The sequence below is a fragment of the Nuphar pumila genome, chromosome 11 (genome assembly GCF_984573655.1).
Source record: "Nuphar pumila chromosome 11, dmNupPumi1.hap1.1, whole genome shotgun sequence".
In the NCBI taxonomy this organism is placed as follows: Eukaryota; Viridiplantae; Streptophyta; class Magnoliopsida; order Nymphaeales; family Nymphaeaceae; genus Nuphar; species Nuphar pumila.
Genome location: NC_143259.1, coordinates 3,986,682 through 4,130,860, shown reverse-complemented (window position 1 = coordinate 4,130,860; position 144,179 = coordinate 3,986,682). Strand labels below are relative to the sequence as shown.

The 144,179-nt window shown below is 38.5% G+C and overlaps 4 protein-coding genes, 1 long non-coding RNA gene and 1 pseudogene across 11 annotated transcripts in view; 3 read left to right on the top strand and 3 right to left on the bottom strand.

The window, feature by feature from the left end:
- Positions 1–3,262, top strand: part of LOC149821684 (syntaxin-52-like) — a 30,255-nt gene extending 26,993 nt beyond the window's left edge. For both annotated transcript variants that reach the window (XM_089981094.1, XM_089981093.1), the window contains 5 exons: positions 1,589–1,690; positions 2,034–2,137; positions 2,235–2,335; positions 2,422–2,466; positions 2,930–3,262. In XM_089981094.1, coding sequence (XP_089837220.1) covers positions 1,589–1,690; positions 2,034–2,137; positions 2,235–2,335; positions 2,422–2,466; positions 2,930–3,061 — 484 coding nt within the window. In that variant the 3' untranslated portion in view covers positions 3,062–3,262. The remainder of the gene's footprint in view (positions 1–1,588; positions 1,691–2,033; positions 2,138–2,234; positions 2,336–2,421; positions 2,467–2,929) is intronic.
- Positions 3,263–6,732: 3,470 nt separating this feature from the next.
- On the bottom strand, positions 6,733–12,530 carry LOC149821683 (putative pectinesterase 68). The gene is made up of 5 exons (XM_089981400.1): positions 12,268–12,530; positions 11,934–12,123; positions 10,549–10,755; positions 8,107–8,345; positions 6,733–6,889 (listed from the first exon to the last, which is right to left on the bottom strand). Exons 1-5 carry the CDS (start codon positions 12,528–12,530, stop codon positions 6,733–6,735), a joined length of 1,056 nt encoding a protein of 351 aa, XP_089837526.1.
- A 9,012-nt stretch (positions 12,531–21,542) lies between these two features.
- Positions 21,543–53,283, top strand: LOC149821682 (CMP-sialic acid transporter 1-like; annotated as a pseudogene). The gene is made up of 8 exons (XR_016426053.1): positions 21,543–21,791; positions 24,639–24,722; positions 31,989–32,203; positions 32,340–32,415; positions 51,311–51,480; positions 51,671–51,857; positions 52,758–52,835; positions 52,984–53,283. The product of XR_016426053.1 is annotated as a CMP-sialic acid transporter 1-like (transcript).
- Positions 53,284–55,975: 2,692 nt separating this feature from the next.
- Positions 55,976–87,669, top strand: NS1 (Class II aminoacyl-tRNA and biotin synthetases superfamily protein). Of its 4 annotated transcripts, none has more exons than XM_089981089.1 (15): positions 55,976–56,495; positions 59,771–59,839; positions 59,911–60,021; positions 60,440–60,544; positions 62,536–62,673; positions 76,108–76,188; positions 78,632–78,709; positions 78,804–78,872; positions 78,997–79,071; positions 79,170–79,253; positions 79,739–79,825; positions 81,490–81,585; positions 81,682–81,756; positions 83,962–84,088; positions 87,451–87,669. In XM_089981089.1, exons 1-15 carry the CDS (start codon positions 56,049–56,051, stop codon positions 87,564–87,566), a joined length of 1,758 nt encoding a protein of 585 aa, XP_089837215.1. In that variant the 5' UTR covers positions 55,976–56,048; the 3' UTR covers positions 87,567–87,669. The 4 variants fall into 4 exon arrangements, with proteins under 4 accessions (XP_089837215.1, XP_089837216.1, XP_089837218.1 ...); XM_089981090.1 differs by having other exon boundaries at positions 55,995–56,495; positions 60,440–60,481; XM_089981092.1 differs by lacking the exons at positions 59,771–59,839; positions 59,911–60,021 and having other exon boundaries at positions 55,995–56,495; positions 60,440–60,481.
- A 568-nt stretch (positions 87,670–88,237) lies between these two features.
- Positions 88,238–118,730, bottom strand: LOC149821680 (protein transport protein SEC16A homolog). 2 transcript variants are annotated; one of them, XM_089980646.1, is made up of 13 exons: positions 116,671–118,730; positions 116,198–116,509; positions 92,263–92,391; positions 92,058–92,180; positions 91,778–91,948; positions 91,261–91,386; positions 91,043–91,177; positions 90,527–90,654; positions 90,341–90,452; positions 89,960–90,274; positions 89,703–89,834; positions 89,304–89,602; positions 88,238–89,158 (listed from the first exon to the last, which is right to left on the bottom strand). In XM_089980646.1, the coding sequence occupies exons 1-13, from the start codon at positions 118,597–118,599 to the stop codon at positions 88,567–88,569; spliced, it is 4,503 nt and encodes a 1,500-aa protein (XP_089836772.1). In that variant the 5' UTR covers positions 118,600–118,730; the 3' UTR covers positions 88,238–88,566. The 2 variants fall into 2 exon arrangements, with proteins under 2 accessions (XP_089836772.1, XP_089836773.1); XM_089980647.1 differs by having other exon boundaries at positions 91,778–91,945.
- A 5,590-nt stretch (positions 118,731–124,320) lies between these two features.
- LOC149821679 (uncharacterized) lies at positions 124,321–125,472 on the bottom strand. The gene is made up of 2 exons (XR_016426161.1): positions 125,345–125,472; positions 124,321–124,492 (listed from the first exon to the last, which is right to left on the bottom strand). It is a non-coding gene; the product is annotated as an uncharacterized LOC149821679 (long non-coding RNA).
- Between the last annotated feature and the right edge of the window lie 18,707 nt (positions 125,473–144,179).

The following is a 144,179-nucleotide window of genomic DNA, read 5'->3' as shown; positions in this document are numbered from 1 at the left end:
GTAGATGGCATGATAATCACTGAAAGTGACAAGCAGGGAGTTATTGATATTAAAAATGTTTTGAAAGAAAATTTTGACATGTCTGACTTGGGTTTTTTGAGATATTTCCTAAGCATTGAAGTTGCTTTACTCTCTCAAAGAATACATTTTGTGTCAAATGAAGTTTGTTGTTGATATTTGTGTTGAGTCTGGCATATCGGATGATAAGAAAGTAGAAACCCCTGAAGCGATCAATACTAAGTTAAGACTTGAAGATGGGGCTTTCCTTAAAGATCCTACACTTTATTGTTAATTAATCAGGTCACTCATTTACTTGTCAATCACCAGGCCTAGATCATGCAATTCATGTTGTTAGTCAGTTGCACATGAGTGTTGTGTTAAGAATTATCAGATATATTAAAAACACCATAACAAAGGGAGTTTTTTTTTTCATCTTCTTCCCTAGAGTTGCTTGCTTATATTGATGCTACTGGGGAGAAAATCCCAATGATAAAATCTTAACTATAGGTTTTTGTGTTTTTTTAAAAGATTTTCTAATATCGTGGAGGTGTAAGAAGCAACAAAATGTATCATTATCTTCAACCGAAACGGACTATCTACAACCACAATGGAGCTTGTGTAGCTAAAAAGTCTTCTCAAAGATATGGGTGTCATCATCTCAAAATCCTTGAAGATGTGTTGTGATAATAGGAGTGCAATCTACATTACAAGTAACCACACCTTCCATGAGCGAACAAAGCACAGAGATGGATTGTCATTATGCACATGATGAGTACCTGAGAAGAACTATTATGTTGTCATATGTCATATCCGAGTGTCAACTCGCCGATTTATTCACCAAAGCTCTTCCTGCACTTTGATTTTTTTTATCCTTAGCAAACTTTTGGTCACTTAACCGTATGTTTGAGGGGGGTGTTAAAATATATATGTGTGTGTGTGAGCGTGTATATATATATATATTCAGTTTTGTAATAGTTAATGCCCATTAGGGGCATTTCTATCTTTTTACATGTGTAATAAATAACTGTTTTATAAGACAGTTATTTATCTTTATTTTATTTTTATACTTGTTTTGTAATAAATAAGGCCATTGAGGGCTCTATGGTCATAAAACCATAGAGATGTTTGGGGCTCCCAACGTCTCTACGTGGGAGCCCCCAATGGCCCCTCACTCTCTCTTTTTTTTTTGCTGTATAAATAGGGGTGTTTCCCCCTTATTCTTTTATGCTTTTTACTAAGGCATTTGCTCAATAAATTGAATACATTTTTTATCCTCTTGTGTTGCTCTTTGTTGGCTATTGTATTGTCCCTTTAGTGGACTTGTGCTTGTACACATTGTGATTGTGATCTTGTAAGCCCTTAGTGGCATTGGTTACATATTTTTCCGCTATTTCATTACACCAAGATGTCTTGAAGTATATCCACTAATTGATCCACTTCTAATGCAATCCAACATTCATCACTCCACTGGATTTTCTTTGTAGTTAAAATTTTTTGAAGTTGTTGGTTTAGGCTGAGGAGGAACAACTGATCCGTTTCTCTGATGAAGGCATTATAACTTTTTGTCACAACTGTTTGTTGGTTGCAGAACGGAGAAGGAACTTCATCGGCGCCAAGACATGCTCACAAATCTCAGATCAAAATCCAAACAAATGGCATCTACATTAAACATGTCCAGCTTTGCCAACAGGTTAGCATCACTGATGGATACTTTTCTGTTTGCGTACTTTAAATGCTTTATGTGTTCCTCTTGTACATGGGCATGTGTCTCCCTTCGTGTATATGTAATCCTCATAATATTATTCTTTATCAAAAAAAATTCTTATGATTTACAGTCGTAGTTCTATTCTATTCTGATACTTTGAGTCAACTAGGTTAATCTAAGCCAGTGAAAATGGTCTCATGGTAAGCTTATACTTAGCATTTTTGAAAGGTGATGATTTCTTTATATCTTTGCCTGGAGTACTGCTTATGGCAGTAATTTGTTAATGTGTTATTTGCACAAGTTGATGATGGATTGTTTACAACCTCAGGGACAACTTGTTGGGGCCGGAAAGTAAATCTACCTCTGAGATCAATAGAACTGCTGGCTTGGATAACTATGGTCTTGTTGGTCTGCAGCGGCAGATTATGAGAGGCATGTTATGTTTGCCCTGCTTTTGTTTTTCTGTCGCGGGGCTAATGGTTTTCTACTAGTCTGCACTTGATTAACTCTTGATTTACATCTATTGTAGATCAAGATGAGGGTCTGGAGAAGCTGGAAGAGACAGTGCTAAGCACGAAACATATCGCATTGGCTGTCAATGAGGAGCTGGATTTGCACACACGGCTCATTGTATATTTCTTCAATTTTCTGAGTTCTGTATCTTCTAATTTGGATGATCTACTAGATTCGTAAAATCATATTCACTTCTCTTGCAGGATAACTTGGATCAGGATGTTGAATCAACCGACTCCCGTCTTCAGGTCATACTTTATTTAGTTTTATACTCTTTTTTTTCTCAAGTGTCCATATATCATAGTTACAGAATGGTATTTGAACTCTTACATGATCAACTTGTATTTTTTATTTTATGTCTTGGGTTTGGCCAAATTCTGTTGGTAGTTGAGACCAGTTCTGTCGAGCCAAATCATATGGTGCCAACGGAGTTCTAGCAGCTAGGTTGCTAAGAGATGCAGTCCCATTTGTCCAGCTTGTATGCTTTGACCTTGTCTTTCTAATGGAGTTAAAGGTGGTAGAATTCAGTTACAAGTTGATTCCGTGTCTGTCAAGTTGATATACATTCGATGTGTGAGTTGTGCGTAACCAACTGGGTACAGCACCTCCAGTAGTGGAAGCCACGTATCTTTGTTTGTGTGTGTGTGTGTGTGTAGCCCCTTGTTGAGTCTATGTTTTGTTTTGGTTTGTTATGTTTTTTTTTTCATGCAGCGTGTACACAAAAGATTGATGATCCTCAACAAGCGCACAAAAGGAGGATGCTCGTGTATGTGCCTCTTGTTATCTGTGGTTGTCATTGTCATTCTTGCAGTTGTTGTATGGCTCCTAATAAAGTATCTCTGATGGCAAGATGAAACTGGTTAGCTGATTCTTTGATAGATTGTTTTTAGTTTGTATTTCCGTGCATTTTTTTATATTTGGTGCTACAACATTCGCGCTTGCAACATCCATCAATGATGTGCCCTCCTTGTCTGTGATCGCTACGGGGTTACATATCCTGCTGTGAATCTGAAGAAATGAGGCGGTGTTGATGACTCTTCACAATTGTTATATGCTTTCTAATGGCACTACAAGGTCAAGGCTGAAACAAGGTTAAATAAAATTCCTGTTTTCCTCATGCATTAGTAACAGTAAAGTAATGTATAAAAGATAATATGAGTGAAAGGTATGTCTATTAGAAAAAGTGGCTTTGATCAAAGTATCTTGAGGATCTCTGTCTGAAAAAAAAAAAGATATTGGGAGGCTTTTGGAGTTCTGAGATGTACTTTGGAGGGTTTTTCATTTGCAAATCTCTCATTTGAAATGGCCTATTTGTAGCTAACCTTAGATCCCTACTTCTTTCCAAGGCCTAACTCCCTCAAAAGCCACGAAGTGCCTTCTCCCAAACAGCCTCGCAAAAGCTGGAAGGTAACCATGGTTATGTGTCCCTTTACCAACTTGGCACCATTGTTTCAAGAGCGGTCACTTCATGCAAAATACCCAAGGTTAGAACTGTATCCAGTCAACCCCTTCCCTTCACCCTGAAATGTGTGACCAAAATAGTTATGGCCCATGATCGTTAGGGGTGCATAAATCCAGTTTCCTGCCCTAGGTTCGCCAGGTTCAAGTCTCATCCTAGAGCCATTATCCCAGCTTGCTTTGCTAGAAAAAAATGAAAAAGAAAAGGAAAAAGAAACATGTAAATGGGCTGAACCTAGCGGACCCTTGATTAATTGCATGACTGAGAAAAGCCTTGATTGGGTCCCGCCCCAAACTTGGCTTTAACTTAGTGTGTGATAAGCCTCTTGGATCCAGTGGTGATTCCGGCTTCAGCTTTTTTGCAGGTTCAGAATCAGTTCACCTCCACTTCCATCTAAGATGAGCATATACGAATACTTTTTGGTTATGGCTGAGTTCCTTGTTCAATTGAACCAACAAATTTCCATCCAATGTCTATATTTCCGTAATTATTTCTTCGGTGCGTGTGATTTGTTTGGAGATTGTCATATATTATATCTCCCATAAGTAATCATAGTTAATTGTAGGTTATGTCTTCATATTTTTATGGAGAGTTCAGGAAGCTATGTGGATTATACATACAGAGGATAAGCTATTTCATTCTCTTTTATATGGAGTTGAAGTTTCTAGTTTTTAGGATCGAGAGATTGGCATCGACTCGGGCAATCTGCATAATCTCCACTTCCTCAACTTGGCTGAGTCACCAATGTTTTTTCTCATCACAGAGCTGGGGGAATTAGGGCCCCCTCCTTTTTACAAACAGTCTTTAGCCAACCCAGACAGGCCAGAAGCCTCTTTATACTACCGGGCAGTTATTCAACCACTCATAGACCAGTGGAATTCGAACTTGCAATGTCTCATCATATGGTGACTTGCACAAACTGCTCCTACCAGATGGTCAGAGCCCCCGTTGGTCCACCAATATCTACATGGAGTCTTATGACTTCGATGACTTGATTCGGCTACTTCTACCTGGTCTGTTAAGACTCAACCAAGTTCTTTTACCTCATATTTTTTACAAAGAGAGGTGAATCTTTTTATATAAGGATCAGAAGAAAATGAGTCTGGATCTTGGGAGATCCAAAATGTTTGATTGATTGGTCCAACATTATAAAAAAAAAGGATTTGTCCAAGTCACTTCATTTCTTCTTGGTTCCAGATACTTGTCAAGGAAAATCCCATTGGACCAAATTGACAGGTGAGCACGGTTTCTATCTATTATCTAAAAATAATCAAGTTATCACCCTTGACATGGATGAAACTCTTTTGGCTTGGTAATATGTAAGTTCTTGGGTACTCAGTTGTGACTCTATTGGCTCAGCAAGTCTTACTGATTCGGACTCTCTATGTCAAGTAGGGGTGTCAACATTCGGGCTCCGCTTGTCTGGTAGGAGCAGCTAGTGCACGTTACCTTCTGTTGGGGACGTTGCAGGTTCAAAACCCAATGGTATAGTTGTGTAACTGGTAGGGGTCTGCCTAACCCTATCTTGCCTTTCAAAAATAAAAAGTAAGGGTGTCAACAGGTCTTTTGGTTCAGACTCAGGTGGAACCAGACCCATACCTGTTTTGAGATACTGGTACCAGCTCCGGACCTGAGTCCATTTGGACCCACCATAAGAGGAACCATACCCGGATCCTATAATTTTTACAAGAACCAGATCTGGACCATACCTGGTAAAATAATATTTTTTATCTTTTTTACATAGAAAAAATGCAGATCTTAGTTGGAACTCGGGTGGGGCTTGAGTCGGGTATGAAATTTCACAAACCATACCTGGCTCCATACATTAATCGGACCCTTTAAGTCTGCCTCGGATTTTAATCAGACCTTATTTATCACCAAATCCCGACCCTATAGGGTTTGATTCGGGTGGGGTCTGGGTCAAACCCGACCCATTGACACCCCTAATGTCAAGAGTCCACAAGTATGGAACTCATTATCTACATGATAGAGCAGGACATAACTGAGCTTATGACAGTTCCATGTCTCAATGAGTCCCGGAGATTAGAGTAGTTCCATGTGTTTATCCTCATAATGACACTTCAAGGTATCAAGGTGGAAACAAATCATGGCCGTTCATATCACAGTTTTAGACTGTTCTGTTAATCTAGAGCATAGGATCACTTGGTAACAGCGTGACCTAGCTCCATCAACTGGGGAATTGGCACTAAAGGGCCTTAGGCACATGGGCACCTTTCACACACACACACACACACAAACAGAGAGAGAGAGAGAGAGAGAGAGAGAGAGAGAGAGAGAGAGAGAGAGAAGTGGAAATGTTTGGGGATTTATTTTATCTCAGGGCTAAACAAATCTACCCACATAAATCATGAAGCAGAGAGCATAGGATCACTTGGTAGCAGCGTGACCTAGCTCCATCAACTGGGGAATTGGCACTAAAGGGCCTTAGGCACATGGGCACCTTTCACACACACACACACAAACAGAGAGAGAGAGAGAGAGAGAGAGAGAGAGAGAGAGAGAGAAGCGGAAATGTTTGGGGATTTATTTTATCTCAGGGCTAAACAAATCTACCCACATAAATCATGAAGCAACCAGCAAGAATGAATGAACAAAGCGAACTTACATGGTTTGGACAATAAAAATAGCTAAAGTACAGGAATACCCCGTGTTCTGAATGTCAGACCAACAAAGCCTCCTTGAATCCTTGGGTGATGATAATGCTCTTGGCTTTTAACAAACCAATGTACGCTAGTTAAAGACCTTTCCCTGTGACTGACTTAGATCCAAGGGGAACATTAAGCCTAACATTCCATACCATGGGATATTTTGATTTACTTAGGGAAATGATAACATCAGGACCTTTTGTTGCTTTATCCCATGAAAATTACATGAAACAACCATTGTGGCAGTGACCAAGCAGGTGAGAATAAATGAGATAGGATAACCATAATGTTAATCTCAAAAAGGCTACCACCAACCGTGTCTTGGATCATTTTTTTATTAGTTAAGATCTGCTGAGGTCCTAGTGTTATAATTTCCCTTCTTGATAATCTCAGGCATCCGATGGGGCAATCCAGTGCCGGCCATTGACAAAGCTCTTGGCGAGGAAAGGATGTGCAGTATCATAATCGAGTTCGCGGGCCCATGAGACTCCGCGGACTGCCGCAGCGCCTGGACCAAAGCATCTGTATACACCAAAGAACACAGTCCTGCAAAAACATAGTTAAGGAGACCAGTCAATATCATCTCTTTTAGTATCAAAGACATGGATATTGCTTGCCTTTGAAAAACCAACTTACATGTTGAAAAAACATGATTCACTATATGTTTTCTACTAAAGTTAGATCTAAAAAAATTAAAATGTCAAAAAAAGTGTTTGCAACTACATTACACAAGCCATTATAGCATACTTATGTCCATCGTAAAATGTGTTGACTCAAAAAAGTTAGAGACTTGCCCACAAGGGCTCCGCTCATCCAGTAAGGGCTACTCGTGAATGTCACTCAAGTTGATAGGATGTCACAAGTTCAAAACCCATGAGTGGCGTCCCTTAGGCAAAGTCGAAACTGGGTGTACTCCCCTGTAGGCAGTGAGGACCTCAAGGGTTAAACCAATAAGAGGCCAGCAAATGAAGGGTTGGTGATTGTGGGAGTTTCTCTTGGATTATAAAAAAAAAGGTTAGAAATTTTCATTTTGTCATTTAGCTCATTCTTTTGCAAGGTAATGTAATGTGTGATGGCCCTGTGGGCCTGCCCCTTTCTGGGGTCTGAGCAGCAGAAAATAATGCATTTCACAATCAAGACACCTATCACATCAGATTACCAATTTGGCTAAACACAAGGACTATCTTGTCCTAACGTTGTTGGCATAAGGTGTTGCCCCCATTCACACTCCCATTCAACTGAGGACAAGTACTCCCATACCTTTGAAAAAGTATGCTTGGGAGTGGGACAAATCTGCAAGACACTGAAAAACAATGGGTCCCTTGGAAAGAAATGCTAGGACAAAGTATTGTTTCTGTTCCTAAATATTAGCATATATTATGCTGAAAAGTAGGATAAACTGAGAAATTACATCACGTGGAAAGTGGAAGCACATAATCCCAATTTATCTCACTGTTTTGGATAACGGGGTATGGCCCAAACACCACACCTCCCCTAGAGAAGATAAACAAACATGATTGGACCAGCTTTTGGTGCACATGACAGACAACTATCCAAACAAAAATTTTATGGGACATGCAAGTCTAAGTAGGCAAGGCTTATGGTTCCCTTAGCCTTTAAAATGACAAAAGTACCCTTGAATTTTTCTGGACAAGCTTGACCTGTTCTAAGCTTTATATTACAATCCTACCACTCCTTGTTGAAGACTCTAAAATGACAAAAATGCCCTCAGTAAAATATAAAGGGTTGCATGCTTGACTTACTTATCCTTGCTGCTTTGGTGATCCCAATCATCCCAGCCCTCTGCTGCAACCACATCGTCAAAATAGGTATACGCAAACACTATCCTTGAATACTGCCCCATGGCGCGCCCAACGTACACCGGACCCGAACCTGTGACCCGGCAATGCACGAAAGAGAACCCGGTCTTCTCGTTCGGAGCACGCCGGTCTTGTGCGGCTATCGATCCGAACTTGGTTGCAATGGAGTGCAGCTCACAGTCCTAAAATGAACACAGAAAACACGCAATAATTGGCTTGCATGCATGCGCTAGCTATGCAAACAATATCATGAAATTATTATTTTATATAGATATTTTAAAGGCTGATATACTCCAAAAACTCATTACTTTCGAAATATTACCCATTTTGACAATATCATGTTTTATCACGATATTAAAGAGATGGAAACATTTTTATTGCATTATTATATATTTTTTAGTTTTTTATGTCATTATTTTTTCAAGAAAAACTAAAATTTTGCTGACATTGATGAGACGAGTACCGTAGCATGCACCCATGCATGCAATCAAGTAAACGCACTTAAAAGGCAATTAATGAAAAGATAGGGTTAATCCTGTCATTAAAAAATGTCAGAAGCCGCTGTCGTCTATTCCGTGGTTCAGGCCCATTATGACGTGCCTCTCACGTGAGTTGGGAAGCCCGATTCACGAGAAATTGCAAAACACCATTTTACAAAATGACAAAAACCTAACATTGAGATCAGGTGATCAAGTTCAGTAGCATGCACCTGATCCTCCCTCACGACCTTATTGTGAAACCATTGATAGAGATCACGTGAAGAATCACCACCACCACCACCACCACCATTGATGAAAGATACTATGTAACTAAACTAACCAGTCTTTTTCTAAAAAGGACGCGAACTTTTTTTGTATTTTCAAATCTTTTGGGGGACTGTACGGATGTATTCAGCCTTCGTGGGGGGGTAAAGGAGTGCTCTCCGATATGACCAAGAATACCCCTAACTTTTTCGAAAAAATGGCATCAAAATTTTCACCCCCAAGTTTTTTTTTATTCTTAATTAATAAATCAACCAAAGATCTCATTTTTCAAACAAAAGCCAGCACAGCACTTTAGAGATGACAGTGGATCAGGAGAAAACAAGGCCCCGACCCACCTCACCCGGTTTGGAATGGGGATGGAGGTTAAAATCAAAACTCGTGCTAGAATGGACTTACGCTTTCTCCCGCCCCCATCCCCTTTCTGATCCCCACCTTGCCCCACCCCGCCCCGCTCCACCCATCCTCATCCTCCATCTTTCTTTAAGGATGGCAGTGGACCAAGGAGAAACGGGCCTGTCTCGCTTCACACCATTTGAATTGGGGATGGAGGCGAGGATGGAGGTTAAAATCAAAACCCGTGCGAGGATGAAGGCAGGGATGGAGGGCAAGATTTCAAGACAGGACCAGGGTGGAGACATTGCTTCCCGCCCCGGTCCACTGCAATCCCTACGGCACTTTTAGTTAGGTGAATGACCTCATCCTACCAGTTATGCAACTATGCTATTGGGATTCGAACTTGCAATGTCCCGACACATGATGACGGAAACTAACGGATCCTGCTTGACAAGCAAAGCCTTGGGTCCTGCCCCACCTCACTCCATTTAGATCGGGGATGGAGAACATGAAACTAGGATAAAGGCAAAGATGAAGGTTAAAATCAAAACTGGTGCGGGGATGGACTTATGCTTTCCCCCGCCCCATCCCCCCTTCCGATCTCCACCTTGCCTTGCCCTACCCCATCCCCGATCCTTCTTTAGGGATGACAGTAGATCGAGGAGAAACCGGGCCCCGGCCCATTTGGACCGAGGATAAAAGACATAAAACGGGAATGGAGGCAAGAATGAAGGTTAAAATCAAAACCCATGCAAGGTTGGAGGGCAAGATTTTGAGACAGGGAGGAGGTGGAGACCTTGTCCCTTGCCCCCGCCCTATACAGCTATACTATTGGGATTCTAACTTGCAACGTCCCAATACATGGTGACGTGCACTAACTGCTCCTACCAAACAAGCTGAGCCCCGTTGGTTCTTTTAAACATATATGAAGTTGAATGAGAATTTACTTGAACAGAAAAAGGAAAAGCTGTTATTTTCTTTAAGTTGACAAAAGTTTGAATGTCTTTGAAAATTTGTGCCAATTATGGTGGGTATATTAATTAAGAATAAACAAATAAAACAAAAAACATCCTATCCACTCAATAGTGTCTGCAGTTTCTACCATGCAGCAAGGGACACACCCCCGTAAGTATCGAACTCGAGACATCAGGCAAGGGACACACCCTACAAGCTTCGAACTCTTAGCCTAGCTTGCGAACCCTCTTGACTGTTCACTTATTAGACATGTATTATCATGAATAACCGAAATACCACTTACGTCATCGGGTCGGGCTAGTATGATCAATACCTTGTACATGGATCTTCCATTCCCAAATATGAAGTCGATCGAGCCCTCGATGTAGCACTCCTTGAAGTAGTGCCGCCCGGCATCATCGCAGAGCGTATCCTGGGCGCCGAAGAACCCGCAGCCGGATAAGTACGCCTTGTCACCAGAGATCCTAAATGCGGCAGCCTGCCACCCCTCCATACCCGGCATGGGTGCTGGTGCAGTGTTCTACAAACCGATGGTAAAACAGTAAAACCGTGTAAGCTCGACAGAATTAATTAAATCACCCTTTAATCTCTTCAATTATTAAAAAAATCACTCCAATCACTCACAACTTGCAAAGATTAAGGGGAAAAAGGAATGAACCATGCTCCAGCCTATCAAAATGACCAAACTGCCTTTAACCTAACTTTTGAGACTTTTTTTTTGAAAGGCAAGCTGGGTTTAGGCAGAACCCTACCAGTTATACAACGATACTATTGGGATTCGAACTTGCAACGTCTCAACACAAGGTGACGTGGAGCAGCTGCTCCTAATAGACAACCGGAGCTCCGGTTGGTTTAATCAAAACTTGAGACTTGGTTAAATGAGAAAACATATTTTTTTTTATCAACGTTTCTTAAAGCACCGGTTATATATATAGTTTTTTTTTACTCGAAAAAAACAGCTTCAGGAACAGAGACCTAGCCGTACTGGCTCAGCCTGCTGTATTTAGGGTCGCTTTTCTGTCAGCATAAAACTCCCAAGGCATACCCCTCGACCACAGAAAGTCCCTTATGCAGAGGTGACGCCCATGAGATTTGAACCTAGACTGCTCATCAAACGGCCTAGGCTCCATCCCACCAGGCCAGGTCTACCGGTTATATAGTTCTACATAAGTCCTTTTCCAAACATAAAGCTCATATAGGATGTGGACCAGTAGTCCATCTTGAGAGAGCGGGAGGATTTCTAGGACAAAAATCAAGGGCCAGCAAGCATGAGATGCAAAACTGCATGTATTTTTTATGATGAAGGAAAAGCTCAATGAGAACCGGGTAACTTAATGGGTTGGCCTTCCTGGTGAGGTAAAACTCCCGTTTGAGGACACGACCACCCAGACTTACGTGCCCCAGGAACATCCAAATCCAGGACTCACGGACTGGCGAAGTTGCAACGACCAAGATAGGATGGGATATAAATATCCAGATATATTAACTTCGAGACTTAGAATTCCAACTCTTTCCCGTACAGAGCCACTACTACAAGGATCCACGTGAGATCTAGCTTTGCCAATTAGTTCGTTCAATTGAGCTATCTTGTCTCCATCACCCAGATAGATACCACCGTATACTGAGTTGATAGAGAGAGAGAGTGTGTGTTTTTTTTTTATTGTTTTATCACATGGGCCTCGAGTTGAGAGAGAGAACCTTGAAGCTGATGTTCCTGGCAGAGAAGTGGTCGGCGAGCACTATGACGGAGGCAGAGTTGTAGGTATGAATGCGTCGGCCGGAGGGTCCGCGGTCGCCGGCCCGGTCATGCCACTCAATCACCGTCACATCCTTCCCTTCCCCCTGGAACGTTATGTACGGCTTCGTCGCCGGCACCACCACCTTCTCGCTGCCACACCCTCAGCCAATACATGCAGCATTTGCAATCAGGGACAAATAGGTCGTTTTGGAAAATCTCAAGGAAAAAAAGCGTCCTTTTCATGACCTACCAAACCTTGCTACCAAAGAGAAAAGGGAAGAAGAGAAAACCTACACGTAGTAACAAGCTGATATTTGAACGAGAACATCCTGGTTGTTGTTCTCCTTCACGGAGTCCACTGCAGACTGGACGGTCAGGAAATCTCCATAGCCATTGCAATCGACGGTGATGAAGCGGTGATCCACCGGCCTACGCCATCCTTCCTTCTCCTTTAGGGTTGTGAGGAGGCTTGAATTGAACCCTCCAACCCCAACGGCTATCTCTATCTGTAATAACAACATGGTCACCATTAGAAGGCTCGCCAGAGTTACAGCCATGCTTCCAGAGAGAGAGAGAGAGAGAGAGAGAGAGAGAGATCGGGGAGTGATTGTTATTGTTTAATGGTGGAGTGTGGGGAATGGGAGGAGAACCAATGACATTCTTTGAAGGATTTAAGAAGAACACGAGGTCTCCCTTAATATACATACTACACACGCAGAGTGAGAGAGGCGGGGACGGAATCCAAGGAATTCCATTTGTTTTTTTGGGGGGTAAAATATTTATTTTTTATTGAGGGCATGGGAGGGGGTCTCTGTCTAACGGTCAGTTAGTAAGAATTAAAAAAAACAGGATGGTCCCCTTATTGCCCTGACCGGATTCACAATTGACAGACGCATCCTTCTCACCACCTGATTTAATTATAAAAGAGAGCACCATTTTCTTGCAAATTATGGGGCCCACTGTGGAGCAGTCAAACCATGCATGGGGCTCGACCCACTTGCAGTTAGGCTCAAGATGACTCCATGGGTTGGCTAAGGTTTGTGCTTATTATGTTGGCTCATTGATTTAGTAAAGACCAGGACCAAGTTGATCAGTTGGCTTAACACTGAGTCTAGGTTCAATTTTTTTTTTTAATTACAGGGGATGAGAGACCTTCAACACTAGAAAGGCTTGCCGAGCTACGATCGCCACACTCAACGGTGGAAAACCCTAAGGCCGCACCCTCGCCCAACAGGGAGCCTGCTACTTTGGACCCATAGCAAGGGACACATACTCCATGCATGCATCGAACTCTTGATGTCCTTTCAGCTTGAAAGTCTTAAGCCGACCCACCTAACCAGGTGTGCAGAGTCCTTGTAGGTGTGTCCAAATTCAAGTTCACTATAACTGCAAAGATTTTACATTGGGTTGAGTTGGGTTATTTGAGACAACACTCGGGCTCATAAGACCTTGCTTAAGTCAAATAAAGTATTGACCGGTTTCTCAAAGGCTCACTGTGTCTATGGCTTTAGGGAGGTCGGGTTGACCTACACCCAGGTTGGTCAATATCCTCAAATTTTATTCTGCCTCCTTTTTTTTTTAAGGTTGATATCCCTAATGGGGTACTATTTGCAATGAAAAAATGTAATATTTTTAATTTTTTAAGACTTTTTTTTACATTTTACTTTTCAGATATGATCACATAATAAATTTGGTAGAAAACTGTCAATTAGATCATGTTTTTCTCTTGTTTTTTAAGAGAGTTGAAAAATCAACCACTTATAAATTAGGTGTCTCAGGGGGTTGGGTTTGGTTCGGACCCAGGTGAAACCAGACTTGGCCCCGATTTTCAGGTATGGTAGCGGGTTCGGAACTGAGTCTAATCGAACTCACTATAAGAGAAACCATATATACCCTGACCCAGTAAGAACTACATGAACCAGACCCAGGCCATACCTGGTAAAATATTATTTTTTTATCATTTTTACATTGAAAAATTGTGGGTCTTAATCGAAACTCGGGTCGGGCCCGGGTCTGGTATAAAATTTCACAAACCATACCCAGATCCATGTATTAATCAGACCTTTGAGTCCCAACTCAGGTCTTAATTGGGTCTTCTTATTTATCACCAACCTGAACCTTATATGGTTTGATACGGGTTGGGCCTGGGTAAACCCAACCCGTTGACACCCCCTATTTATAATGTATCAAATTTTCAAACCTCAAAAAAACATATTGTTATGTCAAAAAATTATGATTTAGAATAGGTTTTTATTATTTTGATCATGATCAACACATCCATGTGGTCAGATTTGGTCAAAACAACCTCTTTCTATGAATTCCACCTAAAGGGTTCCTTTTACCCATGAGGGTGGCAAATGATATCCCATATACAATAGGGCAATGAGGATGATAAAATGGTAAGAAACATGTTGTAGGTGGCCTAGTCCCCGAAATAGAGTGGTCCTCAAGTTTCTGACATTGTAATTCCAGAAACCCTTGGGATCTAATCCTTGTGCAGGGTGAATGAAATCTTCATCTAGAGCCCGCTCTAAGCTGACTGCTGAATCAATAGTCTCTTTTTTTCCTTTTTCTTTCTTTGTTTTTTATTAGCAAGATGGAGTAAAGTATAAAATTGCTTTTTGTCTAAATTTTAATCGCTATTAGTATTATTTGACTGATTCAGTTTGGAGTTATACATTATTAGTATAAGACAAGATTCCAAACTAAATCAATCAAATGGTAGCAATTGCAATACTGTACCTACCTAAAAGAACCTTACAATTTTAAGATAAATAATACAACTAAACAGCAAAAGACCCCTCCCCTCCACCTATAAGAGCTTAAACAAATTTGGCAAACCAGAGTCCCGTCAAAGGATTTGGCTAACCCAAGCATGTCACAACCTGGCATTCCACCAATATAATGACAAACAACAGGTATTGGAATCTACTAATCTAGCTGTCACATTCAACAGTAGATGATGATAATCATTATTATTATTATCATCAGCATTATCACAAACCGCACATTAGCTGGCCTCTGGTTGGTAAAATCCTTGAGGTCCCCCTGCTCAGTACACACAGCTTGGACCTTGCTGCAAGGGTCACCACCTATGGGTTTTGAAATTGTGACGCCCCATCAACTAGGTGACATTCACAGGCGGCAGCAACTTGATCATTATTATTGTTTTTGCTGTTACATTATGCCCTAAAATTAATGTAAGTCCAACAAGAGGACATTTCAGGAATTTGAAGAACAGAAGAGGTCTCTTTGTACAGCTACTAAGGCAACTTTTGTCAAGAGGAATTTACCTTGATGGTTGACATATGAAGAGAATTGGAGAATGGGGATAGGCTTGGTGGTGCTCATCTCACACTTGGGATTCCAACGGTCATATATATGAGGAGCAGCAACTAGCTAGCTAGCTAGCAACCAAGCAGCTTTGGTGTTAGATGTGAGAGCATGGCGTTTAGTGTATTGTATTTGAGAGGTTGGAATTTTGAAATACCGTTTTCCGACCGTTGCAAGGCCCAAAAGTTATAGGCAGCTGGTTCCCTTCTTTTATAGTGTGTGTGAAGCCCTATAGATGGGAAAAGCCAAGGCACTAGAGAGTAAACCAAATTCCAAAAGTTTTTTTCACCATTTTAGGTCAGGCCCTCAGTGGTGGTGGCTTTTGGGCAGTTTGACATTTTGAGCGTTGGAAGGTTTATGGGCCAAGAGATGCTATTGGATGGACCACAAACCTAAAATACAAAGATATAAACAAGGAAAAGAACAAAACTATAGAATGGAAAGACGGGGACAATCTGTTTTGTAAGTTTTCACTTTTCAACGGCTAAGTAAATGTGATTCGCTGCAAACATGGCGTAATTTAATGGGAGTTGATAGAAATCATTGTGTGAATTGCTAAAAGTTGAAAGTTTGGGGATTGTATGGTTAAGAAAAATAGTCTATAGGTATGTCATTTCATTCAAGCACTAATAATTGAATTAGGTTCTCTTCTTGTTTTTTTTTAAAGGCAAGCTGGGGTTAGGCAGACCCCTATCAGTTATACAACTATACCAATTGGTTTTGAACCTGCAACGTTTCACACAAGGGGACCTGCACTAGCTACTCCTACCAGACAAGTGGAGCCCGTTAGTAATTGAATTAGGTTCTCTGCTATTGAAAAAGTTCAACATATTATGTTGGCACTGTTGAATATGATGTGATAGCTACTAACCTAGTTAGGGTGCAAGTGTGGGCCAGCCCGCACGACGGGCCTACTGTTGCATGCTTATTCCGTTTTATGCATATAGGCTCTTGGGAATGAAAACCTATTAAACCAACCCACTAAGACACATTTTATGAGATTTTCAGTGTTTTTTGAAATTCTGATCTTACAGATACAAGCATGATTGATTTACTAGAAATTAACACTTGGATCATGCATTTTGGATAGAAAAAAATGGTATTTGGAGCCTCGGAAATTTATGAAAATTGTAGGCCGATGATTTTTTAAACCTTATAAAAACCTATCCATGCTCCAAGAACTGATTTCTATAAAAACAAGTGCATAGACCAAATCTGTAAGGTCATATTTTTGAAAAAAGCAACAGAAATCCTATAAAATGTTTCTTAGTGGGTAGGTTTAATAGGTTTTCATTCCCCATAGACGCTTTATCATATGCAAGTTTACTTTCTAGTCACCTCAGTTTGTAAATATTTAAGATAATGCTTACCTCTTCAAGAAATTTCTGATGGCCACATGAATTAACTTGAAATTCTGCAGAGTTCAGCTCCATGCCATATGGTAGAGAAGGTTCAGAGTTCATCAACAGTAAACACCATTTCTTTAGTGTGGTTGCTTGCAGTATACTTCATTGTGAATAAGTCCTTTGAAAAGAACATTGTGAAATTACATTTTTGCCAAAGACTTGTCTGGATCAACTCACTACATATATATTGGCAACTTTTTGTTCTCTTGCAGTGTGTTTGGATGCATGGCGTTCAAAAGAGTCATGCTCACAAGCGAGTGGAACCGAATCGGTGTCCTTGCTTATGTTTGCGGATAATGCCCTATTTTTTATCCCTGCTCATATTGATTGGTTAAGGAGCTTTAAAGCTACTCTAGCTCAGTTAGTTTGAAAGGTATGCAGGTACTAAGATTAACACCTTCAAATCCATTATGATTTAGCATGTTAGCCATAAGACTCTCCCTGTTTGTCATCCGTAAAATAGAGCATCTTCCATGTAATTTTTTGTGGGACAGGTGGTAGGGCTTCAACGTAGACTGCATCTTATTAAGTGGGGAAAGATTTTCAGGCTGAAGAACAAGGGCGGTGTCGACGAGTGAGAGATGTTAGTGAAGCCAATTTGCCCTGTTCGGCTCTTTGGACACGTTTGGGAGCAAGAAAAACTCTCTTAGGAAAAGAAAATTTTGCTTATTAGAAGTTTTGATATGATAATTTTTTTAAAATGAAAAAATTTCACTTGTTTGGATAGCAAGAGAAAAATAAAATAGAAAATCTTTAAAAAATGAAAGAGAAGAGGGGTGGGGGTAGAGTTTTTTTGACACAGTTTTCAAGAAGGTGGGTGATGATGGGTGGTGGTGGTGGTGAGATGGATGGTGGTAATGGTGGTGGTGAAAAATCATCATGGGGTGGTGAAGCTTCTTCAGCACCATTTTCAAGATGTGGGTAATGGTGAGTGGTGATAGATGGTGGGGAGGGTGGTTACGAGTGATGGTGGGTGGTAGCGGTGAGATGAATGATGATGATGGATAGTAGAAAATCATTGTGGGGAAGGTGGTTTTTAGAGAGGTGGGTGATGGTGGTGAGATGAATGGTTGTGGTGATAGTGAGATAGATGGTGGTGGGGAGTGGACCTCACCATTTTCTCCTAGTAGGAATCGTTCATTCATGTGGAGAAATGTTTCCTATCAAAAAATATACTTTTTAGAAAAACTCTTTCAAAAACAAAATTATCTTGTTGGAAAGGATCAGAAAAACCATGCATATTTTTTATTTTGTATTACTTTTTCTACATCTTTCTCACTTCCAAACGCACCCTTAGAGTTGTCAATGACTATTCTATGTTAGTGTCTTGCTTGAGACAAAAATATCTTTATAAAAAGAGCTTTTGGAGTTGTCATGGTGGTACGAGGGTTCATGGATTTGGAAGGGCAATCTTTGGGGATGAAAAAGTATTGAACAAAATGTTAGTTGGAAGATTGAAAAATAATTCAATTTTGAATTTAAATTTAAAATTCATATTCAAATATGATTCCAAATATGAGATTTGAATTCAAATTTGAACAAAAACTTAAATATTCAAATTCAACTTTAATGTCACCTAAAGTTAAACGTTTAAATTGAATTAGAATTTTAAATTTAAATTTAAAGCTACAATTGAATTAGAAATTTTAATTCAAAATCAAATTAAAAACTCAAACATGAAGTTGAATTAAACATATAAATTCAAACTTGATTTCAAAGTAATATTTAAAGTTAAAATCAATGATTGGTTTTTAATTAGAATTTGAATTCAAAGTTATATTTCAGTTTTAAATTTCAATTCAAAATCAAATCCAAACTTTATCAAATTTCAATTCAGTCTCAAAGTTAAATTAACTTTGAATTTAAACTCAAAATTCATATTCAAATACGATGTCAAATACAAGATTTGAATTCAAGGTTGAACTGAAACTCAAATATTTAAAGCCAAATTTGATGTTACTTAGAGTTAAACTTTTAAATCTAATTAAAATTTCAAATTCAAGATCAAAGCTATAATTGAATTAAAAATACTGATTCAAAACCAAATTAAAAACTCAAACATAAAGTTGAATTAAACATGCAAATTCAAACTTCATTTCAAAGTAATATTTACAGTTAAAATTAATGTTTTGTTTTTAATTAACATTTGAATTCAAAGTTGGATTTCAGTTTTGAATTTCAGTTCAGAATCAAATCCAAACTTCAATTCAATCTTAAAGTTAATTCAACTTTGAATTTAAACTCAAAATTCATATTTAAATATGATTCCAAAAACAAGATTTGAATTCAAGTTTGAACTCAAACATAAATATTCAAAATCAACTTCAATGTTATGTAAAGTTAATTTTTAAATCAAATTTTGAATTTCAAATTCAATTTCAAAGCTATAATTGAATTACAAATTATAATTCGAAACCAAACTAAAAACTCAAACATGAAGTTGAATTAAACATGTAAATTTAAACTTGATTTCAAAGTGATATTTAAAGTTAAAATCAATGATTGATTTTTAATTAGCATTTGAATTCAAAGTTGAATTTCATTTATGAATTTGAGTTCATAATCAAATCCAAACTTTCTCCAACTTTAATTCATTCTCGAAATTAATTCAACTTTAAATTTAAACTCATAATTCATATTCAAATATAATTCTAAAGTCAATATTCAAATTCAAGTTTGAACTCAAACTTAAATAATCAAATTTAGCTTTGATGTTACATAAACTTAAACTTTTAAATCAAATTAGAATTTCAAATTCAAGTTCAAAGCTACAATTGAATTAGAAATTTTGATTCAAAACCAAATTAACAACTCAAACATGAAGTTAAATTGAACATGCAAATTCAAACTTGATTTCAAAGTATTATTTAAAGTTAAAATCAATGATTGGTTTTTAATTTGAATTTGAATTCAATGTTGGATTTTGGTTTTGAATTTAAGATTAAAATCAAATCCAAACTCCAATTCAATCTTGAAGTTAATTCAACTTTGAATTTAAACTCAAAAATTATATTCAAATATGATTTCAAAGACGAGATTCGAATTCAAGTTTGAACTCAAACTTAAATATTCAAATTAAGCTTTGATGTCACATAAAGTTAGACATTTAAATCAAATTAGAATTTCAAATTTAGGTTCTCTAATGCATTTATGAAAGAAGTCTTGCATGCTAAACTTGTGAGAAATTGCATTGTAATTTTTTCTTCATTAGCGAAGAGAAAACACTGCTATGGTTTGGATGTCCCATTACAAAGCGAGAGGTGTTACTTGATTGTGGACTAGAGTTGCAGACTAGTAGTATAGAACTCCATGAGTACTTCACTTTTGTCCACCAAAAATAGTTTCTCATTTGGTTTGATCCTTGTGATAAATGAAGCATGCCCTGAGTATTGAGCTTTTAACGTCCTTCAACTTGAAATCTTTAAGCCCAACCCACCTAGCCTGATATGTGAAGCCCTTGTGAAGTATACTGCAACCTGACATGATTGTGAAGTCATGAGTCTTGCCAACACCGTTGTAAGAAAAATATAAAAAAAAACCCACCTAAGATGAGCATTTGTTTCATGCCTTTTAGTATGAAAGAGACTCTCTTTCATAGAAAACATGTTAATGAGAAATATATAGTGAAACCCATATGGTAAATGTAAGACAATAAATTTTCTATCAAAATGGGTTCATGCCTCCTCTCATAGAGAAACACTTTCAAAGGAAAGAGACTTCCTTTCGGTGGCAGCTTAACAAACGCCCCCTATGAGTAGGGGTGGGCAACAGGTCAGGCCGATGGGCCAAGCCAACCGGACCTGCCATGGGCCGGGTTTGGGCCAAGGATTTAGGCTTGAGCCCGTTAGGTACCGGGTCGGAAACCCAGCATGTTATATATTTTGGTTGGGCATGGGCTGGCCCGCGAGCTGCTAGCTCAGATAGATGGGTTGAAGTTATTTATCATTTTTTAATAATATAAAAATAAAAAAAGAATTATTGCATAGTAACTTGATAACTATTATTATTTACCTAATTAGTTAGGTTAATTTTATGAGAAGTTGGAAACTTGTTAATTATTACTATTTACAAATGGATTTGAGTCGAGCCGAGTTGGACCTAACCCGCTTCACATTGGCCCGTTGGGCCAATATGCCATCCCATGGGCTGCTTTTTAAACCCGTGCCCGTTAAGAACTGAGCCAAAACCCGACCTGTTAGTAAACGGGCTGGGCCATCTTTGGGCTGGGCCACACTTAAAGCCCGGTGGGCCGAGCTTGGGCCCTGCCCGATACCCACCGCTACCTATGAGTAAGGCACAAGTTAAAGCCTTAGAAAGATTAACAAGATGAGATTTGCTTCGTCAATTTCCATAACCAATCCCAAACTTCAAGATCTGCCAAGTGAAAGGTGGCAACCAGGAGTAGAGGAGTAGGAAGTCTCCTCTGCTCACCGAGAAATACACTCTTTTAACCATAGGTCGGATCTAGACCTGAAGGGGTAGCATATTTGGAACGGGCTTCGACTGTTAGTCCGGTAGTCGGGGTTCAATTCCCGCAGATACTATTTTCCTTGCGTAAGCCGAAGCCGGTGGCTCCCTGGGGCCAAGGGGCGTGCCCGGGTTTACACCTCTGGGGTGGTTTTCTCCTGTATGAAAAAAAAAACTTAGCTCGGACCTTGCAGCAAAGAACACCTCCTCGAGTTTCGAACTCTCGTTATGTATCGTCAACTTGGTAACATTCACCAATCTCCCACACCAGATAAGTAGAGCTCTAATGGGCCGCCCCTGAAGACTGAAGAAGTGTCCACCAGAAAACATTTAGGGACATTCGACACCACTTTCTCCCTCTCTCTCTAACGATATCTCTGCGCGGAAGAAATCCGACGGTATATACGTTTGATGATCATCTTCCGCCACACTATGTGGAGGGATAACGAAGGAAAGGGGCCTCTAAGATGCACCAAAAAAGCCAATGAAGAAGGAGAAAGGAAGGCCGATCTGTAGGTGAATGGGAGCGACGAGGTATCGGGGAAGCGAAGGAGAGATATGGTTCCATGGTATTTGGTCGCCGCTATCCTCACCCTTCTCACCAGCGCTCAGGTCACTCTCACCCACCTAACCCATCAAAACTTTACCCCTGTTTGTCTGTTTCCCCTTTTCCTTGCATTCACAATTGCTTCGGGGTTTTTTCTTTCTTCCTTCCTTTTTGATTCATTAGTTCAAGACAAGCATGTACGCCTATGTTTCTGTTTCCCGATATTTTGGACTTTTTTTCTTCTTGAATTCTCGCTTCCCCTGCACTTCTTTACTATGATCTGTGCTGATATTGATCCTTATTGATGACTTAGCAATGTTGATGTTCGATATTTCGATTCTGCGTTTTGTTTTCGTGATCACGTGGTTTCTGTGACTGTATGGGATCGTAGATTCATCTTTTTTCTGGGGTTTTTGGGTACACCCAATTATATAGAAGGCCGGCTTGGGAAGTGCCGTCTTGTGACCCACATCGCAATATCCCGACTTATCCCACATTTCTGGATAAGTGGGTGCATCATAGTACCGTCCTGCTTATCCTACATTTCTGGACAAACGGTTGCATCATAACATCCTCCAACTTATCCCACGTTTCTGGATAAATGGATGCCTCATAGCACTCTTCCATATATGTAATGGAAATTAGAAAATCAGGCGTTTTGGTTGAAGGACGGGCTCCGTACATTTTGAATCCTCCCCCTCCCCACTTCTGGATGAGTGGGTGCATCATAACGCTCTCCAACTTAAACCCCATTTCTGGATAAGTGGGTGCATCATTGCACTATCCAGCTTATCCCACTTTTCTGGACAAGTGGGTGACAGTATCCTATACATGTGATAGGTTTTAGATGATCGAGTGTTTTGGTCGAAAAGTAGACTTGTTTGGTTTTGGACCTTTTTCCTGGTGGGAAGACAGGCATGCGCCTATGGTGGTTTTGATATATGAACCGAACAGTTCCAGCATATCTACCGAGAATTATCTGGACCACATGAAAAATAAAATGGGTCTACTGCAGCGCTTCTAAAATCTCTGAAAATTGAAAACCAATAAGGCTTTGTTTGGGAGCAGGTGTTGGAGGGGGATGAGATGAGAGTGGAGAAGAAAATGAGAGATGATCCCGGAGTTTTCAACTACATCCTTGGGAGGATGTAGTTGAAAATGGCTCATCTCTACTCCCCTTTTCCACTCTCAACACCATTCTCATCTCCCAATACAGGGTTCCCAAACATCTGTCGGGGTAGGTGGTATTAATTATACCCTCTCATTAAATTCTATCTCCTCTCCTATCTCTGGCTCCCAAACAGAGCCTAAATTCATGCAGCAAATTTTCATATTGCAGAGGATGCTAACTTCTATCCAAGCGCCTATTCCCATATTTGTTGTCATTAGTAACAAAAAGCTCCAGGAGAATAGCTGTATCGCTTGTCACATAGCTTTATCCATGAAACATAGACATTAAGGTAAAAAGAAAACTTTGCAGAAAGATTCAAGAGATAACCGCTCATGGATCATATCTTTCACAATGTGAGCTTCTGTGTTTAAATATCAACTGAAAAAGTCTACTATAAGCAATCACAATGAGCAACTAAAGATCGTTTCTTCACATATTCAACTTGCAGTACAATTTTCTGAAAGGCCTTGTGTATGAGAAATAATACTGGCAAAGTGCAGCAGAAGATAAGGTTTATGATGGAAATCTGCACTAATTGGCAGAGTGAATAGCAGTAACGTATGGGAAGTTGGCTGACACATGCTGCATAACATGGATAACCCTTTTTTTATTTCCATAATATATTCCTCATATGTACATTGAAGATCATAGCTTCACATAAGCAACTTGCAGTACAATTTTCTGAAAGGCCTCGTGTATGAGAAATGATACTGGCACAGCACAGCAGAAGATAAGGTTTATGATGGAAATCCACTAATTGGCAGAGTGAATAGCAGTAATGTACAGGAAGTTGGCTGACACATGCTGCAGAGCATGGATAACGAATTTTTTATTTCCATAATATATTCCTCATATGTGGATTCTTGTGTCATCTGTATCGTGTTTCTTAAACTCGTGCTGTTGGAAACATTAGCAGGCAATGCTATTGTAAAGTTCAAACCAAGATGAAGGTAACTTGTAGGATTGGCTGATAATTATCAATACAAAATGTATACTCAATACTGTATAGGTTGTATGTACCATGACAGGACATTATTACAATATTCAAGATTGAGTGCCTTTTAGAAAAAAACAGAAACAAATCGAAGAATGGATCGTCGTATATTAATTGCTTTTTACTAAGACAATGGGAACAAGCAGACTATTTTCGAACATTGAATTTCACTCAAGCATTAAAACATGTGATCGTCTCCTTTCAGCAAATGATCTTTGGAACATTGAATTCAACCTGAAGATTTTCTGGTTCCCTATCTTTGTTTTCTCTCTTGGCATGTCTCTTTGGTGAGTTTCTGGAGATTGATTCTCACAGAGCTTTTCTTTTCCCTCGCTCTAAGATAGGTTGTTGAGGAAAGAAATGGAGATAATGAATTTGTCTACTTCTGAATGCTGCAGTTGCTTTTCTAACTGTTCCTGTGAATACTACCATTGTTGTTATAGCCATTAAGTTGCTCTTTACTAGAGAAACCCTCCTTTTGTTGGTGTCTCTTTTGTTATTGCTATTGATACGAAACTGGAAATGAAATTATATTGACTATCCTAATTTATCCAAACTCCTTGGATGCTGAAGGTTCTAGTTTTCAAGTTTAGCCTTATTCACCAACTTTCTGTAATGGCATTAACCTGGAAGACAGCTGTGAAATGTTTTTACCTGTGCATGTTTATCAGTATTGTTGGAATACCTTTCTGATTCTGGTTATTTGTGGTGACATGGTTATTTAGCACACTTTGCATTGTTTGGCAGGGAATTTTGACAACACTTTCCCAAAGTAATGGCAGGTATAAATATGACTACGCAACTGTTCCATTTCTTGCTGAAGTTTTTAAGGTAGATTATGGAATTCTTCTATATGTATGTGCTTAACATTTAGATCAGCATCATAAGCTGTTTCTTTACAGGTTGCTTGACTACCCTTTGATACTGAAACTGGCTGCAACAAAGGGTTAGGGCAATAGGAAATAAAGATGAGATAAATGTAGAAGAGGAGTAAGGAAGAGACGGAGTGAAAGAGAGAACCATTGGGTCCATCGACCCTCTCCTTTTTATTAAAGATGTGCAGTAAGTACAAAATTGGAGAAAGACAAAAATACCCCCATAGTATTGGTATAACTAAACTCACATTAAGAAAGTAAAAAAAGCATGGTCAATTTCTTTGGACTACTATGCCTTCCTCAACACTCCCCCTCAAGTTGGGGTTGAATACATCTAACGTCCTCAACTTGCTCGACATTTCTCTATATCTTTTTTACTTAACGCCTTAGTGAGAATATCTTCCAGTTGCTCAATAGTATTCTTGTAGAGTGCTTTAAATGTTCCATCTTCAATCTTTTCTTTAATAAAGTGACAATCTACTCCAATATGTTGTTCTTTTATGATACACTGAATTCATAGCTATCTGAATTGCAGATTTGTTGTCACAATACAATGCCATGGGAAGAGGAACGAAAATGCCCATATCTGTTATCACTGATCTGATTCACATTCCTTCACATATGCCTAGGGCCATGACTCTATATTCTGATTCTGCACTAGATCGAGACATAACATCCTATTTTTTGCTCTTCAATGAGACAAGATTACCTCCCACAAAGGCACAATACCCAGTAGTGGATCTTCTGTCCTCAAGGGATCCAGCCCAATCAGCATTTGTATAGATGTTTACTTCACAATGTTCGTGATTAGCATAGAGAATTCCTTTTCCAGGGCTCCCCTTTAAGTACCTTAACACTCTACTGACTCTTCATGTGAAGTTGACTAGGAACGTGCATATACCTACTTAATATTCCAACATCATAAGCAATATCAGGTCTAGTCATAGTAAGATAGATCAACTTACCCACCAACCTCTGATAGTGGCCAATGTCTTCATAGGTTTCTTGATCACTTTTGCACAACTTTTGATTCTCTTCCATTAGAGTATCAATAGGCTTACATCCCAACATACCTGTTTCCTTTAAAAGATCTAGCACACATTTTCTTTGACATAAAATAATTCCTTTGGAAGACCTCAACATTTCGAGTCCCAAGAAATATCTTAATGCTCCCAAGTCCTTGATGTCAAATTGCCACTTCAAATAATGTCTTTTGGAGATTCCTTCATCATCACTTGAAACAACTATGTCATCAACGTAGACAATGAGGATATGTACCCGATCACCTCTCTTAATGAATAGAGTATGGTCAAATGCACTTCTTTGATAACCAAACTTTATGATGGCCTTGCTGAACTTATCAAACCAAGCACGAGGTGATTGTTTCAGTCCATAAATAGTCTTTTTTAGTTTGCATACTGTGTTGGCCTTTAGGTTAGAAATAAAACCCGGTGGAGGAGCCATGTAAACTTCTTCTTGCAACTCACCATGCAGGAAGGCATTCTTCATATCTAGTTGGTGAAGTGACCATGATCTATGCGCTGCTAATGTCGGGATTACCTGTATGAAATTCAACTTTGTAATTGAAGCAAAGGTTTCGTGATAATCTATGCCATATGTTTGGGTATACCTTTTCGCAACCAACCGAGCCTTATATCTCTCTATAGTCTCATATGCTTTGAATTTTAAGGTATAGACCCATTTGCATCCTACCACCTTCTTTCTTTTGGGGAGAGTCACACAATCCTATGCTTGATTTTTTTGGAGAGCTTCCATTTCACAGACCATAGCCTCTTTCCACTGTGGAACTTCCATAGCCTCTTCCATGTTTCTTGGATGAGAACTGTATCACACGTGGCTATAAAGGTCCTGTAAGATTAAAAAACATAATGGTAGGAAACAAAGTTGCACAGAGGATATTGAACACAATGTCTTTTTCCTTTATGCAAGGCTATAAGTAAATCAAGCTCATTAGCAGAGGGATTGGATGCACATGGTCTTTCTTCCTGTCTATCAACTTGGACTTCTGAATTAGGGTTTTCCTCTGTCATAGGCAATGAAGGCAAAATAACATTCCTGTCACTTCTAACATAGGTTCTGGTGATCTCAGGTCTAGGGGCATCATGACTACTAGCAGGGAGCTCAAGAGGAACTCTTGGCAGACATGGAACTTCAATGCCTATATTTTCCCAATCTAAAGACTCCCCTTCTTCTTCTTGGACATAGTAAGGTACCTTTTCGAAAAAGGTTACATCCATGGATATGAATCTTTTCTTAGCAATGGGTTCATGACATTTGTAACCTTTTTGAGAGGATGAATATCCTACAAAGATACACTTCCTAGCTCTAGGGTCAAGCTTATCTCTATATACACTAGGAAGATGTACGTAGCAGACACACCCAAACACTAGGAGTTACATGGAAAATTAGTTCTTGAGATTTCAAGATATTGACTGGAGATTTTCCTTTTAGAATGTCTGTACAGATGCAGTTTGTTTAAATAGGAAGCAGTGAGAACTCCCTCAAACCAATACCTCTTGTGGACATTCATTTCTAACATTAATGCTCTAGTGACTTCTAACATATGTCTGTTTTTTCTCTCAGTAAACCCATTTTGTTGAAGTGTTGGAACAAGTAGTTTGAGGTTCTATACCATACTCTTGAAGATAATTCCGTAGTTGTGAGATATACTCTCATTAGACATGGCTGCAGCAAATATATGAAACTCAAGAGAGAAGGCTTCATAACTAACAAAATGATCAAGTGGATGCCTAAATCTTGTAGGTCTTCTTGGTTGTATAGAGGGATCAACTACATCATTTTGATCACCATGATTATTAGACTCTGCTGAATGTTCTGTCCATTATTCCCTGTTGCAGCAGCCTTGTCATGCTTACTATACACTTGAGTAAATCTGGGAAAAGAAGTGAACTAATCAGGCAGCGTAGCTGGGTGCATATCTGGTTGTTTCTCAACATTTTGTCTTTCTTTAGCATCACCAATATGATTAGTGAATGAACTGATATTGTGCTGCACAGCAGTAACAACTGCTGAATCATTGTGAACATCACTATGAGTTGAAGGCCAAAAGCTGGACAACATATCTGGCTGAACAGAATCCTTCTTATTTCCACAACCACCTGGTTTGCTTTCATTAAAAACAATGTCACATGATATTAAGAGTTTCTGAGAACTATGATTAAAACATCTATACCGCTTGTGTTCGTCATCATATTTGATGAATTGACACACTTCTGCCCTAGGCAAAAATTTATCCTAAAGGGTCTTATGCACATGAACATAGCATAGACACCCAAAGATCCTAATACAAGAATAATCGGGAAGAGCTCTAGCAGTAAGGGCCCTAAAACAAGCCAGAATAAGGACAATGGGTGGCTGATAAGTCGGGACATATCTCCGATAGCAATCCGAACTAGCGTGGCTACATTTCCCACACATCTGACAAACAATATTACCAGGTCTAGGCCCCTGTGGTGTGGGGAGAACTGCTCCACGAGTATGTTGTCTACCTCTGCCTCTCCCAGGATTGGAAAATCTGGGAGCACTTCCCGTAGATAACACTTCATGCTGTGGGGCAGCTGAATCTGAATCTTTATTAGTACTTCCCGACAGATTAAACATGGCTTCATGTTCCAAGAGCATGCTTTTGAGCTTATCAAAATTGGGTTACGGAGAACAGTCAACATACATAGTCGCAAACATATCATATTCTGAACCCAAACCACTAACAATTTTCATGCAAATGTCTTCGTCTGATACAGGGGGCACCCACTGCAGCAAGCTGATGAGGTGCTCCAAAATAGTAGAATTACCCTCTTTATCTCTGCAAACTCCCCTTTCAGATGATAAATCTCAGGAGTGGATATTTGCTCAAACCAACGATACAGGGTCAACCACAGCTCTCTAGTGGACACCCGTAGGAGCCTGCAACAACACCTCTTTCAAGGGAGTGACCATAATGAAAGCCACAACAGATTGATCATTTTTCTTCCAAGAAACATACTCAGGTTTTTTGACGGTAGAACCTTGAGATGGTTGTTGTCCTTCCTTAACCCCTGCAGACACAGTGGACTCGTCCAACACAGGTAGAGTCCCGTTGAGATGCCCCATCAAATCTAAGCTGCTGATGAAAGGGGTGATTTGCTTCTTCCATGTAATGATTGAGAAAGGAAGAGTTCAAAGTAGTATGGGAAGACAACATATTTAAAAGGGAATAGGGAAAATCAAGAAACATGATATCAAAAGAAATCAAAGCAGAAAAGAAAAGCAATATTCTGAACAGATTTGCAGGCACAATCTATTTTTTTTAATAGGAGAGGATATGTATGTGGAAACAAAAGGAAGTAAATATCAAGGAAAAAACACGGTAAAAGAAAGAGGAAAATGTGAAATCAGGCAGAAATAACAAGGAAAAGAAAATCAGAGGAATCTGATCGGTGAGGATGCTGATGGCCGCAGGTGCAGCCCTTTTTTTTTTGGAATCAAGACTGGTCTGAATATATGTGACGACCAGCATAAACGACCCTTTAACCTTTTTTTTTCTTGGACCATCCTTTTTCTTTTTAAATAGGGCTTTAAACGATAGCACCGACCCCTTGAATGATCAGATCTGTCACAGATTTGATAACTGCAGAGAGGAATCAGATCTATGATAGATCAAAGAAATATGGGAAGAAAGAGAATAAAGAGAGAGAATAAGAATAGGAAGAATAAGGAACAAGGATAGGTAGCAAAGAAAAGATGAAACTTATCTGGAATGAAACAGCAACTTCAATACGCGGGGACTTATGTCTCGCCCTGCTCTGATACCATTTAAATACCTTGGGATACGTGCCTGCCTGGGAGATCGTGCATTGGGAGAAGGAGGATTAGAAGAAGAGATATTGGCAGCCAAACAAAGAGGACGACCCATATGGTATGGCTCATGTCCTTTTGCATGTATAACTTTGTAACTTAAAGTACAAGATTGCCCTTGGCTAACTTACAAAGCACATACCCCAATCTAACTTAAATGACTATATTGCCCTTTACAACATATGACTATTCTCAACATATGGTCAGTGGCACCTGAGTCAATAACCCAAGTGCTGAATGCTAACTGAACAAAGGCTTTTATACCTTGATGGGCATGATATGATGTGATAGTAGTGGCCAATGCCTTGTCCTTTAACAACTTTGCATTCTTCAATTCAAGCTCCTCAATCCTTTTTCTCAAGACTACATTTTCATCTCTTTGAGATTCATCCTTCTTTTCTTGAAAAGTATTAAGGCACAGTTACCCCTAGGATTGGGCCTTCCAACCAAATTCCAACACAGGTCCCTGGTGTGCCTTCTTTTCCCACAATGTGTGCACTTGAGCTTATCCTTATCATCAATAAGGTTAAGGCCTCTACCTCGACCTCACACCATAGCTCCCCCTCTACCTTTGACTCTCTCGCCACTCCACCTTGGTGCATGAATTTCGCTTAAGAGGGCTGATCGTTCAATGCTTGATCCTTGAGAAGTAACCAATTTTCGTCTATCGTCTTCCCTTTGAAGAAGGGTATACACGGTTCCAAGTGGTTGGAACTTTTCATAGCCCATAATGAGTAACTTGAGATGATCATATTCATTGTCTAGACCATACAAAAGACTAAATACTTTCCTTTCTTCTAGTTACTTCTTTCCTTAGCACAATCCTAGCATTTTACTTTGTCATAAAGACCAAGTTCCTCCAAAAGAGTACAAAACTCATTATAGTACTCACTTATAGGCTTACCATTTTGTTTGCATCGATGAATCCTTTCCATGACATCACATTTCTTGGCTATATTTGACCTTTTGGATAGCATCGGTCACCTCCTCCCATATTTCCTTCATGGTCTCAAAATACATGTCTCTCCAATAGATGGTTCCATTGATTGAACCAACCATGACATAACCAAGTAATTATCACATTCCCAATCGGCAAAAGTGGGATCCCCTTCCAATGGTTTCTTTACTCCACCATTGATGTACCTGAGCTTTCTTCTAGCTCAAATGGACATCTTTACAGAGCGAGACCAAGCTTCATAATTTCTTCTAGAGTCTTCATTTATAGGGAAAACACCTCCACTTGATGATTTTGATTTGCAATTGGGATCTTGCATTAGTGGACCCTTAGCCTTTTCACTTGGATTGTCCATACTTTTGTAGTTTCTCAACCCTAGTACACACTTAGGGTTTTACTTTTACTCCACCTTCACTATGTATTCACCTCACCGTACATGCCCCAGTCCACACTTAGGGCCATGTATCACAAGTTCACAACTCAGCCAACCCCAGTCCACACTTAGGGCCATGCCTCACAGCCCAGCCACTTACACTATTTATTTTTTATTACCTTTGAACCTCTACACACAAATCCGATGGTCTTCTTCCACTCTTAGAAGCTGTTATCACTGAAAGAAACACCCAAAATTCCTTGAATCTTGAGGACATCATTCACTGCCATGGCTAAACAGATTTCTACACACTTCAACACATAAATGCTAGCAAATACAACTCTCACAGCAACCCAAAATATCACTATCTTCTCAGAAATTCAGAGAACAGCAAAACAGCCGGGCAGAAGCAAAATAGGTTGAAAATACATAGCTCTCAAACCCTTAAGCGAAAAATCCTCAAAAAATCACTACAAATCTTCTAAAATACCAAACTGGTGGGAGCCCTAAAATCCAACTGCTGAATCTCATGCTACAGCCCAGCTGTGACACCAACATCTGACGTTAGTTGATAGCCTGTGGATGCTGCTCTGATACCATCATAAGCTGCTTCTTTACAAGTTGCTTGACTACCCTTTGATACCGAAACTATCTGCAACAAAGGGTTATAGCAATAGGAAATAAAGCCGAGAGAAATTTAGAGTAAGGAAGAGACAGAGTGAAAGAGAACCATTGGCTCCATCGAGCCTCTCCTTTTTATTAAAGATGTGCAGTAAGTACAAAATTGGGGAAAGACAAAAATACCCCCATAATATTGGTATAACTCGCATTAAGAAAGTCAAAAAAAGTATGGTCAATTTCTTTGGGCTACTATGTCCTCCTCAACACAGCAGCACATTCAACTGGTTACGTTTAGATCACATATTGCAGTGCATAATGCTTAGGTGCTTTGCTACTCTTCTGAATTTTATTGATGCTTTATCCCAGAAATTTTTTGTAATGATATAATGTTAAAACAGCTTGTGGCATCATGTTTTCTGCTATGGAGAGAGTGCCAATCATCGACTCCTCCAAAGATGACTACCAACTGGAGGAGTGTGCGGTTGTTCCCCATTCCTTCTATCATATACTTGATCCACAACAATGTATAGTTTGCTACCCTGATTTATGTGGATACATCAACATATCAGATAATGGGTAACCTGAAGATTGTCACAACTGGGATATTGTTCAGGTACCACACTTGTTTTGTATGAAGTGAGTTTAGATTCTGGGATTCAATTGTAATTCTATCTACACGTTAAATTTTGGTGTATAATTTCATCTTCTATGGTATAAAAGATGATTGAACTAAATTGCTACTGTTTCAGCATGTTCTTGAGGAGGAAGTTATCAAATCTGCTGTGGATGGCCATTACGTTACTAGCTGTGGGCACTACAAGTCAGGTTAGTTGCAGAATATTGCAAAATCACTTGTTGGCATTTTAGCTCCCCCCCCCCCCCCCTAATATGCCTTCATTAGTTTTAATTGTTTAAAATTTTGTATCTTATTGTGCCCATGGAATTGATTCCTCATTCATATGCTGTACATTCTTTCTGCAGTATGTCATGCACTGTTTGGTGCCTGGTACATTATATAGAACATTGTAGCGTTCAATGTTGAAAGGAAATAACCAATATTGATCTTTACTTTCTATTGGCGAGGAAATAGTTACAGCAAGCAGATCTTTTCCAGTTTAGATTATTTATTGTTTTTTTTTCACTTTACTTCCCTAGATGATTGCTAAAAATAATAGATCATTGAATTAGTGGTCGGAGTTATAGGGTTCAGCAGATCATGTTGCTAGGTGCTAATCACTTTGATCTAGTGTAGGATCGTGGTTCTGTTTTCCTTTTTAACCTAAAACAAGTATTTTTACATGGACAAGCTTCTTTTTGGTATAAATTATTGTTAAAGAGTTAATAAGCATATTATGTGAGGAAACATGATTTAGTTGGTCCATCTAGTTCGGCTCTTACTCTTTTGTTATTTTTGTTAATATATATATACCCGAAATACCCATGGTCTTTTCATTGTAATAGGCGTCAGCCCATTAGGGGCTGACCACCTTTTTTATTCATTTTATTTTTTGTACTTTTTTAGTCCTTTTGCTTTGTTATAATTATATGCTCCCAACGGTCATAAATATGACATCCCCATCAGCTAAGTGTGTTCCTGCAAGTCCATAAGTGACGTGTGGTGGATTTAATCCATTTCATTACATCATGGTTTCTGAGCTTTGGTGCTCTTGAGGCAACACTCCTATAATATCAAGAGGAGGATCTTGATAATACCAAGAGGAGGATCTTGATAATACCAAGAGGAGGATCGTGGGCTTCGTGAAACATCAAAGCGTGGATCGTTGCATCGAGAAGTGCACTACCTCTCAATCAATTGTGTTATCTTTCTTTCTCTCTCTTTTGATTCTCTATCTCTCTCTGCTTTCCTTTCATTGTAAAGAAATGGAGAATGAAAGTGAAGTAATCGTCTCTATTCCCGTATGCCTAAATGATACAAACTATGTGATGTGGGCATCCATAGTAAAGCACAAAATATGAGAAAAAGGTCTATGGGGTTTGGTGGATGGTTCCGAAAAGGAACCTAAACTTATTCTCACCAAAATTGAGAATGAAAAAGAAGTTGCTCTTCAGGAAGAAGAAATGTTTAAAGCCGTTTCCGATAATGAAAAGAAATGAAAAGAATGGCGGATGAGTCATTCGAAGATCATTGGATGGCTCATCAATAGTGTGGACATTTACAAGTGCTCTAGCTTAGTGAAATTTGATTTTGCTAATGATGCATAGAAATATCTTAAAGACACCTATATCACAGGGACTCGGCAAATCGGGTGCCGCACCCATATCGACGCGACGTGGGTGCGCGTGCGGGTGCGGCATCCAGTGCAGGTGCGGCACCCTGTCCGGTCAACCCGACCCTTGGTGCGGTCAACGCACCTAGGGTCATTTGTGTCCAATTTTTAGATTAATTTTTTTTTTCGCCAGATGAAATATGCTTCGGAGGGGAGGATTAGGGCAATTTTTTTTGCCCTAATCCTCCCTTCGTCTCCTCTCCGACTCCCTCTGCTCTCCGCCAACCCCACCGCTGCCGCCGACCGCTCCGTCGGACCTCTCCAGGTATGCCCCCGACTCCCTCTGCTCTCCTCCTCTCCTCTCTGTCTTCCCATGCACTGCATTCAGGCAATGTCAAACAGGCTGATGTTGAGAAGCCGGTGGGCGATCGAGATGCTGTTCCACTGTTATGTTAGAGGACTTTCTGATCCCCAAGCACAAACAAGGTTCTCGATCGAGGCATAAGCAATGTATATTCAATCCCCAATGCATATTTCACTTGGAAACCGTGTGTCTCATGTGAGAACTGTGAGAGTGGGATGGCATCCTGACACATCTTTATCAAATGAGAGGTGTTGTAGGGATTGAACATATTGAAGAATCAGTTATGTATATACAATAGACCTGATCTGCTTTGGGCATGATGTGCTCCGTGTCACAACCCAACATTAGGGATGTAAACGGTTCGTGACCAAGTTTGCCTTGCCTTAATCGGGAATACAAATCTAGCAACCAAACCCATTTAATGGACTCAGATTCAGGTCAGGTAGGGGGTTGCACCCAAACCGTTTACATCTCTACCCAACATGATAAAAGGCATGAAGTTAAGGTGCACTACCCAACGGTACTGAGAATGCCCTGTGTTACATGTCAAAGGTAACGTGACTGATGTTTAGTAGTACAGACTCTATAAAGAGTAGCATATTTTGCATCTGGCCTATCACAAGATAGGGGAAGAAGGAAAATTGACATACAAAATGAAAACATTAACACCACAGAAGAATGAGACAATTTTATTATTCCCAAAGTTTGGTGAATTTTCTATCTCCAATGTTTTTTTTGCAAATGTAGACACCGCCACATAAAGGATGCTTCTTTTGTTTGTATTATTAAAATGCTTGGAACTATAAGGTATGCAGAAAGTTTTTTTCCTTCTTTTTTTTGAATGTATGCAGAAAGTTGGTTCAGGGTTAGTGTGCAGAAATTGATCACAAAGTTGCCCTGTGATGCACATGCTGACAAAAAGTGAAAGGTACATGTTATGTGATGCATCTAACTCTAGGATGCGAAGGTAAGAGCATTACCAGTATCATCAAAACCAGAATCCAAGGTATCACATTGACAAGTAGGAGCGATGAAAGTTTTTTTGGTTCTACAGGGATACTGGGATAATTGCACCAGAAGGCTGTTAGAATTCCACCTTGGTACCTGTATTGAGAAAACGAGAGAGAGAGAGATGAAGAAAAGATTACAAGAGGGGCGCTGCGGCTCACGATTTCTTCATACAGAAATCGTGACCTAATGGCTATATTAATACACTTAAGTTTACATTTTGGGTCGGGTTGGGTCTGGTGTAATATTCGAACCCGGATACAAATCGGGTCTGGTACAAGATCCAAACCCGAAACACTGTTCACCTTTTTCACCTCCCCTCAAGTTGATCATGGTTATGGACCATGCACAACTTGCCTTTAAACATCCAAAAACGATCCTTTGTTAACCCTTTCGTAAATAGGTCCGCAACTTGTCTTTCAGTATTGACAAACTCAGGCTCAATCTCTTTTTCTTCAACTTTTTGTCTCACAAAGTGTTGATCAATCTCAATGTGCTTAGCACGACTGTGATGTACTGGATTGAATGACATGTTTATAACACTTTGGTTGTAACATAGCAAGATAGTGTGGGAGATCTTTTCTCCTACTTCAGTTGGTAGATGTCTGATCCATGTGGATTCGGTAGTAACAGCAACCATAGATCTATACTCAGCCTCAGTACTTGATCTAGCGATAGCCTTTTGTTTTCTACTGTTCCAAGAGACTAAATTTCTTTCAATAAAGACACAATATCCTGATGTAGATCTTCGTTCGTCAGGATCTCCTGCCCAGTCTGCATCACAATATACAGTGAGTCTGTGCTCATCTTTGCCATATGACTGTGGTGAGTATATCAATCCATCCCCAATAGTCTCTTTCAGATATCTAAGGATCCTCTTGACGGCCTCCATATGTCCAGTACGTGGTGCATGCATAAATTGAGACACTTGATTGACTGAATAAACAATATCAGGTCTAGTGAATGTGAGGTACTGTAACATTCTTATTATGCTTTGATACATGGTGGGGTCATCACACAGATTTCCATCATGAACACTAAGTTTTTGATGAAGCACACTCGGAGTTCCCAAAGGTTTGCAGTCTTTCATGCATGCCTTGTTGAGAACATCTACGGTGTACTTGTGCTGAGTAAGTGTCAAGCTATGAGCCTGATTATCAACTTCTACACCAAGAAAATAGCGCAGAGCTCCAAGATCATTTATTTTGAACCTCTGACCTAGTAAGTCTTTTACTTCTTGGATGTGGGCCACAGAGTTTCCTGTGATAACAATATCATCGACATATATTAATAACAGAGTGGTCACAGTCTGACTTCTGAAAATAAACAATGAGTGGTCCAGCATGGAATGTGAAAATCCATGTTTCTGAATCTCTAGTGAGAAGTTGTCAAACCAAGAGCGAGATGCTTGCTTCAGACCATAGATAGCTCTTTTTAACCTGCACACGAGTTTTACAATTTTGTTCTTGATATCTAGGGGGTTGCTCCATGTACACTTCCTTCTTCAAGTCCCCATGCAAGAAAGCATTTTTTACATCAAGCTGACTCAACTTCCATCCATATTCAACAATCAGAGAAATAATAATTCGAATTGTTCCCATTCTTACAACCGGACTAAAAGTCTCATCATAGTCTTGCCCTGCTTCTTGAGTGAATCCTTTTGCCACAAGCCTTGCCTTGTATCGTTCAATGGTTCCATCTGGCTTGTACTTTATCTTGTAGACCCATTTACATCCAATAATATTTTTGTCAGGTGGTCTGGGAATAATTTCCCAGGTTCCACATTCATGCAAGGCTTGCATTTCATCATTCATGGCTTCTACCCACTTGGTAGAAGTGGTTGCCTGATAGTACATAGTGGGCTCATCTTCCTTATTGAGAGCAGTTAAAAAGAGTTGAAGATCCAAGGAGAAGTTATAGCTAACCCACCTGTCAATGGGATGTCGTATGCGGCTTGATTTTCTGACCTCAAGAGTGTGAGGAGTCAGATTGCTGACTGAGACATGATCTGAATGGCTTGATGTTGTCGGTCTCTGTCTAGAATAGACAATGCCTTTGTACTTGCCCGGTACTTTCTTTGAATTCTGTGGCCTCGACGTCTCAATGTTCTCAAACATCTCTTTTTCTTGCTGCACGCAATCTGATGAACATGCTTCATTGGAGCCAGCAAAAAGTTCTGAACTCAACCAAGGATAGTAAACTTCAGTTGGTATATTCGTTGCATCAGCTCTGTCATCAAAATTTTGTTCATCAATGACAACATTTCTTGAGATTCTGATACGTTTGTTAGTGAGATCATAACACCTATATCCTTTGTAGTCAGCTGCGTATCCCACAAACCTACACTTCTGGGCCTTGTCCTGAAACTTGTTTCTCAGGGACCGATCAATATGCACATATCAAACACATCAAAAAACACGCAGATCATGATAACTAGGATGAGCTCCAAAGAGACACTGATAAGGAGACTTATTTTCCAGAACGACCATGGGCAATCTATTTATCACATGCACGACAGAATGAAAAGCTTCTGTCCATAGGTTGACGGGAAGATTTTTGTCATGAAGCATACTCATGGCACTTTAAATGATATGTCTATGTTTTCGTTCAGCAATGCCATTTTGTTGAGGAGTGTGAGGACATGACACCCTTCTTCCTATTCCGTTATTTCGAAGAAAAGAAATAAAATCACGGGATGAGAATTCCCCACCTCCATCACATTGGAAAAATTGAATGGACTCAGAAAATTGATTTTTGACCAAGGAAAGAAAATTTTAAAACAAAGAGAAGACTTCTGACTTATTTTTTATGAAATATATCCAAGTGTATCGAGAATAACTATCAACAAAGATTAGATAATATCTGCTTCCAGACCCAGAGACAATTGAGGCGAGTCCCCACACATCAGAACAAATAATCTCAAAAAGTTTTGAAGCTCTCTTATTAATGAAATGGAAAGACAATACATGACTCTTGCATGGAAGACAACTAGAACATTTATTACTATTCTCATCCCCATTAAGACTTTCTTTTGGAATGAGATTACTAGAAACAAGTTTCTCAATAAAATGACTCCCACAATGTCCTAACCGACTATGCCATAAGAATGGCTTATTACATTTAGAGATACTAAAAACACTGGCAGAAGAGGATAAACACGACTCTAATGAAGGCTTCGAAATCAGGTGAGCAGGGCGAACATCATGACATGGAGCTTCTTCAAAGACATACATGTTGCCTCGTCTCTTTCCTTCAGCAAATGTTTTCCTTGTGCGTAGGTCCTTGACCTGCACAGAGAAAAGAGTGAATTCAACTGAAGCATTATTATCATCAATAAGTTTGGAGACGAAGACAATATTTTTCTTAATGTCAGGAGCATGAAGAACGTCAGAAAGGGTAAGAGTGGAATGTGACATGGGAATGATAGTCTTTCCAACATGAGAAACAAGATGGTGGGATTCATCTCCAGTGACAATCTTACTTTTTTCGAAATAAGGAATAGGGTTAGAAATTTTACCTACATCGCCGGTTACATGAGTTGCTGCCCCTGAATCGACAAACCATGTGCCTTCATCACTCTGCTTCAATTTTAACTCTGACAAGACAAATATCAGCAAATCTTTAAATCTCTCCATTGTCTCTGGTATTTGTGAACTTTCTTTTGGTTTCTGTCTGCGGACCCTTTCCTTTATTCTCTGGATTATGCCAACAATTCACCTTGATATGCCCCTTCTTGTTACAAAGGAAGCAAGTAAGAATGGATCTTGCTCCCTGCGCATGAGCTGACATGTTTGGAGTGGGAAGCAAACCACGCCCTCCGTGTCCACTTCTCCCTTGTCCTCCTCGTCCCCGTCCTCTATCATAAGTCACTTCTGTGGTCAAAACTTCTTGAGTATTTGGATGATTATGAGTTTCTTCATAGAATCCCTTCAGAGTCATTTCATATTAGATCAATTTGGCTCGTAGCTCATCGAAGGTGGGAAGAACAGGAAGGCACAATAGTGATGTAACTATCATATTGTAGTCAGATCCCAATCCACTCAGAGTTTGTTGCACCATGTCATTATCACTAACAGCACACCCTATAACTGCAAGCTGGTCTGTGATGATCTTTATCTTGTTCAAATATTCCATGATGGTCATAGAATCTTTTCTTAGCAACTGAAATTTCCTTTTTAGAAAAACCACCCTTGCTTGAGAAATCTGCGAATACGTCTGAACCAGTCGTTCCCAGAGTTGTAGCGCTGTACAGTTGTTAGGAATGGCAATGAGAATCTCTTGAGACAGAGTTGATGTGATGTATGCAACAACTGATTGATCTTTCGTTTTCCAATTGAGAAATTCAACATTTTTGACATACACGATTGAACTCGCCCCTTGGTAATCTTTTTCTTCTCTCGGGATAAATTCTGGTGGGACTGAAGTGGTTCCATCCAGGTGACCTAAGAGGCCTTGACACCTTATGAAAGGAATAATTTGTCTCTTCCAAATCAAGAAATTTGAGGTGTTTAACTTTTCAGAAATGAGGAGGGTTGCGGTAGGCCTGTGACAGCCAACATAAAAACTTAGTCATACCCTATGAATATGAACCAATATGAGAATTTCGTTGGGACGTTCCCTACTGAGTGACGCGCTGTACTCTATAGGCCCGGAGGCAGTGATAAATGGGCAAGGGTTGCTAGGTCGTCGCTCGGAAGCGATGCGTCACACCGGGTGTGGTGTCAAATAGGCAAGGGTTCCCTCACTTTGTTGGACGGGTGGGGGTAAAGAAGTTAGTCCAAGACCATAAAATTAGGTTAGCCACTTGGAACATAGGGTCTTTAATTTGTAAGTTGGTAGAGTTAGTAGATGTTATGTATAGGAGAAAGATTGATATTTTATGTCTACAAGAGACCAAATGGGTAGGTGAGAAAACAAAAGTGATAGAACCTTGGGGATATAAGATTTGGTATACAAGAATAAATAGGAATATGAATGGAGTAGGGATTGTTATGAGTCGTGAGTTTATAGATAATGTAGTTGAGGTCCGTAGGAAGGGTGATAGGATTTTACTTATTAAATTAGTATTAGGTACGGATATTATTAATATTATTAGTGTTTATGCACATCAAGTAGGTTTAGATGATTCCATTAAGCAACAATTTTGGGAAGATTTAGATGGAGTAGTACAAGGGATATCTTATGGAGAAAGACTTTTCATCGGCGGTGACCTTAATGGGCATGTAGGCATTAGTAGGGATGAATTTGAGAGTATCCATGGAGGCTATGGTATAGGAGAAAGAAACGAAAGTGGAGAAATGATTTTAGATTTTGGTTTGTCTTATGGTATGATCTTAGCAAACACTTGGTTTAGGAAGAGGGAGTCTCACCTAGTAACATTTAAAAGTGGGGTTAATACTAGTCAGATAGATTTTTTCCTACTTAGAAAGAGAGATAGGGGTTGTTGCATCGATTGTAAGGTTTGTTAAAATGTAAAACTGTACATATATGTATATATAATAATATTATATTATTATATATATATATATAAATACATTTTTAATTTCTTTCTTTTCTGTATTTTTTTCCTTTATTTTTATTTTTTGTTTTTATGTCATCTAGTTCAGTTTGAACTAGAATGACTGTTGCTAGTCAAGTCCTGTCCAGACTTGACTAGCAATAGAGCTGTTGGACTGACACAGTCCAACAGCTCTTAATAGAGCTGTTGGACTGACACATTCCAACAGCTCTAAATAGAGCTGTTGGACTGTACCCAACAGCTCTATTGAGTCCTCTTTCAGCTGTGTATATAAAGGGATGCAGCCCCTCTTGTATTTTACTCCAATGCTTCTTAAGCAATTGGTTTTTCATATCAATAAAGAATACATTTTTTATTTTTATTTTGTTTCCAGTTATACCCTTTTTAAGGGTTATGCTTTAGTGTCATTCTTGACACTTGCTCTTGTTAATCAAAGCTCGTGTTTCGAAGATCCCCATTTCATTTCATGGTATCAGAGCCGCGGAAGTACTAAATCTTGAGGAAAAGCTGCCTCGGTTTCCGTGCCCGTTTGCAAAAGTGTTCGCCACTTGAAGAGAAGTGTTTTATCACTTCATTGGAGAAGATTTCACATCTTGTTGTATTGTTTTTTTTTTTTCTTTCTTTCTCATTTTTCTTCTTGTTTCTCTTCTATCCCTATTCTTTCTCTCCTTGTAATCGATGGATGACAATGATAAAGTCACCATCATGCCTATGAAACTAAGCGATACGAACTATGTAACATGGGCTTCAATCATGAAGCACCATATATGGGGAAAAGGCTTATGGGGGATTGTGGATGGTTCCGATTCGGAACCTAAGCTATCTCTTACTAAAAAGGAGGGAGATAAAGAGGTCCCTCTATCGGAAGAAGAGAAAATCAAGGCTATTGCCTCATACGAGAAGAAATGGAAAGAATGGAGAATATCTCATGCGAAGATAATGTCATGGCTTATCAATAGCGTTGACATTAAAAAATGCTCAAGTCTTGCCAAATTTGATCATGCCGATAAGGCATGGGAATACCTTAAGAATATGTATTCCCTTAAAGATATTGCACACGTGTGCAACCTCCAAGAAAAAGTTCGAATGATGACACAAGGAGACAAAACTATTCGTGAATATTACAATGGGTTGTCCGAACTTTGGGAAGAACTTTCCCTTTTAGAACCAAAGTGGCATTGTGCCGAAGACATCGAGCTTCGTCAGAAACAACTCGATGCTGAACATTTTTACCAGTTTATCACTGGATTAAGGCCGGAATTTGAAACCACTAAATCGGCCCTACTTCACAGGGGAAAAATTCCTTCTATTGTTGAAACTATTGAAGAGTTAACAATGGAAGAAAATCGTCTCCGGAAAGGTTCTTTAAAAATTGAAGATGATTCCGTTTTAGCCGTGTCTAGACCAGGGAATCATGTTCGATCATATAGGCCTCCTCACTTTAACCGACAAAATGGTGACTATGATAAGAAGAAAGTTATTTGTCATCACTGTCATGAACCGGGACACTACAGGCCACAATGTCCCAAACTTAAGGAACTGAGAGAAAAAAGAGCTGCAATTGCTGGATCGGAGCCTAAAGATCAGGATGCACCAGTTTCCCTGGCCCAACTAATGGAGATTCTTCAGCCTCTCATCAAAGGTGCCTCTTCCTCATCTGAAGCTTCAACCGGCGCAGCAGCCTCATCTTTTTCTGATTTAGGTAAAATTTCTTGGCTTCTTGACTCTGGTGCATCTTTTCATATGACCCCAAATAATCAAAGTCTATCCAAATGTGTTAAAAATAAAACAAGTGTGTCAAAGGTCTTTACTGCTGATGGGACTTCTCTTGAAATAGAAGGAATAGGAAATTTTGAAAAAATTTATAAAACAAAAATTTTTTTTATTCCAGAAATTAGACATGTTCCCAAATTAAATTTAAATCTTTTATCTGTATCTCAAATTTCTGATTATGGGTGTAATATTTCTTTTTCTTCTCATGGTTGTTGGGTACAGGATCGCCAGTCAGGCAAGCTGATTGGGGAAGGCCATAGAGAAGGAGGGCTCTATTACATGGATTTTTTGGAAATGCCGAAGAAAGCTTTTTGTTATAATATTCAAAAAATAGAGTTGGAACTGTGGCATAAGAGACTTGGTCACCCACATATAGCCAAAATCCAACATTTTCCAAATCTAGGGAAATTTTGTAACTCTGAATCATTTGATTGTAAAGATTGTATTCTCGGCAAAATGAAAAAATTACCATTTCAGAACAGAACCTTTTTCTCTTCAAGACCACTTGAATTAATACACTCGGATGTTTGGGGTCCTGCACCAGTAATTTCTAAAGGAGGATTTGTTTACTATGTTATTTTTGTCGATGATTTCTCCCGACATACGTGGATGTACTTTCTCAAACATAAGTCTGAAGTATTTTCATACTTTCAAACTTTTCATAATATGGTTAAAAACAAGTTTCAAAATGATATTACTATTTTTCGCACAGATTCAGGGGGAGAGTTTTTATCCACAGATTTTCAAAATTATCTTAAATTGCATGGCATCACACATCAAAGATCTTGTCCTTATACACCTCAACAAAATGGACTGGCAGAACGAAAACATCGCCATATTATAGAAACCACTAGAACTTTATTAATAGCAAATCAAGTCCCTAAAGACTTTTGGGCAGAAGCTGCCTTAACTGCCACCTATCTCATTAATAGGATGCCATCTTCTTCGTTACAAAATATCACTCCCATTGAAAAACTTATGAACATTTCTCCAGACTACTCTAGATTAAGAATATTTGGGTGCAAATGTTTCATATTTACTGACAAAAATGATAAACTTTCCCCTCGTGCGATTCCCTGTGCCTTTTTAGGATATGCTGAAAACCAGAAAGGTTATAGATGTTTTGACTTCAAAAATAATAAACTATATGTGTCTAGAAATGTTTCCTTTCTTGAAAAGGAGAGCTTCTTTGATTTTAGAAAATTAAAAGACGTCACTGAGTACTCCTTTTTGCTAGATCTAACATCAACATCTGATGAATATGACCTTGATTGTAACTTTGATGATGATCACAGAATTATTGATCTTAATGTTGAAAATGAAGAAGTTCATAGAGATACTAGTATTCAATATTCCAGGCGACAAGAGTCTAATACTCCATGTGCACTTGAGAAATATTCTAACATTCCAACTAGACAATCATCCCGAATCTCGAGGCCTCCAGAAAAGTTTGTATCATACGAGTCTTTCTCACCCACATATAGGGCAGTTATTGCATTAATTCACTCATATGAAGAACCATCCACATATTTTCAAGCAAAAAATGATATCAAATGGATAGAAGCCATGAAAGCTGAATTAGATGCACTTGAAAAGGCTTCTACATGGAATATTCAAGATCTTCCTCCAGGGAAGAAAACTATAGGATGTCGATGGGTTTATAAAATTAAAACCAAGAGTGATGGTACTCTTGAAAGATATAAAGCCCGTTTAGTAGCCAAAGGTTATGCCCAAGAATATGGGATTGATTATGAAGAAACCTTTGCTCCGGTGGCTCGTATGACTACTGTCCGAACCTTAATTGCCTTAGCTTCTATCAAAAAATGGTCTATTTTTCAAATGGATGTCAAAAATGCTTTTTTAAATGGAAAGCTAGTTGAAGAAGTATATATGGAACCCCCTCCTGGTCTAAGTATTCCTAAGGGTAAAGTCCTTCGCTTAGAAAAAGCTCTTTATGGACTTAAACAAGCACCAAAAGCTTGGTATGATAGGTTTAGTCGTGTTATGATTGATATTGGTTTTCAATTCTGTTTAACTGACACTGCTTTGTTTATTAAGAATTCTGATGCAGGGATCATTGTGCTTCTTCTCTATGTGGATGATATGATCATCACCGGAAGCGATAAACAGGGAGTTGCAACAATCAAAACACTTCTTAAATCTCATTTTGAAATGACTGATTTGGGCTTGTTGAGATATTTTTTAGGCATTGAAGTTGCTTATTCTCCTAGAGGATATTTATTATCTCAGACTAAATTTGCTTTTGATATTGTTTTCAGGTCTGGTATTACTGATGATAAGAAAGTTGACACTCCAGAAGTTGTTAATGTTAAAATGAAGATTGATGATGGAGAACTTCTTGCAGACCCTACTCCTTACAGACAGCTTGTCGGGGCACTTTCCTATCTATCCATTACCAGACCAGATATAGCACATGCTGTTCATACAGCAAGTCAATTTCAACATGCTCCTACTTCTGTTCATATGGGAGCAGTCATGCGTATTATCAGATACATCAAGTCCTCTCTTTCACGAGGACTTTTCTTATCTTCCTCCTCTTCTCTTGATTTAATTGCATATACTGATGCTGATTGGGGAGGTGATCCCAATAACAGACACTCAACCACTGGCTTTTGTGTCTTTTTAGGGGAATCATTAATCTCGTGGAGGTGTAAAAAGCAGCAGAAGGTATCTCTCTCATCCACCGAAGCTGAATACAGAGCCATGGCAACCACGACCATGGAAGTAGTTTGGCTCCGACGACTGCTTGCTGACATGGGAGTTGAAGCAACAAAGGCTTCACAAATGTGTTGTGACAACAAAAGTGCGATCTACATTGCCAGTAACAGAACATTCCACGAACGCACCAAACACATCGAAATGGATTGTCACTACGTCAGAGAGGAATATCTACACGGGATAATTGATCTGCCATATGTCACTTCAGAATATCAGTTAGCAGACTTCTTTACAAAGCCTCTCGCTGCTCCCCGATTTCACTTTCTCTTAGACAAACTTTCGCTCATTGTACCGTAAGTTTGAGGGGGAGTGTTAAAATGTAAAACTGTACATATATGTATATATAATAATATTATATTATTATATATATATATATATAAATACATTTTTAATTTCTTTCTTTTCTGTATTTTTTTCCTTTATTTTTATTTTTTGTTTTTATGTCATCTAGTTCAGTTTGAACTAGAATGACTGTTGCTAGTCAAGTCCTGTCCAGACTTGACTAGCAATAGAGCTGTTGGACTGACACAGTCCAACAGCTCTTAATAGAGCTGTTGGACTGACACATTCCAACAGCTCTAAATAGAGCTGTTGGACTGTACCCAACAGCTCTATTGAGTCCTCTTTCAGCTGTGTATATAAAGGGGTGCAGCCCCTCTTGTATTTTACTCCAATGCTTCTTAAGCAATTGGTTTTTCATATCAATAAAGAATACATTTTTTATTTTTATTTTGTTTCCAGTTATACCCTTTTTAAGGGTTATGCTTTAGTGTCATTCTTGACACTTGCTCTTGTTAATCAAAGCTCGTGTTTCGAAGATCCCCATTTCATTTCAAGGTTATATTAGGAGAAAGTGTAGCTATACAACATAGAGTCTTAATTTTAGATCTTAGAATTAGACAATGCCGCAAAAGGGATAGACATATGATAGATCCTATAAGTAAGTGGTGGGCACTGAAAGGAGCTAAACAAGGAATGTTTGTAGAGCAAGTAGTTAAAGAAGCTGATTGGTGTCTCGAGGAGGATTCAGAATCAATGTGGAATACGATAGCGGGTGGCATGAGAAAGGTGGCTAAGGAGGTATAGGGTGAGTCTAAAGGCGGTGCACCGCTAGGTAAGGATACATCATGGTGGAACGAGGATGTCAAATTAGCTATTAAGGTTAAAAGAGAGTGTTATAGAAATCTAAGTAAGAGTCGTGATAATGAGAATTTGGAGTACATGATAGCAAAGAAGGAAGCTAAAAAAGTAGTTTGAAACGCGAGAGATAAGGTATATAAGGAGGTTTATGACAAGTTGGATACCAAAGAGGGCGAGAAAGATATTTATAGGCTTGCAAAGATGAGAGATAGGAAATCGAGGGATCTGGGTATTGTTAGATGTATCAAAGATGAACGCAAAGGGTTTTAGTCAAAGATGAGGAGATTAAGGAGAGATGAAAAGATTATTTTGATAAGCTATTTAATGGAAGTCATGCTCAGGATCTTGGAGATTTTATCCTTTTCATGAGATGAATCGTGACTTCATGCGCAAGATTCAAAAGAAAGAAATTGCAGAGGCTTTGAAGAAAATGAAATCAAGAAGGGCAGTTGGCCCAGATGGTATACCTATCGAGGCTTGGAAATGCTTGGGAGAGAAATGTTTAAAATGGTTGACAAATCTTTTTAACAAGATTTGGCGGACAAATAAGATGCCTAATGAGTGGAGGAAGAGTACTTTGGTGCCTCTATATAAGAATAAGAATGATATACAAGATTACACAAACTATCGTGGTATAAAACTCATGAGTCATACTATGAAACTTTGGGAGAGGGTGATTGAGTCTAGGTTGAGGAAGGTTGTCATGATATCGGAGAATCAATTTGGTTTTATGCCTGGAAGATCAACTATGAAAGCTATACATCTTCTTAGACAACTTATTGAGAGATATGGAGAGAGGAACAAAGATTTGCATATGGTTTTTATTGATTTGGAGAAGGCATACGATAGAGTACCTAGGGACGTTCTCTGGTGGACAGTGATGAAGAAAGGTGTTTCTCTCAAGTACATTAGTATAATTAAAGATATGTATGAAGGCGTAGTAACCAATGTCCGCACTTGTGGAGGGGTGACAACCAATTTTCCTATAACGGTTGGGTTACATCAAGGATCTGCTTTGAGCCCTTTCCTATTTGCTATAGTGATGGATGAGCTTACGAGATCAATTCAAGAAAATGTGCCATGGTGTATGTTGTTTGCTGATGATATTGTTTTGATTGATGAGTCTAGAGCTGGGGTTAATGCTAAGTTAGAATTATGGAGACAAACATTGGAAGCAAGAGGTTTTAAGTTGAGTAAGAGTAAGACTGAATATATGGAATGTCAGTTTAGTAAGCAACGAAGTAGTGATGGAAGTGTAGTGAAGCTTGGTGAGCAAGAAATACCGGTGGATGATTGTTTCAAATATTTGGGATCTATCATTAAAAAGCATGGAGAAATTGATAGAGATATAAATCATAGGATAAAGGTTGGGTGGATGAAATGGAAAAGTGCAACTAGAGTCTTGTGCGATCGTAGAATGCCATTGCGATTGAAGGGAAAGTTTTATAAGACGACTATTAGGCCCGCTTTACTATATGGTATGGAATGTTGGGCTGCCAAGAGACATCATATTCAAAAAATGAGTTCTGAGATGCGTATGCTGAGATGGATGTGTGGAAATACAATAAAAGATAAGATTCAGAACAAGGAGATACGTAAGAAGGTAGGCGTTGCACCAATTGAAAATAAGATGAGAGAGAATCATTTACGGTGGTTTGGACATATTCGGCGAAGGCCTAATGATGCTCCGGTTAGAAGGATGGAGAAATAGAAAAATATATTAGTTAAAAGAGGTCGGGGTAGGCCTAGGAAGACATGGATGGAGGTGATAGGAAAGGATATGAATGCTTTGAACCTCACCGAGGAAATGGCATTGGATAGAAATGATTGGAGGAGAAGGATTCATGTGGAAGACCCAGAATGATTTTCTTTTTTGGTTCATATCGCCGACCCCAATTGTTTTGGGATGAAGGCGTAGTTGTTGTTGTTGTAACTTTTCAGAAACAAGCTGGTTGAGAAGACTTGAAGAAAGGTTTGATTAAGAGTGATAAGAGTCCATTGAGAATTAGAATCAACAAGAGTATCCACAAAAAATTCTAACTTTTTTTTTTGGAACAGAGGGTCGTAAATTGTCAGAATCAGAGGATGCAGGAACTGATGTTCAACTTGTGAAAACTGCTATTCAACGACGTGTGAAAAACACCTTCACACGTTAAATATATTTGCATAAATAAGAATCAGGAAAGGAACTATACAGTAAACATATATTTGAATGTGCAAGTACGAGGAGAAGGGTGCACACAGGAAGATCGAACAAACAAGCAATAAAGAAATGTCAAACAGGCAATATCAATAAAATGAAATAGGGATCGTGATTGGTCTGGTGTTTCACGTGAGTCGATCTCAGCGATTCACGTGAAACACAACCACTCTTTTTTATGGTTTGGGTTCACGTGAACAGGATTCACGTGAGCCTCAGATCCATGAGAGAAACAGACCCACTTGAGGTGTGGGTGTACAAAATAATTCAGGAAAAGGAAGAAGAATGAGGGAAGAAGAAGAGTAGATAAGGGGAGAAGCGAAAAAAAAAAACCTCAAAATTTCGATTGAAACACTGTTCACCTTTTTCAAAGGCATTTGGACAAAGTTTCCATTATTTCCTACTTTGATCAATTCTCAATGTTGTTAACTGATAAAACTTAAAAATTATATTTTATATATATATATATATATATATATATATATATATATATATATATATATATATATATTTTGTCACACCCCCGCACCCAAGGTTTTTGAAAGTGTCGCACCCTCGCATCTGCACCCATGTGACATAGAAAGACAAAGATATTGCTCACATATGTAATGTTCAAAACAAAGTAAGAACTATGACCCAAGGAGAGATAAACATTACAGAATATTACAATGCACTCTCTCTCTTTTGGGATGAATTGACTCTTCTTGAGCCAAAATGACATTGTCCCCAAGATGTAGAACTTCGTGAAAACCAAATAAACATGTTGCATTTTTACCAATTTATTAATAGGCTTAGACCCAAATTTGAAGAGACCAAGTCGGCTCTCCTTTATAGAGGAGATGTGCCAACCATAGTCGAAACTTTTGAGGAGTTAACTATGGAGGAAAATAGATTGAAAAAAATCATTTGATCCAAAAGAAGAATAATCCGTGCTTGATATGTCAAAGCCCGGTAACACGACTAGGAGTTATAACCTCATCACTTTGTGATATAAATAGAGGCATTGGGTTTCTGTTGATTTGCAATGCCTTTCCACCAAGATCTAGAATCTGAAATTTTATTTGGATCCCTTGGTCTGGAGTCTGGATCCTTGTAATTTATATAGACCACTGTCACCGATATTGCCGATATTTTGAAAATATCGTGATATTATCAACTATTTCAAGGTAGCCAATAATATCGAGAATATGTCATGATATTTTCAAAATATCGCCATAAACAAAATACCGTGGTAATATCGCAATATTTTTTGAGAAAGTTTATTTATTTATTTATTTAAAGTTTGCATTTCCTATTTTTTTGTTTCTTTTATATTTTAAAACCTTTAAAACATGTTTCTTTATATTTTTGAAAGAAAAATAATGCAAAATTTATTATTTTCTTAGCTTTTTTACTGTTATTTATATTTTTTTCAATTTTTTAGACTACTGAGATATTCTCGAGATTTATCAACTTTTGAAAATCTCTCGGAGAAATACCCTCGCGTAGAAATTACCTTTAATGATACAGATGACTGATATAGACAAACAAATATTCTTCTGATTGATATCACATGGTTCTGTGCAGAAGGGGTTTGGGACCCGGTTTCAACCGGTTCCGACCGGTTCTGGGCTCTAGGACCAATTTTCTGGGGTACTGGACCCGGTTCAGCCCCAATCCCAGGTTATTCCAACCCGGATCGACCCATTTTTTGTCCCAAACCTATCAGGTTGGACCCAAGACACCATTTTTATCCATTTCGTGCAACCTAAACCCAGACTGGACTTAATTGGACTTGGGTGAAGCTCCAGATACCTCTTGGGCCAGATCAAAACCAGATCCAACAATATTTTGGGTCTGGATTGAGTTCAAACCAAACATTTTTTTACCCCCAAACCCGATCCATAACACAACCTATCCTATTCTAGGTCCGACGTCTCGATTGGTCATGATCCAATCGGATCCAAACTACCTAAACCCAAATCTTGTACTAGACCCATACTTGAATCGGACCCAGATCCAACCTAACCTAACCCCAACCTTGAACCCATCAATGCCCATGCAAAATTATAATTGGATCCAAGTGCATCTGCAATTGGATCTTTCTATCCTGACCCATATACTGCAGTCTGATCCATTTGGTATTGTTTTACATCAGCCACCTAGAAGCAACTGGGCCTACATGCTTTCCCTATTCAAATGGTCTACAAAATGGATCCTGCCATCATCAGCTCCTCCGAATCAATGCCTAGAAGATCCACATCTGCCGAAGATTGCACTATTTCTGTGGTCCTCGAAGGTAGACTGGAATTGGGAGAAACAAAAGCAACACCAGACTCGAGGTCGAGTCTTTTCCCAACCCGGGGAGAATGATGCAGGAGTGGAGCAACGTGCAATCTGGGTCTAAAGGATCCATTTGGATCCAGCTCTTAGTTTAAGTTATTATTTTAGTTTTCATCTAATTCTGGATCTTAATTTGTAATGTATCTATCTTAGGTCCAATTTAGACTTAGGGTTTTGGTTATTCCCTATAAATGCTTGTTGTAGGGACTTTTGATAGGCAGACTTGATGTGATTTCTCAGAAACCCTTTATCTTTCCCTTTTCCCTATTCATATTATTTTATTGTTATTGTTATTGTTATTTTCCTTTAATTAATTTGAATTTCCAGTTTCATAGTTTAATTCGTAGTGTAGTTCCGTGAATCGGGCAACTGATTTGCATCACATTTTTATCTTTCTTATAATTTAAATTTTACACTTGCCATTTCAGGTAAAAGGTTGTGGGGAGGCCTATTGTGATTCACTTTTCTCAGCACCTATACAGGGATACTTGCTTGGAATCTTATCTGCTTGTCTTTCAGCACTAGCTGGTGTCTATGCAGAGTTTCTTTTGAAGAAAAACAATGATAGTCTCTACTGGTAAAATGTACAATTGTATAGGTAGGTATTCCTATCTGTCCCCAGAATCCTGTATATATCTTGTAATGTCTGGAATGAAATATTGCATTACAACTAGTTGCTGTGCTTTTGGCTTATATTTGCTGATGGTCATTCTTTGTTTTATTATATACATGTTGGATGGAAATTATGCTGCAGATTTGGTGCAAGTTGGATGGAAATTATGCTGCAGATTTGGTGCAATCTTCAACATGGCACGACTTCTTTTAGATGACATCAACAACAAATTTGAAAATGGCCCATGGTGCCAGCGTCTTTTCAATGGGTACAGTATTACAACATGGTTGGTTGTGCTGAATTTGGGGTCCTCTGGGTTGCTACTGTCATGGTTGATGAAATATGCTGACATTATTGTTAAGGTAATCCCTCAAAGTTTTACAGCTTTTGAGCTACTGTAGCTTAAAAATCCAGTTGTCAGTTCCTTGCCTATTTACTCTTTCAATATACAATGCTGCCTCTATTTATTGGCTTGGTGCAACTAGGAGTATCAAACCCAAAATTTTGATGCCATCTGGCTTGCATCTTAAAGATTGTAAGTAAATGACAAATCAACAACAAAATGTGTGAGGTGGTCCTTTGGAAACATTAGGATCCCATTCTTTTTTCATGATCATATTTAATTATGCAACTAGTTTTGGATATGAATAAATGTTCAACATTCAGACAGCTTTTCTCCTGAGATGAAATCAATTATTTCTGTTTTAGAGGATAATGTTTCATAACTGGTTCATCCTTGTATATGGTGCTGGACTCTGGGAATGATGTCATGCACGTGTTTTGGATTTGTCCTTTTACAAATCAGCAGCGTCTGTGTATTTTTTTTCTTATTTCAAGGACATAGTGATGGTAAGAATTGCACTTCTGCAAGTCTACCCAGTCATCAGATCTCTTGAAGCATGCATCAGAGGGACTCTTTTTTTTTGGGATAATGGTGAGAAGCCACCATTATGGGCTGAGAGGTGCCAGGTTGATGTGGCCCTGTTTCATTTTCTGCAGTGTAAAGCTCTATGAGTACTTCCCCCTGCCTACAATTTGCCGTGGGCTTTGGCCTTGTGGCAAGAGACACACGCCTTGAGTGTCGACGCCAACGTCCTTCAACTTAAACTCCTTAAGCCGACCCACCTAGTAAATCTCTTGAAGCATGCATCTGAAACATTATGTGAACCTTGAATGAACTGCATCATTTATCTTGTTTGAGTTTATGAGATCAAATTGTTGTCCAAGCAGAGCAAATAATCACGGGCTTTGTTTTTCATCAGGTTTATGCAACCACAATGGCGATGCTGCTGACTATGGTCCTGTCCATCTATCTCTTTGATTTCAGGCCTACAGTTCAGGTTAATTTTTTCAATAGAACAATCTTGTTTTGACCGTGCCACTTGTTTTACTTGCACAATTAGTACTTGAAATCTTTTACTTCATTTGGTTATTCTTTTGCTCATGTGTTGCTAACTATCTTATGTCCTATTCATCGGTTTTACACAGCTTTTTCTGGGAATTATTATCTGCATGATGTCCCTCCATATGTACTTTGCCCCTGCTCATATGCTGGGAGATTTGCCGTCAACACCAAAACCAGTACCAGAGCCCATGAATGAAGTTAAAGTTGAAGCAAGAACCGACTCCTGGACATCTTGTTTTGATTGAACAGGCTATTTTTTTTACTACCTCCCATTCAAGCATCCACATCAAGCTTGTGCTTGCCTTCCTTTTCAATAAAACAGATCATGATCATATTGTGAATGGGCATGTCTAGCTGTATTATTTTTGTGCTGAGCTTCCTGCTAAGGTCACTGAAGTTAAAAATTGTGTTTCTTTTGGGCAATGTGAAATCTTACTGCATTTGGTGATTTGTGAGGTTGGTCACGCCTGATGTTAGGGCTGGTAAAGGAGCCGAGCTTGGGGCTGTTCGGTCTCAACTCATTAAGGATATGCCTCTGCTCGGGCTTGGCTCGTGAGCTCATCAGGAGCCGAGCCCAAGCTTGTTATGTGCCAATCATGAGTTGACACACTTAAAAAAAAGTTTTTAAGTGCTTTTAAAACTAGATTATATATATATATATATATATATATATATATATATATATATATATATATATATATATATATATATATATATAGGTCTCGTTAGGCCCCTTAAAAAATCATAGTTTTAAATATTTTTTCTCACATCTAACACCGTAGATGTGATCTATAGGTTTTGTTTAATGGCCTGGCTCAGAAAAATATGATTTTTCATTGAAAAAACATGATTCAAGAGTCAATTCCTACTAAATCGAGCATGCTAAATACATCTAACAGTTTAGATCTATCATAAAACACTTAAAACCTATGGGGCAGAACGAGAAATGGGGCCGAATATGTTTAGTTCTCTCTCTATATATATAGAGAGACCAGTTGGGGCTAGGCAGTTCCCCACCACTTATACAATCATACTATTGGGATTTGAACTTGCAATGTCCCAACCCAAGTTGGCGTGCTACACCTACCAAACAAGCTGAGACCCCTTGGTATATATATATATATATATATTATGTATATAATATATATAGATACATATAAATACATAATATGTAAATATATATAATATATAGAACGAGCCTATATGAGCCAAGCTTGCTATGTTCATGCTTGGCTTGTTTACCTAAATGAGCGGGCATGTAGCTCGGCTCAGCGAGCTCAATTTCTTAGCTGAATGGCCCTATTTGATGTAGGCAACATATGAGTTCCTTTATCCGATTGTTCACTTGCTTGTTCTCATACTGGATCAATGGCTCTATGGACTTGTGTTTTCCTTATTAGTTATAATGAAAGATATTGAGAAACCTAAAATCTGACTGCTCGGTAACATGGACCTAAGTCTAACCTGTTTGTATGATAAAATACAGAAAAATGGAAAAAATGAATTTGTCCTAATGTACAAACCCAGACATCACAGATCACCAGTATATCACTTACATTATTATCATTAATTTTTTCTGATGAAGGACCTGCTTAGGAATGGAGGCTACTTAGGCCACCTTCCTAAATAGTAAACCCAGGGTGAGTGCCCTAGCTTGCAAAGGATACCCATCAAACACGCCACCAGAGAGATCCTAGGGATAATTGATCCCAATTCCCAGGCAAGACGGGTTCCCCCATCTTCCCAAGAATTGCCTAATCGTTTGAGCTAGTGATGCAAATCGGTTGGATCAAGGATGAGGCTTTTATGATTCTTGGTTGTATCTGAATCCGACTCTCATGTATTTAGCTGATCTGTATTTGGTCCCTTTTGCATCCCTAGTTTGGGCAACTCGGCGAGCTCAATATCATCCACATTGATGACATAGGTTAGAATGACCAAACAACTTCAAAGTTGTTTAAAAGATAAATAAGTGATGTGAAATAATATGCAAATTTAGACAGTATTGAGTTCGGCGATGCGAACTAAGAGATTTAGTGGCGGTCTATGACCTCTAAATCTCCTATTACAGTACAAGACGATTGGCCATCTATTACGCCCAATATACGACTGAAATAGCGGAAATTAGAAATTGGAAAAAGTACAAAAGGAGCAAGAGATAAAATAATCCTAAAAAGAAACATAAAATGTAAGGATTACAAAAACAGAGCGAAAAGATTGCAAAATCACATAAAAACGGAAGAACTACAAAAATAGAAAGTGAAAAGATGACAAAATCACAAAGAGAGAGAGAGAGAGAGAGAGAGAGAGAGAGAGAGAGAGAGAGAGAGAGAGTACCCACAACCACAAGTAGGGACGTTAACGGGTGGGACCTTCACCAGACCCGGGTGGATCCGGACTCGAATTTGACTCTGAGAGACAGCTATTGGATCCGAGGCAGATCTGACCTACCAAAGGGAAAACCATATCTGGATCCTATATAACATAAACCATACCTAAGCTAAACTTGTAAAATGTCTTTGTGTTAAAAAATTTCTGGGTTTTAATCGGGAGTCATTTGGGCCTGAGTTTAATAAGAAATTTCATAAAGTGAACCCGGTTCGCTCAGTATGTTTCATGAATCTTATGGGTCTGACCCGAATATTTAATCGGCCCTCTTCTCTTTATTACCAAATTTAAAGTTTTTACCTGATCCGGTATGGGTCGAGATTGCAGGGATGCAAGAACACACAGTCTATGCCATAGGGACACGCCATTTTGGTGTTGTGTCTCTTGTGACACGAGATGACACTCAGACACGCGGTCACTGACACTGACATGGACAAATAGTATTTTAACATTTTTTAGTTATTTTTCAATATTTTAAAGTTTTATTTCAATAAAAATGTATTTTAACATTAAGATATGAAAAATTAGTTTTTTATGTGTCTTCCTGTTCTATTTTTCCAAACAATTTTGGAAGCTGCGAGTCGAACCAGAGTCGCGTCTTCGTGTCTACATGTCTTTGTGATATGGTGCACGGTGCATGCGCGCATGCTTCTAACGAGATAAGCACGCGAAGATCGTCCACACGCATCTCTCTCTCTCTGCAATTACTAAAAGCGAGACTTCCTCCGTCAAGTAGGGGGCCTGGAGAGAGAGAGAGAGAATGGCGGCAACGGTAACCCTAACGCTCCCCTCAGCCGCTTCTTTCTACTCCGTCCGCCTCTCCGGTCGCTCCACCGCTGCCCTCCGCTACCTCCTCCGCCCCGCCGGAATTCCGAACTCCATTCTCCGGCAACGGAGGACGGTATTCGTTGCTACTCCCTCGGCGGTCCCTCCTACTCTCCTCCGTTATCTCGTCGTAAGCGCGCGGTCTTCTCCCGAGAATCGGCGGCGTTTCTGCACCAGCGTCTCGACGGAGGAGGCGGCTACGGCGAGTGATGCTCCCCCCGAACCTCCCGCCGGTGAGGGGATCCGGGCGTTCCGGAAGCGCCTTCGGGTCGTCGATGTGAAAGGCGGGCCGGATGAAGGGTTGGATCGGCTAGGGCAGCGGCTTGTGGTTCGAGGATGGGTTCGGACGTGCCGGATTCAGAGCACCGTTACCTTTATCGAAGTAATACTCAAGTCTTTCTTCGTTTCTTCTTGTTCTCCCCTTTCGGAATTTGGATTGGTGTTTCGCTTCTTATCGCAATTTGGGCGTGCTTAGATGCGCCACTTATCCATAAAACCTAGATGAATTGGGCACTTGGGATATTTCATCGTGGAAACGAAGGTAATATTTATTTCCATCTTGCTTCAATTTCCGGGCAATTGGGTGCAACTCCGTGCGGAAAAAGGACTAGTCCCGTGTTCTTGGGTTGAGTGGATAAGTATGGAGAGTTTTGTATTCATTGCTATGCTATATTTTTACGTCTACACAGGCGTTAAGATTTCTGGCTTAGCGTTCTTCGTTTGAAGCATTGAGGCTTATTGAAGTGTCTGCTTTCTGGTTCTCTGTTACACGTGCACTTGGCACAGTACAATACGTGAGAGCGTGAGTGTCTTTTGTTTTAGAAAGCCCAGGATTGAAAAAATCCACGTTTCTGCGACATTGGATAATAGGGCCGTAAGCCAATTACATCGACCTCATGGATTTAGGAGGATTCTTAAAATTAAAGCGTCTATCCTTCTAAATTACTAATCCTTCCATTCTCAAAAAAATAAAAAAAAGTGTATATAGATAAATATAAATATAAATATAAATGAAACATGCTAAATGGGGTTTTAGGCTTTTCTGTTGTTTTTTTGCAGTTCCAATCCCATAAATGTGTTGGGCATGGTTGATTTACCAGGAATCCACACCTGGATCGTGTTTTCTATAAACAAATGATATTTGGAGCCTCTAAAATTTATAAAGATTTTGGACCGATGATTTTTTGAACCTTATAAAAACTCACTCATATGTCGAATCAGAGTTACTAGAAGCTTCATAGATAGGCAAGAAACACGCTTCCCTGAAATTCGCTTTGAAAGTGTGGAACTCCTCACTTCCAAAACTTGATAGGAATCTCGATTCTCCCATGCTTCTCCTTTCTCTCACGATTCTTCCCTACTTCCTTACATGATTCTTATAAACTTCTTTTTATGTTTTCCATGTGCATTCCTTCACACTTCCCACCACTTCTCATGTACTTTCTTTAAATTAGCAACCATTATTTTTTAGATTCTGAGAAGAATTTAATTCTTACACCATGAAATCACAAAATTTAAGAATAATCATTTTTATTTTAGTTTTTATTTCTTTCTCCTTTGATTTGTATTTTACTTCCCATTTGATCCCATATCACTTCCTCTTTTGTTCCTATTTCACTTTTAAATTGATTTCTTGCTTCCTGCTTCTTATAAATTTTAAAATATCTCGCTTCTCACTTCCGGTTCCGCTTTCTAGTTTGGTTTCCTTCGTCGGAATCAAACACTTTAAGAGTTGATGCCGATAAAATCAAATACATAGATCACATTTGTAAGGTCAGAATTTAAAAATAAAACGAAAAAGCCCGAAAAACCCATTTAGCATATTTCATTTAACACGAATATATTACCCTATATATATATATATTAGTGTGTAAGTTCCAGACCATTTATCTCCCAGATTGTCCCAAATCCCTTTAGAAAACATATTTATATGTGTTTTTTACTTTGTCTAAATGCGTGGATGGGATCTCTATGCTTTATTTAGTAGAAAACATGTATTGGTTTAAGCATTTTTTCATGTTTAGATGCATTTTTAGCTGAAAAAAATCAATGGTTTATATTACACCAAAAACTTGATTAACTAAAAATCAAGAATTCTTGTTAAATTGATTGGATCTAAAGCATGATTCTTTGTGAATAAGCAATGATAAACACATATATAGGTTTGGATTAAGCACTAAACACATGCAAGTATGTTTTTTAAAGAGGTTTGAGATGGTCTGGGTCCCGGGAGATAAATGGTTTGGAACTTGCACATTATTCTCTCTCTCTCTCTCTATATATATATAGGAAAAATAGTAGCTGCCTACTACTTTTCTAGCCTATCGCCAGCCTACCACGAGCAAACAACAGTTTTTGGATTCTTTTTTTCAAATCTGACCTTACAAATGTATTGGACAATTTGCTTGGAAAGGACACTTGGATCATGTTTTTTCGATAAAAACATGATTTTTTAAGATTTGAATATTTATGAAAATCTTAGACCGCTGATTTTTAAACCTTATAAAAACCTACATGCTTACCGGAATAAGATGATCCAAGAGTCGATTTCTATAAATTAAGCATGAAAACCCTTGAAAAGTACAATAGGTTGGCGGTAGGCCAGACTGTGAGCGAACAAGTATTTTCAGGTTGTTTTTCACAAATCTGACCCTGTAGATATATTCGTCATGGTCAATTTGCTAGGAAACGACTTGGATCATGTTTTTTCAATAAAAAAACATTAGTTTTAAGCCATGAATATTTATGAAAATCTTAGATCGTAGTTTTTTAAACCTTATAAAACCTACATGCATGTCGGAATCAGACGATTTATTCCTATAAAATCAAGCATGTAGAACACATTTGTAGAGTCAGATTTAAGGAAAACATGGAACAACCCTTCTTAAGTCTAGGAGGCTGGCGGTAGGCCAAAAAAGTAGTAGGCAACTGCCACTCTCTCTCTCTCTCTTTCTCTCTATATATATATTCACTAGAGTATGAGAGCTACCATGTGAACTTCGATTTTCATGCTATTTTCTCTTAAATCAACCGATTATGATGCATAAACAAGATTTTTTAAGGCTTTAAAATCAATGACTCATAATCTTCATAAATATTCAAGCATCCAAAAGTTGTATTTTTTCGTCGAAAATATACAATCCAGCAGTTAATTCCTAGCAAATTCACCATGCCGAACAATCTACATGGTTGGATTTGAAAAGGGTGTTGGAAATGCCCAGTTCAGCAGAAGGTAGTTCTCATATTTCTAGTGTCTTGGCCTTTAGGCAGTTTTAGGTGAAAATATTAGCATCTTAGGGCAGGCATTGGGTTGAGGCTGGGTTGGGTCCATTAGAGCCTGATGGCCTGGAGAGAAAGCAAGGTTTGAGTTCTCCCTATCAAGGTCTGATGAGGGAAATACTTAAGATCAGGGTCCATGTATATATGTTTTGGAACCAAGAGGGGTCAGGATCATTGATAATTTTTATCTGAGACATGTATCCTGCCCAATTTACTGTTCAAGCTGGGACTTGTCTATCCCAGGTCAGGTACCTGTGCCAACGTCACCCTGCTAGCATCAACTTGTCATAGCACATGCATGTATGTTTTCCTTCTTTGTGGAACCATATGTTAATGCTTTATAGGTTTCCATTGATGTTAGTCTTTTTGTTTATGTAGGTCAATGATGGTTCATGCCTTTCAAATATGCAATGTGTAATAAACCCTGATGCTGAAGGCTATGATCAGGTACTTTCTTCACCCATTGTGTTGCCAGTGACTTAATAAGTTTTGGAGGTCTAAACTTTGTTGCTTATTAGATCACGTCTGGCCTTGTCGCAACTGGTGCATCTGTTTGGGTCGAGGGTGTTTTAGTAGAAAGTCAAGGATCAAGGCAGAAAGTGGAGCTAAGGATTGAGAAACTTGTCACAGTAAGGATCTTGGATGCTTGAACATTAATTTATCTCGACTACGATAAACTATGATTAGATGATAGCTTGCAAGTATAGTGATGGAATGCCACATACCACCTGCATTTTGCTTTCAGATCTACACGTATAACATTATACTTCTTAATCTGCCTGATCAGATAAATTTGGTGCAAAACTTGGAGTGTAACTATAAATTGTTTTATTTCTGTGATCTTGATGTTTCAGCACATTGGTTGAGAAGTTGCGTTGCATGGGATATACCTTCTTATTTCTCTCAAAGCAATAAATTGACATATATGATCATGTTTATTATAATATATACTCAGGATTGAATATTTGACTAGATCTTTTGCTGTTGTGGCTGTCCAAATCTAAGTGCTTGTTCTGGGTAATTATAATGTTTTTCTATCCCTTGTAGGTTGGACAAAGTGATCCATCCTTTCCTATTCAAAAGAAGAAGGCAAGTAGAGAATATCTGAGAACTGTAGCCCACCTCCGTCCGCGGACAAACACGTTTGGTGCAGTATGTTCAGAAAGTTAATTTTCTTGCACATTTATTCAAATTTAGTTCATTAAATTTTATTCAAAGAGATTGAGGTCTTCCCTGATTGCTTCACATGTGCTAGTGTTTTTTTCTTAAATTTTGCATTGTCTCAACTCTCAAGGAATGTTGACAGTGAGAGTGGTTTGTTGTTAGTCATTAATGTGTTCTTGCATGCCTTTCACCTACATTTTTCTTCAATTTTGTGAATGATCATATATTTGTGGACTATACCTGCTTCGTATTGAATAAAAATATCTTTTAGTGTAGGTGGAGGAGGTAGATCTGCATCTTTGCCAGCTATGTCACATAGGTGCGGGTGTGTCACTTTAAAAAAACTTGGGTGCAGGAGGATATATATATACCTTGGGTGGGAGACTCGAGGCACCCCCTTAATTTTTTTTAATGGGGGCCGGGGGGGGGGGGGCTCAAGGTACCCCCTTTAATTTTTTTAATGAGGGATCTCGAGGTACCCCCTACCCATTTTCGAGGTACTCTTGAGCCCCTCCCTGTTTTAATGGACCAAAATGGACTTGGTCAAAGTTGACCGTGTGCATTTTGGACAAAAATAACCCTGGGTGCGGGTTGAACACACCCAAGGGTCACATTGACCGCACCGGGTGCCGTACCCGCATCGCATTGCGCCGCGTCGATGCGGGTGCAACGGCCTCTATGCTGAGTCCCTGTGACATGGTTTGCCAGAAATGGTTGCTATATGCACAATTACTGCAGTGTTAAAGTTGTCTAGGTCTTGTCAAACTCTATGACAGATTTTTATCCTACATTTGTGATGCTCTCATGGTTAAAGGCCAGACATGAGCTAGCCAGCTCTTGGGCACTTTTATTTGGAATTTTGGACTAATGAGGCCTCATTTATGGGCTTTCTTTTTTCTAATTGACATAAGTATATTTGAAGTTCTGAATTATGTTTATAATTCTGTAAAAGTTAAAAAAAATGAACTCTGGTCATGTTTTTTGGCATGTCTATATTAGATGTATGCATAACCTAGAGTCTCCTTAAAACACATGCATCTTGTGGGTCAACCTAAATGGGTTTTATTACCTTCATGCATTTGTTGTTTTTTTTTTAGCATTTGGGTAAAGTAGTCTGACTAATTTGTCTCAATCATAAAGGCCTCCATTGACTATATGGAGACACATCCATAGTAGTCAGTATTAAGAATAAAAGAAAAAAAAAGTTATGTTAGATTGTTTTATTTACTTGGTTTGCTCTCAAATATCAGGCTAACTTCTAGTTCAAGAAATTGTAATACGATAATCATTATGATGATCTTAAAGAACTAGAAAATACCCACTTTTTAGTGTTTATGTCGGCAGGATGGTTAATGTGTTGGATGGCAAAATTGATGTAGTTAGTCCAAATGCTGGTAAGACCGCTTCTGTTATTTGCATGAATGATCTATCTTGATCATTTATTCTATTTTCGATTTTTTCCTAATTTCCAAATGCCAATCCCTTGCTAAAATGGCTCCCCTGCACATGATCTCTGTCATGCTTAAAATTTTATTTTTGACCATTTGATCAATCGGGGAAGAGGGTCCAATTTTGTATATTGGCCTGTTTTTCCATTCCCAATTATTCCAGAATTCATATTTTAAGTTGGGATTTCACATTATTATAAGCAAGTGCATATCCAATCGGATAAAATGTTCCAGATTTCATCTTCTGGTGCTTTGTTCGATCTCAAATAGCCATAAATCTATGGCTATTATTTAATGCTGTTATGTAACTGTAGATGTATAGCCCTTGGAGTATTGTAGTTACTTGTTCATTGTCCATTAGACAATCATAAAATAGTAAAACCATGCCACACCTAAATCGGTTTTGCTTTATCTGGATCTGTATATTCAACGATTTTTATTTGCATTTTCTAATTTTAAAAGTTTTTTTTTATAGTTTAATCTTTCACCTTTTAAGACAGCATTTTGACTGCTGCACCATGCTGGTTGTAGGTTATGAGAGTGAGAAATGCTTTAGCATATGCGACTCACAAATTTTTCCAAGATAATGGATTTGTTTGGATTGCTAGCCCGATCATCACTGCTTCAGATTGTGAAGGAGCAGGAGAACAATTCACTGTGACAACTTTGGTATGTTTTTTTGTTCTTGTAATGTGTTTAGCTAGTTAAATATGAAATTCACTTGTTTTTTAAGCTTTTCATATAAGCTGCTTGACTGGTGATGTACCACTATTTTTGTTGCAAAGTTTGGCTGCCATTTAAAGAATTATCATGAGGAATTGAGGAGGTCCAGTAGAGTCACACATCCGATTGAAAGATTTGTTTTCTATGAAAATTTTACCGTTGATTTTCAAGTTTTTATCGTGAAGCTAAAGAACCAAGCAATTATGGTGAAACTATCAAGGACAAAAGGTGGTCATAAGCTATGAAAGATAAAATTAGAGTTATTTATCAAAATGATACATGGTCTGTTGTTTAGAGACCAAAAAACATGAATGTAGTTGGCACTAAGTGGGTATACAAAATTAAGTATAAATTAGATGACAATATAGAATGATTCAATGTCAGGTTAGTTGCTAAGGGGGTATAACCAATGTCAAGGCATAGATTATGAAGAGACATTTAGCCCAATGACAAAAATAGTTAGTATCAGAATTGTATTCTTTCGCGTTGTCATTTGGTTGACCATTGTTTCAACTGGATGTAAAAAACGTTTTTTTGCATGGTGAGTTGAATGAAGAGGTCTATATGGAGCATCTGATTAGATTTTCACTGAGAGACCCAAGAAGGTATGTTTGTAAGTTAAATTGTTCTATCTATAGCTTGAAGCAAGCTTTAAGGACACGGTTTTAAAGTTTCTATCGTGCTGTTAAGGAACATATATTTGTGAAAGTTTCTATTAATAACTTTTTATTTCTATATCATAGTCATGATGGTGTTATTGTTATTTTTTTGTATGTTGATGACATATGCAACTTTTCGTGAAAGTATTTTTAAAAGCGCTTTTCAACGAAAATCGTTTGTGTAAACCGTGCACCAAATTTTAATTTTCGGCTCACATTAGTGGCGAAGTCAAGGTCGAACATAGGGAACATGTTTAAATACTTTCGTACCCCACACAAATACAATCTTTATTGCCTTGAATAGAAATAATTAAATAAATGAAATGAGTTACCCTCTGCAGAGGGCTCAAAAGAAAAGGAAAATGAAGGGTCTTCTTTGCTTGTGGTCTGGCCCCTTGTAAACGCAATGCTCCAGTTGAACCAACATGCTTATAAAAGCTACTCAAGGGCTCTTTGCACACAAAGACTTCCCCTGCAAAACTCAAAACCGCAAAACAAACGAAACAAAGGGAACTATTTCTAATACTAATGTTAGTTATAACAATAAAATAAACAAGAATCAAATTAACTATTCTAACAAACTAATATTTTAACTACTCTATAACAAACTTGAAACAAACTAACTACTTAAATTCAAGAAAAACATTGAATAAAACAAAAAAAACTAACTCAACTTAATAAACTAACTAGATCTCACTAATTCTGAAGCAAACTTAAATAATTTAACTAAAAGAAGGCGTTAACTTGAATTTAACTAATAAAGAAATAAAGGAAACAAATAAATCTAATCTAAGTAAACAATCTAAAACTAATTTTAACAAAACTAAAAACTAATGCTGAATTACTAATTGAATAAAATACTGAATAAAAGAAAACCTATACTAAAACATAACTAATTAATTATAACTGCACAAGTTTAAGACAAACTGATTAAGCAAAAACAATGGTGCAAATGATTTGACCAAACTACGCAAAAAAAAAATACTAACTAGATCACGCATGAATTAATCAAACTACACAGAACTGAACAATGATCAGCATCACTCACGCATAACCAGAGTTTGCGTGATTGATGTTAATCTCGTGAAACTTTAATTCTGATACGCAAGAAAACATAGTCTGCTAAAAATCAAGCGAATAAAAAATGTAATTTCATAGCAAGTCTACGCTGATTTCAGCAAACCGTGATTCGGAGAACAGCTCGGAATCTCGAATTTGATCACACTGTGTTCCAAAAAAAAACATAAAACTACCTAGATGCGCTGGAACAGTGGTTCAGGAATCAAAGATCTGAATATTCAGTCTCTTCAACACCCGGATCTGCTGATCTGATTACTCATAAAAGTGCAGACCACTCTCCTCAGAAGGATATCAGGATAGACATTATCTGATAACCTGCGTGATTTTACAAATCATGCATACAACATTTTCCGTATCCTTCTTTATGCATTAATCGGATCTGCATTATCGCTGATCGACCAACCAATTATAGCAAAGAATAGACTGTCAAATACGCTGATCCAGATCCGTGCTGGTTCACCATACGCTGTTAGGCACAACACGTCCACACGGATCTGCGTGAGAACATTAATCACGCAGGTCCGTGTGATATCCGTTTAGCAATTTCACGCTATGCGTTTTCAAACACTAAAACAAATACAGAATTCAACTAAATGAATACCACAAAAATTTAAATTCTATTGTACACTAAATGCCATGTGAAATCACGTTCTTATACATGCAATGAAATAAATCTAAACTATGTGCAAAACAAATAAAGAAACGGGGGAGAAGAAACGTACCTCGTGGTTGCTTCCGACGGAGGGGTTGAGAAGAAGAGATGACCTTTCTCCGAGCTTGCACGGGCACTTCGATGAGCAAGAAAAGTCGTCGGCGAGAGACGGGAAAAGAAAGAAGGAAGAATAAGGAGAAAGAAATGAGAAGAATAGGGGGAGAACCGGCTGGGATTTAAAGGGAGAGAGAAGAGAGAAGGAGGAGCTGGCATGAATTCCTAGAGGAAGACACCTCCCTCTAAAAAAACTATTATTTATAACTTGAACTTAGGGCAAAACACAATTTTCTAAAAACTCCTAATTTTTCAAAAATTCTAAAAACCATACTTCTAAAAACGTGTTTTCAAAAGTAGACATTCCTAAACTAATTAGAATACTAAAAAAAGTTTCTAAACTAATTGAAACACTTCAAAACACGTAGGGGAGCTCTAGACTGTGCGTTTTTTCTCATTTTGAATTTAAAATAACATAAAAAAAACATCTATAAGTCTAGGTTCTTAAATTATTATTTTTCAACAAATCATGCATAAAGACGTGAATCTATAATACATAAATTATGCATGATCAAATTCGCCCATGCTTATCGTTTGCTAGTCCTCAAGCAAACTAACTCTTAACAAAAACACTACAAAACAGCCAAAACAAAACCTAACTCACTTTTGTAGGATTCACAGTTGCATTTAGTATATGCAACATGCCCTTTAAACCCCTAGGTTACCCCAGTGTACGAGTAAGGTCTCGTGAGGGTTTGCAGTGATGCTACCCACAAACATCTCTACCATGTATACATCAATATTCAACTTCAATAAGCATTAGGCAGTTAAGAAGTTCGTCTAGACCGATATTTTATGCCATTACACTTTCAAAACATATTTTGAGTCTTTACCTGCTACCACAGAATACAAGCTTTTTTCTTTACTTTTCTAAACATCGTAATCATTTATGCTTTATTCTCATAAAATCAAATGTACACGTCATTGTTTATTTATCCTCATTTATATGTTTTCTGCACAGGTTTTCATAATTATTTCTAAGCAGTGAACTTTGTCTCTATACTCTTGATTTTTTTCTTTTTCTTTTTCAATTTTTTTAATTTTTTCACACTTTTTTTTTTCTTTCAGTTGAGCACTATAATAAATTTTCAAGTTTTCGTGACCCGTGTAACGAGCTTTGGGTCAGTGACTTTTAGGCCAGACGGCATTAGGGCACTAGATACAAAGTATCTCCCATACTTAATTGCTCGAGTCACTAGACCTTCTATTTTTATAGTTTTACCTATAGTTTTCTTCTTGTCATGTGCAATGTCAACATCTCTTAGGCTATGTCACATGGGTGCAGGTGCGGGTGCGGGTGCGGGTGCAGATGCATGTGTGGGTGCGGGTGTGCGGCACTTTAAAAAAACCCGGGTGCGGGGGTTGTGGCATAATATATATATAAAGTAAAGTTGGACATAAATGACCCTGGGTGTGTTGACCGCACCCAGGGTCAGGTTGATCGCATCGGGTGCGGGTGCGGGTGCGGGTGCGGGTGCGACATGGGTGTGGCACCCAGTTGAAGAGTCCCTGTGACATATATAAAGTTAAAGTCCAAAAGTTAGACATAAATGACCCTGGGTGCAGTCAATGCACCTAGGGTCAGGTTGACCGCACTGGGTGCCGCACATGCACCTGCATCGCATCGCGTCGACGCGGGTGCGACACCCAGTTAGGCGAGTCTTTGTGACATAGCTCTTAGGCTCTCTATAAAGTTCATGTAACGGGCTTTCGGGCCGGTAGCTCCCAAAGAGATGACTTTAGGGCACCAAGTATAAACACCCCTCGGGCTCTACTTGCTTGAACCAAATAGCCCACATGTATTGATTTAGACAAATAAGTGATTTCCTTCGGCATCCTTTTCGACGTGAAAATCAAACACTTTAACTTGTGTTTGAGCCTAGCTACTAGGGAATAACAAAGACATCAAACAACTAAACGTATGCCCTTTTTCACTTTTGACCTCTTATTTCTAATATTGTTCATTTGCTTAGTTTTTCAAAAATAATGCTCTGTATATTCATGTGTGATTCAAAATAAACTCTAACCTGCATCTACCATCATTTCTTTGAAATCCACGTAAATGGCCCCGTTTTTTAAATCAGTGTTAATTTTTTTTGTGGGGCTTAAAAAATTCTCTAAAATGTTTGATTATGTAAGGCATTCATATAAGGTTAAAACTCATTCCGTAAAAGCTTAATTTTTATGAGTTTTTATCAGAATAAATATATAGACAAAAAAAAATTTGGGTGCAAACTATACCCTCCCCCATGCTTGAATGACACTGTCCTCAGTGATACTCACCCATGCTTATATGCAACTAAATAAATGCACACTAGGAAACAAAAGACACACAAGAGAAGGGATAGATATCACCTAATATATGTGTTGAAAACTGTCGTATCACCTGTAACTCAAACCATATCCAAGAAATGAAATGTATACATGATCTATCATACATGCTCATAAAACACAAGAAAGAAGAAAATAAATAAATAGAAAAACTACTTGGTTATTATAATTACAACAATAATATGGGTTGCCTCTCAAAAAGCGCTAAGTTTTATGTCTTTAGCCAGACAGATCTCTGGTTACCCTTTATCGTTCATGAGATCAATGGACTCGAGGTCATGCTCAATCGGGAGGTTTGAGATATATGTTCTCATCTTTTGCCCTGTCAACTACATTTCCTTAAACTCTACCCTTTTTTACCCTGCGATGACTTTTTTTTTCTGCTAAGAACAAACTTAGTCTTCATGTTTGATTGAAAATCTTGGTGCATCTCGTGGAGACGATTCTCATATGATGGTGAGCCATAAACCAAATATCTATCTATGCAATTAGCCAATTGTGAATCGGATTGCTTGAATTTAATGTCCTTCATATGGAAGCATTCGTCATTTCTTGTCGTTCTCGTGGCAGTATCAAATATGTTTATTCGCAATCGCTTGTTGCCAAAAGAAACATTCATCTTCCCAGTACGACAATTAATACACGCGTTGATAGTGGCCAAGAATGGTCTGCCTAGAATAATGGGGTCCGGTGAGTGACATCAGTATCTTCCATATCCAGAATGAGAAAATCAATAGGGAAATAAAAGTTCTCGACCTTGACTAGCACATCTTTCAAGATTCCACGAGAAAGCTTGGTAGACCTGTTTGCCAACTGTAAGATAGTCGTGGTGAGTTTTAAATCCTCAATCTCAAAAATATCATAAAGGAAACCCAACAATATGTTCACACTGGCTTCAAGATCGAGCAAAACATGCTTTATGGTCATATTCCCGATAACACAAGAGATGATTGGTGCCCCTGGATTCTTAAGTTTAGGTGGGCCTTGGTGCCGAAACACTGAGCTCACTTGCTCAGTTAAGAAGATCTTCTTGGGCAATGATCCTGATTTTCTCTTCTACGCGCGAAGTTCTTTAAGGAACTTTGCATATGCAGGCACCTGTTGGAATGCATCGAGTATGGAGAGGTTTATGTGAACATGCTTGAATATCTCAAGCATTTCGTGCATTTTTGCTCTTTGCTTGGTAAAAACCTTCGGTTGTTCAAGAGCTTCAAGAAAGGGGGCCTTGGGTATATATGATTTGGATGGCTCAGGTGGGAGAGCCCTCTCACTTTCTTGGGATAAATCTATGGGGACCGACTGATCACTCTTCTGTCTTTGAAACTCTTCAGTCGTCTCCGTGGTGATATGAAATTCCTTCCCACTCCTAAGGGTAGTAATAACCTGAACCTGCTCGTGGTATGAGTCAGTCATGTGCAGGCCAAAATGCATGGGTTCCTTGCCCCTTGTGTTGACGACAAGCTGACTAGAAAGGCTCCCTTCGTGACACCTACTCAAGGCCTAAGCCAATTGTCCCATCTAAGTCTTCAGCTTGGCTATTGACTGCGTGTGGGAGTTGATGTTGGCCTTTATGTCATAAAAGGCCTCGAGGAGTCCTTAAGGAGGAGGCAAGCTAAGCTGGGAAAGAGCTTGTGGGAATGTGAGCCTTGGGTAACCTTGTTGAAAGTTACCCGGTCTGGCCTATGTCTGGGAAGGAATAGAGGAAGGGTCATGTGGATTTCTCCATGCAAAGTTGGAGTGATTCCGCCAACCCAGATTATAGGTTGGTGCATATGGATTATGCACCGGTCTGGCGAAACCTTTGGCATCATTCACTTGCTCATGAACGAATTCAGAATATAGTGGTGCTGCTGGAATGTCAGAAACATAGTGGGCAGGGCTAGAGCATAGCTTGCACACTTTACTCACTTGATTTATTGAAGTTGAGTTGGCTAGCAGTATGTCAACTTTTCACTTTGATTTGCAATTCTTGATTGGACTCAACTTAAAAAATTTCTCCCTTTTTAAGACCACTAGAATTAGAGGTGGTCCTTTCAAACCTTGAAGATGAGGCATAGTGCATGAAATTATCACTCAAGGTTTCAAATAACGACCATGCTTTGTCTTCATTTTTTAGCATAAACGTGCCCCTACAAGCAGCATCCACCATTTGACGGTTCTTCTCAGTAAAACTGTTATAAAAATATTGCACCAGTTGCCAACGGGGCACCTGGTGGTGAAAACACTTGCAGAGAAATCTCTCATCCTCTCCTAAGTCTCATGAAATTGTTCTCTCTCGATTTGTGAGAAACTGGTTATGGCCTTACGAAATTGATTTGTTTTACCAATTGAGAAATACTTTTTTAGAAATGTAACATATATATGACACTGACCTTAATCTCAAATTGGTTCGCTCCTACATCAGGTCTCGCGATGCAGGAGGCAAGAGTATATTCATTGAGAATGAAATACTTCATTAGGGGACGGGTAAACTGTTAATCCTCAGCCATGAAGCAGAATCTGCGGGCTCGCTTAAGAATGGACTCTGGATCCTTTACAGGTTCAATGAGCTCGGGGTCAAGCGAGCGTCGCCCTTGCATACACTTTGGGTAGAGACCGGTCTAGTAACCGTCTTAAGGATTGATTTTCTACCTAATCTAGTGTGCAATGGTGATCAAACCACACCACGAAAGTAGGCAAATATAAAATAACTGAAAATAGGAAATAAACAACCAACACTCAATGCATATATAGAGCTCAAAAGCAAACTACATGCAAAGTCACTTAAGAGAGGTATCCTAATAGGTGGGCCGTGCAATAAAAATAAACTGTTAATCCTCAGTCATGAAGCAGAATCTGCGAGCTCGCTTAAGAATGGACTCTAGATCCTTTACAGGTTCAATGAGCTCGGGGTCAAGCGAGCGTCGCCCTTGCATACACTTTGGGTAGAGACCGGTCTAGTAACCGTCTTAAGGATTGATTTTCTACCTAATCTAGTGTGCAATGGTGATCAAACCACACCACGAAAGTAGGCAAATATAAAATAACTGAAAATAGGAAATAAACAACCAACACTCAATGCATATATAGAGCTCAAAAGCAAACTACATGCAAAGTCACTTAAGAGAGGTATCCTAATAGGTGGGCCGTGCAATAAAAATAAACTGACTCTATTTTTATGCCATTGTACAAGCCCTTCGTTATTGGAGGCACTATCTCATTTATAAGGAGTTCGTCTTGTACATAGATCATGAGGCGTTAAAGTATCTAAACAGTCAGAAGAAGTTGAGTGCATGGCACGCCAAGTGGGTCAGTTTCTTGCAAGAGTACACTTTTATGATTCACCATCAATCAGGTACTCTGAACAAGGTAGCTGACGCACTTAGCAGGAAAAATAGTCTTTTAATGACTATGTTCGTACAAGTCATTGGGTTTGAGCAGTGCAAGGAGTTGTACCCGATGGACCCTGATTTTCAGCAGGTCTGGGAAAGGTGCCTCTCCTCTACCAGCATGGCAGACCCACGGTTCACTATACATAACGGTTACCTCTCTTCCGAGGTAATAAGTTATGTGCACCCGCCTTCTCTCTTAGACTGCAATTGATTTCTGAGTTACACGAAGGGGGACTAGTTGGGCATTTTGGACATGATAAGACGTTCGCACTGTTAGATGAACGATACTTTTAACCCCAAATGCGCAAAGATGTTGTCAAGTTTGTCCAAAGTTGTTGAGTATGTCAAGTGTCCAAGGGTCGACGTCAGAATAGTGGTTTGTATACTCCTTTGCCCATCCCTGAGCGGCCTTAGGAACATGTTTCCATGGATTTTATTGTTGGTATTCCCAAAACCTCCCGTCGTTTTGATTCCATCCTAGTCGTGGTTGATCGATTTTCCAAAATGACTATCTTTGTTCCGTGTAAGCGAACCACTGACGCCACGTTAGTAGCCTCGTACTACTTCAAGGACGTGACCCGCTTTCATGGATTGCCTCACACGATCACCTCAGATCGTGACACTCGTTTTATGAGTCATTTTTGAAAATCGTTATGGGCCTTATTGAAAACCAAGCTTCAGTTCAGCATTGCATACCACCCACAGACTAATGGCCAAACCGAAGTTGTGAACCGCACCTTAAGGAGTCTAGTTGGGGAGAATGTTAAAGCATGAGACCTAGTCTTGCCACAAGCCGAGATCGCCTACAATAGTTCCATCAACCGGTCTATAGGCAAGTCTCCTTTTCAAGTAGTTTATGGACGTTCACCAACCCATGTAGTAGATCTAGCACCTGTGTCTAGTCTCCCAACCCCAGCCCCAGAAGCATTTGATGCCGTTGAATACATGCATGATATTCACAAACAAGTCCGAGCCAAACTTGTTGAAAGTTACGAAGCTTACAAAGATTTCGTAGACCAAGGTCGTCGAGATGTCCAGTTTCACGTTGGTCAGTTAGTATGGGCTTACCTGCTTCCTGAGCGTTTCCCAATGGGTACTTATGGTAAGTTGAATCCTAAGAAATATGGTCCTTTCAAGATCCTCCGGCGATTGGGTTCGAATGCCTGCCTCCTTGAACTGCCTGAAGATTGGCACATTTCACCTATCTTCAATGTGTCTGATCTATATGCTTACTGTGGTGACAACAAGTCGTCAAAGCCGACTTCTTCCCAACCAGGAGAGAATGATGCAGAGCAGGACCGGATCGAGCCTGTACAGCGTGACCCAAGCACGACAAGGGAACCTGACCCAAATGGGATGGACGATCAGACCCAGGAGTTGGATCCGATCGCAAGCAAGGTACCTCGATGCAGGGATGTGGCCCTGCACACCTACTCCAGGCAAGCGAAGGTCTGAGGTGTCCCAGATCCATCAGCAGATTGAAGTCGTCTCGGGTCTAGGGGCCGGACCCGAGACCCAAATCCACTTGCAATCTATAAATACCTTGTTTTAGGGTTGCGTGAGGGGGTGATTGAATTTTCAGCCAAGCCTTTCTCTGACATTCTTTTGCCTGCAATTTTTATTCTGTTATTCTCGTGTTTCCTATTGTTTTTTTTTTCTCTTTTCTTCAGTTATAAAACTTTTACATGTTCTTTGATTATGCCTATGAAATAAATTCAAGTTCTGTTCATTATTGCACTTGTGTATTTTGTCCTTCTGCTCATCGGACAATCATGGGGGCCGTGTTCTATTTCCGGCACTCACGTGCGTCAATAAGCTGATCCCCCCGCTGCATCAGAAAGTCATCCACCATGTGCTTTAGAAAGGTATTCCAAAAATCAAGATGTAGATTCTTCTAGTCTTAGAAAATCCATAAGAATTTCAAAAGCTCCTGATTCTTTTGAACCAAGGTATAGATCATGCTTAATGGCCATGCACTCATACTCCGAATCAACATCTTATCATGAGGCTAAAAATCATCAAGAATGGATTAAGGCAATGAATGATGAATTAAGAAATCCAAACATTGCTCAAAGGAAGGAAGACCATAGGATGTAGATGGGTCTACAAGATAATAACTAAATGGGATGGAACATTAAAAAGATACAAAGCTAGGTTAGTAGCCAAGGGATACAGTCAAGAATATGGAGTAGACTACGACGCAACATTTGCTCAAGTTGCTCGAATGACCACTGTGAGAACTCTCATTTCTATAGCTTCAATTAAAAAATGGCCTATCTTTCAAATGGACGTAAAAAATGCCTTTTTGAATAATAATATGAATGAGGTCTACATGGATCCTCCACCAGGTTTGAATTTAGCACATAGGAAAACCCTTCACTTACGAAAAGCCTTGTATGGCTTAAAGCAAACTCTCAAAGCTTGGTATGTTAGGTTCGGTAGTGTAATGAGACAATTTCATTTTAAATCTTGTTTTACTGACACTGAGTCTTCCAATGTAGGAATGGTGATATTACTGCCCTACTTAGATGATATGATAATCACAGGAGGTGACAAGCAAGGAGTTAACTATATCAAAGATGTGCTTAAAGACAACTCTGATATGATAAATCTTGGTTTTTACGATATTTTCTTGGAATAGAAGTGACTTACTCACCTCGTGATTATTTTTTGTCACAGACTAAGTATGCAATAGAGATAATTAAACGATCAAAACTCTCGGATGAAAAACAGGTTGATACTTCGGAGGTTATAAATGCCAAAATGAAGAAAGATGATGGAGAGTCTCTACAAGATCCAACTCCATACAGACAAATGATTTGAGTTTTGTCTTATCTCTCTATTACTCGTCCTGATATCTCCCATGCTATTCATTATGTTAGTCAATTTCAGCATGCTTCCACTACAGTGCATATGAGTGTTGTAATGAGAATTGTTAAATATATGAAGAATTTCATTAATCATGGATTGTTTTTAACATCCTTTTTTTCATTAGAAGTCATTGCATATTCTGATTCTGGCTGGGGAGGGGATGTAAATGATAGACACTGAACCACTGGTTTATGTGTATTTATAGGTGATTTCTTAATTTCATGGCGATGCAAGAAGTAACAAACGATGCCGCTTTTTTCTATTGAAGCTGAGTATCGTGCCATGGCAACGACCACATCTGAGTTATTATAATTGCAACAACTACTAGAGGACCTGAGAATTCATATCGCAGAACCCTCCAGACTATATTGTGACAACAAGAGTGTGGTAATCATACATTTCATGAGAAGACAAAACATATTGAAATGGATTGCCATTATGTTTGTGAAGAACTTATGAAGAAGACCATCACATTGCCTTACGTTCCCTCGGAGTACCAACTAGCAGACTTCTTCACTAAAGCGCTTTCGTCACCTCGATTTCATTTTCTGCTTGGCAAGCTTTCGTCTGTTCCACTATGAGTTTGAGGGGGGGTGTTAAGATATATATATATATACACCTATGTAAACCGAAATACCCATTTGGAGTATTTCAGTCTTTTCACTATAATAGGCATCAGCCCATTAGGGGCTGATATTTTAATTTTCTTTTTGTATTTTATTTTTCTTTTTATCTTTTTTATTGTCTTTTTCAAGATATGATGGGACAGCTCCATATAGCTGTTGGAGCTGATGTGACCGTTGGGTGCAACCCCAACAGCTATATGGAGCTGCACCCTTTAGCCTCCATTTGTATTATAAATAGGCCTTTTGTGGCCTTGTATTTTCAACTCATTCAAGAGTGCCTCTATGCAATAACAAAGTTTATTTGACCCTTGCATGGGTGGTTTGATTATTCAATCAAGTATTCTACTTGATTGAAGTGTGTTCTTTCATGTTTATTGGGTTGAATCCATTTCATTACAGAGACGTTCTGTCTCTCCTCTCTCTCTAACACAGGATTGGGTTGAGTTTTCAGTCACTAGAGGAAATTTGATATGCTGTTCTCTCTGCACCGTTACGGGTTGTTTCATTGTTAACAGCTCTGGTCTCTTAAATTGGATTGAGATTTGAGAATAACACTTTGTCCTGTTGAAGAAACCACTACTGCAATTGTGGGCATTTTTTCAGTTGTTGCGACTGGTGGACTATGATGAGTTCGGATTTCTTTATTCTTTGTGGTGAATCTACATGATGGCTATGTGCAGTTGCTGGAACGTGAACATTTTATATATGCACATGATTTGAAGAAACCAATAGACTTGATCTTGTTACAATTAGGACTAGAACATTCAGTTTTCTGAATGAATTATCAGTAGGAACCAGGCAGACTCTTGTTCTTTCCTAGCCCCTTGTATTTTTGGAATTGGAAATGTATGTTTATGAAGCTGTTGGTGGCTAGTTTAAACTGTTCTAGAACAACTTTATGTCAATTCAAATTGCAGTTTCCTCTAGAAGCACATTGAAACTTGTCCTCAAAACTATTGTGTTCCATAATTTACTTCATACGACATTAGCAATGGATGGTCCATAATTTATGATTAAACCGTGTTAAAATAGCTTGTCCTTATATGTGCGAGCATTAGTTAGCTTTGGACAGTGTCTACTTCTTAAGTTGAGGATTACTGCCGATGAACTTTTTTGAACTCTGCCAATATTTCTTTGCCTCTGGTTCTTCTTGAAAATCATGATGGTATTTTAGTAGATGAATTGAGAGGACAAGAGTAAATATCAAGAGGGGAGAGAATGAGAACGAAACCTAATACTGCTTGTGAAGTTTCTGCAAGTGTGTGCAACATGAACTGTTATCTTATCACAATAATGCTATTGATTGAGGTGAATCTGTGGAAGTTCTACATTCTCACTCTTATTGCATTGTGCCATCTGCCTTATACATTGTAACGGATGGTATGTTGTGCTAGCCAGTTAGTAGCTTTTGATTTTATTGTTGAGGATCAAGCCTGCTTGTTGTGTATGGAAATTATATCTGTGGAAAGCTTGTTTGTCCTTTATAAATTTAAAAAAAAGATCGTGCTTGGTTCAAATATTTTTGCTTTAAACTCGGTTCAAAGCCATTGACCTGTCTGATTGTAATCATGGAATATATTCTTCATTTTTTTCCTGGAATCTTGCTGGGTACTTTGTATTTGTTACTAGCTTTAGAAAATATGTTACTTTTATTGAATTATTCTTTGATTGTGCAGATTCCTGGCTCTCAAGAAGGTTCAAAGTCATCCCTCACTGATATTCCAAGCACTAAAGATGGCCTTGTTGACTGGTCACAGGTGCTTGTTCTTGCATATCCTATATGCTATGAATTTTCCTTTTATTTCTTGATGTCTACTTTGCTATTTTGTACATTATTAAACATGCTGTAACCTATGTTGCACACATTTTTCTGGGAACTTATTGGTACGAGAAGTGCAGGAAATTTTCATTCTTTTACTGAAAACGTGGAAGCACCTGTACAATGTTTCATTAAAAATGAGAAAAAAGAAGGATTTTTTATGATTTTCCAAGTTTTGGAGCAATATTGAGATAATGTTATCATAAAGCGAATAAACCAATAGTATGAAACCATTTGAATTTCACGGTTGTCAAATTCTTGGCAAAACCATTATGGTACTTCCAAATATTGCAGATCATGCTTGTTTATATGGCATTTTTATTGTTATTTCCATGTAGCCATTGCAAGGCGAGTTATATTGTAGAATTGTTCATTGGAGTTTCTCCTGACTATGCCAATACATTTGCTGTTTTAATTTTTTAACCAAACACTCGACACTTGAACAGGTTATGCTGATTATGATGGAATGCATTGCTCTCTACTTGTGTTCGAAACATTTTGATGTCAACTAAATACCCAATGTTTGGCCACGAAACCTGTGTTTCTCTTTCCTGGAGTCCTTATGGTCAGCAAAGCAAGAAGCTTATGAATAAATCTTTGTTACGTAAGCTTTAGCTTTCTTGCGTAGGTGAGACATGAACCTAGTTTTTGACTTGAGTAGAAGTGTAAAATAGCTGCATTTGGTGTCCACAGCTAGGGCTTGTTCAATGATCTTCCACTCTTTTATTGGTGTCTGCAATTTGGGCCCTCATTGTACATTCATACAACAAAACAACAACAACAACTACGCCTTCATCCCAAAACAATTGGGGTCATTGTACATTCATAGATGTATTAAATATGTTGAGGTTGAAACTGTTATTCTACTAATCAGATTTTTCCTCAGTTATAATTTTTCATTTCAATTGAACCTATATCTTTCATTTTAGGTATTTCTTTACACCGATTGAATGATCAATTGAGGGCTATGAAGCTTGATTAGTGCCTTCATCTCTGGAGTCTTTCTCAATGTGTTGTGTTTATTCTCTACTTTTATTTCATTATGGTTATTTTTCTTTCTTTTTAATGGAAGAGAAAGCATTGACTGCTTCACTGATGGTTGTGAAGTTTGATTTGTACTGTTTTTTTCATAATTTTTCTGGATAGGTGGTGATGATTCTTTACATTTTCTTTGACTCTACTGTTGGGGTTGGGGGGTGGGGAAAGAAAGAGAAAAATGCATCTTTTATCACTCGTAATATTATTTCTTTTGATAGATATACAGTTCAATTGACAATCTTATAATTGTGCATAGTATGATATTGTATAGATTTGACGTGGGAGGTGGTGAATTTTTGGTACTCAAGAAGAGGATTTGGACAAAGAGCATAAACATGGGATTGGAATGTTGAAACGGGAACTGGGACTCAAAATTACATTTCAAGTTACCGAAGTTAAATATGCATTAGATTTAACTTTAACAAGTTAATTAACGAAGTTTATAATATAAAAACATAGTATTTATATCAGCTTATATCCATGTATTTACTTATTTAAGTTTAAATTATTCTTTTGCACAGCAAGGTCAACTATCAGTTGGTTTCATTCGAAAATGTGGAAAAACAATGAGATTATGAAATTCTGCTGTACCGACAGGGTTTCCCTTGTGTCGTTGTGCCAATGCCTTGCTTACCAGTATGTTTCTTCTGGATGTATGCTTGTTTCTGCTTGAGGATGTGGGTTACATGCAAGCTTAACAATGTATGTGAGCTTGCATGTTTCTATTTGCATTGCACTTAGATTGAGTGTTTGAGTCCAGCATTCTATCTCTTGAAAGTAAGCCAACCTGGATCAGTTGCACTTTCCACTCTGTAGATTAATACATATAACTTGAACATGTTGCTATAGATGATGAAATGAAAGCCTCCATCATTATGGGAGCACACTATCTCTTGCTTTGGAGCACATGCCAATCTTGTTAGGAGTGGCAGGAATGTGCTCTTTGGAGTGGGATCATCATCCTATCTGAGAGAATTTGGCTATTGTTGTGCTATCTGTCTGTAGAGTCTAACATAATTTGATCACAGTTCTAGAAATGCATTTTTGTGGGAAGGGTGGATGCCCAAATTAGATGAGAGAATAGTGCAAAATTGCAGGATAACTGGAAGATCTTGACTTGCAATGTGACACTTCAGAGTGTGCATATGAACATGTAGAACTGTAGAAGTATTAAATTAAGTTGTAGAATCACCTTGAACCTTTCAGCATGCAGTATGCGTAAAAGCTGAAAAATTAATTACACCTGCACTATTTTCTTACAATTCATGACTATGTTATCTACAGCTGGAGTATTTTCTGGATGCAGCTCACTTAAAAACTTCATGACCACTCTTTACTGTCAGGATTTTTTTGGGAAGCCAGCATTTTTGACAGTCTCAGGCCAGCTCAATGCTGAAACATATGCGTGTGCACTCTCTGATGTATGATTTTCTATCCAGACCTCTTTCATCTTTTACACAGAGAATATCTTAAACCGATACCAATGCTGTGTTATTGAATTGAGCTGACCTCCAGGTATATACTTTTGGCCCGACATTTCGAGCAGAGAATTCTAACACCTCGAGGCATTTAGCCGAGTTTTGGGTATTGTGATTTATTTTCTGCATTATCTTTCATTAATCTCTGACTTCATTCTGTATCTTTCAGTAATATTTCTCGCTTAACACTCTTTGGAAATTGAGCTTCGTGTTGTTTTCATGCATGGAAGATGATTGAACCAGAACTTGCTTTTGCTGACCTGAATGATGACATGGCATGTGCTACTGCCTATCTCCAGTACGTAGTAGGTCACTTTTCACATCTGATATTTAGTGTAACAATGCCATGTCTATTCTGTTGAATAATATAAACAAAGCAACCACATTGCCTTCTGTTGTGTAGGTGAAGTACATCCTTGAGAATTGTAAAGAGGATATGGATTTCTTCAATACCTGGTTCGAAAAAGGAATCATCACCAGATTGAGTGTATGGCATTTTACTTCTTAAAGTATCATGCTACTGCAGATATAGTACTGCAACATCATATCTAGTGTGGGCTAAAATTAAAGCTGGTGAACCAGCCGAATGAGCTGTGCTTGCCTTGTGAAGGTTTTGCTTGTTTTGTTCAATATGCGCTCCAAACTTTTTGCAAATAATTTGTCTACATATAATTGTATGGTAGATATGAAAAATATAAATATTTTATCTTTTTGAGCCTATTCAAGCTTATGCAAGAGTTAAGATGAACACCCCTTGTTCAAGCTCATTCACTTAACATATTGAGCACATAACAAGCTGAATAAACCTTGTTTTTGGGAGTCTGAACATGCTAATTATTGAGCCAAACTTAGCCAAGTTACTGGCAGCTTGGTTCGTTTACCAGCCCTAGCTACAATATTCTGTGCTATTGTTATTTGCTGAACATTTGTCTTGGCCACATGTATTAATGTAGATTTTTTTTTCAATGGCAGAATGTGATTGAAAAGGATTTTGTGCAGCTGTCATACACTGATGCCATAGAAATACTTCAAAGGTCAAACAAGAAATTTGAATTCCCGGTAATTTACCCTCTTTCTTGGTAAGAATATTCTTCATAACATGTAGACTATGTCACATGGGTGCGGGTGCGGGGATTCGGCACTTCCAAAAAACCCGGGTGCGGGGGTGCGGCAGGGGCAAAAATGTAATATATATATATATATATATATATATATATATATATATATATATAAATAAAGGGGGTCAGGGGAATAGGCGGGTTTTTTTTTTTTCAGCTGTCAGCTGCTGTCAGCAGCTGACAGCACAGCTGCTGACAGACAGCTACTGTCAGCAGCTGTCAGCACAGCTGCTGTCAGCTGCTGACAGCATTAATGGACCTTAATGATCCTGTCAGCTGCATAATTTAAAAAAAAAAAAAATCGTAAGCCCATTTGGGCAAATTTTTTTTTTTTTAAAAATGGACCTTAACGATCTTGGGTGCGGTCAACGCACCCAGGATCGGGTTGACCGCACCCGGTGCGGCACCCGCACCCGCGTCGAGTCGCGTCGACGCGGGTACCCTCCTAGCCGAATCCCTGTGACATAGCATGTAGATGATATGCTCTAACATAATTTATGGACAGGTCAACACTAATATGTGGCAGAATTCAGATTTCCGATTAAAAAGCAACTAGAAGGAACTTTAGACCTCAAGCTATGATTTCATTATGCAGATTCTTTTTGTATGAACAATACAAAAATCCTTAAATCTTGTTCCGCCAAAGTAAAAGTGAAAATGAAGAGTAGCGGTCTTCTAACAATGAATGATTGTGAACTTTCTTGGTCAACCGAAACTATAAGAGGAAAAGACCAACTCCTATTGGATCAGGATAAACAAAAAGGGCCAATTTGCAGGATCACACACCTTGGATTCAGTTTGAATCTCTTGTTCAGCGGATAATATTCTATAAAGATCTTCATGGGTCAAATTGGTCAGCATAAACACCACCATAAACAAATTAATATTTTCAATTGGAAAATGGAAGAAACTGTTACGAAAATTTAAATGTACAAATGTTAAAAATGACATTGTTTATATGCCTGTTGAAACCTTTCCAGGTAATGTTATACGATTCTTTATTGAACTGAGTTGTTTTACTCAACCAGTCAACGGAGTCCTGAATACCATCAACCAGCGCTGCAACCAAAATCAGATAGCGATTGAAGAAAGATTAATGCTGTCAACTGTACATGTTAAGAAAGTTAAGCATGCTACTATATACGAGCAGATAATTTGTGATATGGTTAACACATATCAGTTTCTGGTCTCCAATCATGTATGAATCACATTCCTTGGCTTGGGGACCTACGGCAAATTTGATGTCATTATTGAGCACAATTTCTAGCTACCAGATACTCAACGAGTCCAGTAATGCTACAGGATGCCTTTCCTATCCTGAGATTAACATTCCTGTATTTCTTGGTTTCACCGTCACATAGTTACAGGTCACCGAAATTTCTGAAACGAAGGGTAGTGGGGTCCGGTATATATATATGGGTTAGGAACTATTGAGTACAAATTACCTGCTCTCTCTCTCCACACACACATATATTTCACATTTAGTTATTTTGTATGTTCTGGGTTTTTATGTGATGCTTTCATGCTCATCTATATTTCTTGGTCGATGAAGGGTGTATCGTGAAACACGCTCTTTACATTTATATCCATCCTCTTGTTCTACAGGTAAAATGGGGATGTGACCTGCAAAGTGAGCATGAACGCTACATCACTGAAGAAACTTTTTCAGGATCTCCTGTAATAATTAGAGACTATCCCAAGGTATGCCATTGTTAAATTGATAAACCTTTCTAATTGGCTTTTTCCATGCATATTTTGTAATTTTACAACTAAAACTTCATATGTTCAAATTTATAGGATATAAAGTCTTTTTATATGCGACAAAATGATGATCAGAAGACTGTTGCAGCTATGGATCTTTTAGTTCCTCGGGTAATTTATGTAATTTCCCATTTTTATAATTACTAATTCATGCATTTTTTGTTGTCGAGTGCATTTATAATAATTGTGAATTTCACAAACTTAGGGAGAATATTAGCCTGTTTTTTTCCTTGTTTATGGTAAAGTTTATATTTTACATATTATCCGTATGAACTTGAACCTATTTATCTATAATATAAAAATATATATACTGATTAAAAGTTACTCCATTTGTTATGAATATCATATTCAAGGGCCATGAAGAATTTGTACTTTAATATTTAGTACACTAAGATGTGGTTCTCAATTTTCTCTCATGCAAAATGTTGGTTTATCAACATGTTTAGTTGTCACATACTAAACAGGATTAAATACTTTAAACAGTGAGAGCACAATTATCAAAATAAACTGTATCTTGACTACTGTAGGTATTTTTCAACAATAAGATGTAAATACATGTTTTGAGAGATTTTTGTTGACATGTGATATTTCACTTGGGTGATAGAACATGCACTGTAGGGATGTCTATGGATCGGATTTTATCTGATAGCCAATGAAATTCAATTCTGTTTAGTTGCATTTGGTAAGCCAAAACCATCTCTGATTATAATTGGATGCAGATATGGTTTTGATTTTTTGCAACCGAGTCCGACAAATATCCAAATTTGACAGATCAGAATCCGCTTACATGTAAAAAAGCAGATATGGTATGACCTTTTCACTGTCCAAATCCAAATCCAAATCCAAATTTGAATCCATTTATCTAACATCTGATTAATTGAATATGGTATTGGCCACATCTTACATCCATATGCACTGGTACATTGGTTCATAATTTTTAATTCACAGAATCACAAACAAATTTGGTCTCATAAATCTCAGATAAGCCTTGTGAATGATAGAAATAGAAGTCGTGTGTCAAGAGTGTATGAACGACAGGAGTGTATGAAAAATGATCTCAAAGTTGCATATTTGGGGCAGCTATTATTTGAACATGTTTGCAGTGTTTCATACTTGCTTTCAGTCATCCTCGTCAGTGGTTGAAGATTTTACATGGAACTGGATGATAGAGAAAGTGTTGCAACAACATCTGGCTTGACAAACTAAGAAATGAATCTAAAATTGTTGTAGAGAAAAAGTAATGCAAGAACAAAATAAGTGTTCGGATTTCCACTAGGAAGATAAGGTATTGTTTTAGGATTCAAACTTGCATCTACACCAGGTTCAAGTTCAGATTTTGAGGCAGATTCAGATGCTAGTATGATTCACATTTTGATTCCCATGTTTTAATGTTTGAAGATGACTGAGTTATGTTCCAATTAAATTTTCTCTGACCAGCCAAAAAAAGGAAGGGGGTTTGCGTTGAGGTTTGTTACTATTAATCAGCAAATCCAATAGATCAGGAATGACTTCACCTGAAGTATCGATTTCAACATATATAGATATGTTCAAGTTCAGATTTTGCGGCTCATTGTGATGTGAGTATGAATTACATTTTGATTTCCATGTTTTAATGTTTGAACATGACTGAGTTATGTTCCAATTAAATTTTCTTTGACCAGCCTAAAAAAGGAAGGGGTTTTGGTTTCAGGTTTATTGCTATCATCCAGCAAATCCAATAGATCAGGAGTGACTTCACCTGATGTATCGATTTCAATATACATACTTGTGTGTGTGTGTGTGTGTGTGTGTGTGCATGTGTTGCATGGGTGCATGCATGCGACTTATCACTTAGTAACAGATGTGATGGCCATGAGGACAGTGATGCATACAGTCTGAAAACTAGTGTTATTGACACCTTCACTCTGTAGGATTTGAAGAAATAAACCCTTAATATTGTTAAAGGGTTATCATGATGCTTAATTGTTGTTTGTTGTATCTACGCATGTTTTTTAATCCAATATATGTGAAACGTGATGAACCAAAAGGCAAATTTTTGGCTTCCAAGTTCAGAAAAAAAGAAAACTCTTCTAATATTTCTAGCAAAATTATTAAATGTGCAACAGCTACAGTTTTCTGCAGGAACTCTGCAAGATTAACTGTATAAATTGCATATTTATTTTTAACATACACGTATCAGATGCATAGTCCACTAATAGACCAAGTAACCAACACCTCTCTCTCTCTCTCTCATGGTTGGACATGTTCTTGTCATTCTTTTGTTCAGTTCCCACAGGCAGTTTTCAAAGCATTCAACCCTTTTGTTCTGTTGCACAGGTTGGTGAACTTATTGGTGGAAGTCAAAGAGAGGAGCGGCTTGATTTCCTTGAAGGACGTTTGGATGAGCTGAAACTTAGTAGAGAGAGCTATTGGTGGTACCTTGATCTAAGGCGGTTTGGTTCTGGTTAGTTTCTTATTTTGTGATGCATCTTCATTAATAGGATGGTAATTTTCTTGGTATGATTCTGGTCGGTTTCCGCACATGCATTTCTGCAAACATGTTCAGGTGCATGGACAGACATGCAAACACGCATTCATACTGCAAGGTGACATGTTCTGTAGCATTTTAAAAGCAAGAAACCTAATCAAATCAGATATTGCCTGTTCTATTAAGCACTCCATGTGTCGCGGAAATCATGAGGAACAAAACCAAGTAATGTTTTCAATCAGATGAGCTGAAAACTCAAGTGGTATAATTTATGGTATTTCACCCTTCAGAATGACTAAGTTTGCAGAATCATTAACTCTTGGAAACCAGGTACTTGATATTGTTTCACAGTCTGTGGCAAGCCAACCAGTAAAAAAGACTTATCAGTTACTGAATAAGGAAACAACTAAACTTTGTAGTAAAATGCAGCCATTAGCATGCATATAAGCTTCCAGAGATATTTATGGTAGTGTTTTGTAGTTCAGTGAAAGTTCAATCGATATATAAAGTGATAGGATGATGTCCAGCACAAAGTTATAATTTTAGGTTGCTAACATCTTTTCTATATTGCACAGTGTTTGAAAGTCCGAGGATTTGTGTCAATGAGAGTTCAGATGTTTAATTCCATTGTTTTCTTGCTAGGTAATGGTGTGAAAGATCATAAAATATTTGGTGAACAGAAAATGTCACTCAGAATTTGTTAATGTTTAGAAATAAGCACCATTTGCATTTAATCTGCTGTTTAAAGATCGACTCTTTTTAGTTTCTCCCACTTGCTATTGTGGTAGCCATAACAGTAACATGTCTTTCTTGATATGGCTTTTGTACTACGTGCATGAAGAATACGATTAGTGTAGTTGACCTCCATAATAGAAATGATTTGTATTACTTCACCTCCATGCACTGAACAAATGCTGGAAAGAAAGGGATCTTAGGTGCTGAAAGATTTATATGAGCATTCTTGGAAAGGGATAGCATATCATGAAGCCCCTCCAGATTTCTCCTCATTCTGACCAAGTATAGGAGTATTGGTTGGGTTTTTTGACTAGAAAACGTGGGTCAAAGATACTATACAGAAGTTAGCAACACTTATGGAGGATTAAATATGAAGGATGATCCTATAAGCTAACTGCTTGCAGACATAGTGTTTTTGTATGTTAAGTCTACTTTATTTGTGCATAGAACGTAGGACTACTAGTGACATATTCCTGTTCCTTGCGATTTTGTGAAGAATCTGAAAGTGAAAACAAATTGATACTTGCGTCTGATGCTAGACAGAATACGCCACATTTTTAAGGCTGGTACAAATGACAAGAACATGAGCAAACATATTTTGACCATCTAAACATATGTCGACTTATTTAATTTTTACATGGTGGTGTTAAACTATGAAACACAACTTCTTATAGTAGCGGAAAATGATGTTATGATTTAAGATCATCATCGTCAGATTAATTCAACTTATTGAGAGAAATAGAGAGAGGAACAAAGATTTGCATATGGTTTTTATTGATTTGGAGAAGGCTTACGATAGAGTACCTAGGGATGTTCTCTGGTGGACAATGATGAAGAAAGGTGTTTCTCTCAAGTACATTAGTATAATTAAAGATATGTATGAAGGAGTAGTAACCAATGTCCACACTTGTGGAGGGGTGACAACCAATTTTCCTATAACGGTTGGGTTACATCAAGGATCTGCTTTAAGCCCTTTTCTATTTGCTACAGTAATGGATGAACTTACGAGATCAATTCAAGAAAATGTGCCGTGGTGTATGTTGTTTGCTGATGATACTGTTTTGATTGATGAGTCTAGAGCTGGAGTTAATGCTAAGTTAGAATTATGGAGACAAGAGGTTTTAAGTTGAGTAAGAGTAAGACAAAATACATGGAATGTCGATTTAGTAAGCAACGAAGTAGTGATGGGAGTGTAGTGAAGCTTGGTGAGCACGAAATACCGGTGGATGATTCTTTCAAATATTTGAGATCTATCATTCAAAAGTATGGAGAAATTGATGGAGATGTAAATCATAGGATAAAGGTTGGGTGGATGAAATGGAAGAGTGCAACTTGAGTGTTGTGTGATCGTAGAATGCCATTGCGGTTGAAGGGAAAGTTTTATAGGACGACTATTAGGCTCGCTTTACTATATAGTACGGAATGTTGGGCTGCCAAAAGATATCATATTCAAAAAATGAGTGTAGCTAAGATGCGTATGCTGAGATGGATGTGTGGAAATACAATAAAAGATAAGATTCGGAACGAGGAGATACGTAAGAAGGTAGGCATTGCACCCATTGAAAATAAGATGAGAGAGAATCGTTTACGGTGGTTTGGACATATTCGACGAAGGCCTAATGATGCTCCAGTTAGAAGGATGGAGAAATGGGAAAATATATTAGTTAAAAGAGGTCGGGGTAGGCCTAGGAAGACATGGATGGAGGTGATAAGAAAGGATATGAATGCTTTGAACCTCACCGAGGACATGGCATTGGATAGAAATGAATGGAGGAGAAGGATTCATGTGGAAGACCCATAATGTTTTTCTTTGTTGGTTCATATCGCCGACCCCAATATTTTTGGGATGAAGGCGTAGTTGTTGATCGTCAGATTAATTCAGACAACATCGAAGATGTTGTACATAGACAAGTAACCACATTACCTATGTTGGGACTACTATTCTTTTATGCTGCCTTAGGTCTTCGATATGAGAGTCCCAGTTCAACCAGCTGCAGGTTAAAAGCTTCTAAAACCATGAGATTGGAAATGCTAGAGGCCCCCTAAATTTGAGCAGTTAAAAATTCCAAGGGGTGAAGGAGAATGTGTGCTTCCAGTGGGATTAAAAAACTGTGCATATTCCTGTACATCAATAATGTATATTTATACTAATGAAAACAAAGTGAAGTGCACGATGAGCTACTTTAGAATTTATTAAGAATCATTTCGTGCATTCTATTTTTACTTGCTTTCATAGATATATTTTACAATTGTAGATAACTTCAACCCTCTTCTGCTGCACACATTCACATACTGATGTCCTGTTCTGAATTTCCGATTCAGTTGAGAAATCCATATATGCTAAAAGTTTCCTGGAGCATGTAAAGATTTATTAGTCTGATTAATGTCCCTTTCCAAAAAATTTCCCTTCTGCACTCATCGTGGTATTTTAATGAAGATGGCCCTTTTCATTGAATTGTTTACTTTTGCTTATTCTTGCACACATTTCTCATATTGGATTGTAATTTCTCTTGAATTATTTTCCATGTGGTAATTGCAAGTTTGGCCAAGAACATTTGATTGCTAACTTGGTAGCCTGAAATGGGAAGTTTGTTTCTTTGCAGTCCCTCATGCTGGTTTTGGATTGGGTTTTGAAAGGCTAGTGCAATTTGCAACAGGGATAGACAACATAAGAGACACAATTCCCTTTCCTCGCACACCTGGTTCTGCTGAATTCTGAGTCCCTCTCTGAAGTTCTGAGGGACTGAAATTTTGTATGGCATTTTATTACTGTTTGTGAATATTACATTTATTGAATGCATCAGGAATATGTTTTGCTTCAATTGATCAAGTTTCCAAACGAACAAGTGGTGGCAGGTCTCAGCAATTACACAGATAGAAGCTGTTGACTACCCATAGATTGCAGCCGATCTTGGGTAGATAGTCGGCAATGTGGCTCATTTTCAACTACCCACAGACCCCAACAGAATAAGTAAATAAAGAAAATATGTAGAAGCTACTTGCGTTCTGTTTCCACTCCGTTGAAAAACAGCCAGTAAATAACAAAATCTAGGGAGAGCAGATCAGGTGATCCGTCAAATCAGTTTAAGAAAGTGATTTGACATCTTCACCGTCCATTGCGTCATCCCACCAGTACCCCACGGTCTTTATGCAATTTGTGGGCGTGAGGATACCAAATCACTTTAAGGAAAGTAATTTGGCAGATCACCTGATCTGCTGTCTTTTTAAAACCATATAATTCCATCCAGTGTCAGAAAACGTGTGCTCTTCCTTCAATCATTTCTACAAATTTGACTGGAAGGAAGGAACATGGGGAGACAAGGGAAAATACAAAACTTCAATACCCAATTGTATTGTGTTTACACGTTTTTTCGGGTAAAAAAGCCTTACTGCTCCTTAAAACATTTTTGGATTTCGGTCTCCAATAAATCAACAAATTGGCTGTACAAAGGGGTCTACACATCCGATGCATTTCAAGGATGCCACCGTGTCCTCTCCACTGAGAGAGAGACGCAGGCAGCAGGCACTACACCCAGGCCAAAAGACAAAAAGCATACAGGAAACCTGCTAACAGAGCACATCATCTCATCAAACGGAAATTTCACCTTGCATCCTGTGAGACATTGAAACTCTTTTGCGCTGGGATATCGGCAAGCTCAGCCTGAGGCTCGCATGCCAGAAGATCAAGTAACATTTGAATTATGTCCGTCAGGCATTTCTCAGAGATCAACTTCCTGCATATCATCCCTAAAACTACCAGCATTTGATGACATACTCATACTGTTAGGAACGGACAATAAACGGCCAGGAGGGGATGCTGAAGGCAAGAATGGACAGACAAATGTTTCTGTTAGTGGCCTTCTATCTCCCAATTTTGTACTATCCCTGAGTGTTTCTGTGTAGCTACCACTCCATGAAGCAGCACGAGATCGAGATGAGAGTAAGACGGACCCATTTGCCAACCCACCCTTTCCCTTGCTAGATGGGGTGATGTTATCCATGCTTGGGAAACGCTGCATGGATGATGATGCTGATGACGTTAATGAAGATGGCGGTGGTGACAATGATGGTGGTGGTGGTGGTGATGACAATGGTGTCGACAATACAGAAACGTCATTGGCAGCAGGTCCTGGACTGGTTTCACTTATAGTAGCATCTGCAGTCTGATTGATCTCAGCTTCAGCAGATATTGTGGTAGTGGGGATAAAAAAATTGGCAGCCGCACTGCCAGGCTTTACAGTGGGAAAAACAGGTGTCTGGAAGGTGTTGGTGGGGGTAGTTCCCCCACCTTTGTTGAAAGTGTCCACATACCTGAGAAAGCATAAAGATTGTTATGTAAATTCCAGAAGAGCTAATTCAAGGTCACCAAAAGTTAAACATATTAACCTAATTACTAACATGAAATTTCAAAATGAAAATAAAATGTCAATTTTTCAATATTAATTCAAGTATCTACCTAGAGCGAACGCCAAGGCGGCTCCGTGCTGAGAACTGGTTTGTGCTAGGTGGCATTGGTGGAATGCCAGAATTATGCTCAGATGGAGGCAGGCTTTTGGTCTCTGGTACACCATTAGGCAATGAGCTTTGACTTTTCATTGTGTTGTTTAGGTTGCGAGTGGATGAATCATTCTGAAACACAGCAGTTGTTGGAGGTGGTGCCAGTTCAGCTGCTTCGGCTACTGGATCAACACCTTCCTCTACCCATCTCTTAAGCTTCTCATCATAATAGAACTTGTTCTTCTCGCCTAGTTTAGCCTGTAGAAAGCCAGTACATATGCATCAGGGCTTCAAACATATAAAGGAAAATAATTGCAGCAAATGCATCACCGTGGATAGCAGGTCAGGAAACACTTACCTGACGGGTTCTTGAGACCAACCCCACAGCCTTCTGCAGGAGCTGTGATCCAAAGCGACCCAAGCGAGTTGGACCACTTGAGCTTGATGCTTTGCCTTGTGTATCGGATGGGGACACTTGTGCATTCTGATTCTACATAAATCCAATGCAAAACAATAAACACAAATAGGCAAGTGCAACAAGGTGTATGCGATAACCATCAAGATGGGCTTTCGTTAACCAAGTGCAATATAAAAAAAGTGCTTGTGCATTTGCACCTGTCTTGGGCTTCTTCCAAAATCCGGTTCAGATATACTTCTAGTGTGCATTGACATTCTACTGTTATCACCTGCCCATTCACTAATGGGCTCCATTGATGCTGATGGCATCAGCGACACAACACCTGCTCTTGATTCATTTGACATCTTAGCAACTGCAGGGTGAGCATCAGTCTCGACATTTTGTGCATTACTCTGGGTGACTGGTGGCAGTGGTGGCAATGGTGCACCAATAATGCGGTGAATGGATCGATCGATGCTGGTCAAGACCTTCCCCACCAACTTTGCAGGTGCCAAATTTGAGGTATATCCTCCCTAAAGATGAAAGAGGTTAACACGATTATCAAAATACAAATGAGTACCATAAGAACAGTTAGGCACCTGCTGATGGGTTCGAAGACGCTCTTCCAAGGAAGATGTTAGAAGCTTCCATGTTTCGACATCAGCTGTACGACCAGCATTCTTCCATAACTTCAATATAGCTTGACAATACCTGGTTAATCAATGTTCACTAAGACACGGGAAGATGAAGAACACTAGGAAACTTAGTCAGAGGACAAGACCAACCTCAAAGATTCTGAAACTTTTCCCACCTCAGCCAACATGTGGGCATAGACAAGTTTATATGGCTGAAATGGTTGCAAGACAAACTGAGAATTGCCAAGAACCTTTGCATACTCATACAATTCTGTTCTCTGTTGAAATAGCGAACAGCTCAATCAGGGTGTGGTGTCAATCAACAAATTAAAGCTCTATGGCTTGCTCAGACTATTTAAGAAATACATGCCTAAGGAGATGCCAATTGTAATACACTGGATATAACTGGACAGACAAGCAACCATGAAAACAGAAAATTCACATCTAATGTTATTTTAATTATATTGAGACGTTTTAGGATTTTCCATTAGAAGAAAATCTCAAAATATGGTGATGTTTTTTATATACAGAGGTATTTGAGACAAAGTAAGATGAAAAGACAAAGAACACAGACCATAAGCCTATTACGTACTGATAAGACAAAAAAAGCTAAAATCTCTATGAACTTCCAAAATGCTACTAATAGCAGCTGCAAACGACATTCACCTGGATAGCATCAGGACTAGCAAATGTTCTTGGTGACTTCCAGTGATCGGAACCAACCAGACACAGTCTAGCAGTATCTGAAAATGTCTCAAAGTTTGTCTCCGCAATCAAGTAGCAGGCATGAGCAGCAGTAATCTGTAATATCAGTCACCTGTAAAACCAATACAACAAGAATAATACAGACTGTGCAGTAAAATAAATTAACCAAAGACCCACACCTCGCCTGTCTCCTTCCACAGACAGTCTCCAAGATGAATAATAACAAGCTCATCATCTGTTGTTCTGTTTGCAATTATAATGGCCAAATTCTCTTCCCAATTGTCCAGCATACCACTCACACGAGTCTATGATACAATAAATCAAATACATCCCATTTAGGCAAGCAATTATAATATTACTCATTTCTTTTTTCAATGATGGTGTGATTACTAGGGATGACCTGAAGAAATACATGAACACAAAAGAACTAGAACAGAAAAAGAAAAGGGAAATACGACACAATAAGGGACCTATAAGTTTAGGAAATATCAGACTACTAATTGCTATTTTCAGTAAAAGATTGCATTTCTCCTAATGAAGAAAAATGCTAGCTGCACGTGCTTATGAACAAAGGAACCAAAAACATTAAAAGTTTACTTGAATTCGGACTTGGAATTAGGATAACATATTATACACAATATTGGAATCAAAATGCAATTCAGATGCATGCCTCAAACACTGAGTAGAAAAACTCACCTGAGCTGGAAGCTGAGAGATGCTAACCTCCCCAGATCGTCTGGGACTTGTGACTTCAGAGGAAAATACATCAGCTAGTTGCCCAGCTATAAGCAAGCACAGCGTCCGCAAAGGTGACCCATATATAAATTGGTGATGTGCCATTTTCTTCACAGTGTCCACATAGAACTGCTTTCACCAAATTGGAAAATGTGCATGAATTTACAGGACGTACATCAAGAGACAATGATGTGTAATATTTCAGAGTAAAATGGGCTTATATTATGTATATAAGACGAACCTTCTCACCAAGCTTCCCGGCAAGAACAAGAGCAGGGCCCCACAACTGACCCTCTTGCGCACACTGGAGAGCTTCTAACCGCCTACCGGCAACAAGAAGTTTCTGCACTTCAATCGCAGTGGACTACAAAAAAGAAATGAATGGGTATTTTGATTCACTATAGGAAAAAATCAGTAAAAGTAAAGGTTATGCATTTTGCTCCTACCCGTATATGTCCTTCAGAAGGCACAGTTTGCAGACATTGTGTACAGGCACCATACTCGGTTAATTGTGAACCATTCCTTCTAGATGATGAAAAAAGCTTAGTTACAGCAGATTCTGGTCCATCATTTTCCTGTCAAAAAAAACACTGAAGCATTGAAGAAAACCTGACTTCATATCCTCCATGGATCCAACAACCCATACTTTCCAAATGATGTAGGAAAAGCAAATGTCCATATGACATAGTAGAAAGCAAGAAATACCCAGATTACAACCGAAACTAAAATAAAGGACTCAAAATAAGATAAAAAGATCAATGCCCCAACAATTTGACATGCAAATCCTACATTCCTAGTGAAACAACATTGCATAATAACAGTCTATGACTATATTTGCTCCTCTTAGGCACCAAAACAGTTCCAGTTGTGAGGACTAAACGTGTGTGTGTGTGTGTATATATATATATATGAAAGGGAGTATCAGAGGACGGTCAATCATAGAACACGTGGGGCGTGTTGATTTTGCGTAAAAATGACTAATTAGCTGTGGTCGCGGACTGCCGCTAAAGGTCTCAGCGGAAAAAAGACATTAGCAGTGGTTGAGACTGCCACTAAATAGTCTTTTCCACTGAATTGGTGTGCGCGATCAGCGACGCACGCTTGTCTGACATAATGTCGGACACTTTTAGTGTCCAACATTGCTCCCTAATATATATATAATATTGGCTACTAATGAAGCTACAAAACTATAGAGCTAGAAATCACAGATGCAAGTTGTATTGACTCAATCTAACCACATAGATTTGTTCAGCACGGTTTGTTTGCTAAGGATCAAGCCTTGGATCGTGATTTTCTGATGTAAAAATGTGATCTTTTGAGTTATGAAATCTTTTGAAAACCTAATTACTTGTCATAATTACATGATTCAAAACAAGTATCTTACTAAACAAACCATGTAGATGGCATACGTAACATTTGATCTATAAAAATTTGAAATTTTTTGAAGAAAAAAGTGATTTTTATTCATTAGTACCATACCTTCATTAGTAGCCAATATTAACCTTATATATATACCACTACCATGCAACCAAATCAGGCTTATGGGTGTCTCGTTTCGCTAAGTGAGGGCTGGCCATGAAAAAGGGGATCTTTGTTTCTAGATTCATGTAAAGATACCTTATTTAGACCCAAAATTAAATATATTTAAGCCATAGCTTGGTCAGACATTTGCTAAACCCTTCACTAGTGCAAAGAAGCAACTGGGATATGCTTGAAATTTACATAACCACTTCCTTCCTCAACACTATATTTGCTGGGCATGCCTAACTGGCATCTTTGCATGGAGACTACGTCCAAAGAGCAGTAGAAGTAGCTAACGCTGAAAAAAGAGAAGAACCCAAGAATTTTATGGCACGGTTAAAGCATGATTAATATATTTGAACAGGACAAAGGACTAGACCTGGAGAGCAAGCTAAGAGAGACCCTTGAATGCACTTCCCAGAGCATCAAAATCACGCTAGTTCCAATGGTTTTCAGCCTTTTCCATGAATCTATTGGTGACTACAATTCATTTCCTCCAATGCACACCTCTGTAAAGACCCAATTACTTTTTAAAAGGAAAAACAAAAAGAAAACAAGAACTGCAGAACTGGAACAGGACACCTATATTCATATCTAGTTTCTGGACAGCGACCCAAGCATCTAGGATGTAAGGTTCTACACTTCAAGCTGCTCCTACATCCTTCATTAATTCATTATAGCCAATATATCATTCTTAAAGTCCCAACTCCTATTATGCTTTTCCTTTAGCAGGAAAAATCCAAAGTTGCCACAAGCCTTTCGATTTAGTTGCAGTCAAAAGTTGAACATTGTCATTCTAGATTTTGAAATTGAGAATCAACTTCCCGCCCACCATCCTAGATAACAAGCTACATTCATTACACCGGCTTCCATATGCATGCACTTCACAGTCTTCCATGGAAAATTCTGCACTTGGAGGCAATCTTTTTCCCTCAACCAAGAATTGTCAAGAGTACATTATGTTGAATGAACATCAACCAGTGTATACATATACATGGCCCTCAATTTCATATTTGGATAAGACCTCAGAGAGTTTTTGTGTGCCATGACAATGGTTGAACATCAGGCGACCTTTAGACATGGCAGACTTAAATACACCTATTTTGACTTGAAACGTGAGCAGCACTCAGAGAAGTAGCTGAAATGTTCAGTATGGCTGCCATAGATGAGCGAATATTTGGGTTTCAACTTTCAACTGCCACAGAAAGTTGAAACTTGTCCTTAAGAATGCAGAAAAATGTCAAGAAATGAGCACAATCCATGCTGTGTTCTTAAACTTTTTGTTTCTTTGAGATGGGTTTTTTGTTAGAATTCTCCAGAACGATGAACAAAAAACTGCAGAGAAGAAAGATAATGGGGCTGCAACTGCTCACGTTTTTCCAATTGGAAAAATCGTGATCTCTTCCTTTAGTTTATAAAACAAAACCTAATACATAGTACTTTACAAGTAACTCTAATAGGTTACAAGTATTTACAAGTATGCCCCAATATTGGCTGGACATGTTACAAGTAGTTTGGATCCGGATCCGGATCCAAACTTAAATACAAATACAAATGCACGATATTGGCCCTGTCTAACAGTCCCCCTCAAGTTGTGCATGATTTCAAATCATGGACAACTTGCTCTTTAGGAACCAAAAACGACACTTTGTGAGTCCCTTAGTGAACAAATCAGCCACTTGGTCTTATGTTCTAACATAATGAGGCTCAATCTCTTTCTCTTCAATCTTTTGCCTGATAAAATGATGATCAATCTCAATGTGTTTGGTCTTGCTGTGATGAATAGGATTAAGAGATATTTGAATAGCACTTTGGTTGTCACAAAGAAAGAAACAACTAACAATCAGTTCCTTTAATTCTGTTAACAAATGTCTAGTCCATGTTACTTCTGTCGTAGTAGCAGCCATCGCCCTGTATTCGACTTCTGTGCTAGATCTAGCCACTGCCTTCTGTTTTTTACTACTCCAGGAAACAAGATTGGCACCGATGAAAACCCATATCCTGAAACTGACTTTCAATCATCAGGATCTCCGGCCCAGTCTGCATCTGAATAAGCAATGATGTCATGAGCATTATTCACAGATTTGCTTTTGGTATACAAAAGTCCATCCCCAACAGTACTCTTCAAGTACCGCAGTATCCTTTTTACTGCATCCATGTGCCCCGTCCTTGGCTCATGCATGAATTGAAAAACTTGATTGACTGAATATGTGATATTGGGCCTGGTAAAGGTGAGATATTGAAGCATTCCCACTAGACTCCGATATTTGGTGGGATCATGATACAAGTTTCCGTCTCGTACACTTAGTTTCTGGTTAATTACACTAGGAGTAGCAAGAGGCTTGCAATCTTTCATCCCACCATTTTCTAACAGATCCAGAGTGTATTTATGTTGAGTGTCAAAATAAGTTTATTTTCTTGATTATCCACCTCTACTCCAAGAAAGTACCGAAGATTTCCAAGGTCTTTCATTTTGAACCTTTGACTCAGAAGATCCTTAGTTTCTTGAACATGGTTCTCACTGTTTCCTGTAATAATTATATCATCAACATATATCAACAAGAAGTTAGTAAACTCCTTACCTTGAAGAATAAAGAGAGAATGGTCCAATTGTGATCGATAAAAACCATGTCTTTGAATTTCTATGGAGAAGCTCTCAAACCAAGATCGAGACGCTTGTTTCAGTCCATAGAGTGCTCGATTTAGTATGCATACATATTCCTTTGAATCTCCTTTTGTATATCCTGGCGGTTGTTCCATGTATACTTCTTCCTTCAAATCCCCATGAAGGAAAGCATTCTTCACATCTAGCTGACTTATTCTCCAACCATAATCTACAGCCAATGAAAGAACTATACGGATTGTGCCCATTTTCACAACTGGACTAAAAGTTTCATCATAGTCCTGTCCAAACTCTTGGGTGAATCCCTTTGCTACGAGACGAGCTTTGTATAGTTTAACACTTCCATCCGGTTTGTATTTGATTTTGTAGACCCATCGTGACCCAACAACATTTTTATTTGAGGGTCGAGGAACAACTGTCCATGTTTGACACTGGTACAAGGCTTCTATCTCTTCATTCATGGCTTGAATCCATTTTTTGGAGTTAATGGCTTGATGAAAATGTCTAGGCTTAGTCTCTTTCTCAATCTGTGATAAAAATAACTGAAAGTCCATGGTAAAATTCTCATAACTGACCCATCTTTCAATGGGATGTCGAGCTCTTTCAGATCGCCTGATTGAAAGTGCTACTGTATTAGATACTGGAGAAATAACGTCATTGGATGAATGAAGCGTAGGAGCTTCTTGTTCAATACCATCCGGAGTCAAGAGTGAGTCCCTTTCTCTTCTCCTATAAACTTGTTCAGCAAACTTGTTAATCTCTGGAGGATGTTCTATTTCAAGTTCTTGTATGCCACTGTTTCCATCTTGACAGGACATTCCTTGATTACAGGAGGAAGAGCACCCATTGTTTGTTTCAGGAAAAAGCTCTGCACTGAGCCATGGATCATAAAATAGCGCACTCATATTGGTTTGGGAAAAAACATGTTCTCCATCTCCAAAATCACTTTCATAAAAAACTACATTCCTAGATATCTTGATTCGTCTGCTGTCAGGATCATAACACCTGTACCCTTTGTGAGGGTCTGCATATCCGACAAATTTGCACTTTGATGCCTTAACTTGAAACTTATTTCGCAGAAAAGAGTCAATATGAACATAACACGTGCAGCCAAAAAAAATTAGTTCATCATAATCAGGCTGTTTCCCAAATAGGATGAAATAAAGAGATTTATTTTCTAAAAGCTTCATGGGCAGGCGATTAATAATGTAAACAGCAGAGTAAAAGGCCTCTGTCTAGAGTCCCATGGGAGTACGACTTTCGTGCATCATGCTCATAGCGCTCTCCACAATGTGGCGGTGCTTCCGTTCTGCAACTCCATTCTGTTGGGGCGTATGCGGACAAGATACTCTACGATTTATCCCACTATCTTGGAGATAATTGATAAAATCCCTAGAGTATTCCCCCCACCATCATATTGGAAATGTAAAATATTACAAGAAAAATGAGTTTTGACAAATGCATGAAAGCAACGAAAAATAGAGAAAACTTCCGATTTATTCTTCATGAAATATATCCAAGTAAAACGGGAGAAATTATCGATGAAGATAACATAATATTTGTTGCCAGAGTTAGAGGGATTAGGGGCTGGTCCCCACACATCCGAACAGACGATTTCAAAAGGCCTTGAAGCTCTCTCATTTATTGAATGGAAAGGAAGAACATGACTCTTACATATTTGACAACTTGAACACATTTTATTAACTGAACTAAGAATCAAGCTAGATTCAAGAATAAAACCATCGGATACTAATCGCTCAACAAAGACTTGACTACAATGACCAAGACGCGAATGCCAAAAATCAAGCTTATTACATTTATTTGAAGATTGCAAACTGAACACATGAACATTCTTTGACGACATAGACTGAGGAGAGGACTTCAAGGTAGGTCAAACACAAGTAGAAGGATCCTCCTAGAAGACATACATATTTCCCCGGCGTTCCCCTCTAGCGAATGTCTCCTTCATTTGTAGTTCTTTGAAACAGAAGACAGTAAATTCAACGGAAGAATTGGTATGATCAACAAGCTTAGAAACGAAAACAATATTTTTTGTAATATCTGGGGCATGAAGAACATTGGAAAGATGAAGTGGAGATTTAGGCAAGGGAATAGAAACATTTCCAATGTGTGTGATGGGTGTAATGAGATATGCGGAAGAATCCAAGAATGCTAAAGCATTCACTATGTCCCATACGGACAAATGCAACAAGCATAAGAGAGGAAATCCACTAAGGGATATATGAAAGGCCTTATAAAAAGGCTACACACATGAAAAATAATATCACTATTATTGAAGAGGAGCTCTCAAGAGCAATACAACATACAAGGGGGGTTCCCCCTATTTATAAGAAAAGGAGACCAAAGGGGCTCCCAATAGAGTCGTTGGGAGCCCCCAACGGTCACAATTGTGACCGTTGGGGGCCCCGACGACTCCATTGTGGGGCCCCTTTTCGGTATCCAAAATACATTTTAAAAAATAAAAAAACAAAAATAAAAAACAGCAAAATAAAAGAAATAAAACAAGTACCCCTATTGGGTACTTGTGAAATGACCATAATACCCCTATCGGGTATTATGGTGAATATACATCTATATTTATATATATATATATAGATGTATTATTACATATGTTTTAACAATGGGATGGTGTGACCCATCTCCTGTGACTATGCTACTTTTTCCAAAATAGGGAGTTAAAGTAGAGAATTTACCCGCATTACCTGTGACATGAGTAGTTGCCCCAAAATCAATATACCATACTCCTTTATAATCGCGTTTCAGATCAAGTTCGGACAACGTTGCCAAGAGAAGCTCTTTCACATCTCCACCAAACTTTGAAGAATTATCCTTGTGTCCTAATGAGCTCTCACCCTTTTGAAACTTTCCTTTGTTCTGCAGATTGTGCCAACAATTGGCTTTTATATGGCCTCGCTTGTTGCAAATATAACATGTGGGTACGTTTTTCATATTATAAAGAGGTGAAGCATTCGGGGTAGGCAATAGCCCATGCCCCCCTGGAGTACCTCGTCCTCGTCCTCTGCCGCAACCAAAATTATTATCACCACGTCCCTGACTAAAGGAAACACTAGTAGCAATAACCTGTCCACCAGTTTCATGTGACATCTCCTTCAGAGTCATCTCATATTGAAGTAATTTTGCTTGCAAGTCCTCAAATAATGGTAGATCAGGTAGGCATAGCAGTGAAGTCGAGAGAACATGAAATTTCGGTCCCAATCCATTCAAGGTTTGCCTGACCTTGTCTTTATCTATCACTTTATACCCTACAACGGCAAGTTGGTCACTGATAGTCTTAACCTTGTTCAAGTACTCCATGACAGACATGGAGCCCTTAGTTGGAAGTTGAAATTCACGCTAAAGAAAGGAAATTCTAGCCTCTGATATCTAAGAGTACGTCTTCACTAGTTTGTGTTAAAATATGATGTATATTTATATATATATATATATCTATATATATAGATTACGACACATACACATATATATAATATATATATGTCTATCTATATATATATATATATAAATATATATATATTTATTTTGTAAAACCCGATAGGGGTATTTCTGTCATTTCACATGTACACGCATATCTTTGATATGCTTTCTTTTCTTTCTTTTTCCTTTTTTGTTTTTTAGTTTTTCTTTTTTATTCATTTGAGAGGGGTCCACATAGAGTCGTTGGACCCCTCCAACGGTCATAAATATGACCGTTGGAGGGGCTCCAACGACTCTATGGGAGCCCCTCCTTGGGTCCCTTGCTGTGTATAAATAAGGGGCACAGCCCCATGTATTTCTTAAGCTTCTTGTGAAGCATTCTATGAAGTGAAATATATTTTTTACCTTTTTTTGTGCTTGACCACTTTTGTGGTTTATTTTGCCCTTTTGTGGCCTCTTGTGTATGTGCGTGCTTCCGTGCTTTCGCTTGGAGACTTTGCCCTTTTCATTTGGCACTTCATTACATGGTATCAGAGCCTTGGTTAAGAAGGCTTCATCGGATCCTCCCTTGACAAGTAATAACTCTCCTCTCTCTTGTCTTATAAATTCTTTTTCTATAAATGGCCAACAAAGATGCAAAAATCGATCTCTCATTCAAATTGGATGGGACCAATTACCGCATGTGGGCGGCCGCTATGGAGAATAATCTCAAAGGTAAAAAGCTTTGGGGTTACGTATGTGGAACCATTCCGGAACCACAATTGAAGTTAACTAAATTTGGAGGAGAGGAAAAAACCTTGAACGAAGAAGAAAAAGAAAAGGCTATTCTTGATTATTCTTCTAAAATGGAAGATTGGGAAAGTGAACATGCTAAAATCTTAGCATGGTTCATGAATAATGTCGAATTGAAGATTTGTGTAAACCTTGCAAAATTCAAAAAGGCTAATGAAGCATGGTTTTTTATGAAAGGCATGTACACCCAAAGAGACCTTGCTAGGCATTTTTTTTCTACAAGAGAAGGTAAGAGCTATCAATCAAGGTGATATGAGCATTAGGGACTACTATAGTGCCCTATCCTCTTTATGAGATGAACTTGTCCTTCTCGGACCGCAATGGGAAAGAAGTGTTATTGCTATGAGACAAGAGCAAATGGAAAAAGAGAGGTTCTTTCAATTTATTCATGGGCTTCGTCCCGAATTTGAACAACTTAGAGGATCTCTACTTCATAGGGCCTCTACTCCTCTAAGCGATATTTTGGCCGATTTATGTCAAGAAGAAACCTGTTTGGCCTTGAAAAGAGATGTTGATGAAGTGCATGCCGTGTCTAGACCCGGCAACAATGTAAGATCATATAAACCACCACATTTTTGGAAGAATAATGGTGGTGGAGGAAGAAAAATCATTTGTCATAATTGTAATGAACCGGGCCATATTCGTCCCGATTGCCCTAGATTCAAAAAGAAGGTGGCTTCCGTGGGAGAAACTCCTTCAATCATCAATGAAGATTCAAAGAAGGATGGTGACATAAAGGAGTCCATCGCTCATCTAACCGAAACTCTTCAACAATTTATAAAGATGAACGCCTCTACATCATCCTCTTCACCTTCCACTTCCGGTGCAGCCATCTCCTCTTTTCCAGGTATGACTTCTTGGATTCTTGACTCGGGTGCCTCTTTCCATATGACTCCAAATGCATCACTTTTATCAAAACCAAGTCTCAATAAATTTAAATCATATGTATCCACCGCCGATGGAACATCTTTAAATGTTGAAGGCATTGGAAACCTTGAGAAAACTTATGACCATAACAAAGATTTTTTTGTTCCCAAAATCCGAATTATTCCAAAACTTAATTTAAATCTTTTTTCCGTCTCTCAAATTACCGATTTTGAATATAATGTCTCGTTTTCACCAACCCATTGCTATGTGCAGGATCTCGGGTCCGGGAAGCGGATTGGGCAAGGCCATAGAAGAGGGGACCTTTACTATATGAATTTTTTGTCTTTGCCATCCAAATCATTTTGTAATCATGTTCAATCCAAAGATATTGAGACTTGGCATAAGAGACTTGGACACCCTAGTATTTCCAAGTTGTACCTTTTTCCGTTTTTGGAAAAATTTTGTAATACAAATACATTTACATGCAATGATTGTATTATTGGGAAAATTCACTCTCTTCCATATTCTCATAGCAATTTTGTGTCAAAAATGCCTTTTGAACTTGTGCATTCCGATGTATGGGGACCGGCACCCGTTATGTCCAAAGGGGGCTTCTCTTACTATGTTTCTTTTATTGATGATTTTACTAGATACATATGGGTTTACATTATAAAAAATAAATCTGATGTCTTCACTAATTTTAAAGAGTTTCACGCTCTTGTTCAAAATCAATTCCAACACAATATAGCCACTTTTAGATCCGACTCAGGAGGAGAGTACATGTCTAAAGATTTTCAAAATTATTTTAAAACAAATGGAATTTTGCACCAACGATCTTGTCCTAAAACTTCGCAACAAAATGGTCTTGCGGAATGGAAACATAGACACTTAATCGAAACCACAAGAACTCTTCTTGTCTAAAAATGTTCCTAAAAACTTTTGGGCCGAAGCTCTTCTCACCGCAACATATCTTGTGAATCGTATGCCCTCTTCTTCTTTAAAAAATGTTTCGCCCTTTGAAAAATTATTTAAAATTACTCCAGATTTTAATAGACTAAGAATCTTTGGATGCAAATGTTTTGTACTTAGTCTAGGACAAGATAAGTTGCCACCTAAAGCTATTGAATGTGTGTTCATTGGCTATGGTGAGAATAAAAAAGGCTATAGATGCTATGATATTCGAAACAATAAATTCTATGTGTTGAGAAATGTAAACTTTATTGAAGAACAAAATGGTTTCGATATCCACACATCCAAGGAAGACATCGATTATTCTTTTCTATTCGACTTAGCTCCTAGAATTGAATCCCCTGAGGCAATTACTTGTGATACTAGCTGTGATGGAATTTTACATTATAATGATAATACTTCCCAAAATGAAAACCTTAATGATATAAATGTATATACCCGACGGATAGGAAATGAACATCAACCTGCTATTGACAGATACTCTCAAGAATTCTCTTTAGAAGAATCTATTGATAACAATCCACCTAGGAGATCTTCTCGTACTAGTAGGCCACCACAAAAATTTGTGTCTTATGAATCTTTTTCTCCGAATTATAGGGCTTGTCTCATGTTAATACATTTGTATCATGAGCCTACCTCATTCAAGGAAGCTAAAGATCACCTACATTGGATTGAAGCTATGAAAATTGAATTAGAGGCTCTTAACAAGGCCCAAACCTGGAGCATTATTCCTCAACCTTTCGGAAAAAAAGCAATTGGGTGTAGATGGGTATATAAAGTCAAAACCAAATGTGATGGGTCTCTTGAAAGATACAAAGCTCGTTTGGTTGCAAAAGGCTACGCCCAAGAATATGGGATTGATTATGAGGAAACCTTTGCTCATGTAGCCAGAATGACTAGTGTACGAACCCTAATTGCTTTAGCATCCGTCAAACAATGGCCGATATATCAACTTGATGTTAAAAATGCGTTTTTAAATGGAACTCTGTGTGAAGAAATTCTTATGGACCCTCCGCCGGGTCTTGAAATTGGGAAAGGTAATATTCTAAAATTAAACAAAGCTCTCTATGGTTTGAAACAAGCACCAAAAGCTTGGTATGATCTTTTTAACAAAGTAGTTCTTGATAATGGTTTCTCCTCATGTTACACAGATACTGCTTTGTTTGTTAAATCTTCTAATGAATACATAACAATTTTGTTATTATATGTTGATGACATGATTATCACAGGTAATGATAAGAAAGGTATTGATCTTATTAAAAATATTCTTAAGAAAAATTTTGATATGTCTGATCTGGGTTTCCTAAGGTATTTCTTAGGAATTGAAGTTGCATACTCCCCCAAGGGGTATGTCCTATCTCAGATGAAGCTTGCCTCTGACATTATTGCTAGGTTTGGGCTGACAGATGACAAAAGGGTGGAGACTCCAGAAGTGATCAATGCCAAGATGAGAGACAATGATGACACTCCTTTAGCAGACCCCACGCCTTATCGTCAATTGATTGGATCCTTAACATATTTATCTATCACCAGGCCTGACATTTCACATGCAGTTCATAGTGCAAGCCAATTTCAGACTGCTCCTACCACTACTCACATGGCAGCAGTAATGAGGATTATCAGATACTTAAAAAATTCCATAACTAAGGGAGTATTCTTATCCTCTTCTTCACCTCTTACATTACTTGCGTATACTGACTCTGATTGGGGGGGTAACCCCGATGATCGTATTTCTACCACAGGCTATTGTGTGTTTCTTGGGGAGTCGCTTATCTCCTGGAGGTGTAAGAAGCAGCGTAAAGTTTCTCTCTCGTCTACCGAAGCAGAATATCGTGTGATGGCCACTACCACAACTGAGATTATATGGTTAAGAAGCTTACTTAAAGATAAGGGTGTCTCATTCTCAACTCCTTCAAAGCTGTGTTGTGACAACAACAGCTCCATTTATATTGCTAGCAATCACACTTTTCATGAACGAACGAAGCATATTGAGATGGACTGTCATTTTGTTCGAGATGAGTTCTTACGAGGCACCATTCAACTCCCATATGTTCCTACCGAATATCAGTTGGCGGACTTCTTCACCAAAGCTTTGCCTTCGCCTCGCTTCTACTTCCTCCTTAGCAAACTCTCGGTGATTTCACCATGTGTTTGAGGGGGGTGTTAAAATATGATGTATATTTATATATATATATATATATATATAGATTACGACACATACACATATATATAATATATATATGTCTATGTGTCTATCTATATATATATATATATATTTATTTTGTAAAACCCGATAGGGGTATTTCTGTCATTTCACATGTACACGCATATCTTTGATATGCTTTCTTTTTCCTTTATTCTTTTTCCTTTTTTGTTTTTTAGTTTTTCTTTTTTATTCATTTGAGAGGGGTCCACGTAGAGTCGTTGGACCCCTCCAACGGTCATAAATATGACCATTGGAGGGGCTCCAACGACTCTATGGGAGCCCCTCCTTGGGTCCCTTGCTGTGTATAAATAAGGGGCACAACCCCATGTATTTCTTAAGCTTCTTGTGAAGCATTCTATGAAGTAAAATATATTTTTTACCTCTTTTTGTGCTTGACCACTTTTGTGGTTTATTTTGCCCTTTTGTGGCCTCTTGTGTATGTGCGTGCTTCCGTGCTTTCGCTTGGAGACTTTGCCCTTTTCATTTGGCACTTCATTACAGTTTGTCCCACAATTCTTTTGCTGAGCATTCGTCTGGAATCCCCACCAATACTTCTTGAGAGATAGTAGAGATAATAAAAGCAACTGCAGCCTGATCACACTTCATCCAAATCTCGTACTGGGGATTTGGAATTTGTTGTATAGAATCAGCCTCATTTCCATCCTTAGTTCCTTGTTTAATAAATTCTGGAGGGGCTGGGATTGATCCAGTGAGATGTCCAGAGAGACCTTGACTTTTAATATAGGGAAGAATTTGTCTTTTCCAGATCAGGAAATTCGAATTGGTAAGTTTTTCAGAAATAAGTTGACCAAGAAAATTAGATGAGAGAAATGACTGTGAAGGAGAATCCATGACTAAAATTTTTGGCGTGTGCAATCACGATGCAATAGAATAAGACTCGTCTCCTTTTTTTTATGATTGCACACAGCAGTAACGAATGCAAGTAAGCAACAACATAAATCGAGGATTAGGGAAGGAAAGCAAATCTAAACTCGATATGGAATCGTGAAACTGAAAGAAAAGGTTTTCGTGAAACTGATTTGACGTAAACCCAAATCAGTTTCAGGAAACAAAGGAATCGTGGATCGTGAAACAGGTTTATCCCAGTGAAACTGGTTTGAAAAACAGACCCAATCTAGTTTCAGAGAAATGAAGATTAGGGAATAAATTTAACGCAAATCAGAAGGGAGTAATCTGGAGAAAGAAATAGCAGATGGGGAATAAAAGAGGATATTTAGAAAGGGCAAGACGCAGAGCAGTGAACAGGTAGAAAAGAAATAAGGAGGGGAATAAGATCTCTTAGAGACGTACCTGTTGGAAAAACCTTCAACCCTCGGATCAGAGCTGCTCTGATACCATGTTAGAATTCTCTAAAACGATGAACAAGAAACTGCAGAGAAGAAAGATAATGGGACTGCAACTACTCACGTTTTTCCAATTGAAAAAATCGTGATCTCTTCCTTTAGTTTATAAAACAAAACCTAATATATGGTACTTTACAAGTAACTCTAATAGGTTACAAGTATTTACAAGTATGCCCCAATATTGGCTGGATATGTTACAAGTAGTTTGGATCTGGATCCGGATCCAGATCCAAACTTAAAATACAAATACAAATGCGCGATATTGGCCCTGTCTAACACTTTTTCCCTTTTTCCTTTTAAGGACTAACATCTATAGCTTACAACAAAAATCCTTAAAGTGATAGCCCAGTACGTACATATGCTTTAACGTAATTGCTAGTCCATAACACTAGTTCCACATAACTCTGTGTAAATAAAGAATTAATGACAACCACTAGGATGAGTTCAAGAATTTTGGTTAGTTAGCCACAGTCAAAACAACAGAGCCTAAGATTTGGCAAATTGCCGTTCAAACCATACAAAAAGCAAATAAAATGTTGTGAAATCCACACATGAAACTTTTAACTTGATCATGGTCATGAATTGTTTACTTTTGAATGTTCAAATTGTTAAATTATATATATATATATATTCTTTTGATGTATATATTTTTTATTTTTTTTATTTTTCTTTCTTTTTATTTTATTTTATCTAGTTCTCTTTGAACTTGAACTTTGTTCTAGTTCACTTTTTGAACTAGAGTTTGACTAGTCAACACTAGGTTGGAGTAGCTCTTTGGAGCTCTCCTCTCCCTTTCTTGTATATAAATAGGGGTGATCCCCTCCTAATGTAATTTAAGAATGCTTCTTGCATTTTTGTGAGGTTTCAATAAATTATTATTTTTACATATTGTGTTTGCCCTTTGTGGAATTTGGGAGTGTGCCCATTAGTGGCTTTTGTGATTATGCACCTTGTAGCCCTTTAGTGGCATTGTATTTGTCCACACTTCATTTCATTACATGGTATCAGCTAAAGGTTGCTCTTGAATCCTTGAAGATTGCTGCCTGGTTTTTCATGCTTGTGAGAACAAGAAAAGTACCTCTTGCTCCTTGGTGATTCAAGTGGTCATGTGACAGTGCTTTTGAAGACAAGAGTGGCTCATGGTGTGGTGCACGTGTTTTTACTTCTTTCTTCTATTTTCTTCTTTTTTCCCATCTTCTTTGTATCTCTCTATCTCTTTTACTCCTTGTAAGAATGGACGACCATGAAAAAGTCACCATTACACCTATGAAACTCAACGATACTAATTTTGTAATGTGGTCTTCAATTGTGAAGCACCACTTTTAGAGAAAGGGTTGTAGGGACTAGTGGATGGTTCTGATCGAGAACCTAAACTAGTTCTCACCAAGATGGAAAGCGAAAAAAAATATCTCTCATAGATGATGAGAAAACCAAGGCTTTAGCCACTTATGAGAGAAAGTGAAAAGAATGGAGAATAGGACATGACAAGATTATGGCTTATTTTGTCAATACCATGGATCTTAGTAAATGCTCTAGCCTTGTCAAATTTGAGCATGCCGATAAGGCTTGGGAATACCTTAAGAATATGTATTTCATTAAAGATATTGTCCATGTGTGCAATTTACAAAACAAAGTTCATACCAAGGTTGTCAAACTAGGAAGCGGAAGTGGGAAACGAAACGGGAAGTGGAAGCGAAAAACAAGGCATTTTGAAATTTATAAGAAACGGGAAGCGAACTATCAATTTGAAAGCGAAATATAAATAAAAAATAAAGCAATATGGTAACTAAATAGGAATCAAATAAGAAGCAAATAAAACCTAAAATAAAATTGATTATTCATATATTTCATGATTTTTCAGTAAAAGAGTTAAATTTTTGTTAAAATCTAACAATGATGGTTACCAATTTAGAGAAAGTACATGAAAAGTAAGTTATAGGAAATACATGAAAAACATGAAAAGAAACGTGAGAAAAGCATGTAGAAAACATATACCGTGTGTGTGGGGGAATCGAGATTCCTATGAAGTTTCGGAAGCGAGGCGTATCGTTCTTTCGAAGCAAGTTTCCGGAAAGCACGCTTCCCACCTACCTAAGAAGCTTCCGGTAACTCGGGTTCATACTATGACCGAAAAAGACAAGAGTATTAGATAATACTAATAATACCTTGGCCGAACTTTGGAAAGAGTTATATCTTGTTGAGCCTAAGTGGCATTCTCCCGAAAACATTGAACTTCGCCAAAAACAACTTGATGCGGAACATTTCTATCAATTCATTAATGGATTGAGACCAGAATTTGAAAGTATCAAATCGGCACTCTTACATAGAGGCAAAATTTCCTCTATTGTTGATACTATTGAAGAGTTAACTATGCAGGCGCACGCATAAACCACCCCAACGAAAACAAGTGAATGAGTATGAAAATAAGCTTTATTGGAAGCAAAGCAATGAGTATGACAAGAAAAAAAATTATATGTCATAATTGCCATGAACAAGGTCACATTAGACCTCAATGTCCAAAGTATAAAAGGAAAGAAAAGAAGGTGGCTTTGGTTGACTCTCTTCAAGAATCCAATGACAAAGCTCATGATGCACCCGTATCTATGTCTCAATTAATGAAAATTCTCCAACCACTACTCAAAGCGGCGTCTTCTTCACATGAAGCATCCACTGGAGCTGCAATCTCATCCTTCACTAACCGTGGTAAAATTCTTTGGCTTCTTGATTTTGATGCTTCTTTTCATATGACCCCCCAATAGTAAGATTTTATCTGAATATCATAGTAACTCACGCGTGTCAAATGTTTTTATAGCTGATGGTATGAAATAAAAGGAGTAGAAAAAATTAAAAATATTTTGCAAAATTCCAAAATTTTTACTATTCCAAAAGTTAGATATATTCTCAAATTAAGTTTAAACCTCTTATCAGTTTCACAAATTTCTGACTATAGATGTAATGTCTCATTATCTTCTAATCATTGTTTGGTGCAGAATCGCCAATCAGGGAAGCTGACTGGGAAGGCCATAGAGAATAAAGCCTCGAATATATGGATTTTTTTGAAAATACCCAAGGATACTTTTTGTTATAATGTTCTGAAATTATATTTGGATTTATGGCATAAAAGACTTGGCCATCCTCATGTATCTAAAATCCAATATTTTTCAAGTTTGGAAAAATTTTGTAATTTTGAAAATTTTACTTGTAAGGATTGTATTCTTGAAAAAATGAAGAGATTATCTTATGCAGAGCAGGACCGGGCCCAATTTACATAGAGTGACCCGAGCAGGTCCATGGGTCTGGACTCCCATGGGACGAACGATCGGACCCAAACAATGGATCCGATCGCGAGTCTGGTGCCCCAGCGCAAGGACGTGGTGCCCTGCGTACCTATTCAAGGCGAGCTTAGGCTGGAAGCAACACTGCACAGTGCCAACGCCCCGATCCACCAGCAGCAACGGGTACAGCGGCAACGAGTTGTCTCGGGTCCAAGAACTGGACCCGAGACCCAAATCCAGCCAGGCATTATTAATACCCTGCCTAGGGTTTCGTGAAGGACAGAGAACATTGAAATCGCAACATCAGTTTTTTTTTTCTTTCGGCAGTTTCTTTTCTTTTGACATTCGTTTATTCCATTGGCTTGCGTTGTTTATTTTTACGCCCTGTTAGTTCTTCTTTCCAATTGTTTTCATCGACTGCTTAATTGAAATAAAGAAAACCATACAACGCCACGTTTTGGGTGGCTATCTTTCTACTTGTTATTGCACGTTGCACAGTCAGGAGGATAGTGCCAACCATTTCAGCAAACCGGATCGTCGCAGTCGACCTCCCTCCACTGCATCAAAGTGGTATCGGAGCCCAGGTGTCCTCCTTCGGCAGCGGGATGGCTCAAGAGGCGAGTCACAATCCTACCAGAGGAAAAGAGCGGGAGGGAACCACCGTTGAAGATCCGATGCTGCGGGTGCTTGACGCAGTAACTCAGATTCAAGAAAATCTCCAACGCATCATCAAAGAGGTCGCGGGTTTGTCGAGACGTGTGGATGGGATCGACGAATAGCTCGGGGCCATCGAGTCGTCTGGGGAAGCGCGTGCGGCCTCCATGCAGAAAACGGGAGCGAAAGTGGGTGACGGTGCGGAAAATCAAATAGTTGTCGCTGCAGCCGAATCCGGCCAACCGAATCCTCATGGTCGCACCACTGCCCCGAACCTGGTACTTCCCCTCTCGACAGACTCGGGTACGGTTGCAAACCAGCCCCTTAGTGCCTACCAAGCCAAGCACGGGGCTCTGGCCGTGCCTCCCAGCGTTAGCTGGGGTGCGCAGGCCTAGCCTCGTGCCCCAGTACCTGTGCCGCAACCTGGGTTTGGCTCGCCAGGTCCCAGCGTGATGCAGGGCCCGACTGCTGTCCCAGCCACGTCTGCCCGAGCAGGGACCGACCCGGTCCACTGCCCCGAGCCTGCGCGTGGGGGCGTTGTCACAGGCCCTCCGCGTGCAGGGGGTGGCGGTACCCTGTGGGTGGGTCCGGACCCGAGTTTGTGATATCGGGCCCTCGACCCGGGTCACAGGGACCATCCTTTGGGTCCCAGGGAGCGGGTCCAGGCCTAGAGCTCATGTACCCGACCTACCCAGTTGGGTCTGGTTCGCGGGTCGCCCCGAACCAGATCCAACCTATTCATTTTGATCCCCAATTCAGATCCCCAGCCGACCCAAGCCCATATCGAACCTGGACGAAGCTCTAGTTTCAGTTTGAGTCGGATCAAAACCAGACCCATAATCATATGGATCGTGGATCGAGTTCAAACCAAGTCTTTTATCCCCACAACTCGATCCCCGATCCAGCCTACCCAAATCTAGGTCCGACGAGTAGTTTAGGAATAGACCTGATCCATATCAAATCAGACGAATCAGCCCAATATTATACCAACCAGACCCAATTCCCGAACGAGAACCAACCCATTAACCCGTCCCTGATCCAGAACCCCGTAACAAACCTGATCCACTGCCCCTACCCCAATCCAACCCATAACCCAGACCCATATTATCTCGTTCCTACCCACCTAGAGCCTGAAACCCGACAAACCCATCCACCTTACTTAAGACCTCCTGTCATCCCGGTGCCACAATGTCGGCCACAGATGGCTTCCGCCCACGGGCAAGCTAGACCAAGGCAGATTCAGCAGGGACCGGTGCGACCTGAGCGTCGACCACACGTCGTCAAAGTACATCAGCACCAGCAGCCAGGCGAGCAGAACCGCGATGATGAAGCAGTGTGGGATGATGATACTTTTTGGAACGAGTACCCCGCAGGCAGGTCGGTTCGATGCGGAGCAGTTCTTCGACTGGTCTTATGTCGTCCAGTTATTCTTCGACTACCATGGTGTCGCTGAGCACCGTCGTGTCTCCCTAGCCTCTACTCGGTTGAGAGGCCTAGCGCAGACATGGTGGGTTGAGCTGCAGAGGTCGAGGGAGCGGCATGGACTAGAGCGCATACTGACTTGGGAGGAGATACAGCGGTTGATGAAGTCTAAGTTCGTGATGTCAGATCACGCTAAGAAGGCCTACAAGGAGCACCTGACCCTGCGTCAAGGCACCAGTACTGTGACGAAGTACACTGCTGAGTTCCATCGTCTTTCCCTACGAGTGCAGATCGAGGAGACCGCTCGCCAGTAGGTCACGAGGTATATTTCTGGTCTCCGTCCTGCTATTTCTAACGACTTCAGTTATATCACCGTCGAGTCATTAAATCAGGCAAGTAATTATGCCATGAATGTGGAGGAAAAATTGAAAAGGAGGCAGGAACATAGGACATCTCGTAGTGATCAGTCTAGTCAACCCAAGTCGAGTTTCCCAACCCGAGGAGTGAGCTCCCCTGGGAAAGAAGACTCAAAGTCCACCCCTAGAGTCGACCCTAGCAAGCCTGATCAGTCCGGACCTGCGTACCACACCAGATCCAAAGGTAAGCCCAGTGAGTCTACCATTCGTTGTTTTAGGTGTCAAGAGTTAGGTCATGTTGTGTCCAAGTGCCCCACTGTGAGCAAGACACCCATCTCACAAAGGGCATTGTTGAGTCAGTGTCCGATAGTGAGAGCGAGGGTGAGTCGCTTGTTAAGAGGGATGACGAGATGAAAGTCGTAAAGTTCGATGGCAGCATCGAAAATTTGTTAACCATCTGTCATGTTTTGACCACATCCCGAGAATTGGCCCCGACAAAATGGTTGCAGAATAATATTTTTAGAACCCGGTGCAACTGTGAGGGGCGCGCGTGTGATGTTATCATTGATATCGGGGTGTGCAAGAATATGGTGTCCGAGAGTGTCGTGTCCACCTTGAAAAAACGGAAAAACTGTCCCAACTTTATAAGATGGCATAGTTCAAGAATGGGAATAAGGTACCCATCACCCTGCGTTGTCTAGTTCGGTTCTCTATGGGGGAACATTACCACGATGAAGTGTGGTGTGATGTGGCCCCTATGAGTGTGTGTCATATCCTTTTGAGACGTCCCTAGTAGTTTGATCGTACGACCATCCATGATGGTTGTAGGAACACGTACACATTTATCTTTAAGGGTCATAAGATAGTTCTTCTTCCCACCAAGGAGACCGGGTTTCCCCGGCTCGCGGGCCTATTTTACCGGTCTTACCTCCTTGACCTTCCTAAAGATTGGCACGTTCCACCTATCTTCCATGTGTTTGATCTATATACTTACTGTGGAGACAACAAGTCGTCAGGGTCGATTTCTTCCCAACCATGGGAGAATGATGCAGAGCAGGACCGGGCCCAGTTTACACAGAGTGACCCGAGTGGGTCCATGGGTCTGGACTCCCATGGGACGAACGATCGGACCCAAACAATGGATCCGATCGCGAGTCTGGTGCCCCAACGCAAGGACGTGGTGCCTTGCGTACCTATTCAAGGTGAGCTCAGGCTGGAAGCAACACTGCACGGTGCCAACGCCCAGATCCACAAGCAGCAACTGGTACAGCGGCAACAAGTTGTCTCAGGTCCAAGGACTGGACTCGAGACCCAAATCCAGCCAGGCATTATTAATACCCTGCCTAGGGTTTTGTGAAGGACAGAGAACATTGAAATCACAGCAACAGTTCTTTTTTTTTCTTTCGGCAGTTTCTTTTCTTTTGACATTCGTTTATTCCATTGGCTTGCATTGTTTGTTTTTACGCCCTGTTAGTTCTTCTTTCCAATTGTTTTCATCGACTATTTAATTGAGGCTCCATTGAAATAAAGAAAACCAGACAGCACCACGTTTTGGGTGGTTGTCTTACTACTTGTTATTGCACGTTGCACAGTCGGGAGGATAGTGCCAACCATTTCAGCAAACCGGATCGTCGCAGCCGACCTCCCTCCACTGCATCATTATCATTTCATGAAAGAACCTTTGTTTCTTCTAGATCACTTGAGTTAATACATTCAGATGCATGGGGCTCAACACCAGTCTTATCCAAAGGTGGTTATGCATACTATGTGATTTTTGTTGACAGGTTCTCTAAGCATACTTGGATTTACTTAAACATAAATCTGAAGTTTTTACATATTTTTAAATAGCTCATAACCTGGCTAAAAATAAGTTTGGAAATGAGATTTCTATCTTTCGTACTAATTCAGGAGAAGAATTTTTATCTTAGAAATTTAAGGATTATTTAAATTTGCATGGCATCACAAATAAAAGATCTTATCTACACACACCACAACAAAATAGTTTGGTTGAACGAAAACACAAACACATTATAGAAACCACCAAAACCTTGCTAGTAGCTAATCAAGTACCTAAAGATATGTAGGTTGAAGCTGCATTGACTGTTGTATATCTCATTAATAGAATGACATCTTCTTTGCAAAACACAATACTAATTGAAAAACTTTTTAAATTAGTCATTGATTATTTTAGACTAAAAGTGTTTGGATCCAAATGTTTTGTTTTTACTGATAAAAATGATAAACTTTTTCCTTGTGTCATCCCTTGTGTATTCTTAGGTTACGCAAATAACCAAAAAGGCTATAGGTGCTTTAATTTTATAAATAAAAATTTATATGTTTCGAGAAATGTATTTTTCTTAGAAAAAAATGAAAAAAATCTTTGATTTTGAAAATACTAAGTAACTGAGTATTCCTTTTTATTTGACTTAGTTTCAGAACATAATGACTATGATCATGAATGTGACATTGATAATGGTGGAAATATAATAGAAGGTAACCTTGACAGTGATCATGATGATGTGATTGATGAAGAGCAAACCCATAAGGACAATAACTATTTGCAATACTCTAGGCGTAGGGATTCAAATCACCCATGTGCACTGGAAAAATATTTTGATCAGTCTAATAAACAAACCAGAAGGTCATCTAGGATCTCTAAACCACCTAAGAAGTTTGTGTCCTATGACTCCTTTTCTCCCAAATAGAAGACATTCATTGCATTAATTCATTTATATATAGAACCCTCAACCTATGCTCAAGCCAAAGAACATTCTGAGTGGGTTGAAGCCATGAGGGTAGAATTGGAAGCTCCAGAGAAGGCTAAAACTTGGATCATTCAAGATATACCATAAGGAAAGAAACCTCTTGTAGGTGAGTATATAAGGTTAAAACCAAGAGTGATAGAACACTCGAAAGATATAAAGCCATATTAGTCGCCAAGGGACATTCCCAAGAATACGGCATAGACAACGAAGAAAACCTTTGCTCTTGTTGCTAGAATGACGCCTCAATTAGAAAATGGCCTATCTTTCAAATGGATGTTAAAAATGTCTTTCTTAATGGAAACCTAGTTGAAAAAGTTTATATGAAGGCACCACCTAGTATACATATTCCTAAGGGTAAAGTTCTTCGTCTAGATAAAGCTCTTTATGGCCTTAAACAAGCACCTAAAACTTGGTATGATAGGTTTAGTCAAGTTAAAATTGTTATTGGTTTCAATCTTATTTGACTGACATTGCCTTGTTTGTTAAGGTGTCTAATGCAAGTATAATTATCCTTCTCCTCTACGTGAACGGCATGATCATCACCAGAAGAGACAAACAGAGAGTTGAAAATATTAAAAAGCTTCTCAAAAAATATTTTGAAATGACTTATTTGGGGTTTTTAAAATATTTCTTAAGAATTGAAGTTGCTTGCTTTCTTAGAGGATATCTGTTATCTCAATCTAAGTTTGTTTTATATATTGTTTCCAGGTCTGGCATTACGGATGATAAGAGAGTTGACACTCTAGAAATTGTCAACACCAAGATGCGAATTGACGATGAAGAACCTCTTGAAGATCCTACTCCTTAGTAGGACAACTTATTGGAGCTCTTTCTTACCTTTCAAACACTAGACCTGATAAAAAACACGTTGTACACATAGCTAGTCAATTTCAGTACACTCCCACTTCTGTTCACATGGAAGCAATTTTGTGTATTATTAGATATATCAAAACCTCTCTCTCGAGGGCTCTTCTTGTCTGCTTCTTCTACATTAGATTTAATTGCTTATATTGATGCTGACTGGGGAGGTGGTCCAAATAACAAACACTCAACCATTGATTTTTGTGTTTTTCTAGGTGAATCTCTGATTTCGTGACGATATAAAAAGCAACAGAAGATTTCACTTTCGTCAAATAAAGCTGAGTATCGGGCCATGGCAACCACCACGATAGAGGTGGTGTGTTTCAGAAGATTGCTGGCAGATATGGGAGTTCAAATGACCAACGCATCATGCATGTGCTGTGACAATAAAAGTGCAATTTACATTGCTAGCAACCGCACTTTTCACGAACGCAGCAAGCACAAAAAAATAGATTGTCACTATGTTCAAGAGGAGTATCTACATGGAACTATTGATCTGCCTTATGTTCAGAATACTAGCTAGTAGATTTCTTCACCAAACCTCTCGTTGCCCCCAGGTTTCAATTCCTTTTAGACAAATTTTCAGTTGTTACACTGTAAGTTTGAGAGGGAGTGTTAAACTGTGTGTATATATATATATATGGTATATACATGTATATATAACATATATATGCACATATGAGAGTATGTACAAGTATTATATACATATATACATATGTGTATATATATAATTTATATATTCTTTTGATGTATATATTTTTTATTTCTTTATTTTACTTTATTTTCATTTTATTTTATCTAGTTCTCTTTAAACTAGAACTTTGTTCTAGTTCAGTTTTTGAACTAGAGTTTGACTAGTCAACACTAGGTTGAAAAGAGTTGTTGGAGCAAAACGTTGGAGCTTGCTCCAAGAGCTCTTTTGAGCTCTCCTTCTCTCCCTTTCTTGTATATAAATAGGGGTGATCCCCTCCCATTGTAATTTAAGAATGCTTCTTGCAATTTTGTGAGAATTATTATTTTTACATATTATGTTTGCCCTTTGTGGCATTTGTGAGTGTGCCCATTAGTAACTTTTGTGATTGTGCACCTTGGAGCCCTTTAGTGATATTGTATTTGTGCACACTTTGTTTCATTACACAAACCAACCAGAAGCTTTTCCAAATTCTAAGATGCATATTTCTCAACAGAATACAAGTAGAAATCAAAATTCCCAAGTTTCTTTACTAAAAGTCTGAAACTCAATAACGACTTACCTGTGATGCTTGTTCAACACCAAAAGGAGAACAGAGTTTTCCATAATGCAGACAAGATATTTTTAGCAAGGACAATAGCAATCGCAATGACTCGCCCTTTCTATAGTCAACATTATAAGATTCACAAGTGGCAATTCTTTCATCAATCCATTTATGAACATCCTTGTTAGCAACACTGCCACCAACTAGTGGACCAGGAAAAGACTGATGGCATAAAGTATAGAAATAATTGCATGCGCTGCTTCCATCACCAGATTTAGCTTTCACAACATCCATCAAGTTATGGACTGAAATCACGCCTCCTGCAGGATCCTTCACATAAAATGATATATAAACAGAAAGTATCAGCAGCTTTAAGCTGACCAAAAAATAAAAAGGACCAATGACAACCTAAAGTATGCTCTTAAGTTAAAAAAGAGTCCTCCAAGGTCACATATTGAGACAAAAAATGTAAAATTGACAGAAGTAGTTACGTGATTCTCAATCGCTGAGCTTCTGCCGAAAGGATCATTTACTTTCATAACCACAAGTCTTCCACCAAACCCAAATGTTACTAAAGCATGCAGAGGACGGCCGGATGATGTTCTCTCCCGAGAAGAACCATAGGAGCTAGACGAGTGGGAAAAGTCTCTCGTTTGGAGACAATTTGATTGTTGCTGATTCCCATAATAACTGTGGCTGTAATAGGCCTGATGATCCTGTGCAACATTTGACTGATTAACGCCATATGTTTTCTCAGGAAAGGAAAGACTTTGGTGATTTGCTCCACCGATGTCACTATTGTAACTGTTGTTTGCTTGCCAATAAGAGGAAACCATTTCTGGGGCCTCAGAACTGCTCTGTCTATCCGTGTAATATTTCATATCTACTGTTGGTCGAGACATATCCACTTGAGAAAATAGTTGTCCATTACTTTGATGGTAAGCAGAAATGTTTTCACAAGCACCACCAACAGAACCCCACTCGGAATACACTTGTTGTGAAGAACTCGGCGCTCGGTCATTGTGGGTATAGCCGCTGGCAGACTGCACCCACTCACTCCTTTGTTCCTGCTTGCGGTATTCTTCTATCTGGCCTTGTTCGTTAGATAGAACGGTAGCATTATTATTGTCCAAATGATTGCCAGAAGAAGCAGTATCAACCTGAGCTTGCTGGCCATATGACTGCTCAAAGTTACTAGCAACCATCTGTGCAGAGTCTGCAGACTGATCAAGTTGGGCATCCAGCTGATGCCACTCTTGAGTGATCGTGTCATAGTACCAGCCTGGGTAATCGGGGTGAAAATACATATTTGAAGGGTATCCAGTACTACCAAGAGAAGTTTCATTCCAGTTAGAAACACTCCCTCTTTTGCACTCCTCTGCTACAGTCTCCACAACAGACTTCGGTGTTTGCTGCAAATAAGAAATGTCTGATCCATGATCCAACAAGACATAGTCTCCAACAGCATTTTGAGGCCCATTTTCTTGAGAATTCTCCAGTTTATCTGCCAAAGGAGCATGAGAACCAGAAGCAGCTCCATCATAACCATCTATCTGACGCCACTCCCCTGTACTATAGTCATACCTCCAGCCCGGGTACAGGTTATCCCAATTCTCACTACTATACTCAAGCTTCTCATTTGTCTGGGCACCCTCTGTGCTATAAGCTTGAGCTTCCGCTTTGTAGTTTGTGTCCCAACCATTCGATTCCTTCTCAACTACATCCTTCTGAGAATCAGATACAAAAGAATTATCAAACACAACAGATGAAGATGAATGCAACCAAGCATTTGCATCATCTTGATGCTTTTCTGCATGAATAAAGTCGGTTTGAGGTTGCGATGGTATTGACGAGAACTCACTGCCATGATCCTCTCCAACCTGTCCAGCCTTATCGTTACCCAATTCAGCAAAGAAATCAGAATAAGAACCAAACCCACCAAAATCAATTTCAGCCATATCTGTATGGAAACTACTCCACTGAACTTCCTTCACGCTGGTCCTATCTGGTTGGCGTCCCTTATCAAACGAAAAACCAGGCTCGGAATCGTGGGAGTTGACCACTCCATCTGCAGCGAACTCCGCAGACACCACAGATGCCTTGGACTCAACGGACACATGAGAAACATTCTCTTCTGCAGCCTCACTGTCTTTCTCTGGTTCGAATTCAATCGAGTTATGAACATCGGAAGAGCCAACAACAGCCTTGTCAATATGAACGTCTGTAAGTTTTTCGGATTCGCTCAACGAAAGGCTTGCGAAGGAAGCGACAGCAGGCAGCCCCTCATTAAACCCATCTAAATTAACACCTTCCTGCAACCCAACTGTGGAAGAACCACTGATCCCGAACTCATCGTCGACAAGCTTATCGAAGAAATCTTCGTCTGTTTGATCCTCCATAAGAAATGGAGGAGTTGCCATCAAGGTATCAAAAAACTAACAGAAAACCTCCAAAGCCTTAAATCGAAACACCCAATTCTCTCCACCTACAATGATTCCTACTCACTTAGACAAAATTCTTCCGAACCAACCAAAATTCACATCAACCAAGATCACGAAACCCTTGGATCCGATCAAGAGAGACCAGTTCCACCCAGAACCCTAATCAAACGACATGAGCACAACCCACCAACAAACCGATACTCAATTCCCAAACCGCCCTCCCCATTCAGATCACCACGAAAGCCGAAAACCCTCTAATCTCCAAAACTCTCATCATAAATCCATCAGCAATGCAGATCCAGATCTCAAAACCACCTCTCTCACCTAAAATCTCAGTACCCACAAAGACCTACAGCACCAACCACCAGAGAGGGAGAAAAAAAACCCAAAAATCAATCACAATTCAAACCCTTTTGAGACCAAACACGCCCCAGAATCACACCAAATACACAACCACAAAACGCATTGATTGAATAAGAAACACTCACGCGACTGCATATCTAGGAAGAAGAAAAAAAAAACAGAGCAAAAGAACAACGAATTAAAAGGAAAGCGTAGATGGGTGTACCTAGATTATCAATGGCTTGTATAGAGAGAGAGTAACAGAAGAAAGTCAAGAAACCCTTAAGAGAGGGAGCAGATAGAGAGTGAGAGAGGGGGGGGGGGGGGGGTAGATTTTGTTTTCCCCTGCCGACATTTTACCACCCACGAATAAACGCCCTTGTCAAATTTGCCTTCATTTTTTTTTTGTTTGAGAGAGAGAAATGTGTAATAGAGTGTCTACTTAGTATACTTATTAGTAATAGTTTTTTTTATACTTATTTGTTTAATTATTTTAATGGACGAGATAGAAGAGCCACCATGAAGCTCCTCTTTAATGATTAGGGACTTGGGGAAACGAAGATCCAACCAGTCCTGTTTAGCGTGGGGATGTAGGATATGAAGTCGAGAATGGATAGGAGATGAAGGTGAAAATTAGAACCGGTATGGGATGTAGATAGAGATGGACTTACTCTTGCCCTGCTTTGCTCCGGGTCCTTATTAATAAAATTATTAATATATTTTTATTATATTATAAAATTATATTTAAATTTTATATATATATATATATATTTTTATTTCTAACTTTAAAGTTTAAACTTTAAACTGGAGATGGAGGTGAAAACCAAAACCCGTCACATAAACAGACCGAGAATGAAGGGCAAAATTTTAAGACAGAGCCTCGCCGCCCTCCCTATCAATGATCACCGTACCTCACTTTAAAGTTTGGTTGGTGGTGATAGTTTTAAGTTTGGTTTCTTTGTAAAAACATAGATGTTTTAGCCTTGGCTATGCAGTTTGGCTAGGTTGTGGTTATAATGACAAAAAATATCCTTGATATTTTGAAAATACCCAGAGACAATATTTTGGTCGTCATTTTAAATTATCAAAGTGTCTTAATATCATTATTTTAATGAAAATATCTCAATTATAAAGTGATGTTTATGTTAATATCAGCTATATCTTATCTAAAAAATGGTTATTTTATATTTTATATGCTTTATTTTTTACCTTCTTAATTCATTTAGTTTGTCAAGAAAACAACATTTTAATTTCTTGTGGGAATTTGGCTGTCGCTTCTAAACTTTTGTCACTATGGGTTTGGAGAACAAGTAGGACTTAACCAGGTTGGTTCAGTGGATATGAAAGTTGGGGACGGCTTAGATTAATATGCACATTTTTTTCTTAAAACCTGCTCTGAATTAAATGAGATAGCTAGATGGTTGGGTCGCACTATCATAATTAAGGGGTCTTGATTCTCATGCATCATGAAGGAAAAAAAAACAACTTTGGAGAATGCTTCTTCACCAACTGAGTGGACTTTGGTTTAGGCAATGTTGTCAGTATCGGTATCGGACCTGAATCGTTGGGCCACTGATTCAGTTGTATCTGATACTCAGCTGAATCGTTCTGCAAAGATAATAAAAATTTATTACGTATCAATCATAGTGTGACATGTGTTAAAACTACTAAAATAATTTTAAAATAATATTAAAATAATATTAAACATATTTTTGTATTTTTTATATTTATTAAAAAATAGCCGATTCAAGCCTGCCAGTGATACAGGTAGGGATGGCAGTGGACCGGGGGAAAGCGGGGCCCGCCTCGCCCCGTTTGGACCGGGGATGAAGGGTATGAAACGGGGATGGAGGCGGGGGTGGAGGATAAAATCCATCCCCGCCGCGGAGGCGGGGCGGGGGTGGACGTGCACTTTTCCCCGCCCCGCCCCGTCCCCGCCACGATCCTCGCCTAATCCCCGCCCCAACCCCGCCCCGACCACTTTTCCCCGCAATATCCCCGCCCCGCCCCGCCTCATCCCCGTTTGGACCGGGGATGAAGGGTATGAAACGGGGATGGAGGCGGGGGTGGAGGATAAAATCCATCCCTGCCGCGGAGGCGGGGCAGGGTGGAGGATAAATTTTTGAGGCGGGGCGGGGGTGGAAACCTTGTCCCCCGTCCCGCCCCGCCCCACTGCCATCCCTAGATACAGGCTGATACTGACAACATTGGGTTTAGGCATGGTTGATCAGTTGACTTGCTTAGAAAATGGACTTAAAAGTTCATCATGGACCTAGAGCAAAGCAATCGACCAATCCTTACATGTTTTAAAAAACTTTGTGCATCACTGGCCTTGAAACATGTCTTTTCATGAGATCAACCTTGAAACATAGGGATTTTCATCAATCGGATTTTATCCGATATCGAACTCATGAATTCGATTATGTTTAGCTCCATTTTGGTAAGTCATATCTGATTATAATAGGATATGGATATGGTTTTGATTTTTTGTTTCCGAATTAGTTTAGATGTAAAAAAGTATATTTGGTATGAGCTTTTCACTATCCTTATCCGAATCTGATTTTGGATCTGTTTAGCTCACATCTGATTAGTCAAATATGGTATTGGCCACATCTGATCTGAATCTGAACCGTTTGCATCTATAAAACAATTTTGAGACTCGAGTTTCATTTTGGCTGCAATTTTAGTGGTAGGTATGTGTACATAACTAAGCCCTTAGTCAAGTAGGTCCACTTTAATAGTGAAAAATCAAGCTTATCATGATCTGGATTCAGTTGACTCGGTGTGATTTCAGTTGACCTAAATTGCTAGACTAAAATAAGCCTACTCCAATTTGCAAGCCACTCAACCTACCAGCCACAAGGTCAAAATGGTTCTCAATATTTCAAGTGTGAAAACAGTAATAAATTGGTTATGACGAAGGCATGTGAGGGATACCTAAAGCATAACACGCAAATACACAAAAGACAAATTTCCAATTATTTTTTCAATTGTCATTACTTGCATTGGAAAATACGTTGTGTGTAACAAAATATTACAACTTTTTTCTTTTCAAGTAAAAATATAATACTCTTCTTTGGAGCCATTTTTTTTATTTGAAAGACAAGCTGTGGTTAGGCAGATCCTACCAAATACAACTATATTATCGAGTTTTAAACCTGCAAAGTCCCAACATAAGGTTAGGGATGGCAGTGGACCGGGGCAAGCGCTGGGGACAAGGTCTCCACCTCTGCCCCGTCTCAAAATCCTACCAAATACAACTTTTTTTTCCTTAAAACAATAAGAATGAGTTGAGAGAGAGATCAAAGAAAAAAAAAAGGAACACTAATTTTGTATTCAGATCTGAATCATCTGAGTGAGATGTGCCCATACTACTTATATCAGCATATCCTATTGAATCTTGACCCGGCTTAATCTCCCGATCCGGCCCAAAATTAGGTTTAGCCGGATATCTGCAAATTTCTGTGCAGATTCTGTCAGATCACTGTCTGGCATACATTGGGGTACAGATATTACATTCTGATCCAAAATTGTCAGATCTGGGCCAACCCTGCCATTGACATGCAAGCTCCAAATCAAGATTGTAAAGAAGAAAAAAAGCATTTAGTTCTAAATTTTATATTCATATCAATGTGAATCAAATCATATTCAAAAAATGAGTGTAGCTGAGATGCGTATGCTGAGATGGATGTGTGGAAATACAATAAAAGATAAGATTCGGAACGAGGAGATACGTAAGAAGGTAGGTGTTGCACCCATTGAAAATAAAATGAGAGAGAATCGTTTACGGTGGTTTGGACATATTCGACGAAGGCCTAATGATGCTCCAGTTAGAAGGATGGAGAAATGGGAAAATATATTAGTTAAAAGAGGTCGGGGTAGGCCTAGGAAGACATGGATGGAGGTGATAGGAAAGGATATGAATGCTTTGAACCTCACCGAGGACATGATATTGGATAGAAATGAATGGAGGAGAAAGATTCATGTGGAAGACCCAGAGTGATGTTCTTTGTTGGTTCATATCGCCGACCCCAATTGTTTTGGGATGAAGGCGTAGTTGCAGTTGTAGTTGTTGTTGTTGTATGAATGTGAATCAAGTCATGTAGTTAGGACAAGGCTTCATGCTGATGATGATAATATTTGTTACTATGTGGGCCATACTTGTATTTGCAGCCCACATATCCAAACTGTAGTTCAAAACTTCATTTATATCAATTTGTTATTGGCTCAGCATAGATCAAGGCATGATCCCACAACTCACTTGACTTGGTGAGCCAATGATTCAAAGTATCCAAACTCGACCTTGACAGATATAACTCATATTAATACAAGATGTGGTTTAGCTGGGGTCATAATTGAGTTACATCTGGTTTCATCCTAATCCAATACGACTTACACTATCTCAAATTATACACAAGCGTATAGGCAGTCCTATATACTCTACTAGTTTTCAGCCATTGCGATACCGGAAACTGGCAAAATCAATACGATCTCAAAGGATGTGATGTTCTACACCCATATTCGGTCTTATCAGAGCCTGTAGCTGGCCATAGAATGTTTACTCATGAGTGATATTCACTACAATAATTGACACAATTTTTGACCCACATTAACTTGGAACAAGCCACTCCTTGACTTGCACTATTCTGGTATCAAAATGGCCAAAAACCATCAAGGTGGCACCTAAAGGTGTCAATGGGTCAGGTTTGACCCAGACCTAACCCTATACGGTCAGGTTTGACCCAGACCTAACCCTATAGGGTCAGGGTTTGGTAATAAATGAGACGATCCGATTAGAATCCAGGTTGGACCCAAAGGGTCCGATTAATATACGAAGCCAGGTATGGATTGTAAAATTTCATACTGGACCCTGGCCCGACCTGAGTTCCACTACAACAAAGCAGTAGATTAGCGACGACCACCTTCCGTCGCTAATCCGTCGCTAACCATATTAGCGACGGATTAGCGACAACGCGGCGACAGTATGCTTACGTCGCGAATATTTCGACGCTAACTGGCGACGGAATAATTCCGTCGCCAAGTCCGTCGCTAATTGCGACGGAATAACGAGCGCTATATTCCGTCGCCAATCCGCCGGTACTAAACGGCGACCACGGCGTGGCGACGGATTTAATTCCGTCGCTAAGTCGTCGCTAGATTAATATGAATAGCGACGGAATCATCCGTCGCTAATCCGTCGCAAAAACGAAAAAAAATCAAAAAAAATTTATTTAAAAATTAATTACCGAGAACTGTACAATTTATATTTCCTGTACAATTTATATTTCCTGTAAATAAAAAACAAACCACACAAAAAAATTCATATAACAAGTATCTATAATAATTAATCGTTCCACCTTAAAACTAAGAAGTTTAATTATTTACAATTCAACAATTACAATTAGAAAAAATAAAAAAAATAGAACTTCTTCAACACAGTCCTCTAATCATCGCCAAGATTTTGTGCGTCTTCTTGTTCATTGTCTTTATCTGTCCCTTCAGCTCCACTACCCTGATTATCGCTAGCAGCCTACACAAGAAAAGAACAGTCAGTATTGATAAACAAAATATAATGAAATAAATTACACACTATATGTGATTCTATCATGTGCTCATGTGTGATCTAAGGCAATAAAAAAACTCTATATGTGATTCTATCATGCTCATATGTGTGCTAAGGCAGTCAAAAAATTGAATATGTGATTATAGCATGTTCATATGTGTTCTAAGGCATATAAAAAAACTCTATATGTGATTCTACCATGCTCAGATGTGCTTTAAAGCAGGCAAAAAACTATATATGTGATTCGATCATGCTCGTATGTGTGCTAAGGCAGTAAAAAAATTGAATATGTGAATATAGCATGCTCATATGTGCTCTAAGGCAGGCAAAGCCAAAAATTTTATATGTGATTCTATCATAAATGATATATAACATGTTTATATGTGTTCTAAGGCAGTTAAAAAACTCTATATGTTATTATAGCATGTTCATATGTGTGCTAAGGCAGTCAAAAAACAGAATATGTGATTATAATATGCTCATATGTGTTCTTAGGCAGTAAAAAAACTGAATATGTGATTATAGCATGCTTATGTGTTCTAATGTAATCAAAAAAACTTTATATGTGATTCTATCATGCTCATATGTGCTCTAAGACAGACAAAAAGTTAAATATATATATATATATATATATATATATATATATATATATATGTGATTCTATCATGCTCATATGTGTGCTAAGGCAGTAAAAAAATTGAATATGTGATTATAGCATGTTCATATGTGTTCTAAGGCATCTAGAAAAACTCTATATGTGATTCTACCATGCTCAGATGTGCTTTAAGACAGTAAAAAAAACTATATATGTGATTATACCTGAGAGGGACCTGGAATCGAAGATCCCCTATCCTGAACAGCGGCCTTGATCTCATTTCGGAGAAAGGGGGCGACGGTGTATTGGAAGTAGTTATTCAGTGATTCATTAATGATCTCGCGTACATCATCATCGGAAAGAATAGTCGGCTGCTTGGAGCTTATGTCGGCGCAAGAAGTTGGTGAGCCGTAACTGGAAGAACCAATAACTGGTGAAGTGTTCATATTACTCCCAAACCCGAACACGCGACCTTTTTTGGGTTCACCTGCTACAGTCACCCATGCTGTAGGATCAAATGATGGATGCTGAGTAGCGTCTTCGCCATATCGCTCTACCATTTGTTGCTCATATGCCTCCTACAAAATAATGTTTAAAGTATTCATTAATAATTAATGATAACATTATGATGACTTGCATATATATTGCAATGATTATTAATATAATTAATACATACCGTTGTCGTTCTCGCCTTCTCTGATATGAAGACTTCCGTGGTCTTCCGTTTATGTGTTTCTACAAACACATCCTTATATGGTACACTGCCTCCTTTTTCTGCTTCCTGCGAAGTTAAATGACAAAAGATTTAGTACACAAATTTGCAACTATACTTATAAAATTAATATTATATATTGATGAGTTACCATTTTCTTTAGGTGGCTCCCAAATGTCTTAGATTCATCTGTGTGTAGATGGGCTTCGGGCATCTTCGATCGATTTTGTGAAGCCTTCGCAGAGCGATTTTTAAATGCATCTCCCGCCCACATATCGCACATTTCATCCCAGTAATCTCTCCTGATAGTAATAGGACCATGGCCCTTCCACAGTAATGGATCATCTACTACGCCAGATGCTTTTTTTGCTGCAGTCTTCATAGTGTGCAGCATGTCTGCAAATCGATTGGCAGCCACCTTCTGCCACACCTTCCTTGCATCATTTTCTTCCACCGTAGTTGCAAAGCGATTCGAAGCCTATAAATATTTTCAGAAAGTTAGTAGACATTGCTTAAATAAATTAAATATGAAACACATTAACTATGAGGAACAACTGTATACCATGAATGAGGACCACAATCTGTCTAATACCTCCTTTGGGTACTCTTTCATTGAGCAACTGGTCCTGGTAGATGTTGAAGAAGTGAATTCCTAATCTCCCGTACTACTTCTTGTGGCTCAAACCTCGTGCTGCACATGAATTGTTACACAGTAAATATCAATATAAAATATTTAAAAGATATGCAATAATTGAAAACAAAATACTTACGGTCGATTATCGATATACACTATTCGAAGGAGTCTTCTTGTGCCAGCCTGTGAAGACCCTGTTTCATGTGTTGGCTGTTGACTTGTGCGATCAACTGGTGTAGGTGGGTCGTGTACAGGCGCAACATCATCTGTAAAAAAATACACACCAAGTTCTCAGAATGTGCATTTGAACTAATCAAGCATCTAATTAGTTATATGATATACCTATCACAGGAGCCCGTGAAGATGAAGGTTGAGCCTGGCTACTACTGGATGAGCGACCACTATAACCTCCACGAACCATATTCTAACAAATAACATATGTCATACAATACATTCAAATAATTCACATCAAGTATTACAATGCATTCAAGTCATTCACATCAAGCATTGCAATGCATTCAAATAATTCAAATCATTGACATCAAGTATTGCACTAATTCAAATCATTCGTTAATTGCATAAATTATAATACATTCAGATAATTGAAATCATTCACATCAAGTATTACAATGCATTCGAATCATTCGTATCAAGTATTACAATACATTGAAATAAAATTTTTAATCATTCACACCAAGTATTGCAATACAACTCACATCAAGTATTACAATGCATTTAAATAGAGGTTTGTAGTATAAGATTTTGCTCACTAGCTTTAGAATTCTTCCTCGTCACTAGTTTGACTTTCTTCTTCTTCTTCTTCTTCTTCTTCTTCTTCTTCTTCATTGTTTGCCCATCCACTTGGTACATCATTTGGATCACATTCCTCTATGAATGTTTTATCAGCCAATGGAGATATGACATGCATATCATGCGCAACATCGTGACCATAAGCGAAGTCACAGACATCATCTGATTGATAGTAATCACTGTCTTCAGCTAACTCATCTTCTTGTAACTGATCATACTCGGGGTATAGTTTGGATTTCACCTTGCAAACTGCCCACCATTCATTTCTATCTGACTTTTTTATACTCGGATATGAAGTATAATAAACTTGTTGAGCTTGCGAGGCTAATATGAATGGTTCATATGTTCCAAACCTGGATTTATGATTCACCTCCACAATGTCTGAAGCTTTGTCGAGTCTTGTTGCAGTTGGATCAAACCAATGACACTTGAATACCGTAACCCTGTTATTCATGCCTAAGTAAGTCAACTCCATTATTTCCTCTATAACACCGTAGTAATCATGTTCATTTTCACCGTAGCTGCTACCCTTGACACACACGCCACTATTTATCATTGATTTGTTTATACCGTAGTCTTTTGTATGAAATCGATAACCATTTACGATATGCCCGTTGTAGCATTGCACAACTTTGGTCGGACCATTTTCTAAATCACATATTCCTTGATCTTTAACATCACCATGGCGAACCTACGCACAGACATAAACAATTATTGTGATCACGATCAATTAAGTAACTTAGTGTTGTTTACAAGTACAAAATTTATGTTAGCTTCTTTACCAACTGTTTCAACCACTCCACAAACTTAGTTTCACGTTCTTTTTGTACTTCTGCATTAGTGAGATGTGAAACTTTGCTTTGCAACTCCAGATCAAATCGTCTGCAAACCACAAATACTTATATTACCGAGCCATGTATCCACATATAGAACATAAAAGGATTTATAATTGAGTTGCATATACATATACTTACTCGATGTATGGGTCGATCGCTAAACAATTAAAAAGAATATAGATGTGTGTTGCATCTTGCTCTCGATCTGTCAATAGCCTTGATCGGCAACTACCAAATGCATGCCCAAGTCGTTGAAATATCGACAGCTTGTCAGCTACAATTACTTGTTCTCCATCATCGTTACGGGGCGGGCATGTGTAACGTGTTGAAATATGAGGTTCGAAGTACATAGATGAGAAATTTGAAATCTCTTCTAAAGTGTACGCCTCACAAATAGAGCCTTCTACTCTTGCTTTATTACGAACCTTTTTTTTTAGGTCGAACATGCATCTGACAAGAATATACATTTCAAATTTTAAATATCTGTCATTAAAGAGACAAATATAAAAAAACATATACCTTTCAAATGGGTACATCCATCGATATTGCACAGGGCCACCAACCCTTAGTTCATATGGCAAATGTATGATCAAATGTTCCATAACATCGAAAAATGCTGGCGTAAATATCTTTTCTAACAGACAAACAGTGGTGATGACAGAGTCCTCGAGATTCTTTACATCTGATACAATGACCTCCGATGCGCACAATGTTCTGAAAAATCCGCTCAACTCAGACAATACCCCCCATATAGGTTTGTCTAACATATCATGGAATGCTAGGGGTATCAATCGTTGCATAAAGATATGACAATCATGGCTCTTCAACCCATATAACTGTCCATAGTCAATCTTCACAGCCCGAGCAATGTTAGAGACATATCCATCTGGAAATCTCAGTTGTCTCAACCATTGACATACATGTTTTATTTGATCAGGTCTGAGCACGTACTTCGCCTTTGGTTTCAGTACTTTGCCATTATACTCTTTGAGTTCCAATTCTGGTCTTTTACATATTAATTTTAAATCCATACGGGCCTTCGGATTATCCTTCGTTTTTCCTTTAATATTCATTACTGTATTGAACACATTATCAAACACATTTTTTCTCTACATGCATCACATCCAAATTATGTCGTATCAATAGGGTCGGCCAATACGGTAGTTCCCAAAAAATAGATTTTTTCGTCCAATTGTGTTCCTTCCCAAATCCACGGAAGGGTGTAGGACTGCGGGCATCTGTTAATACATCTGGAAAGTATCGCAATCTTCTTAAAATCTCTATGCCAGACAATCTTGAGGATGGACCTTCCATTTCAGTTGTGCCTGCTGTAAATGCATTCTTTTGACGTTGGAACGGATGATCGCTGGGTAGAAATCGACGATGGCAATCAAACCAGCAAGGCTTCCTTCCATGCCTCAATCTAAAAGCTTTGGAATCCTCCATGCAGTACGGACAAGCCAACCTCCCATGTGTGCTCCAACCAGATAACATACCATATGCAGGGAAGTCACTGATTGTCCATAGAACAACGGCCTTCATGTTGAAATTTTGTTTTTTGTGGGCATCATACGTGGTAACACCGTCATCCCACAGTACTTTTAATTCATCAATCAATGGCCTTAGATATACATCAAGATTTTGGCCAGGTGAGGTCGGACCAGGGATCAACAGAGACAAGAAAAGATTTGGACGTTTCATACACAAGCTTGGTGGAAGGTTGTATGGAGTTACAAATACTGGCCAGCATGAGTATGGAGTTGATCTACCCCCAAATGGATTAAATCCATCTGTACATAGACCGAGTCTAACATTTCGCACTTCCATTGCGAAGTTCTGATGAGTACGATCAAAGTGCTTCCAAGCTTCAGCGTCAACAGGATGCGTGATCTTGTTTTCATCGTGTCGAACTTTATTTGCATGCCATCTCATGTGTTTAGCTGTCTTTGAAGACATATACAATCGCTGCAATCTAGGAGTGATAGGAAAGTAGCGGAGCGACTTGTATGAAACTTCCTTTGATCTCGTGCTACCATTGCCTCTTGTCTTTGGCTTGAACCGAGGATGCCCACATGACGGGCATGATATGTCGTTTTCCTGCTCCTTAAAATACAACATGCAGTGATTTGGATAAGCATCAATCTTTTTGTAACCCATACCTAGAGCGTTGACCATAACTTTCGCACGATAGAAATTTTGTGGCAATTTCTCATCTTTAGGCAACATACTCTTCACAATCATGCACAAACGGTCAAAACATGATTGACTCAAATTATACTCGGACTTTAAATTCATTAGTTGAAGAACTGCAGACAAGATAGTGTGACTCTCACAACCGTTCCAAAGTGGCTCATCAGCATCTTTAAGTAAATCATAAAATCTACTAGCTGCATCGTTTGGTGATTCTTCATCTACGACAGTTCTTACATCACTAGAACTCATAGCAGAACCCAGTTCTGTTCCTGCAGCATCAAATATCAAATTCGTATATGGATTATCGTGCACCACATTCACCCGTGCATCAAAATCGTTTCTAAATTCTTCTCCATGAAATGCCCAGTTCTGATAATCACTCACAAAACCCTTCCTGTATAGGTGATGTCTAACGCCATGAGGTTCTACAAATCGATTATTCTTACAAATCTTGCAGGGACACCTAATCCGACATGTGGGATCTACCGTACTGACACTCGCCGTTGCAAATTCAATAAAACTATCGACACCATCCATATATTCATGCGATAACTCATTGTCCACTATCCTACGGTACATCCATTCACAGTTTGCAGTCATTCTGTCGTATGATGTTACGAATAGTATCCTAACGAATTAAGAAAAAAATAATCAGAATGCGACGATGAAGAAAATATCAAATTTATCATGCAATATACTATGTCAAACAATAACAAGAATTTTGATGCATGCATTGATAACTTAATATTTTCATGTGCAAACTATTAATGACATGATACAATCATTTGAAGCATGCTTTTATTATAAAATTTCACATGGAAGTCAAAATCAAATTGAAAGTAACTACATGCAAGCATGAATACAATTACATCAAATATTGCAATACATCATAATCATTCATATCAAATAAATGGCAAACATGTACCTGCAGCAAACACACTTCAATATCTCACTAACTACTACCATGCTTAGCATGGACTCCGTACTCCAAAAATAAGAACACTTCCATATTTCTACATTAAAATCATGCTCAGCATGATCTCCGAACTCCAACAAAGCAGTCCTAGATATCAACAACTAAGTGAGTGTGTGAACAATAAAGTGCTGCATTCAATAAATTAAATAACATGTGATACGTTTGCATCACTTACTCACCACGGGTATTTACCCGATTTGCATTGTTTTTGTCATTTACTTACCACAGGTGGCCGAGCACGAGTTGGTTCCGTTGAAAAATCTGCACAAAAACAAAACAAATTAAGTAACAAACTAACTAATCATGAAACAAGATGAAACACTAACTAAAAAAATTAAAACAAATTAAAACAACTCTAACTAATCGAAAGAAGAGAAAAGAAAAATAGTATATATGTTAAGCCAAATCTAACTAGAAGATGCTAATTTAACAAACCAGCTATAACATGTTGAACCAGTCGACTAACATAAAGTCATAGACAATTTCTAATCTGAACTACTTAGCAAAGGAATAGTAAATCAATCAATTAGTTTACTAGAAAAGATGTGAACTCCATTTAACCACCACTATCATAAAGAATTCAAATAGCCCTAATCTAACTAACTGATTGTGAGAACATTAAATACCAATCTATCTAAGAAAAATATAATTATAAAAGACTAATAGATTGAAATACTCTAACTAACCAGATTTCAAGAAAACAAATTGAAGTAAAACTAACTACCAGTAGACATTAACAAACTAACAAATTGAACAACATGGACAACTTGTATATATACATTACAAAAAAAATTTCAACTTAAAATCCATATGGACAACATATATGCAAACTACACTTAAAACCATATGGACATCTTATATACACATATTACAATTTTTTTTTCAAGCTAATCACATGGACAACATAGGGATCACATAATAACTTTTTTTTTTTTAAAAAGAGATCACATGGGCAGCATAGGTATCCATAACAAAAATTCTTTTCAAAACAGATCACATAGGCAACGTAGGTATCTCATAACAAATTTTTTTTCTAAAAACAAACACATAGGCAACATAGTATTCCTACTAAAGTTTTTTTTTTCAAACTGATTTACATAGGCAGCATATGCATTAAAAAACAGATTTTTTTGAAACCAATTCACATAGACAGCATAATATATCTCATAACAGATTGTTTTTTTCAAAAGCAATACACATCGGCAGCATGTTATTCCTACTACAGATTTTATTTTTCAAACGATTCATATAGGCAGCATAGGCATTCAAAAACAGGAATTTTTTTTTGACAAGTCACTTAGGCAGCATAACGCAGGGGGTCGACCCCCCCTGCCGGAAAGCACGGCAGGGGGTTAAACCCCCTGCCTTTCCGGCAGGGAAGGGGGTTAAACCCCCTGCCGGAAAGGCAGTTCCGGCATGGGGGGTTGACCCCCTGCCGTGCCTTTACGGCAGGGGGGTCGACCCCCCATGCGTTTCCGGCAGGGGGTCGACCCCCCATGCGTTTCCGGCAGGGGGTCGACCCCCCCTGCCGGAAACGCAGGGGGTCGACCCCCCCTGCCGGAAAGCACGGCAGGGAAGGGGCGTACCCCCTGCGTTTAGAAGAAGAAGAAGAAGAAGAAGAAGAAGAAGAAGAAGAAGAATATTACCTGCGCTTCGCCGGACGGTGGCGGGAGGTTGACGGGGAGCGGCAGCTGGCGAGCGCCGGCTGGCGAGCGGTGGACGGGGAGCGGCGGCTGGCGAGCGGCGGTGGCCGGACGGTGGCGAGAGCCGACGGGCGGCGGGAGGGAGCAATACAGCGAAACAGGGAAAAGAGAAAGAGGGATGGGATTAGGGATTTACGCGACATTTAGCGACGGCTTAGCGACGGAAAAATTCCGTCGCTAAGCCATCGCGAAACCCAAATACCAAAAAAGCGACGGAATATATTCTGTCGCTACTCCGTCGCTAATTAGCGACGGATTAGCGACGACAGAGTTCCCTCTCTAAATCCGTCGCTAAAATGGTGTTCTTGTAATAAAAAGTAGCGACAAAAACATGTAGTCGCTAATCCGTCGCTAAGTAGAGACAGATTAGCGATAAAAGTCGTTTCCTCGCTAATCCGTCGCAAATTAGCGACAGATTCTATCTCTAGCTAATCTGTCGCTAAGTAGCGACGAGAAAAATCCGTCGCTAATTTCCGTCGCTAATTAACAATTTTCTTGTAGTGTTCCCACTAAGATCTGCAAATTTTCAATGTAAAAAAGATAAAAAACTATTATTTTACCGGGTATCGTTCAGGTCTGGTTCATGTAATCCTTATAGGATCCCGGTATGGTTTCTCTTATGGTGAGTCTGATTTGACTCGATACCATAATCTCAAATTGGGTCTGGGTCTATTTCCACCTGAGTCTGAACCAAACCTGACCCATTGACACCCCTAATGGCTCATACTGGCCGGTGTGTGTGTGTGTGTGTGTGTGAGAGAGAGAGAGAGAGAGAGAGAGAGAGAGAGAGAGAGAGATTTTAATTCATATGGTCCAATTTTGACCTGCTTTAATACAGACTTTGGATCCATGTGATGGCATTTTGATATAATCCAACTGTACTAAACAGAATCCATCAACCACGGATAGTATTCTATCTTGTTGGCAAACTTGGATCCTGGTTGCAGATAGTTTTTGACTTGTGCTATTAATCTTGACTTTGAAGTATTAAAACAATGACTACCAAATCGGATCAAACCTAGCTCTCTTGCTGGGTTGACTAAGAAAAAGGCATTAAATCCATAACCAGCAAGTGGGCAGCTTTGACTGAACCGGTTGTAAGTAGAGTGGATATAATGGCATAGAATATCCAAGTTTGTTACAAGATTGACCCGTTTATACTTAATCAATCCAATTAATATCTCCAAATCACGTGATTGAAAATATTAAATTCTTCAAAATGTGGAAGGGCATGAAAGGCGTTTGCAGAATTGTGCAAGGGCCTTGACATTCTAAACCCCCAAAAATGGAGAATTTCATTTACGGGAGAAGCTTTTGCCCCTAATTCAGAAAAATGGTCTTACATTTATGAATTTCCTGATATACGTCTCTGTTTCTGTAAGCTGCCAGACTATTGACCATTATTCAAGTTTAAATCTCAATTAAATTGAGTCAAATGACTAAAATACTTAGCCTTTTGGTTTTCATTAGGTTAAAAAAGTATTTTTAATCTGGGCAATAGGGAAAGCTCAAAAGAAAGGTGTTGGAGGTTAACCTAAGGTCTCTCTTTGGCATTTTTAAGGAAAGCTGTGGCCCAGATCAGTAGGGGTGTCAATGGGTCGGGTTTACCTGGACCCAACCCGGACCCAATCCTATAGGGTCCGGATATGATGAAGAATAAGAAGACTCGATTAAGAACTGGGTTCAGACCCGAAGGTCTGATTAATACATGGACCCGGGTATAGTTTGTGAAATTTTATACCAGACTCAGAACAACTCGAGTTCCAATTAAGACCCACAAATTTTCAATGTAAAAATGATAAAAAATATTATTTTACCGGGTATGATCTTGGTCTGGTTATTGTAGTTCTTATCGTGTATGGTTTCTTTTATAGTAGATCCAATTAGACCCGGTCCGAACATGATATCATACCCAAAAAATCTGGTTCAAGTCTAGTTCCGCCTTGGTCAGAACCAAACCCGACCCGTTGACACCCCTACTTATCAGGGACATTTTGGATTAGGGGCAAAAGGTTGGCACCTAAATGAAATTTTCAAAAAAAAGAAGATAAAAAAACTTATGTTGTGGCATCCACAGTCATCTGGAAATTATGATCGTAATCATAAATATCGGTAACTTTAAAATCCTGCACATCTGATAAAGTCTAAAAAATAATGATAATTTGAAAACACCATTTATCATGATACTATATCAACATTAAGAACTTTTTATTTTTAAACATTTTGTGCTTTTATTTATTTGTATATTTTTCAAAAAATTTTATGCCACTCTTTCCCCAAGATTTTCATGCAAAAATAATTTTTTTTTAAAAAAATCTTAATTTTTTTTTTAAATTTTTCTTAAATTTTTCTTGAGATTTTCTCTCGTTGAGAGAATCCTGAACATAATGTTTCTGGATTTGTCCCAAATTTAAATATATCTATGCAATTCTTCAATATTGAAAATATGGATATGATCTGGTTTTGGATCTGATTTTTACAGATTGGTTATTGTTTCATATCCAGATCCAACTTATATCTCATGACAACAAAGTTCCTAATCTGCTTCTGTGAGATCTTATGATATTGGATCAGCTAAAAACAAGATAAACCTATTGGTTTTCAAGGATAAAAGAATGGGTCAAGTTGGACCCAATTCTGACCCCTCACTCTAGTATAATGCTTGCATCGTTTCAACTTTGATCCTAATAAACCCAAATATATTTGGTATAGATCTCACCCAAATTTATACATATTTTTATCAATTTTAGTTTTAGATTTGGATCCAACTCAGATCTCACAATAAGGTTTTGAATCCCGTTAGCAAATGAGAAATTTGTAATATTGGATGCATAAAAAATGAGTTAAACATTTTGAATTTCAAGTGGAAAAATTGGTCAGAGTAGACCTAGTTCTAACCCAAACCTAACTTTATTGTGTATCCAGTTCTAACCTGGATTGGGTCAGATCTAGTTTTGGATTCAATTTTAAATATTGGTTCTAGTTTTAAGCCTATCAGGTCTCATAATGAAGTTGTGAATCCACTTAAAATTTGAGAGCCAGTTATATAGGATTTGCTAAAAAATAGTTACACTATTGATTTTCAAGTAAAGAACGGGTCAGATTTAAAAAGAGTTTTAAACTAACTATGATGCTTATTTTGGCTTCAAATTTCAACCTAGTCCAAAACCTCAAATATATATTATCTTGTAGTCCGATCCAACTTTATATATATGCTATTCAAAACCCAAAATATGGTGAGATCCATTTCGGATCTGGGTCAGAACTCCAATCAGCTTTGACCATTTGTCAGTTAGCAACGTCTAAGGGCAGGTGAATGTCAGCACAGCTAAGTATCTGCGCTTGGGGCGGTTTAGATCAGTTTGGTGGTCCTGGTCTAGATCTGATAAAGAACTAATGCGAATCAGACATGGATCCATATGTACATGCAATTGGCCAATTGAGCAGGATCTGGTCAATTCACAGCCCTATCAAGGCCTGTGAACCTATGCCTGCTGCACGCCAGTGTCAACTAGGGGTGCAAACTGGTCGGCCGGATCTTGCTAGATCTGAATTTAAATCTACAATCTGAGCAGTAGATCTGAATCTCGATCTAGATTCAAGTATAGATCCAAGAAAATAAGATTAAATCTGAATCCAAAATATATGTTGATGTAAGAAAAAAATAGATCCAAAAACAAGCTATTCACATGTAAAACTTGCAATCCGGTCGGATTTTGATTCGGATCAGTTACAGGTCTGACTTAAATGCTGCTCTGAATCCCAAAGTAATCCAATTGAACAGATCTGAATCCAATCCGAATGAACATTAGGACTTTACTTAAAAGATCCATATCTGAAATTGCATGTTGGACTTGGATTGAATGTCAAAACATATCCGATTCATTTGCAGCCCTAGTGTTAGCAGGTCAGGTACCACCCAATTCTGTCCTACACTGGATTTGGTAGGGTTAAGGTTTGATAACAAAGGAAGGGGTCTGAGTTGGACCTTTGAGTATGGAGCCGGGTATGGTTTATGAAATTTCTGACCAAACCTGGGTCCGACCCAAGTTCTGATTAAGATCCACAGATTTTCAATAAAAAAACTTAAAAAATATTATTTTATCAGGTAACGACCATGGTTTATATAATCCTTATCAAACCCAGGTATGGTTTTTACCATGGATGAATTAGTTGGACCTGGGTGTAGACCTAATACCGGCACCTCCTATAGTCAGATCTGGGTTCAGACCACCGATTAGTGAGGTCCGACCTGTTGACACACTTATTACCAAGGGTGTGTTTGCTTGTCATGGGAGCACCTTTTTTCGCAGAAAACGAATCGGTAACCCCTCCATGGAAAGTGAAGAATTAAAAAATTAACTTTGGACTTTTGAACCACTAATGCATTGAGGGATGGTTTATTTTTGGCGGTAGCGGGTGTAGGGGGAAGGTGCTGATACCTTGGTTCTAGGTTCAACTCCCACCGGATGTACGGGTGCCTTTCATAGTGTCATTGACCCTACCTGGGTGTACGGCCAACATTGTCATAAAAATTGATAAAAGAAGCAAATCTTGATAATGACATATTAGGGGTTTAATCTCTTCCAAGTGAAACTGTCGATGGTAAATTTTTATAGCATATTAATGGGGTGTTTGGATTCATCCATTTATCTTGAAGTGTTCGATAAGTTGGAATTTTTAATTGTAAATGGCAATGCCAATTTTCTATCTTATCTCGCTTTTCTGAATAAGTAGGGACATCCAAACAGCCCCTAAAGGTGATTAAAGGTTTAGCCTGGGATGAAGGTGAGGAATTTTAAGACCCATAATGCAGATCTTATGTTAATGGGATGAGCTTGCTCATCTTTTTTTTTTTAGGGAAGTAAGGGTTGATTATCTCAATTGATAATGGTGATGATATATAATATCATAATTATTTAAAAACAGTCAGGTATTACAAGACAATTTTGATTTATGGCATTATGTGACGTTAGGAAAACCAAGGAAAAAGACATCTATGATTTCCCATGAATGATATATCAGTTTTCCCATAAAAGTGAATCCCTTGTTATAATTTCTTTGAGGACCGTAAAATTCATAAATTTTTGATGTTTTACGAGAAACAACAGTGAACTCAAGACTAAAATATTATTCAAAATTAAGCTAAAAATTTAATTATAATTCAAGTATTAATTGGGATTCAGAATAAAGTTTAAGTTGAGAATTTATTCTAAATCAAGGTTTTGATTTTTATTATATTTAATATGAGTTTAAGCTGAACTTAATTGGATCTTAATTTGAGTTTTAATATTAGTCAGGATTTGAACTAAGTGTATATTTCAATTTATGAAGTTTTATCAATTTGAATTTTGACTTAAAAAATTGAATTTGAAATAAGATTTAATAAATATGTCTTGAATATTATAATTAGATTTGAGTCTAAATCAAATCTAAATTAAGACATAATTGATTGTTAATTTAAGTTTTAAATATACAATAAATTATATTTTTGTTAAAATTGAATTTAGAATTTTAATTTGAATTCAGAAGTAATGCATATGATTTTTTAGAATATTTTTAATAAATAAAATAATAACTTTTATGAAAAAGAAGTGTAAAGATGTAAATTAGCCTAAAATGAAATATAAGAAACATCCTATGAAAATTAAAGTTGATTCGAATTAATTTAAGTGAAATTTCCATTCAGAATCGAATTTCTTAAAAAGATAAAAATTTAGTAAAATAACTGATAAATTTTATCGAAATAAAGTCGAATGAGATTACAGATAAATTTAAGACAACTTGACATGTATGCAATATGAATTCAATAAATTTGAATTTAGTTTAAAATCTAATGTATAAAACCAAAATGAAATCAAATATTCAAAATGACAACACGTCTTGCTGACTCTAATAGAAATCGTTTTCAAAATACCTTTTTGAGAAAATGATATTTTTATAAGAGAAATTTTATAATGATAACTTGACTTAGGCACTGTGCTTGAGGGTTTATAGGATTTAGAAAAAATATTTAAATGTAAAAAAGATACCCTATACGCCCAAGGGTCGCATCGACCCTATTGAGTTTGAATTTTTCAAAAAAAAAATTGAATTAACTCTTAAGGGATAATTAAAATAAATAATTTAAATATATGAGAGTTCAAAAATTTATAAATACAAGTTAATTATGTTTAAGCTTAGTTTAAATTTTATTTATTAACATTTCATGTAATTTCATATTTAAATTTTTATAAAATTTCATTTGAATTTAGTTTGAATTAATTTAGTGGAATGAAACTCAAAATTTAATTGAATTGTATAAATTGGTAGGAGTCCATAGGTGGGTTGTCAAATCCTATGTGGCACTCTAATTTAATCTTTAAAATAAAAAAATAGTATATAAAAAAAACATAAAAATAAAGGTTTAAAAATAAACTTACCAAATAACAAGTGGGGTAGGGAAAAGTCAAATTTTCTTTTTTTCAAAACAAAGCCCTAAAGGGGGGGGGGGGGGGTGTTCAACTTTAGAGCTCTCTAGAGGGCTGGATCAAGGTAAGAAAGAAGAAACAAAGAAAAAAAGAAAAGGAAAGAAGAAGAAAAAAAAAACTTGCCAAGAGCAAGCAAATTGACATTCACTACAAGAAACCTATGGATTAGCGATGACCTAAATCCATCGTTAATCCGTCGCTAAACAGTTTAGCGATGGATTAGTGTCGGATTAGCAACATATAACTTTCATCGTGAATTTTTTGATGCTAAGTAGTGCAAGAACTTATTCGCCGCTACTTTTGTCGCTAATTTGAGACGGATTAGCGACATACACGATCCATCGTGAGTCTTTCGATATTTTAAATTAGCGATGGATAATATTCGTTGCTAATTTGTCGTTAAATTTAAAAAAAAAATTTAAAAAAAATTGCTCTCTGCCGATGCGTTTTCAGGCAGGGAATAATTTTTTTTTGCACAGAACCGACGCGTTCCGGTGTCGGGACGCTCTTCCGCAGCGAGCCAGTCACGGCGGGAGAAGGGACGCGGGCAGTCACAGGTGGCCTCTCGCGGTGGCCGATCGGGAGGGAGAACGACTCCTCCTGGAAGGAGACCGACAAGCTCCGTGTCAACAGCTAGAGGACCTCCAGCGTCCGCTTCGCGGAATAAACTGCCGACAAAGGAGGGGTCCGCGAGAAAGGGTAGAGGAGCGGTGTCGATCGGTTGACTGCGACATTTTTGGGGTCATAGTGGAGACCGGATCTGGCAAGGGAGAGATGAGACGAAGGAGAGGTAGTGGACGCGGAGACTGGTGAGGGGCATCGTCGGGAGGAGGAGGAGGACACGGGGGAGAGGTAGCGGGAGTTGATCTCCGGGGGCTGACACCATTGTTACGCTCGGAGGGTGCGGGAGGCCGCTGTGTGTCATCAGAGGAAGGGCGGGGCTTCTGGCGTCCTGAGAAGCGCCTCAGGTGGAGACGATTTAAATCGAACGGGGGGAGGGAAAAACAGAGTGAGGGAAAATTTCGAACGGGGGGAGGGAAAATTTCGTGCCTCAGGTGGGACGGTTTAAATAAAAAATTAGCGACGGAATTAACGAGGGATTTTTCCGTCGCTAATTAGCGACGGATTAGGGACAAAAAAATTCCCTCTCTAATTCTGTTGCTAATTAGCATTTTTTGTAGTGTTTTGGCGATAGAAAAATATTATCGCTAATTCATCGCTAATTAGCGACGGATTTAGCGAGAGAGATATTTTCGTTGCTAATTTCGTAAATATTTCAAATGTTAACGACAAATAGTTTTCTCTCGCTAATCCGTCGTAAATTTGCGACAAAAAAAATCCGTCGCAAATTACCGTTGCTAATTAGCATTTTTCTTGTAGTGATTCTTGCAAAATGGAGAGGAGGCCAACCCATGGGGGTCGATCAACCCTTCCCCTAATTTTATGGGGTACATAATGTATTTATACTATACTATGTGATAACTATAATATATTATACTATATACTAATTAAAACAAAAAGGAAAAATAATTTAAAAAAGAAAAGAAAAGAAAAGAAGTGGGCTTTGAAAAAAAAGGAATGAAGCCTTGATTTGGATCAATGACTAGAATTAATTTCAACCCTTGACCTAAGCCCTAAGTCTATAAATATTGAGGAGGGGCTTACACCCCCCCCCATTTGCTCCCCTTTTGATTTTTATCAAGTCTTCTTCCTCTCTCCCAAATTCCTCTTCTCTCTTCCTTTCCCCTACACCAAATTCTTGGTGTTTTCACCCTTGGCTCAGTAAGGCAGACCTCCACGTGCTAGAAGAGAGTGTAAGGAGGTCGTGTTCAAGGCCGTTGGATGTGTGGAACGATTGGTGTGTGCGAGGAGAGCACTCTACGCTCGTATGATTGAACTTCGTTAAAAGAGGTAGGAGGTTTTATGCTCTACACGTATAACGAAATTCGTAAGCATGAATTTCATCATTTTTTATAAGTGTAGACCCTAAACTATGCCTCTCATACATGAGTTTGGCTTAGGGCTATCAAAGTATAAAAATAGAATGGGTTTTTGAGAGAAAACCCCTTTAGAAACTGTATTCTTCCTAAAAATTGATTTCTTAGAAAATAAAACTGTAAAATCTCAAAATAATTAGGTTATTCAATGATTTTTCTGTAAATATTGGGTTAGTAGATCATGTTAGTGTAGATGCTCCATAAAAATTTGAATGATTTTCATGGTCGAATTTCTTAGAAATTACGTACTTTGTGTTATCAGGTTCCTTAGAAAAAAATATGATAATTTTGTGAAAACCATGATATGTCTTAAATATTTTATGCAAAATTTAATTGAAAGTTGTAGTGTACATGCATATGAATAGTCTGAAATTGTTGCATAAATTTTCTATTTTTATTTGTATGCAAATTATACGATTTACTTCGTTTATGGTGAAATTTACCAAAATTATTTCTAGAAAATAAGCCCAATGTGAGACAGATCTGTTTTTTGGCCAAACGGCTATAAAAATAAGATTTGGCCATTATATTGTATCTTAGCTTAGTGTAGTTAAAAGTTTATAATTTTGTAGTTTTGTTTATGTAGAAAAATTCAGAAAAATGAATTTGGGTGACCTGTTTTGGCCCTACTCAAATACATATACCCGATAATATGTATTTCTAGCCTGACATCCGACTGGTAAATAACTTGTATCTCCCTCATTCAGAGGAGTTTTGGTGAGTGATTTATTGCGTTGGAAAGCTAACAAAATTTTACATCTACTTTTAAATTTTGAGCTTTGTTTATGGGCTAAGCACTGTTCGGTGACAATTGGAACAAAAAAGTATAAGCATGTACAAAAATGTTCATAACTCTCTCATACAAATGAATTTTTATGAACGATTTACGATATTGAAAAACTGTAAAATTTCTTTCAAACTGTAAAAAATTTAACTCTATTTACCAAATAAATATTTTTTTGTAACCTCTGTAACAATCAGACAGAGTTGGACTTTTCACAAGTTTGAAACCGGTTTAAGAACCGATCCTTAAATACTTGCGTAATTTATTCATTGATATGCATGCCATTACTAATAATCTGCAAACTGTATATATATTATGCAAAAGTTTGATTTTATGCGGGGAATGATATGCCCAATATTGAGGCATGATAGAATGTTTAATTAATGAATGTGTTCGCCTATATGGCTACGTGCAAAGTAAGGGACCAAAAGGTTCGACTTGTGGATTTATTGACAATGTTTTTATTCTATCCCTGCTGTCTATTTACGCATGTCTCTATGATGATAATGATATGGATGCATGCAAGTTATAAAAGTTTATCGCATTGCTTATGTATATGCACGTGTATTCGCAAAACATGAAAATGAACATATTATTGAATGCAATATAGGCATGCATTGCCTTAAAGTGACTGAATCCTCTTTGATGGCTTCTAAATGATATTGCATGTAAGACATTTAAGCTAAATAAGTGAAACATGTGACACTAATGCAAAGGCTTGCGAAGAGAGGGCAAGCGGTACATCTGGCTTCGCGGAATTATGTTTTGAGTACGAAAGTTTAAACCTTTTCATCCATGAAGATAAAAAAAACCATTTGCAATAGACTGCAGCGTAGAGAGAAGAAACTCATGAGTGAAATTCTAATGCATCAGAATGGTGGTGTTAGAAGTTTCTCTCGCTTTTGTCATCCCTCACCCGGGACTGGTGAAAGGTGTCCAGCCAAGCCAAAACCACCCCTTATGAAAACACTGCCTACGTTATGACCTTGATTCAGGTATCTGTTTGTATTTATACACACGAGGCTAAAAAATAAAACCTAAATGTATGTGCATTAGATAGGTATGTCATGCATTATCTAAGAAAAAAAAGATAATTAATGATAAGAATTAGTTTATACATATGAATGACTTCTATATTGGTAAGTACATGCATTTTTAACTGTTCATGCATTTTACTTGCTTAAGTTGAAATGAATAACACATATTTGATATTGTTGCAAATAATATGTTTACTTGAATTATTGGAATGCATGCTGAATTATTTTAGATTTAATTTGATTTAGTGTATGAAAGTTAGATGCAATTTCTGCTTTAGTTGTTTGGTATAGCTTTATCCTACTGAGACATTGTATGTTTGACCCTTTGATATTAATGTTTTTCAAGAAGTGAGTAGGATCACATGCGATGACCGGAGGTTGCGATTATGACTGAGCCATACCTTTCTCAAACCTCTGATGTTTTGGATTAAGAGCAATTCTGATTGATTCAGACCTTGATAAATTATTTTATTTGTAATCAATTTTGGATAATTATGAACTTTTAATTCCAATTTATGAATCTTTTATTTTCAATTCAAATGTTGTATGGTTATGAATATATACAAAAAGTAGCATGTCAAGTTTTAGTTTTGATAGATTTTTCTACTGTTATTTTGCTAAAGTGATTAATAGTATTTCAAAAATTTTTTTGAGGTGTTACAGGGACTCTCCTAAGAAAAAATTTGGTTAAAAAACTAAGAATATTTTTGAATAGCAAAGGTAGGAATCTTAGACTAATTCCTTGGTGATGTTTAGGTTGGTGGAGCCATAGGACATGGCTTAAAGCGACGTGCTAGCCATTGTTTTTAGTGGAAAGTCATCTGGTGCCAAACAGCTTCAAGTCATGATCTTGGTTTTTTGATGTGCATGATATAATGATGATACTCTCTAACCTAACACGGTTATC

What these genes read in the sequence shown, in the direction of transcription:
- LOC149821683 (XM_089981400.1), bottom strand. Translation starts at nt 12,530, where the DNA reads ATGGCTGTAACTCTGGCGAGCCTTCTAATGGTGACCATGTTGTTATTA. An exon ending in ATATCAGCTTGTTACTACGT is followed by an intron (nt 12,124 to 12,267) that starts GTAGGTTTTCTC and finishes AGGGTGTGGCAG; the next exon opens with CGAGAAGGTGGTGGTGCCGG. An exon ending in ATGGAAGATCCATGTACAAG is followed by an intron (nt 8,346 to 10,548) that starts GTATTGATCATA and finishes TGTTCATTTTAG; the next exon opens with GACTGTGAGCTGCACTCCAT.
- NS1 (XM_089981089.1), top strand. Translation starts at nt 56,049, where the DNA reads ATGGCGGCAACGGTAACCCTAACGCTCCCCTCAGCCGCTTCTTTCTAC. An exon ending in GAATCATCACCAGATTGAGT is followed by an intron (nt 79,254 to 79,738) that starts GTATGGCATTTT and finishes TTTCAATGGCAG; the next exon opens with AATGTGATTGAAAAGGATTT. An exon ending in ACAAGAAATTTGAATTCCCG is followed by an intron (nt 79,826 to 81,489) that starts GTAATTTACCCT and finishes CTTGTTCTACAG; the next exon opens with GTAAAATGGGGATGTGACCT.
- LOC149821680 (XM_089980646.1), bottom strand. Translation starts at nt 118,599, where the DNA reads ATGGCAACTCCTCCATTTCTTATGGAGGATCAAACAGACGAAGATTTC. An exon ending in AAAGTTTCAGAATCTTTGAG is followed by an intron (nt 90,453 to 90,526) that starts GTTGGTCTTGTC and finishes TTGATTAACCAG; the next exon opens with GTATTGTCAAGCTATATTGA. An exon ending in GTCTTCGAACCCATCAGCAG is followed by an intron (nt 90,275 to 90,340) that starts GTGCCTAACTGT and finishes TTTCATCTTTAG; the next exon opens with GGAGGATATACCTCAAATTT.